The sequence below is a fragment of the Sinohyriopsis cumingii genome, chromosome 12 (assembly GCF_028554795.1).
Source record: "Sinohyriopsis cumingii isolate HCF-2022 chromosome 12, ASM2855479v2, whole genome shotgun sequence".
Lineage (NCBI taxonomy): Eukaryota > Metazoa > Mollusca > Bivalvia > Unionida > Unionidae > Sinohyriopsis > Sinohyriopsis cumingii.
The window spans coordinates 32,899,901-33,020,009 of record NC_142972.1 but is presented as its reverse complement, the minus strand read 5'-3'; the positions used below and the strand labels follow the sequence as shown (position 1 = coordinate 33,020,009).

Sequence of the window (120,109 nt, the reverse complement as noted above, 5' to 3'; positions counted from 1 at the left end):
TGAATACTCAAAAGAATCATAATCCCACTTAGGTCGTAATTGACCACACCTTAAATAAAATTATTCTTCAAGTGTTCCTTTTCTCTGTCCATGCGACAAAGTGCAAGCCTATTTCAAAATGTTAGAGAATATTGTTTCTTTCGCCAGTACCAGATTTTCTATGTATTATTTTATTAAACACACGCAGTTGTAGATTATTCTCAAACTCTTTAAGCATCTTTTATCAGCAAATTATTAAAGGCCAGTTTATTACCTTTCTTTAAATGTGATAAAGGTACTTATTTTTTTTACAAATGTTGTTACAAAGATATAAATATACCAACTTATTATTGCAGTTTTTTAGGACGTGGTTCGTGCAATTGTTAAAATATCAATGCCTTGTTTTTATGGTTCGTGACATTAGATTTTTTGAGGACGTTATTCCTGAACAATTGTAGGGACTGATATTTCATTGTAATCTTCAAAAGAAAGAAGGCAGGTTACCATTGAAAACAGACATTTAAAGCTGGAAGAATTCAGTGTTCACTGATCCTGACAAATTAACAATTACTGAAGTCAGTGATAAATGATCTATCCTTCCGCGTAGTAGTCTGAATTAAGAAGGACAAAACATGTCACCAATAATGGTGTATTTAGGCTTACGCACAGACGTACATCTATAACACAGAAAAATGCATTGCATTAAATGTATTTGATATATCCACCCTCACCCCTTCCCCATAGCAATGCGAACAGCTGTAAATATCCTTGCTTTGCCCTGACAAATGTTGCTGAGACACATCGATATCTTATTGCTATACATTGCCCATCTATTAACGCTCAGTCTCAATTCCTTCAGAAAGTACAAAACGCAAACGGGAGATAAATCTCTTCGTACAGAAGTTTGAGGAGAACCTGTACAACAGCCTTGCATATTAATCATTGACAACATTCAAAGTCGAACTGAATCTTGCTATTTTAATCTGTATTACTTTTTGAAAGTAATATCTATTTATAATATTTTTTCTTAGTGATCACAATCTAAGAACGGAACGTACACATGGACGTATGCAAGGACGCATGCCTGGTGATAACAATACGTACATGTATATGTACACTCAATTTAAATTATGAAGCATGAAAATCCACATTGCTCGAAATAACTGTAATTTTATGCAAGATATATTCCCGACCATGACTCTTCGTCATAAGTTTAGTAGACTAAAGACTATTCTATTTATTCGACTGCACCTTTTGTTTTAGAAATATGTCACTAAAGATACAATCGCTGCTCAATTTTTTGCTCAAGTTTTTTCAAGTGGTAAAACTCGGCTGTGTTAAGAAGGTTTCAGGTTCAAGCCACAGTCTAGCCGCGAACTTTATGCCCTGAAAATTCATAGGATTCCAGGTATATAGTTGCTATCCTGATTGGGTTGGAAACAGGCTTGTTTGATTTTTGTAAAATGACATTATTAGTACATATGATTATTATCATTCTTGATTTTGTTTTTCAACAATCAAACAACAAGGTAGCATACAGGTGGGAGACTTCATGCAGATTAAATGGATACACTGGAATCTGTATCTAGCAATGCAGGAAGTATGAGGCAAGATAGTGGTAGAGCAACAGAATGGCGTTAAGGGGTTTCGTGCTCTGTGATGATGTTACAGCTTTGAAAGTCTTGGACGTTTGACTTTTTATTGCAATGATTGTACCATATTTTCCTTTATCATTTCTCTGTATGTCTTTTATGGGATTCCTAAATTTAATTGGTACTATACAGCCAGGATGTACTTATATGCTTATAAACATCATACATGCATGAATTCCAATATTGAATGTGCTGATGTACAAACAGTCCTGATGTATCACAATGATATAATCTATAATGTCTTTGAACGAATTCACAGTAATCCCAAAAGTGTTTTAGTCCAAACGTCTGTGAGAATCATGCAATTACAATGAATAATTTGAATAATTCCTCTATACTTATATATATAAGCTCAAGATTAGTTAACTCCACAGGCTGATCTTAAGATAGGAATGAATAAAAAAAAAACTTTACCACTACTTTATATAACTACCTAAGACACAGTAAAATGATCAGAAGGTGGGTTATATGTTGCCTTCTATGTTAGAAGGTCATTTCAACATGTTCACAAATTACTGTTATCTCAAAGTATATTCTACAATCATAGACAAAGGTTAGCGCTCTAATCATGTTGTTTACAAATTACACTGGACAACAAATTTTTACAAAAGTCATGTTACTGAAATAAAATTAGTCAATTCTTATCAATTTGTATGTGCTGAACACGAATATGACAGTCAAATTGCAAAATTGGCTCTAGTTTTTTTGTAATCTGCAAGAAATTAATGTTTACATAACGAAATGCATTCCAATAGTAAAAGGTCAACTGTAATAGCCTACCTATAAAAAATCAAGTCATTGACTACATCTTAGATTTCTTCGCCTGTCTCTTGTACAGCTGTTCGGGAGCATCTCTGAGGAGTGTCCAGCAGTAGTCAGCCAGCATTGTAGTGGACCATTTTCCCTGGTATCTTTGTTCCATTGTTGCGATATCTTGATGAAAACGTTCGCCGTGTTCATCACTAACAATACCACAGTTGCTAGGAAAGAAATCCAAATGGGAATGAAGGAAGTGAATCTTTAGAGACATATTGCAGCCAAGTTTCTTATACTTCATCAACATGTCTTCTACTAGTTCCTTATAGTTTTCTGCCCTAACATTTCCGAGGAAGTTTGTAGAAACTAGGCGAAAAGCGTCACCTTCCAGCAAGTTGTTGAACCGGTCATCTTTGGAAAGCTCTCGAATCTGAGGACCCACAAAAACTCCCTCTTTAATCTTTGCTTCGCTGAGTCGAGGGAATTTTTCATGCAGGTATCGGAATGCTGGCAAAGTCCGGTCAATGGCTTTCACGAAGTTCTTCATCAAACCTAGTTTGATGTGAAGGGGTGGTAGCAAGATTTTCTGAGCCTCAACCAGAGCTGGGTGTTGGATATTCTTCTCTCCAACGGCTACATTCTGCCTGTGAGTCCATTCCTTCCTCATGTAGTGCATTTCCCTTGCTCGGCTATCCCACTCGCATAAGAAACACATGTATTTTGTATATCCTTGCTGCAGTCCCATTAAAAGGGCAACTACCTTCAAATCACCACAGAGGTGCCAGCTGTACTTGTTATACTCAATGGAATTCAGTAGCTGCCTTAAGTTATCGTATGTCTCTTTCATGTGGACAGCATACGCTACTGGAATAGATGGAAGAATGTTTCCATTGTGCAAAAGCACAGCCTTGAGACTCAGTTTCGAAGAGTCCACAAATAGTCTCCATTCTTGTGGGTCATGAGTGATTTTTAAAGCATTCATGAGGCCCTCAATATCGGAACAGAATATCAGATTACTTTCCTTTCTGAAGAAAGGCTCCAATTGCTGGTGGCGCTTTCGATATGCAGTAATTGTGACATCTTCTTCTAGAAGATTCCATTGTTGGAGTCTTGATCCTAGCAATTCTGCCTTGTTCTTTGATAAGTCCAAATCACGAATCAGGTCATTTAGTTCTTCCTGTGTTATTCTGTGTGGGGTTGATGATGCACCACAGTGAAAATCTGGATCACTGCATGCTGATGGACCAGGAGAAGAACAGGTCGACTCACCTTTGTCTTCGTCAGATGAATCAAGAGAATATTCTGCTGGAGGTTCTGGAATAGGAAGTCCCTCACCATGTGGAACTGGTCTCAATGCAGACGGAATGTTTGGGTAGACTATTCTCGACTTCTTTCGCTTCGTTATTCCGCCGGAAAGAGGATGAACCAAGCAGAAGTAACAGTCATTTAGGTGGTTGCTTGGCTCTTTCCACACCATTGGGACTGCAAACGGCATTGATGACCTTTTGCAATTCAACCACTGTGAAAGCTGTGTTGTACATGTAGCACAGCATATATGCGGAGCCCAATGCTTGTCTTGGTCACCAACCTTGCATCCGAAGTAAAGATGATATGCCTTCTTCACTTGAGAATTGATACTTTTCTTCTGGTTGGCAAATGTCACTTCCCCACAAATATAGCAAAAATTGTCCGCGGTATTAACACACTTTCGAGGCATTACTGTTCTTTATTGTACGTAAATAGATAAAATAATAAGTTTTATGTAACAGTAGCTTGAACTGTCTCGCACAACGTCTAAAATATTTTAAATGCTGAACCTATCTGATTGGGCTTTATATAGTACACTGCTTACGTCAGCTTCAGCAGCCGCCTGGCATTAGTATAATAGGCCTACACATGTATAGTACACTGTTGATGTCAACTTACTTCAGCAGCCGCATGGCATTAGTATTGCATTGCATCAGAAAATGATGCAATCAACTGTGGATGATGTGAGCATGATGGTATTATGCAATGTTACATCATTATTCCGGATGTTGCTGCAGTCCTACTGGAGAAATTTACACAGTGAAACATAGAAAATGAGGTATATGAATATCTTGAAAACGAGAGCCAATACAAATTTTTCACGGTTATATTCGTGTTCGGCACACCAAAATACTACAGATTAGGGCCTTTTCAAGTCAGTAATGATTTCACTGTTGACCAGTGTTATCGTCAGAGTAAACTACAACAAACAGTCATGGATAAAAGCTAAGTACACAATATACATAACACTAAGCAACAATCTAAAATCTTTCCCATGGCTAAACAGTTTTCAATTCAAGACCATTTACACGATGATTTTTTTCATAATTATGTTAATGTAACAGTAGAATTGCTTAAAGTTGTTAGTATTGCTATTCGTCTTAAACCAAGGTTTATAAATGCTTCTACTATTACTAAAATATGGGTATTCGTGAATATTAATCTCGGATAGTATTACTATAACAAAGCAAATTTTCTTCATTAAGAATCTTCAACCATCAACCGGTTTCAATAGGCGACTTACTAATAGAACTCCAGCTCCAATTTGCTAGCATTCTAAAACTTTTCATCCAAGTGGGATTCAACATTTGTTGCTTATGATACATCTAATAATACTGGAAAATTTCTCAGAAATAGTAAATGTAGAGAGGATGAATATTAAGTATGTAGTTTTATTGCTGTTCATTTGAGAACCTTGATAATCTTGAACAAAAGGCAGAAATATTCATATTTGCGACAATTTGCAATTTTCTTTTTAGAGATACAACAACTATCTTTCCTACTGAATTCAAAATGTTATGATTGCGTTTTAAATACCTGATGCATTTTAAGTGTTTGATGAAAAATTCATTCTTGCAAACCTTGCAATGAGTTAGATATTAAAATCTATTCGTTTCAAGAAATACATTAAGACTATAATAAACAATAGGGCCTGAGTTGAGACATCGTGATATGGTGAATGTGCATTAAATTTGATGTGTTCAAAAGTAACTCAACTTTAGAAGAAGTGAAAATTCCTGGTTTACAATGCAGCAGATCTTGGCATTTAAAACTTTCATATTTTTTTTCTTGTCTAACTAGTGTATGGTTTTGAAACTTTCATACTGCTATCATATAACCCAGTTTAAGGAAAAACACGATTAAATAAAATTAAAGGATTTGTGATTATATCGTCGATTCTGTAAATCATTTGGACGACACTTATACACAGGGCAACAATGTTTTAGTTAAATTGTGTTCTGCGTTTTGCATGTACGTACCGTATACAAATTAAATGACCTTTTTCCAATATTTTGGACATAAATGTGATCAAAAAGTTTAAGTTGTTATTCGGTGGGACTAGCGTGTCGTCTACCCTTCTCTGCCATTAAAGAAACACTTTCCGATATGCTAATTGTTTTCTAGCCTGGTAAATTGTGTTTCAGTTCTTGGATGATGGACAGAGATGGAAGTTTGGAAGTACAGTATGAGATTTTCCCTTTCTTGGTTATTTTATTCAATACATTGGACTGGCCCTTTTCATTTCCTTATCCGTTACGTTCGTTAGTAAGTATTGTGAGACAATTAGTAAGTAATACGTAATAACCATAAGAAATACGAATGAAAAGTAGCGAGAACAAATTGGCTAGCGAAGGTGCACGACCTAGAACACCACTAAAATTTCACCACTAGGAGAGGTGCCAATAAATGTGTCATATTGTTCCTACTTAATACATTTTTATAGCACTAACATTTTATTACAAGCGAACTGTAAAATGTATATTTCTACAATTTATTTTCATTATCAAGTTAACCGTATGATAGTTGCATATATGTACATTAAAGCAACACGTTCGTAAGGACACTAATAAAGTTTAACGTTTGTAATGTTTACAAATCCTCTTTTTTTAATAAAAAAGGCAATTCTATCCTTATCACATAGATGTTTTAACCATTGGACTATCAATGATATATCCAAAAAATGCTGATTAGTTGGGCCAAATATCAATCGCGTAAATGGAAAATTTAGAGAAGCAAATTCATTATCTATCTCATGAGCTGCGAGAATGCATGTACAACTACTTTGTACAGAATCTAGTGAAACGCGAAGAACAAAACAATTTCCATGTGAAATGGCATAAACATTTTAGGCATTGCTATCTGAATGTAATATGGAGATGGATTGCCTTGAAAATGGTCAAATGGTCAGAGATTAATGTAATGTAATAGAAAGTTTGATTGCTTTGAAAATGGTCAGATATTGATGTAATGTAACAGAAAGTGTGATTGCCTTGAAAATGATCAGATATTGATGTAATGTAACAAAAAGTGTGATTGCCTTGAAAATGGCCAGATATTGATGTAATGTAACAGAGTGTGATTGCCTTGAAAATGGTCAGATATTGATGTAATGTAACAAAAAGTGATTGCCTTGAAAAAGATCAGATATTGATATAATGTAACAGAAAGTGTGATTGCCTTGAAAATGGTCAGATATTGATGTAATGTAACAGAAAGTGTGATTGCCTTGAAAATGGTCAGATATTGATGTAATGTAACAGAAAGTGTGATTGCCTTGAAAATGATCAGATATTGATGTAATGTAACAAAAAGTGTGATTGCCTTGAAAATGGTCAGATATTGATGTAATGTAACAGAAAGTTTGATTGCCTTGAAAATGGTCAGATATTGATGTAATGTAACAAAAAGTGTGATTGCCTTGAAAATGGTCAGATATTGATGTAATGTAACAGAAAGTGTGATTGCCTTGAAAATGATCAGATATTGATGTAATGTAACAAAAAGTGTGATTGCCTTGAAAATGATCAGATACTGATGTAATGTAACAGAAAGTGTGATTGCCTTGAAAATGGTCAGATATTGATGTAATGTAACAAAAAGTGTGATTGCCCTGAAAATGATCAGATATTGATGTAATGTAACAAAAAGTGTGATTGCCTTGAAAATGGTCAGATATTGATGTAATGTAACAGAAAGTGTGATTGCCTTGAACATGGTCAGATATTGAAGTTCACATTGGTGAATTTGCGTTACTTTAACATTATATATTGATATGTTAGAGAATAATGGTGGGATATGGTTGTTGCGATTTCACTACAGGTACTTACCAAATGGGTTTTTGCTCAAAAAGTGAAATAAGTACATTTCTAAGATCTTTATTTCAGTGAAATTCTATCATGTTCTCACAAATTAGCACGCTACGGACCCGATGTGTATCAGTATATTTTGGAGCTCATTGACGTTTCTGACCAGAAAAACATTTTGTTGATCAGGATCGGTGACTATTGTTTGCAATTCTTTATTGTCAACGTCTGACCAATGCCGATAGCGATAACCTTGGCAAAGCGCTGCAGAGCGGTAGCCTCAGTTGCGGTTTGTACAGGATTCCTTGAACGCCCGTCCGTCACTACGATAACGATATTTGGAAAACCTTGGCGGTCTCCAGTAAACGAAGTGAAGACGTCAGTACGAGCATATTTCAACGCACCAGACGTATTAGTACCTAGACCTATACAGCGTTGATAAGCGCCTGTTTGTTATCATACGTGTTCAGATTCCAGCTGAACGTCAACACAGCTACTTGGCTTTCCGATACACCGATGTTCAGATCGTTTATCACGCTCGCAACGAATTTCTTTACCAGATCGAAGTTTCCTGAGCCCATACTGTCAGAACTGTCCACGATAAATAGAATATCTCTTGGACAATGTCTGTGTCCCGAGGAAACTGTAAAATACAGGGAATATTTAAGTTTTTTGGGTAGATATAAGGAAATATTTCACTCGTGAAATGAAAACTTGGCTTCGCCATTCTCGACAATACACAATGTATCCGCTTCAAGAGTGAAGTATTTCTTTATCTCTGCCACAAGGTAAAATAAAATTGTTTGTATTATATACGATGTTTAAATCCAAAAACTCTCAACTCTTATGTATATTATGTGCTTAGTGCGATTAACGGGTGTATTTCTCAGTCGATAAAAGCGAGGTAATACAATTTCAACTTTTATTTGTCTAATAAATGAATATTTTCCTTAACACATTTCTTGCGCTGATTGATAAATTTAACATTCTTGGGATGGAGTACTTTGCAAACACCACAGAGAGGCCATACCCGACATACATCAGAGCGTAGCATCTTTGAACAAAAGATTTTAATGATTGTGAATTTACATAACGATTTGGTTCTTTTTTTATTTCAGAATTAAAACGTGCATTTTTGGGAGCTTGCCGTCTAATTTGAAAGGATAATCTGCATCCTAATTTCTTTTGTCACTTAATTTCGGTTCAAAAATAAAATTCATCAATGCCCAATTTCTCCATTGTTTTGAAACATCATTATGACTGGAGAGAGATAACATTGGCTCTTTAAAAAAATATATTGCTGTTTTTATTCAAGAGTATTCTTCCTAACAAATGTGTTCTGTTTGTAGTATAGTGTAACGGGTATAAGATACTGTATGGGTGACAAAGAATATATGGAATAGCAACAGATAGTATATATTCAGTCACTGAAAAGTCGCATGATTCATATGGATCTAATTTTTCAATGTTGATACTTGAAGGCTATATTTCGTTTTTCAAAGTTCGTTATTATGCGTCTCCTGACGGAGCCGTTGCATTGATTAGAAAAATGTATACTAGAGCGTCTACAATCCTGACTCATTTTTAAGATGTGTTCAACCATAATGCAGATAAATAGACTGAGCAAAAAGAAGACTAAGGGAGAAATATGAATTAATATGGAAATATATATGAATTAATATGGAAATATCATACGTAGGGCTGATATATTTCCTACGTGAGAAACGAAAGTAGTTCCAAAAGTGATAACGACTCTGTGGCGATAAAGGTGGTATCGCAACTGAGGTGAAATTTTTTCTCCCTTTGATTTATTGATACTGATATAAAGCCTTCTCACCATATAACATCGGCAGCCATAGTGGTTTGCTACTAAAATAATCGACTATTGTATATGTTTGGTGGTTGAAATAACCTTGTTTATTATAGTTCTGTGTGCTAATAACCCCTCATAATGCCTTCTTGCATGAAGAAAACTTTGCTAGCCTTTTAACAGGATAAACGGACAACATGTCAACGTTCCATGTAAGCTGTACAGAAAATCATCTACTAATGGTGTCATTGAGAAGGGTCAATATTACTCAATTCATGCACGATTTACCATTATAAAAAGGTTAACGTCAGAATAGTAATGATGGGAAGGAGGATGACATGGGGACAAAAATGAGAGAATAGGAACAACATGAATAAACATTATAGACAAAATCTTGAAAATAGATTATGGGGACAACGGGATAATTTAACATTAGCTTATTGGATTTACCATTATGGAATCGTCTGGGATCAAGGTAAAGGGTAATGTTAAATACATGGGTTTCAACTTTCGATGGCATTATGGATATAAGAGAAATCTTACATGATGATGGTTACTATTCAAGACATACCTTCTGAGCAACACACTGTCTTCCTCATCAGTTTCCACACTGACCGACACGGTCTTACAGACCAGCACCCACACGTACGACAAACACAACATTTCACTAACCAATAACGACATCTATGTGAGAAAGCTTGCCAGTAGCTTCTCGTGGGTCGGTGGTTCTTTTCGGAGTTTATTCCGGTTTCTTCCTCCACCATTAATACTGGCCGCCATGTATAGCCTATCGTGTGCTGAAAAATGGCGTTAAACCCCACAACAACAACAACACCAACACCAACAGATAAACACAAAATCTTAATTACCATCACCCACACATAACAGCACATATGTGAGCTGGGCGTTGTAACACAACACCCTCGGGTCGTGGGGTTTATTTATCGTCAACGATACAAGACAAAAGAAAATTAGGAAAAATCCTACAGTGAAACAGAACAAATACTTAATATACGATACTAAAACAGAACATAACAAATACGATACACAACCCGCACGTAGGTATTTCAATATATAGCAACATGAAAATATAAAAACGACAACTTACCAGATACGAAGACCCTAACCATCCAGATACCACAATTCTCGCGAATTGCATTCGTCATAATACGCGTAGACTACTGAAAGGAGTCGTTAGTCCAGAGACTATACGACGAGCACTTAGAGGATTTATTAAGTGCATAGCGCTCGACGGTATCGTCCTTTTCATGCGCCTCGTGCGCTGATCGATCACTCGCTCACTCATGACAAACACACACCTGGGTCACATACTCCTTCCCTAAGTGTAAATGTCTCCTGACATTTAAAAACGTTGTGCTTGCTGCCCAAAAAAAGAAGAAATTTACAGGAACAAATAATCAACCAGTACTATACATCGTGTCTTCAGAAATAAATAAAAACATTAATACATGAGTTATTCACATATATCAAGATTTATAAACAACCATAACAAAATACGAAAGTTCATCCTCTTTAGTTAAAATAAAATGAAAAGCTTACAAGAACGGTTTTCTATTACTACGTATTCCTTTTCTTTTTCTTCCGTAGTGGTACTAGTGTGACTCACCTAGTAGGTCAGCCCCAGTGGGATTCGAACCCACCCGATTCTCCCCGGAAGACCCATTACCCCCACATTTATCATCATTCAGCAGTAATATTAGTTCATAACATGGAGGACAAGTAAAAAATAAACGGAACTACAGAACTTAATAAATTAAATTGCCTGGCAAAAAATTAAATATTTAAAACCACTGAAATTGAAACTACAATTGCTTACATAATTATGTCAAATTGTCTCCATATATTTATATTTTTGTGTTAGATTGACAACAAATGGGATGTTCAGAATCACTCCTACCTACCAAATAAAAACAAAGAACGCCAGAAAGATACGGATAAATCTCATTATCTCATACGTAGTAAATCGCCTTTTAATTCACTCACTGGCCTAGCAGGTCGGGTGGTTTTCGGTCTCTGGTAGAACGCTTTACCAGTTGCTGGCCTGAGTCTTCCCGCGACACCTGTGGTGCTGGTGGGTTCTGGACTAATCTCAAGGACTGATGCTCTGTTTCTCCCCCTAATACGGTCGGGTTTTGAACTGACCTTTCGGTAGACACTTTTGTGTATCCGAACTGAGTGCTCTCATGCGAGGCATGTGAGGGAGTAAGACTGACCTCAACAAGTACAAGATAATGCTCGATGATGATAGGCCTTTCAAACAACCATACAGAAAAATACTCTCGGGGATGTATGAGGAGGTGCGTCAGCATATTAAGGAAATGCCAGATGCTTAAGCAATCAGGGAATCTGATAGTCCTTACTTCTCTAATGTTGTGCTGGTCCGGAAACGAGATAACAGCCTACGTTTCTGCATTGAATACAGGACCCTCACTGCAAAGACCCGGAAGGACGCCTACATGCCTCCGCGGTTTGATGATACCGTCGATATATTGCGAGGAGCCAAGTTCTTCTCCAAGCTGGACCTAATATCAGGATATTGGCGAGTCGAGATGGAGGCAGAACACAAGAATTACACTGCCGTCTCGGTAGTTCCACTCGGCTTTGATGAGGCGAACCGCATGAGTTTTGCTTTGTGTAACGCTGGAGCTACATTTCAACGTCTTATGGAGAAATGCATGGGTGAAATGCACCTCAATGAGTGCCTCATTTTCATAGACGATATCCTCATTTTCTCGAAGACGTTTGATGAGCACATGGACCATTTAGAGGCAACGTTCGCACGCTTACACCACCATGGTCTTAAGCTGAAACCCTCTCATTGTGAGTTACTCATGTCTTCAGGGTCACGTTATATCTGAGAAAGGTATCAAGACTGTCCCAGAGAAAACATCTGCTAGTAAGACTTGGCGAAAGCCTAACAGCATTAATGAGCTGCGTCAGCTTTTGAGGTTTGCGGGTTATTATTTCCGCCTTGTCGAGAACTTTTCGCAGATAACAGAACCGTTAAACGCTCTATTAGAGGGTCATGGAACGACCAAAGCGTCTCGAAAGAATAAGTCCAAAAAGAAACAAGTAGCTCTTTGGACTTGGGGCGCTGCCCAAGAAACCGCCTTCGCGACTCTTATAGACAAGTTGACCTCTAGCCCGATCTTAGCGTTTGCCGACTATGCTCTTAAAATTGCTAGGAAGAGCCAAAACAAGATTGGAAGTGGTACATTGCTCCAATTGTCCATGCATATAATGCTACTAAACATGATTCCACTTTATTCTCACCCCATTTTCTTATGTTTGGGTGGCACCCCCGGCTTTTGATTGACGCTTACCTGGGTACCGCACCAGCTTGTGGCGAGGCTACTGCAGCGCCTCACACGTACGCCGAAAAACTGAAAGACCGCCTCCAGTTCGCTTACACAGCCGAGGCGAGGGAGTCGAGCAATAGTCATGTTAAGAACAAGGTCCAGTACGATAAGAAGGTGTCGATAGTCCAGAGACGATACGACGAGCGCCTAGTTCATATATTAAGTACATGGCGATCGACGTTATCGTCCCCTTCATGCGCTTCGTGCACTGATCGATAACTCGCTCACTCATGACAAACACGCACCTGGGGCACACACATCTATAATAAACAGCACCAATTCATACTATCACACCTTCTTGCTAACAAAAACTCACAACTACTAACAACCTGCATCATAATGACCAGCACCCACACCTATTTATTAAACACATGGTTTTTAGTAATAAGCACCTATGTTTGCTAACCAATATATACTGTCACTGACGAGCGTCAATTCCACTGACCAGGGCAAAAACAACTGGTCATCACTCGCAAGTAATGACCAACACACTATCGTAGAGACCAGTACGTACTCACACTTAGTGAAAATCATGCTCTCATCCTGAATACCTACTGACTAAAACATCGTTTTACTAAACATATTCCTCAGTGTTACAGACCGGTACTCGCATCTACTCACCAGCACATAAACATATTGGCCATAGCCCACACCTTCTAACTAACAAGTGGTCTTACGGGCCTGCACACACACCTGCTAACCGACATGCAATATTATGGAATTTCATTCACACTTACTAATCAATACAGTGTGCAGATCAGCAACCACATGTACAGACCATCGCACACACCTACTGATGAACCCTTTGTCCTATAGACCAGGATTCACACCTTCTGACCGACATAAGGGCTTTCTGAACAGCACCAACTATCATTGACCAACACAAAGTCTTATGATTAGCATCTACATCTAACAACCATCACCACGTTTCCTAATAAGTGTTCTTGACAAGCACCCACATCAACGGACCATCAAATATTCATAATGCAAAGCATATATACTTACTGCCAGTAAATATTGACCAAAACAGTCTCACTAACCACGCCTAATAACCAGTAAACACTATTGCCTACCATCACCCAAACATACTGACCAACACGCAGTCCTTAAACCAAAATGCAATCTTACTAAACAGCATCCACACCGACTGACCAACATCATCTTTTTGACCACCACGCAGACTTTTCAACCATAAACTGTCCATCTACTGTCCATCAAATACAGCCATCACTGGAGGAATATCAACGAAGTATAGATAGAGACTCGTCCTTTTTCAAACAACGGCCTTAATTCAGGATCAAAGATTTTCTAGATACCCAAGTTAATACTAATCAATATTACCTACCCACAAGATACATCTATCCTTTTTCGTTGTTTATTCTGCAAAACGTTTACTTTTTAATTTTTTTATAAATATTTTTAAATTGTTAAATTGTTTATGTATATTTTCCAATTCCAAAGGCTTTTCTTGCCGCTCTAATTTAATGTTCCGATCATATTTCTACTCAGTTTCATGACAGTTTCGTGATTGTATCATTACTTTTCGTGTTGCTTTAAGCTGGTTTCATGATTACAGCTGTTTATAGAATCATTTAAATATATTTAAATTTGCCGGCACCGCTACGTACTCCAAGGTATAGATAATAATTTTGACATAAATCTCAGATATATGCATCCAGGCTCTAAACAGAATTCATTCAAATGGACTGATTTTCCTCTATTTAATTTGTAAAAGAATGACTGTGGTTTGTAAATGGATGAGTATCTGTATAAAATAGTATTAATCCTCATTACTTTATGCCCTAACCTGGCATCATACCTTTACATATCAGTTTATAGGAATTAGTGTTGGTCAGTATGTATGCTGGCTTGTAGAGGTGAGTGCTGATCAGTAACATTGTGTGTTGGTCATCAGATATCGATGCTGGTCATTACGATTGCGTATTAGTCCGCAGATATGGATGATATCCATTACTTCTTACCTTTATATCATATTCTTAAACATCTATTTATAGAAATCAGTGAGTGTTTGTCAGTATGTGTAGGTGTTGGCACGTTTGTGCTAGACAGTAACACTGAGTGTTGGTCAGTAGATGTCGATGCTGGTCATTAAGATTGCGTATTGATCAGTAGTTGTGGGTGATGTCATTAGCACTGTATAGGGGTCAATAAGTGTGGAAACAGCTCATTTATACGGTGTGTTCGTCAAAAGGCGTGTGTTCTGCAAAGTAAGACGGTGAATTGGTTTGCTGGTGTGTGTGGTGATCTGAATGACTATATGCTGTTCAGCACTTGTAAATTATGGTCAGTGAGTGGATGTGCTGGTCAGTAAATATTGTTGCTGGTCAGTGTCACTGTGTTTTGCCTATGTCGATAAATCAGCCCCACACCTATAATAATATTGACTGGTGGTTTAGGGGATGATATCGCCTATGCATTCGAACCTGCCAAACTCTGCTGTTACTTTGTCTGCACGCATCAATGTGCATTGTATTCACTTACCGTTATTGAGCTTCCATTGGCTGAAGGATTTATTGGCGATATATACATACTATTTATGGACTAAATTCTCTGTTTGACGACTTGTTAATCCACATGGAATAATACAGTTCTTTGTCTTGTGGCCATGTTGAATTTCGCGTTAAATATGACTGTCACTAAATACAGCTAAGTGTTTACACTGTAAACAAGTGTGTTCTGGAAAGATCTGCATGCAGCAAAATTGCACAGTTTAATAAACATACGACATTAGACCCACGTCATCCATCAGTACCAATACAGATTGGGCGGGCATGATTTATCTATGTTTTGCCTAGCAAGCATGGGTGCTGTTCAGAAAGATGGTGACTTGGTAATTATATGTGGCTGCTGGATCAACAGGTTTGCCTGTTGATCAGTAGGTGAGTGTGCTGGTGATTAAGACATTGTAATTGTTAGCAAGAGTGGGTGTTGGTCAGTATGTGTGGGTGCTATTTCAGTAATACTGCTGGTTGCTGGTTAGTAAGAGGGTATGTTAATAGGAATGGGTGTTTGCTAGAAGACGTAAGGCATTGACCAGTTCATCAGTAGGCATGAATCATGGTCAACAGCCAACATTGTGTTAAATTCCCCTTCTCACCATAATGCCATCCCATGTTAAGCCAATGTGTATTTTTAACATTTCGCTCGACTGCATACCATCCCATAATAGTAAACCTATGGAATAATATTAAATTATCTTTATCCCTTGACAGTCCCATAGTTTCAGGATGGTTAAAGTAATGGTACTTCCATTATTCCAATAGAACCAATTTTGAATCTATAATTCCGCGCTGATTACTACTCCGGACACGCAAAATGACGTATGTGTTTGAAACCGAATACACAACCTCCGTGTCCAATTTATCGAACGTGATTTACCAAAAGTATCATAAAAATGGTAAACTGTATGTAATGCCCATCTTTCTGTCTTCTGTATGAAGCTTTCGCTTTACATAAGTTCAGTCGAACATAATTCTGACAAGAGGTCGTGTTCAAACCGAACTTGCAAAAACATTCAAACATGAATCATTTTTAAATATTACAGTTCTAATCTTCAGAAAGCCACCTTATTATATACAGTCTAATTAAATTAGCACAGTGGCAGAAAAGGTGCATTTTAGAATAAAATAAGTACGTTTTGTTTAATGCATTGTCTCTAGACCTACATTTTGCAAAGAAGGGCATGGTTTCAAATCAATTTTCACTTCTTGCTATATTCAAAGTCTAGAACGAGGAAATTATAATTAGAATTTGACGATACAATATTATTTGTTGATCGTCATTTTTCTGTCTCGTTTTAACAACTTGCAGCACTATTCATAACGTATCAATTTTAATTTTCACTCGCAAACTGTTCGTTTTGAAATCTAGTGTTTGTGATGTTGCATTACATCCTAATATCATGCTGTTTTACCTAAAACGTACTGAAGTAGGTTTTATTGATAACGTTTTCTGAAGCAGTACCGAGTGCTGAGACAGGTGAGTGACATGTTTGCTTCATTTTTAATATTTGTCATGGCAGTAATAATTAGCTCTTATCATTATTCCTGAGTTGGTGCCAGTCAATAAGAAGCGATCGGCACAACATCCTTTAAACATATATGCCTACTTGGAACATTATACTTGCAATAACACAAATGTATGTATGTATGTATGTATGTATGTATGCATGTATGTATGTATACATTCATACATGCATGCATGCATACATGTATGTATGTATGAACATTTATGTCGATATTCGTTCGTTTATATTCATCCATTCAGCCCCCCCTCCCTATTTCATGTTAACCTGAATAACTAGTCGATATGTTCGTCCGTCTCTGACCATCTGTATCGATTTACACCTTCCTGATGTAAATCTGTCAATACTCGTAACGTTGATTATAACATGGTGATAAGTTGTCACCAAAGTGGCACTCCAGTGGATTTAATTGTGCTTGGAGCAACAGTCGACACGACGGGCATATTACACAGGTCCTTTCTACAGCACGTGATCGAAACATCGCTTGAAGATAGCGAGACCCCAAAATCTCTTTTGCCTATGAGTGAGAACCCAAGCCCAAAAGCCATCGCATACCTTGTGGACATAAATAAATAAATAAATAAATAAATAAATAAATGCCAAAGTAAACTTGTATCTGTGTGTTCTGATACCACTTACAGCTGAATATATTCTAATATAACATAACTCACATGTCAAAATAATCAAAGTGAATAAAGATTTCACATGTACATGCCTGCCAACTATTCTGTCTATCCCATGTTAGAGAGATAATTCAAAGAAATAAACATTATGCGCAAAAGTCAGTTTCTCACTTTCTCACTGGGATCTCAGGGGTTTACACTTTATCAATATTATCGTACTGGTTCCCAGTTTTCAATTTCACACTTATATCTCATTATGTTTCTCATTTAATCACCGACATCTTGTTGGTTCACAGTTTCTCTCTTTTGTACTGGTATCTCATTAGCTCATATTGTTTCACTTTCTCACTGGTATCACACTGGTTCTGAGAGAGCAGCTTTTCGCTTATTCACTTGTTCACGGATTCTAATTTTCTCATTTGTATCACTGGTTCACACTGCAATCTCATCGCATGATAGGCTATGTAAGCTTCTGTTACTTGTTGTTCTTTGTCTTCTTAAAAAGTGGAATCTACAAGTTGCTAATGTCTAGATAATAAAATCTAATTTAAACATATATTCTTTCTGAGGTAAGTAAACAGGTGAAAGCGTTTACCATTTGTAGATAAGATTTTCACTTAGGTACAAAATATTTGAAAACGTATCTTAACATATGCGAATTGTAAGCTTATTTTACATATATAAAATTGTTTTTGACAGATGCAACGTTTTGTGAACAATTTAATATACTGTACATCATTCATCTCACATATACAGAGCAGAATTTCACATATGCGAAACATATATTTTCATTTATATGATACTTTCATACTTGTAATTTGTTCACGCATGTGAAGAGAATATCGTATTTGGGGACAAATTCCAACACGGTGTGCCATACAAAAGAAATTATATTATTGCAGGGCACTCCCTAGGTCCCGTGTACAATTAGTGTTTGTTTTAAAAATCGAATATGATTTATCGCGAAGCTGTTATAATAGTTATTATTGCGGGGGAGTCTGAATCTTTTTCAAATTTTGTCGAAACATAAATTAATACAGACCAATAACGGTATTTAAAAGAAGAAGAAAAAAAATCATCTACCTGCAAGTCTTTCGCTCTCTTAATTTAGTTTGAAGATAAATGGGCAATGCTGGAAGGTTCTTCGAGTTTATGGCTCAAACAGAACCGAAATGAATATTTGAAATGTTATATGAGTTTCTGAACGGTGGGCATATCAAATAGGACCCACCTTAAACGTTTTTATAAAATTTCTGCGCCAACCCAATATAACTCAGGCTAATTACCTACGTTTCAAGAAATATTGCAATTAGGCCACCTGCGTATATGAATTTTGCTTCTTTTTAAATTCTTTCTTTTTAATTTTCTAGAAAAGATACATTAGTCATGCTGCGTGTTTCATCAAAAGTATGGCAGAAACAGGACATACCTAATTACCATAGACAGAAAAATAAGAATAAACTAATAATAATAAACGAACCAAGATTGAACGGTTACAATTGACCACTATATATATATATATATATATATATATATATATATATATATATATATATATATATATATATAGCTTACTTTACATATACATGTATAAAATTGTTTTTGACAGATGCAACGTTTTGTAAACAATTTAATATACATCATTCATCTCACATATGCCGAGCAGAATTTCACATATGCGAAACTTTTTGACAGATGCAACGTTTTGTAAACAATTTAATATACATCATTCATCTCACATATGCCGAGCAGAATTTCACATATGCGAAACTTATTTTTATTTATATGATGATAATGTATGATTCTTTCTCGAGTGAATTAAAGTCAGATGTATATGGGGCCCCGAGTGGCCGAGTGGTCTAAAGCGCTCTCCGTTACGGATCACTGCCATCTCACCTCTGTCTGCGTTGGTTCCAGTCTCAGATTCGGCTAATGTGGGTATGTGAGAAAGCTTGCCAGTAGCTTCTCGTGGGTCGGTGGTTCTTTCTGGGGCTATTCCGGGTGCTTCCTCCACCATTAATACTGGCCGCCATGTATAGCCTATCGTGTGCTGAAAAATGTCATTAAACCCTACAACAACAACAACAACAAATATATATAGTTGTTAGTTGGCATTTGTTAGCCTCGAGAGACGATGAAAGTGCGCCCATAAGAGATGTCTTGGTTGGTAGTTGTGCAGGGTCTGCTGTGGCTATGTAGTGCAACACGGGAGTGGCAGTCCTTGCTGTACTTGACGGTTGTGTCTGGTGTTGGTTGGAGTTGCTTCTTCTTCCTCTGCGAATCGTTTTTCATCAGCTAGCAAGCGTAGCATGTCCTCGCCGGCTTTCAGACCAGTGATCAGAGCATGTCGCCAGCTTGATCTGTCTAGAGCGAGCTCTTCCCAGGTGTTGACATCGATGTCAAGGGCTTTCATGTCACGCTTGCAGACATACTTGAAGCGGAGATGCGGCCGTCCGATTTACCTTTTGCCAGAGGCGAGTTTCGAATAAAGAATGTCTTTGGTGATCCGTCCGTCATCCATCAGACGTAGATGGCCTAGGCATCTGATGCGACGTTGGCGGAGGAGTGTGACCATGCTGGGAATCTTGGCACGTTGAAGCACCTCGTTGTTTGTTACGCGATCGCTCCAGGTGATCCCGAGTATGCGTCGGAGGCAGCGCATGTTAAAGGCGCTTAGTCTTTTCTCTTGTAAGGCGTATAGAGTCCAGGTTACACTGACGTAAAGGAGAGTGCTTAGCACGCAGGCACGGTACACTGTGATCTTGGTGTTCAGGGTCAGCACACTGTTGTTCCACACTCTCTGTGACAACCTGGAGAGTGTTGTTGATGCCTTTCCGATCCGCTTGTTGAGCTTGTTGAGCTCAACATTGAGCGAGAGGTTGTTGGTGATATTAGAGCCGAGGTACATGAACTGACTGATTACCTCAAGTTCGTAGTTGTTGTTGATGATGCTTGGCGAGTCCGCGTTTGTTTTCTTTAGGCTTATGGTCAACCCAAACTCATCGCATGCTTTAGCAAAGCTCAGATTCTGTGTGGGTTGCTAGAGCAGAATCGTCTACGAAGAACATGTCCCTTATGGTGACTTCACGCAATTTGCTCTTTGCCTTCAGTCGTGCCAGGTTGAACAGTCTGTCGTCTGATCGCTTGTGCAGGTAGATACCTTCTGTGTACGTCCTAAAGTCGTGCTTGAGCAGGACTGCGAAGAAGATGCCGAAGAGTGTGGTGGCAAGGACGCAGCCCTGTTTCACTCCACTGCGGATGTCAAAGGGGTCGGATGTTGAGCCTTCGTACTGCATCATCTCATCGTGGAAGGACTGGATCATGCTTAGCAGCTTTACAGGGCATCCAGTTGTCGCCAGGATTGTGAAGAGTCCGTCTCTGCTGACCAGATCGAACGCCTTGTTAAGGTCTATAAAGTCCAGGAAGAGGTGTATGTGTTGTTCTCTGCATTTTTCCTGCAGTTGCCTGACAGAGAGGATCATGTCAATTGTGGACCTCTCTGCGCGGAATCCGCACTGCGACTCTGGATACACTCTGTCAGCAAGCGTCTGCAGTCTGTTCAGGATGACGCGTGCGAAAACTTTACCCACGATACTGAAAAGGGATATGTTGTTGCAGTAGCTTCTGTCGCCCTTGCTCTTGTACAGGATTACGATGTTGTCCTGAGGCACTGAACCCTAATCCTAGGACTGACAGAGGAGGTCGTGCAAGTGTGAGAGCAGCACGCTACAGCCGCACCTGATGACTTCTGCTGGAATGACATCCTTCCCTGGGGCTTTACCTAAGGACAGTTTCTCTAAGGCCTTCTTTAGTTCTGATACAGTAGATTTCTCGCCTAGTTCAGTCATGAGAGGGATGTTTTCAATGGCGTTGAGGGTATCATTGGTTACTTGGTTCTCTCTGGAGTGCAGTTCAGAGTAGTATCCAACCAACGCTCCATCTGCCTGTGGCAGACTTCAGTGGTGCTGTCACTTCATGGGACCCATTGCTTTCTTTATGTCATCGTACATACATCTGATGTTTCCGATGTCTGCTTCTGACTGGATGCTCTGACAGAGCTGAAGCCAGTATTCACTGGCACACTGCCGTGCTAATATATGCACTTTGCTTCTGGTAGACCTGTATGCCTGTAGTGTCTTCTGACAGGGGGATCGCTTGTATTGCAGATGAGCACTGCGACGCTCTTCTATGGCTTGCATGAGTGTGGCGCAGTTAGCCTCAAACCAGTCATTGTTCTTTGATTGCTTCTCACCAAAGATCAGTGTGGCTGTGCTGTACACAGTCGCTCTGATGTGATCCCATCTTTCTTTGGCACTGCCGTTGGGAGGTTCTGAATCAAACTTCTTGGAAAGAACATATGTGAATTCCTCAGCCTTGTCTGGATATGACGTTTTGCTCACATCTATGCGTGGTTTACCCTCTAGCCTATAGCGGTGGATCTTCTTCGGCTGAAGCTTTCTTTTGCAGCACACCAGCGAGTGGTCGGTGTCGCAGTCAGCACTGTGGAAGGTACGGGTAAGAAGCACACCCTTCATGGCTGACCGTCTTGTAATGATCAAGCTGGTGCCAGTGTTTAGACCGGGGATGCCTCCAATACACTTTATGCTGTGGCTTTGTCTGAAAGAATGAATTGGTGATGCTGAGGTCGTGGTACGAGCACATCTCTAGAAGGAGCAGCCCATTCTCATTCATCTTCCCAACGCCAAACTTGCCAAGGCAGGAGGGCCAAGAGTCATGGTCGGCACCCACCCTAGCATTGAAGTCCCCCAGCAAAATCAAATTCTCTTCCTTGGGAATTTTGTCGATGAGCGAGTTTAACTCATCGTAAAACTCATCCTTGGTGTCTGCTCAGGCGTTTAGTGTGGGAGCGTAAACGCTAATCAGGTTGACAGGTCCGTTTGTGTTGTGGAGGCGGACGGATAGCAGTCTTCCATTTCTTTGTTGGCAGGGTTCCATCATCCCTAGCAGAGTGTTCCTGACAGCGAATCTGACACCACGCTCTCCGGCTTCGTCGGCGCTCTTTCCTTGCCAGAAGAATGTGTAGTTCGTTCCTCTGATGGACCCGGAATCTATTAGTGGTGTTTCCTGTAGCGAGGCGATGTCGACCTGGAGTCTTGCACGTTCGTCTTTGATGACTGAAGTCTTTCGAACATCGCTGATTGCCTGGAGATCATCTGAAAGCCCAGTCAGCATGGTACCTAGCTTGAGGATTGCAGGTTTCCTTATTGGTTTTCTTTTGGTTTTGGTCTTGGTATATATATATATATATATATATATATATATATATATATATATATATATATATATATATATATATATATATATATCTGAAGCTAGAGCGGCATTAAGTTATTAGACTGACTACTGAAAACATGAATTCAAAAGTCTAACCTAATATCATTTGGATATTACTTATAGTGCTTTAATGAGACAATAGGACCTACCAAAATCGAATACTCAAGTAAGCTAGCTCAACTGACTGTAAGTTAGGTTCATTACGTAGCAATCCGCTCACTTGTTCGATGGGAGGTGGGAGTGGATGAGCTGCAAATCATTAGGCATTTAATATTTATTCCCGGACGTCTCTAGTCTCTTGGTTGCATGCCACTAAACATCTGAAGAAGGTTCCAGCTTTATAGTACGCTAACCTACGTCGCTGATCAGACAAAAATTGTGCAAAGATGATGATTTATCCACTTGAATATCACGTGCTCTCTTGTGTATGACGATTTGTAATAATTTAAGTCATTTTAGAGGAATATACATATTTTCAGGAAATATTACAAAATCACCAACAACATTTTTTCTTATAGCCATGCTTGTGAATTGTAATTTGTGTACCTGCTTAGTTTTACAAAATAAATTCAGTCCTGTGTCACAGATTACAGAGGGTTACTGTGGTAAAGAAATGATAGTTACAAAGAAATCAGTTCCTAAAATAGCCCGAATTCATAAATAATGTAGGTGTAAAGGCCTAATTATTCATTATTTATATAAATGTATTAAACACTACGTTGATACTGAGCGTGGTTATGACTATATTACTGCTTGCTAAAGACAGGACAGAGGGACTCACTGGAAATATTAAGAAGATTATGGATTGCGTACTAAATCAGTTAATATTTGAAAGCAATTCGTTTTGTACGCTTCATTGAGCCTTTCGGTGATTTTTGGAAAACAGGCCCTGCAATCATGCTGTACCAGTATGATTTGGTTACTTGTTGTCTACGAACCAAAAGACTGAACTTGTGCTTTATTTTACCCGTTGAAATCTAGGGTACGGTCTGGATAATTTAAAAAACAGTTGTTGTATGTATGTATGTATGTATGTGTGTGTGTGTGTGTGTGTGTGTGTGTGTGTGTGTGTGTGTGCACGTCAGTAAATATTTTCATCTGCAGGTGATTTCTACAGTATGTATGCACATATCTTTAAACGTATTTTATACTATGCATGGTACAGTTCGGTCAAAATAACAAATATAGAATGTGCATTGTAGTTTATGTTTCATTTTAGTTGTGAGTTTGTGTACGCAAATTTGAAAGAAGGAGACAGATGGGGCGGGCGATACATTTTAGAATCACCTCGTGTTTATCTTGTCATTCGATATAACCTGAAGATTTTGCAAGTGGCAAAGGTTTGATTTTTCTTAGTTTGAAATGTGTAAAAAATGAATTAGAAATCTTATTTTCTCACTGTACATATGTGTTCACCAGACGGGATTAGGTGAAAAAAGAGATAATGGTACACCACAATTATCACGTGAACGAACGAAAACGTTACAATTAATCAGTACAAATTCATCTGTGATAAATTAAATACTACAACAAAAAATAATACATGATAAATAAATAAGCAGAGAAATCAAATATCGTTCAAACTGGCTACAATCTTTATATCCCAGATGAATACTTTGCACACTTTGATCTGATGTTAGCGATGAGCATCACTCAAAATGTGCAATTGAAAGGCTGAACGTTGACTCTGCCATCGATCTCGTTCATGCTTTATGCAACGCTAGTTTGACATTACCGTGAGACGGGCTTCCCGCTTATGTAGAAGATGGACTGAGGATCTAGAAGAATATAAACGGACATCGTCTTGATAGTATTAAGTTTCATTTCATGTGAGACTTAGGATATGTATGTATGTATGTATGTATATATGTATGTATGTACGTATGTGTGTATGTTCGTACGTACGTGTAGGTGTGTCTGTGCGTGCGTGCGTGCGTATGTATGTATCCATACATATACGTATAAGTGTATCTGTCTTTATGTATGCATGTGTCCGTTAGTCCTGTACGTATATGTGTTCCTCGTTACTACGGCAGAGAACAGTGTCCTTACAGTTTATAGGGTCTTGTGTTGGAGATTGGCAGTTAAAGCACGTCAGAGCCGAAATTACACAATGCCAAAGCAATGTCTTCTTCCTCGACGTTCTCTGTATCACTGCTTTCAAAATTACAATTTAAAGATCCTCATGAGGAAAGGAAGTAAATATTGTTGTGTGTGTTTTGCAGTAGAATATGATACGTACGGCACAGCCTACATAACTCTGGACATATAGACTGGGCGACCGATAGGTCCGAGCACAGATTCGGATTGTATATATGGAGCAGTGAGCATGCAGTGGTGTCAGTTCGTTACATTTCTGGCCAGAAGTTAAATCAGCACAATACAATCCAGTTTTATGAGGAGTAACATATATTTATTTATTAAAGAATACTTAATATACGATACTAAAACAGAACAGAACAAATACTATACACAACCCGCACGTTGGTATTTCAATATATAGCAAAACGAAAATATAAAAACGACAACTTACCAGATACGAAGACCCTAACCATCCAGATACCACAATTCTCACGAATTGCATTCGTCGTAATACGCGTAGACTACTGAAAGGTGTCGTTAGTCCAGAGACTATACGACGAGCACCCTAAGTGTAAATGTCTCCTGACATTTAAAAACTTTGTGCTTGCTGCCCCCAAAAAAAGAAGAAATTTACAGGAACAAATAATCAATCAGTACTATACATCGTGTCTTCAGAAATAAATAAAAACATTAATACATGACAGTTATTCACATATATCAAGATTTATAAACAACCATAACAAAATACGAAAGTTCATCCTCTTTAGTTAAAATAAAATGAAAAGCTTACAAGAACGGTTTTCTATTACTACGTATTCCTTTTCTTTTTCTTCCGTAGTGGTACTAGTGTGACTCACCTAGTAGGTCAGCCCCAGTGGGATTCGAACCCACCCGATTCTCCCCGGAAGACCCATTACCCCCACATTTATCATCATTCAGCAGTAATATTAGTTCATAACATGGAGGACAAGTAAAAAATAAACGGAACTACAGAACTTAATAAATTAAATTGCCTGGCAAAAAATTAAATATTTAAAACCACTGAAATTGAAACTACAATTGCTTACATAATTATGTCAAATTGTCTCCATATATTTATATTTTTGTGTTAGATTGACAACAAATGGGATATTCAGAATCACTCCTACCTACTAAATAAAAACAAAGAACGCCAGAAAGATACGGATAAATCTCATTATCTCACACGTAGTAAATCGCCTTTTAATTCACTCACTGGCCTAGCAGGTCGGGTGGTTTTCGGTCTCTGGTAGAACGCTTTACCAGTTGCTGGCCTGAGTCTTCCCGCGACACCTGTGGTGCTGGTGGGTTCTGGACTAATCTCAAGGACTGATGCTCTGTTTCTCCCCCTAATACGGTCGGGTTTTGAACTGACCTTTCGGTAGACACTTTTGTGTATCCGAACTGAGTGCTCTCATGCGAGGCATGTGAGGGAGTAAGACTGACCTCAACACGTACAAGATAATACTCGATGATGATAGGCCTTTCAAACAACCATACAGAAAAATGCCCTCGGGGATGTATGAGGAGGTGCGTCAGCATATTAAGGAAATGCCAGATGCTTAAGCAATCAGGGAATCTGATAGTCCTTACTCCTCTAATGTTGTGTTGGTCCGGAAACGAGATAACAGCCTACGTTTCTGCATTGAATACAGGACCCTCACTGCAAAGACCCGGAAGGACGCCTACATGCCTCCGCGGTTTGATGATACCGTCGATATATTGCGAGGAGCCAAGTTCTTCTCCAGGCTGGACCTAATATCAGAATATTGGCGAGTCGAGATGGAGGCAGAACACAAGAATTACACTGCCGTCTCGGTAGTTCCACTCGGCTTTGATGAGGCGAACCACATGAGTTTTGCTTTGTGTAACGCTGGAGCTACATTTCAACGTCTTATGGAGAAATGCATGGGTGAAATGCACCTCAATGAGTGCCTCATTTTCATAGACGATATCCTCATTTTCTCGAAGACGTTTGATGAGCACATGGACCATTTAGAGGCAACGTTCGCACGCTTACACCACCATGGTCTTAAGCTGAAACCCTCTAATTGTGAGTTACTCATGTATTCAGGGTCACGTTATATCTGAGAAAGGTATCAAGACTGTCCCAGAGAAAACATCTGCTAGTAAGACTTGGCGAAAGCCTAACAGCATTAAGGAGCTGCGTCAGCTTTTGAGGTTTGCGGGTTATTATTTCCGCCTTGTCGAGAACTTTTCGCAGATAACAGAACCGTTAAACGCTCTATTAGAGGGTCATGGAACCACCAAAGCGTCTCGAAAGAATAAGTCCAAAAAGAAACAAGTAGCTCCTTGGACTTGGGGCGCTGCCCAGAAAACCGCCTTCGCGACTCTTATAGACAAGTTGACCTCTAGCCCGATCTTAGCGTTTGCCGACTATGCTCTTAAAATTGCTAGTGTCACTGGAGGAAGAGCCAAAACAAGATTGGAAGTGGTACATTGCTCCAATTGTCCATGCATATAATGCTACTAAACATGATTCCACTTGATTCTCACCCCATTTTCTTATGTTTGGGTGGCACCCCCGGCTTTTGATTGACGCTTACCTGGGTACCGCACCAGCTTGTGGCGAGGCTACTTCAGCGCCTCACACGTATGCCGAAAAACTGAAAGACCGCCTCCACTTCGCTTGCACAGCCGAGGCGAGGGAGTCGAGCAATAGTCATGTTAAGAACAAGGTCCAGTACGATAAGAAGGTGTCGATAGTCCAGAGACGATACGACGAGCGCCTAGTTCATTTATTAAGTACATGGCGATCGACGTTATCGTCCCCTTCATGCGCTTCGTGCACTGATCGATAACTCGCTCACTCATGACAAACACGCACCTGGGGCACACACATCTATAATAAACAGCACCAATTCATACTATCACACCTTCTTGCTAACAAAAACTCACAACTACTAACAACCTGCATGCATAATGACCAGCACCCACACCTATTTATTAACACATGGTTTTTAGTAATAAGCACCTATGTTTGCTAACCAATATATACTGTCACTGACGAGCGTCAATTCCACTGACCAGGGCAAAAACAACTGGTCATCACTCGCAAGTAATGACCAACACACTATCGTAGAGACCAGTACGTACTCACACTTAGTGAAAATCATGCTCTCATCCTGAATACCTACTGACTAAAACATCGTTTTACTAAACATATTCCTCAGTGTTACAGACCGGTACTCGCATCTACTCACCAGCACATAAACATATTGGCCATAGCCCACACCTTCTAACTAACAAGTGGTCTTACGGGCCTGCACACACACCTGCTAACCGACATGCAATATTATGGAATTTCATTCACACTTACTAATCAATACAGTGTTGCAGATCAGCAACCACATGTACAGACCATCGCACACACCTACTGATGAACCCTTTGTCCTATAGACCAGGATTCACACCTTCTGACCGACATAAGGGCTTTCTGAACAGCACCAACTATCATTGACCAACACAAAGTCTTATGATTAGCATCTACATCTAACAACCATCACCCACGTTTCCTAATATAGTGTTCTTGACAAGCACCCACATCAACGGACCATCAAATATTCATAATGCAAAGCATATATACTTACTGCCAGTAAATATTGACCAAAACAGTCTCACTAACCACGCCTAATAACCAGTAAACACTATTGCCTACCATCACCCAAACATACTGACCAACACGCAGTCCTTAAACCAAAATGCAATCTTACTAAACAGCATCCACACCGACTGACCAACATCATCTTTTTGACCACCACGCAGACTTTTCAACCAATAAACTGTCCATCTACTGTCCATCAAATACAGCCATCACTGGAGGAATATCAACGAGGTATAGATAGAGACTCGTCCTTTTTCAAACAACGGCCCTTAATTCAGGATCAAAGATTTTCTAGATACCCAAGTTAATACTAATCAATATTACCTACCCACAAGATACATCTATCCTTTTCGTTGTTTATTCTGCAAAACGTTTACTTTTTAATTTTTTTATAAATATTTTAAATTGTTAAATTGTTTATGTATATTTTCCAATTCCAAAGGCTTTTCTTGCCGCTCTAATTTAATGTTCCGATCATATTTCTACTCAGTTTCATGACAGTTTCGTGATTGTATCATTACTTTTCGTGTTGCTTTAAGCTGGTTTCATTGATTACAGCTGTTTATAGAATCATTTAAATATATTTAAATTTGCCGGCACCGCTACGTACTCCAAGGTATAGATAATAATTTTGACATAAATCTCAGATATATGCATCCAGGCTCTAAACAGAATTCATTCAAATGGACTGATTTTCCTCTATTTAATTTGTAAAAGAATGACTGTGGTTTGTAAATGGATGAGTATCTGTATAAAATAGTATTAATCCTCATTACTTTATGCCCTAACCTGGCATCATACCTTTACATATCAGTTTATAGGAATTAGTGTTGGTCAGTATGTATGCTGGCTTGTAGAGGTGAGTGCTGATCAGTAACATTGTGTGTTGGTCATCAGATATCGATGCTGGTCATTACGATTGCGTATTAGTCCGCAGATATGGATGATATCCATTACTTCTTACCTTTATATCATATTCTTAAACATCTATTTATAGAAATCAGTGAGTGTTTGTCAGTATGTGTAGGTGTTGGCACGTTTGTGCTAGACGGTAACACTGAGTGTTGGTCAGTAGATGTCGATGCTGGTCATTAAGATTGCGTATTGATCAGTAGTTGTGGGTGATGTCATTAGCACTGTATAGGGGTCAATAAGTGTGGAAACAGCTCATTTATACGGTGTGTTCGTCAAAAGGCGTGTGTTCTGCAAAGTAAGACGGTGAATTGGTCTGCTGGTGTGTGTGGTGATCTGAATGACTATATGCTGTTCAGCACTTGTAAATTATGGTCAGTGAGTGGATGTGCTGGTCAGTAAATATTGTTGCTGGTCAGTGTCACTGTGTTTTGCCTATGTCGATAAATCAGCCCCACACCTATAATAATATTGACTGGTGGTTTAGGGGATGATATCGCCTATGCATTCGAACCTGCCAAACTCTGCTGTTACTTTGTCTGCACGCATCAATGTGCATTGTATTCACTTACCGTTATTGAGCTTCCATTGGCTGAAGGATTTATTGGCGATATATACATACTATTTATGGACTAAATTCTCTGTTTGACGACTTGTTAATCCACATGGAATAATACAGTTCTTTGTCTTGTGGCCATGTTGAATTTCGCGTTAAATATGACTGTCACTAAATACAGCTAAGTGTTTACACTGTAAACAAGTGTGTTCTGGAAAGATCTGCATGCAGCAAAATTGCACAGTTTAATAAACATACGACATTAGACCCACGTCATCCATCAGTACCAATACAGATTGGGCGGGCATGATTTATCTATGTTTTGCCTAGCAAGCATGGGTGCTGTTCAGAAAGATGGTGACTTGGTAAGTATATGTGGCTGCTGGATCAACAGGATTGCCTGTTGATCAGTAGGTGAGTGTGCTGGTGATTAAGACATTGTAATTGTTAGCAAGAGTGGGTGTTGGTCAGTAGGTGTGGGTGCTATTTCAGTAATACTGCTGGTTGCTGGTTAGTAAGAGGGTATGTTAATAGGAATGGGTGTTTGCTAGAAGACGTAAGGCATTGACCAGTTCATCAGTAGGCATGAATCATGGTCAACAGCCAACATTGTGTTAAATTCCCCTTCTCACCATAATGCCATCCCATGTTAAGCCAATGTGTATTTTTAACATTTCGCTCGACTGCATACCATCCCATAATAGTAAACCTATGGAATAATATTAAATTATCTTTATCCCTTGACAGTCCCATAGTTTCAGGATGGTTAAAGTAATGGTACTTCCATTATTCCAATAGAACCAATTTTGAATCTATAATTCCGCGCTGATTACTACTCCGGACACGCAAAATGACGTATGTGTTTGAAACCGAATACACAACCTCCGTGTCCAATTTATCGAACGTGATTTACCAAAAGTATCATAAAAATGGTAAACTGTATGTAATGCCCATCTTTCTGTCTTCTGTATGAAGCTTTCGCTTTACATAAGTTCAGTCGAACATAATTCTGACAAGAGGTCGTGTTCAAACCGAACTTGCAAAAACATTCAAACATGAATCATTTTTAAATATTACAGTTCTAATCTTCAGAAAGCCACCTTATTATATACAGTCTAATTAAATTAGCACAGTGGCAGAAAAGGTGCATTTTAGAATAAAATAAGTACGTTTTGTTTAATGCATTGTCTCTAGACCTACATTTTGCAAAGAAGGGCATGGTTTCAAATCAGTTTTCACTTCTTGCTATATTCAAAGTCTAGAACGAGGAAATTATAATTAGAATTTGACGATACAATATTATTTGTTGATCGTCATTTTTCTGTCTCGTTTTAACAACTTGCAGCACTATTCATAACGTATCAATTTTAATTTTCACTCGCAAACTGTTCGTTTTGAAATCTAGTGTTTGTGATGTTGCATTACATCCTAATATCATGCTGTTTTACCTAAAACGTACTGAAGTAGGTTTTATTGATAACGTTTTCTGAAGCTGTATTTGAGACATGTTAACCCTCAAAGTTTCTCTGCTGGCAAATAACTTTAGGGTTTCTTGTGGAATAGGTACTAACAGTTAAAGTTATAAAATGGTGAGTATCTATTCACTGATTGTGATAAATATATTTATAACATTGAATGTGCATCGGCTGGGAACAAATTCATGACTAGTCCGCTAAAGGTAATGCAGTACCGAGTGCTGAGACAGGTGAGTGACATGTTTGCTTCATTTTTAATATTTGTCATGGCAGTAATAATTAGCTCTTATCATTATTCCTGAGTTGGTGCCAGTCAATAAGAAGCGATCGGCACAACATCCTTTAAACATATATGCCTACTTGGAACATTATACTTGCAATAACACAAATGTATGTATGTATGTATGTATGTATGTATGTATGTATGTATGTATGTATGTATGCATGTATGTATGTATACATTCATACATGCATGCATGCATACATGTATGTATGTATGAACATTTATGTCGATATTCGTTCGTTTATATTCATCCATTCAGCCCCCCCCCTCCCTATTTCATGTTAACCTGAATAACTAGTCGATATGTTCGTCCGTCTCTGACCATCTGTATCGATTTACACCTTCCTGATGTAAATCTGTCAATACTCGTAACGTTGATTATAACATGGTGATAAGTTGTCACCAAAGTGGCACTCCAGTGGATTTAATTGTGCTTGGAGCAACAGTCGACACGACGGGCATATTACACAGGTCCTTTCTACAGCACGTGATCGAAACATCGCTTGAAGATAGCGAGACCCCAAAATCTCTTTTGCCTATGAGTGAGAACCCAAGCCCAAAAGCCATCGCATACCTTGTGGACATAAATAAATAAATAAATAAATAAATAAATGCCAAAGTAAACTTGTATCTGTGTGTTCTGATACCACTTACAGCTGAATATATTCTAATATAACATAACTCACATGTCAAAATAATCAAAGTGAATAAAGATTTCACATGTACATGCCTGCCAACTATTCTGTCTATCCCATGTTAGAGAGATAATTCAAAGAAATAAACATTATGCGCAAAAGTCAGTTTCTCACTTTCTCACTGGGATCTCAGGGGTTTACACTTTATCAATATTATCGTACTGGTTCCCAGTTTTCAATTTCACACTTATATCTCATTATGTTTCTCATTTAATCACCGACATCTTGTTGGTTCACAGTTTCTCTCTTTTGTACTGGTATCTCATTAGCTCATATTGTTTCACTTTCTCACTGGTATCACACTGGTTCTGAGAGAGCAGCTTTTCGCTTATTCACTTGTTCACGGATTCTAATTTTCTCATTTGTATCACTGGTTCACACTGCAATCTCATCGCATGATAGGCTATGTAAGCTTCTGTTACTTGTTGTTCTTTGTCTTCTTAAAAAGTGGAATCTACAAGTTGCTAATGTCTAGATAATAAAATCTAATTTAAACATATATTCTTTCTGAGGTAAGTAAACAGGTGAAAGCGTTTACCATTTGTAGATAATATTTTCACTTAGGTACAAAATATTTGAAAACGTATCTTAACATATGCGAATTGTAAGCTTATTTTACATATATAAAATTGTTTTTGACAGATGCAACGTTTTGTGAACAATTTAATATACTGTACATCATTCATCTCACATATACAGAGCAGAATTTCACATATGCGAAACATATATTTTCATTTATATGATACTTTCATACTTGTAATTTGTTCACGCATGTGAAGAGAATATCGTATTTGGGGACAAATTCCAACACGGTGTGCCATACAAAAAAAATTATATTATTGCAGGGCACTCCCTAGGTCCCGTGTACAATTAGTGTTTGTTTTAAAAATCGAATATGATTTATCGCGAAGCTGTTATAATAGTTATTATTGCGGGGGAGTCTGAATCTTTTTCAAATTTTGTCGAAACATAAATTAATACAGACCAATAACGGTATTTAAAAGAAGAAGAAAAAAAATCATCTACCTGCAAGTCTTTCGCTCTCTTAATTTAGTTTGAAGATAAATGGGCAATGCTGGAAGGTTCTTCGAGTTTATGGCTCAAACAGAACCGAAATGAATATTTGAAATGTTATATGAGTTTCTGAACGGTGGGCATATCAAATAGGACCCACCTTAAACGTTTTTATAAAATTTCTGCGCCAACCCAATATAATTCAGGCTAATTACCTACGTTTCAAGAAATATTGCAATTAGGCCACCTGCGTATATGAATTTTGCTTCTTTTTAAATTCTTTCTTTTTAATTTTCTAGAAAAGATACATTAGTCACGCTGCGTGTTTCATCAAAAGTATGGCAGAAACAGGACATACCTAATTACCATAGACAGAAAAATAAGAATAAACTAATAATAATAAACGAACCAAGATTGAACGGTTACAATTGACCACTATATATATATATATATATATATATATATATATATATATATATATATATATATATATATATATATATATATATATATATATATATATATATATATATATATAGCTTACTTTACATATACATGTATAAAATTGTTTTTGACAGATGCAACGTTTTGTAAACAATTTAATATACATCATTCATCTCACATATGCCGAGCAGAATTTCACATATGCGAAACTTTTTGACAGATGCAACGTTTTGTAAACAATTTAATATACATCATTCATCTCACATATGCCGAGCAGAATTTCACATATGCGAAACTTATTTTTATTTATATGATGATAATGTATGATTCTTTTTCGAGTGAATTAAAGTCAGATGTATATGGGGCCCCGAGTGGCCGAGTGGTCTAAAGCGCTCTCCGTTACGGATCACTGCCATCTCACCTCTGTCTGCGTTGGTTCCAGTCTCAGATTCGGCTAATGTGGGTATGTGAAAAAGCTTGCCAGTAGCTTCTCGTGGGTCGGTGGTTCTTTCTGGGGCTATTCCGGGTGCTTCCTCCACCATTAATACTGGCCGCCATGTATAGCCTATCGTGTGCTGAAAAATGTCATTAAACCCTACAACAACAACAACAACAAATATATATAGTTGTTAGTTGGCATTTGTTAGCCTCGAGAGACGATGAAAGTGCGCCCATAAGAGATGTCTTGGTTGGTAGTTGTGCAGGGTCTGCTGTGGCTATGTAGTGCAACACGGGAGTGGCAGTCCTTGCTGTACTTGACGGTTGTGTCTGGTGTTGGTTGGAGTTGCTTCTTCTTCCTCTGTGAATCGTTTTTCATCAGCTAGCAAGCGTAGCATGTCCTCGCCGGCTTTCAGACCAGTGATCAGAGCATGTCGCCAGCTTGATCTGTCTAGAGCGAGCTCTTCCCAGGTGTTGACATCGATGTCAAGGGCTTTCATGTCACGCTTGCAGACATACTTGAAGCGGAGATGCGGCCGTCCGATTTACCTTTTGCCAGAGGCGAGTTTCGAATAAAGAATGTCTTTGGTGATCCGTCCGTCATCCATCAGACGTAGATGGCCTAGGCATCTGATGCGACGTTGGCGGAGGAGTGTGACCATGCTGGGAATCTTGGCACGTTGAAGCACCTCGTTGTTTGTTACGCGATCGCTCCAGGTGATCCCGAGTATGCGTCGGAGGCAGCGCATGTTAAAGGCGCTTAGTCTTTTCTCTTGTAAGGCGTATAGAGTCCAGGTTACACTGACGTAAAGGAGAGTGCTTAGCACGCAGGCACGGTACACTGTGATCTTGGTGTTCAGGGTCAGCACACTGTTGTTCCACACTCTCTGTGACAACCTGGAGAGTGTTGTTGATGCCTTTCCGATCCGCTTGTTGAGCTTGTTGAGCTCAACATTGAGCGAGAGGTTGTTGGTGATATTAGAGCCGAGGTACATGAACTGACTGATTACCTCAAGTTCGTAGTTGTTGTTGATGATGCTTGGCGAGTCCGCGTTTGTTTTCTTTAGGCTTATGGTCAACCCAAACTCATCGCATGCTTTAGCAAAGCTCAGATTCTGTGTGGGTTGCTAGAGCAGAATCGTCTACGAAGAACATGTCCCTTATGGTGACTTCACGCAATTTGCTCTTTGCCTTCAGTCGTGCCAGGTTGAACAGTCTGTCGTCTGATCGCTTGTGCAGGTAGATACCTTCTGTGTACGTCCTAAAGTCGTGCTTGAGCAGGACTGCGAAGAAGATGCCGAAGAGTGTGGTGGCAAGGACGCAGCCCTGTTTCACTCCACTGCGGATGTCAAAGGGGTCGGATGTTGAGCCTTCGTACTGCATCATCTCATCGTGGAAGGACTGGATCATGCTTAGCAGCTTTACAGGGCATCCAGTTGTCGCCAGGATTGTGAAGAGTCCGTCTCTGCTGACCAGATCGAACGCCTTGTTAAGGTCTATAAAGTCCAGGAAGAGGTGTATGTGTTGTTCTCTGCATTTTTCCTGCAGTTGCCTGACAGAGAGGATCATGTCAATTGTGGACCTCTCTGCGCGGAATCCGCACTGCGACTCTGGATACACTCTGTCAGCAAGCGTCTGCAGTCTGTTCAGGATGACGCGTGCGAAAACTTTACCCACGATACTGAAAAGGGATATGTTGTTGCAGTAGCTTCTGTCGCCCTTGCTCTTGTACAGGATTACGATGTTGTCCTGAGGCACTGAACCCTAATCCTAGGACTGACAGAGGAGGTCGTGCAAGTGTGAGAGCAGCACGCTACAGCCGCACCTGATGACTTCTGCTGGAATGACATCCTTCCCTGGGGCTTTACCTAAGGACAGTTTCTCTAAGGCCTTCTTTAGTTCTGATACAGTAGATTTCTCGCCTAGTTCAGTCATGAGAGGGATGTTTTCAATGGCGTTGAGGGTATCATTGGTTACTTGGTTCTCTCTGGAGTGCAGTTCAGAGTAGTATCCAACCAACGCTCCATCTGCCTGTGGCAGACTTCAGTGGTGCTGTCACTTCATGGGACCCATTGCTTTCTTTATGTCATCGTACATACATCTGATGTTTCCGATGTCTGCTTCTGACTGGATGCTCTGACAGAGCTGAAGCCAGTATTCACTGGCACACTGCCGTGCTAATATATGCACTTTGCTTCTGGTAGACCTGTATGCCTGTAGTGTCTTCTGACAGGGGGATCGCTTGTATTGCAGATGAGCACTGCGACGCTCTTCTATGGCTTGCATGAGTGTGGCGCAGTTAGCCTCAAACCAGTCATTGTTCTTTGATTGCTTCTCACCAAAGATCAGTGTGGCTGTGCTGTACACAGTCGCTCTGATGTGATCCCATCTTTCTTTGGCACTGCCGTTGGGAGGTTCTGAATCAAACGTCTTGGAAAGAACATATGTGAATTCCTCAGCCTTGTCTGGATATGACGTTTTGCTCACATCTATGCGTGGTTTACCCTCTAGCCTATAGCGGTGGATCTTCTTCGGCTGAAGCTTTCTTTTGCAGCACACCAGCGAGTGGTCGGTGTCGCAGTCAGCACTGTGGAAGGTACGGGTAAGAAGCACACCCTTCATGGCTGACCGTCTTGTAATGATCAAGCTGGTGCCAGTGTTTAGACCGGGGATGCCTCCAATACACTTTATGCTGTGGCTTTGTCTGAAAGAATGAATTGGTGATGCTGAGGTCGTGGTACGAGCACATCTCTAGAAGGAGCAGCCCATTCTCATTCATCTTCCCAACGCCAAACTTGCCAAGGCAGGAGGGCCAAGAGTCATGGTCGGCACCCACCCTAGCATTGAAGTCCCCCAGCAAAATCAAATTCTCTTCCTTGGGAATTTTGTCGATGAGCGAGTTTAACTCATCGTAAAACTCATCCTTGGTGTCTGCTCAGGCGTTTAGTGTGGGAGCGTAAACGCTAATCAGGTTGACAGGTCCGTTTGTGTTGTGGAGGCGGACGGATAGCAGTCTTCCATTTCTTTGTTGGCAGGGTTCCATCATCCCTAGCAGAGTGTTCCTGACAGCGAATCTGACACCACGCTCTCCGGCTTCGTCGGCGCTCTTTCCTTGCCAGAAGAATGTGTAGTTCGTTCCTCTGATGGACCCGGAATCTATTAGTGGTGTTTCCTGTAGCGAGGCGATGTCGACCTGGAGTCTTGCACGTTCGTCTTTGATGACTGAAGTCTTTCGAACATCGCTGATTGCCTGGAGATCATCTGAAAGCCCAGTCAGCATGGTACCTAGCTTGAGGATTGCAGGTTTCCTTATTGGTTTTCTTTTGGTTTTGGTCTTGGTATATATATATATATATATATATATATATATATATATATATATATATATATATATATATATATATATATATATATATATATATATATATATCTGAAGCTAGAGCGGCATTAAGTTATTAGACTGACTACTGAAAACATGAATTCAAAAGTCTAACCTAATATCATTTGGATATTACTTATAGTGCTTTAATGAGACAATAGGACCTACCAAAATCGAATACTCAAGTAAGCTAGCTCAGCTGACTGTAAGTTAGGTTCATTACGTAGCAATCCGCTCACTTGTTCGATGGGAGGTGGGAGTGGATGAGCTGCAAATCATTAGGCATTTAATATTTATTCCCGGACGTCTCTAGTCTCTTGGTTGCATGCCACTAAACATCTGAAGAAGGTTCCAGCTTTATAGTACGCTAACTTACGTCGCTGATCAGACAAAAATTGTGCAAAGATGATGATTTATCCACTTGAATATCACGTGCTCTCTTGTGTATGACGATTTGTAATAATTTAAGTCATTTTAGAGGAATATACATATTTTCAGGAAATATTACAAAATCACCAACAACATTTTTTCTTATAGCCATGCTTGTGAATTGTAATTTGTGTACCTGCTTAGTTTTACAAAATAAATTCAGTCCTGTGTCACAGATTACAGAGGGTTACTGTGGTAAAGAAATGATAGTTACAAAGAAATCAGTCCCTAAAATAGCCCGAATTCATAAATAATGTAGGTGTAAAGGCCTAATTATTCATTATTTATATAAATGTATTAAACACTACGTTGATACTGAGCGTGGTTATGACTATATTACTGCTTGCTAAAGACAGGACAGAGGGACTCACTGGAAATATTAAGAAGATTATGGATTGCGTACTAAATCAGTTAATATTTGAAAGCAATTCGTTTTGTACGCTTCATTGAGCCTTTCGGTGATTTTTGGAAAACAGGCCCTGCAATCATGCTGTACCAGTATGATTTGGTTACTTGTTGTCTACGAACCAAAAGACTGAACTTGTGCTTTATTTTACCCGTTGAAATCTAGGGTACGGTCTGGATAATTTAAAAAACAGTTGTTGTATGTATGTATGTATGTATGTGTGTGTGTGTGTGTGTGTGTGTGTGTGTGTGTGTATGCACGTCAGTAAATATTTTCATCTGCAGGTGATTTCTACAGTATGTATGCACATATCTTTAAACGTATTTTATACTATGCATGGTACAGTTCGGTCAAAATAACAAATATAGAATGTGCATTGTAGTTTATGTTTCATTTTAGTTGTGAGTTTGTGTACGCACATTTGAAAGAAGGAGACAGATGGGGCGGGCGATACATTTTAGAATCACCTCGTGTTTATCTTGTCATTCGATATAACCTGAAGATTTTGCAAGTGGCAAAGGTTTGATATTTCTTAGTTTGAAATGTGTAAAAAATGAATTAGAAATCTTATTTTCTCACTGTACATATGTGTTCACCAGACGGGATTAGGTGAAAAAAGAGATAATGATACACCACAATTATCACGTGAACGAACGAAAACGTTACAATTAATCAGTACAAATTCATCTGTGATAAATTAAATACTACAACAAAAAATAATACATCATAAATAAACAAGCAGAAAAATCAAATATCGTTCAAACTGGCTACAATCTTTATATCCCAGATGAATACTTTGCACACTTTGATCTGATGTTAGCGATGAGCATCACTCAAAATGTGCAATTGAAAGTCTGAACGTTGACTCTGCCATCGATCTCGTTCATGCGTTATGCAACGCTAGTTTGACATTACCGTGAGACAGGCTTCCCGCTTATGTAGAAGATGGACTGAGGATCTAGAAGAATATAAACGGACATCGTCTTGATAGTATTAAGTTTCATTTGATGTGAGACTTAGGATGTGTATGTATGTATGTATGTTCGTACGTACGTGTGGGTGTGTCTGTGCGTGCGTGCGTACGTATGTATCCATACATATACGTATAAGTGTATCTGTTTTTATGTATGCATGTGTCCGTTAGTCGTGTACGTATATGTGTTCCTCGTTACAACGGCAGAGAACAGTGTCCTTGCAGTTTATAGGGTCTTGTGTTGGAGATTGGCAGTTAGAGCACGTCAGAGCCGAAATTACACAATGCCAAAGAAATGTCTTCTTCCTCGACGTTCTCTGTATCACTGCTTTCAAAATTACAATTTAAAGATCCTCATGAGGAAAGGAAGTAAATATTGTTGTGTGTGTTTTGCAGTAGAATATGATACGTACGGCACAGCCTACATAACTTTGGACATATAGACTGGGCGACCGATAGGTCCGAGCACATATTCGGATTGTATCTATGGAGCAGTGAGCATGCAGTCGTGTCAGTTCGTTACATTTCTGGCCAGAAGTTAAATCAGCACAATACAATCCAGTTTTATGAGGAGTAACATATATTTATTTATTAAAGAAATACAATTATTTTCCATAACTCATAGAATTGGAGAAGGAGAAGAAATGCGACGCCTAGAATGTACTTCACAATGGACATATTGAAATAATGAAAATCAAGCTCGCATTAGTTATTTTGAAAAACACAAATCGATTTCTCGTCTTCTCGTCAAAAATCAAAATAATTACCATTACATATATACGGTATAATTATGTTGCGAAAATAGATCGAAATAAGCATTTAAAAAGAAGATAAGATTTGCACTGACAAGAGTGATCAAAACAAGCATTTCAAACAAAATAAATGTATTGTTATACAGTTTAAATAAAACGTATCATTTATAGAATCATTGCATAGTAACTCGATTGTCGAATTGTTGAAACAATGTAATGCATATGTTTCCTTGGCAACTAAATATCCACACTCCAAAGAAAGGTTGTTATTATCTCCATTCCAAGACATGACGTTAATTTGCCTTCAAATACGTTTTATTTAATTTTATATTTAATTTTTTTAAGAGCAGTACTAATTTCATCATGACTTAGTAATAAATCTCTGATACGCTAATCACCTGGTATGCAAGAAAATATTCCGATTGGATTTAAAGCAAAAGATAACCGAATCTTGTTTATGATATTATGCAATTTTTCAGGCTTAATTTCAGCTTGATGGGATCCAGAGTTAATCCTGCTCAGAAATTTCGTATAAGTTAGTTCTCCAATTTTAGACTGGAAATCAAAGAACACTTCATTACATCTTTGCAAAAGCTCTAGGAGAGTGTTGTAAACTCACACGTCACGGGAAAGTCTTGCTACCAAAATAAAATAATACAAGATCATTGAAGTACTTAAATTCATCTGTGTAAACATTATTTGCAAATTCCAATAATAAATACGGTACATTGGTTCCTGAAAATCTAAGATGTGACGGAAATGATTTACATGATGTAACACTGTAAATTTTGAGAAGAGAACAACTCACTCAAACTGGTTTGATTTCGTCTGGAACACGTGTAGATTAGTTAATACCGAGGTGGTTAGAACAAAGTGTTTTGCCAAGGGGCACGCCAAGGTGGCCACACCATGATGATCCATTGGGGGGATTTGAACCCACGCCATTTCGGGTCACGAGTCCAGCACTATAACTACTGAGAATTGGTGGACCGTGCCTCCAGACAAACTGGAGGGCATATTAGGTGCATTTGACATTCCCAAAGCCGCTGTGGTATGAGTAAGTTGGTGGTGGTGGTCACACACACACCATAATGGATAGCTTTCCCAAGTATAGGAACATATACATAAGTACTAATGCAGCAAGACTTACCAAACAGGAAGAAAATGAACTGTAAGTTCATGCTTATGGTTGCTTGTGTGTTATAGTGGCAGGGTCCAGTTTCGTAAATTGGACCCTGGCAAATTTGTTAACTTAAGGCTATGGTGTGACTTTTTCAGGTATTATTGTCTACTGTTTAAAGATATGGATATATTTGTAAACTAGGTGTTTCGGGCTTGTGTTGTTCTTGAAACTGATGTCAGGCATTTACATCTTCCATAGTTACTCTGCAGTATGTTGATAGTGAAATACCAATAGTCGGCTAGGAATAAGAGCTAGCCTCCCATAACAGTAAACACATGGGTTTTGGGCAATTAGAATATCTCAAAAACCGCTTGGATGACAACTATTTTCAATTGCATCAGCCTGTTTAGTCCCCACCGTTTTGCAGAATTGTCATCTAGGAAAAGAGCTTGTGTTTACACTGTGAGCATCACATGGTGTCAAAAATTACCTTCGGACATGAAAATAGTGGTATAAATTTGGAGCTGGGGTGCATAAAAGTCTTCTGCTATGAACTGCCATTGGCTTCTCTGGTCAAGTGGATAATATTCTTATGCTTTGTTTTAATACGTATTTAAACTATGGACCTTTTTGAACTCAACTTTTATATTTTCTTTTTTATGATTTATTATACTAGGTCGCTGATTGCCGCATTAAATTTGTCCATAAAATCTGTCCCCTGTCCCCTATATACTAACCTGCTTCGTGGCAATGCGAATCGTTATCTGTGAATCTAGGATTATCGACGTATCAGCGTTTCATGGCGCTCCATTAGACACAGTTACCGATAATGTAGTCGATCTGGTGGAGACTCAGGGAATGTCAGTCTTATATTGGAATAATTTAGTACGTTCAATGTAGATTGCTGGCATAAATTATGTTTTAGAAGAGGTGAACCGTCGAGGTTTTATAAAAGTAATTTTGCTTGGTTATTCGTAATTTAGGTCGTCAGGACCTATAGTGACGCACAATATTTTGAACACTGTGTCGTGGATGTTTTTATGTACACGTTGCTACACAGCCTGTTAGTAAACTTATTAGATTTGTAAGAATTATGGATAGATCTCTTCAGAAAGCTGAATGTAAACGTCTGTGATCCATTATCATAAAAATCAACAATAAGGGAAGAAATCGAGAATAGCAATATTCTAGATTCACGCAATTTATTTGGTAACAAAGTAACGTTTTGAATATTTTAGCGCTTAGTTTTATACAATTTCAAGTATTTTCAAGAATAACGTATTATATTTTTAAATTCGATTCTGTGATCCTGGATTTTATATTCCATCTAACCCAGTCTATCGTGATTCTTAGAAAAAGAGATAGTATGACGGACAGTTTTGAAAAGAAAGTAGGAAGAAAATAAAGAACTAAAGTCGAAGAAAGGATAAATGATTGAAAACACAAATAAAATAATAGTAGAACGAAAGAGTTTTTCTCTAGTATATGTGTCTGTTTGATCATTGCTTCGACACCTCCACCACCACCGCCCATTTTTATCACTTGTGTGTTATATTCTGAAGTGGCTACCTATCACAAATGTGCTAAATACAAGTTTATTCTTGTCTCCTGTAACTTTCTCCTCACATCTTTCTGATCATACGAACACCAAAAGTGTTGGTCAGTGATTGCACAGATTTGCCGTACTATAAATTGTAGGATATCATCACAATATGATGCTATCAGAACCTTCATATTTGAGACATTGTATTTTCTGGGGCTTAGACACAGTTAAAAACTGTACGTATTTGCAACACTGTATATCATAGGACTTCATCATAATAGAATACGAAGTGTGTATAACTTGCTTCAATGTAGACTTACGGACTTGATCACACCAGTAAAGAGTGTGTTTTTTTTTTCTTCTCTCCACACGTTATGTATTAGGACGTAATTTGGGTACTGTAAATGTAATTATGTGCCGCGTTGTAGATTCCTTGACCTAATCATAAAGGAATAATGTGTGTGTGTGTGTGTTGATTTTATTTGGTTACCGCACTGCATATTATAGGATTTCATTGCAATAGGATAATGTGTGTTCAGTTTTGCCACTATGTTAATTCTAGGACTTCATCGCAATAGGATAATGTGTGCTTTGTTTTGCCACACTATAAATTCTAGGACTTCATCACAATAGGGTACAGTACGTATATTTATTGCTACCACACTGCAGAATCTGAGACTTCATCACAATTGGATAATGTATTCAGTTTTTGTCGTACTGTACGTTATAGGATTTCATCAGAACAGGATAATGTTTGTGAATTTATTTTCACGCAATTCTGCCTTTTAAACAACTTATATATACAATGCGTTATATATTAAATGTGTAGTCATCTTTGGCACTGCATATAAGTTTGTGCAGAATAAATTGGCACCAAGAAAGCAAAGCTGCATCTGTCAGTTAGCTAGTACATACGGAAAATCAACTGCTCTAAAAATGATAAGCTTTAATAGGAATAACTCAATTATCGAGTGTTATGTAACTTGCATACCCAACGAAAACTTGAGTCGCTTCGCAAACCATATACTGAAACTTGTACATTCATCTTTCGTGTGTTTCGCGTGTATTCATCTTTATAATTTTGTTATAGTCAAACGTTCAAAAACCGTTTGCTGCACTCGTTCCTTGTTTCTCTGGTCCCCATATTGGAAGCTTTTCTTTGTTTTGATTTGTAATTTTCTCGTGTTCTGTAAGCCGTTTTGTGATTGGCTGATGCAGAAGGTATGTCCATTTTACTGGTCCGGAGGGAAATAAAAGTTGCATCAGCGGTCAGTTTGGAGGAGTGGTTTGAAGCTGGCGAGTATTTCGGACACCTACAACTGAATGGGGCTGGATTTGATTTTCTTCCTAAGGAATTTTAGTTTTAATTTGGTTGTGGTAATTAACATTTCTTTCATATCCTCGTATCAGTATGTATTCAGGACTGATATAATTCACGGGACTTGATTGCCAATATATTTTTCCAGGGAACAAGACATAGAACAGAGTTAGTTTGCAATTATATTGTTACAGTTTGTACTTAAATTAACGTTCATGTGTTTTGTATCTGCTGTTTAACATATTTTCAATAAACAGTGAACTACCCTTCATGGACGTGTGTATTTCACCTCACCATTTGGAGTTGTCCATCTCCATTCAGATCTTTGCATAAAATGTCCATTGTGTCACAACGGGAGTAGAAATAAATCCGTCTTGTTACAAATGGCACAAAGCATTCTTACAAATGCATACCAGGTTTCATGAATGTTTCTCAAACGGTTCGGATAATATTACCTTCCAATAGCTTTACATAGGTATAAGAAAACGTCTTTTTCAATGGAGATGACTGTTAAATTGATGCACACACATAGACGTTTGTTCTACAAGACACAATGCCTATGTCATGATGCATGGGCATACCGTGCTTCATGACGGTACCGCAAACGGTAGATATAAAGAGTAAATGCTATTTTCAAACATGGGCAGATAACTCTCAACGCAATTATCTGACGAAGTTAACGTTATACGACACACAACTATCTCCTAAAAGACAAATGCGTGCCACGTTTCATGAAGATATATCGGATGGTTAAAGAAATATTATTCGTAGCAGATCTTGGCTAACACAGTTTACATTAAAAATTGGTAAACTCATACAGTGGTTACTAAACTGCAGTTACAGTACACACTCTCGGGACATGCTGTAAAAATATACAAAATGTTTTATGAATGTATCTCCACCTAATATACCGACCGCCATATATAGCATATCATGTGCTGAGAAATTCGTTAAAACCCACAAAACAAATAATATTTTGGAATAGTATGCCCTCTGTCATTCCCACTGTCACTAATGAAAAATAATTTCCATTGAAGTTACAATTACACTCTCAGAGGAAATTCTTCGAATCTTATTTAGTTTATCAGAGAGAAAACTTTGATTTTTGAAAGGATTCGGAAATGTTTCTAAATATTAGTGAATACAATATTAGTATATCCGACTATTTTAATGATGTATGTACGTACAGTATAAAAATAATTTGTATGATGTTAGTAACTGAACTCGTTAGTCTAAAGGTTAGGCGATTGAATATTTTCTGTAAATATGATAAAATAAGTGTAATTTTCTTAAGCTAGTAACTGACCACTTTGTCTAGATGCATGGCGCTTAATTAGAGAACGAACCAGTCATTCAGTCAGACAATCATATTTTCAGCGACTAACTCGTTAGCACTAAAGTTCTGGGTTCTGATTAAGTCAATTTGTCCTCTGAATTTTTTAAAATGTTCTTGAAACCATATTCGGCAGAATTAATATTTTAATACCAATAATACTATCAGACTTGTATATATATATATATATATATATATATATATATATATATATATATATATATATATATATATATATATATATATATATATATATATATATGTGTGTGTGTGTGTGTGTGTGTGTGTGTTTAGCTTGCGAAATGCAATCTCAATTAAGAGTAACATAAATGGAAATCTTGGTTATACATACAAATATCTGATAAGAGCGATTTAAAATTTCTGACCCTCTGCCACAATCTTAAATCATTTTAGTCACTATTACTCAATGAACTCCCACTGAGGACTTCTACGAATTGCGGTAACCTTCACACTATTCAAGGTCACTTAAACCAACTTATCGTAGGAATGAACATCACTTACGCAGACACCTATTATAAGATGACATGTTAATATAACCAAACAATTTCAGCTGCACGTGTACTTGTGAATGTAATTTATTTCCAGAAGATATAGAGTGCTTCCAGTTTTCAAAAATACTAATCATTAATCGCCGAATACAACAACAAAATTGGTTCACTTTAATTATTATCAGGTGTGTGGCTAAATAATTAATAAATCGTCATCTCTTTCGCATGAGGAAAAAGGTAAAGCGTAGTAAAGAGTGCAACAAATATCCAACAATGCAATTATCTTTGACGCTCTGGAATGACCTCAAATAACGACGTATTACGAAGTGTCCTAACAAAGCAAAGTGTATTTGAATTTTTACGTATAAATTAGATTTTTACATAGAGTCCATTTGAATGTCAATGTTTTCTTACTGAATACGAAACGGAATTTATTAGCGAAATATCAAATTTTGCAATTTATTAGAGTGAAATATATTTTCTTAGATCAGGTGAAATTAGTAAATAATGTATTTTATCACTTTTTTTGAAACTGGAAAACTTTTCATTGGCACGTTAATGTCCATTAAGGATAGTCCTGGTCATAATGTTATGTCAAGAAGGGCCATGAACACATAAGGCATAAATGACTGCATGCATCAACAAGGCACAAATTAAAATCATCAAAGTTGCATATAAACAAGTCAGTGTAAGACATTCACGACCGATGTGTGTCCAACGAAATCTATTGACATGGTGTGGTGTTCTTGTTACAGTCTCTGCAGACTTCAGTGTCTCTTATTCCTCTGGGAAAAATATCATTTTCCTCATTCTTTTCTATTTGTTCGAAGGTACTCTCGGGGAGTTGTAATATTGCTTCCTCTGCGAAACAATAACGTTTAAAACTCGGGAAATTATTTTGTGTTTGCGTGTCAACTGTATCTTCACAAACCATCTGTAAATGCGTGTTCGCAGCTCCAAAGGCAGATTCGGAATGTTCTCTTCTGAACTAGTCATACACAATAATGTTTTCGTTTTTGAGTAATTAGTCATATTTCTACATAGGGTATACACTAATGCAGTGTGAAACAGAAATGTTCGTCGCTAACTCACAGACCACTGGTCTTGAATAAGACTCGTCGTGAGGTAACCCTTCTTCCACAGGTTTATTTTGTTGTTGTTTTTGTTTAATACTGTAAGCCTTCATCCTATGAAAGAATTCATTTTTGTATTATTCTTTGCCTTTCACTAAAATCCGTACGTAAATTTTGTAAAATGTTCTCGTAGCTCAATAGATAAGCTACGAATGTTCCCTTCTAAAGTATCGGACATGAGGTTCATATTATTTTTAATCGACCAGTGGAAAGTAGTCCATTAAAATATAAATTCAAAATGTACTTCACATTTCCTTTTTTCATAAAATTTTATTTTGTAAAATATATTTACATAATAAAAAGGTGTAAAAGCACCTCAGCGAACACACGTGTCCTAACGGTTTACAAAATGAAAGCTTTGATGAGTTGTGAACAGGTGGATTAAAGGACAAAATATCAGGACTAAGCTGCTCAAAGGTGAGTTGGTGGTTACAAAGATACATCAATTATGTGGTCGAAGCATGTTGACCACAACTGCTCATATTGGCAACATTTATCTATGAAATGGAGCAAGAAAGAAAAACGACACTGTACTACTGGTTACTGCCTTTTTATGGTAGTATGTATGAATACGTTTAATCTATATGGCATATTTATATTCAGGGTTTAATAAGAAACTTAGGTCCTCGAATTCTGGTTCCGGAAACAAAACCTCCTTCGGCAAGAGTCCGAATTTAAGGAAAGTGTAGTAGGTATTGAACGAGTTTCCCAACAGTTTCTTCAAACCTTTAATTATTAAAAGTTGTAGTGGAGGGACTAATTTACACTCGATGCATAGATGGTCAACAGTTTCTGTGCCGCTGCAAAAATTGAATAATTTTGATTTGGAAATCTTCTTCAAAAGTATATTGATTATTACATGTAAGGTATTATGGATGGATTTAAAACATACATCTCTGGTCATGGGATATATTAATTTATTCCGATATTTTAATTATTCTCCGTTGATAAGATCTGTATTTAGAATTTTTAAATGACGTGGTTTAAATGTGAGCTGTTACATTTATAATAACCTTTGCTGTATGATAGTGAAGAGTTACCTATTATCGATAAAATGGCTACATCATGCTCTGATTGGGTAAAATGAACAAGTCCGGTATTAGTTAGGAAATCAGCTACGTTCTTAAAGATATAACATTTATGTATTCTGCTGGCTTGCGTATTCCTATACCAAGTATTTATTTTAAATATAGGGTTTAACTGACGAAATGAGTCAATTAAGAGCTTAAAATTTGAATACAATCTTCGTTATAATTATTTAAAGCACCTATTCTGTCTAGTTTGTACCTTAAAACGCAGTTAAAATCAACTGGTAAAATAATATTATGTTCTCCGGTTAAGTAAGAGTACAAAGAGGTGAAAAGTTTACTTTTTTCCGAATCAAGGTTGAGGGGTCATAGATGTTAATTCCATGGTTTGGTATATTATGAGAAGGGAAGCTGACACAACTAACCTGTCGTCGAAATCATTATCAAATTAGGAAAAGATTATATTGTTGTTAAAATTAAGGATCTCAACGCAGCAAGAACGAATTGAGCCAAAACTCTATGCTCCCTTAAAACATTTCAGATTTTTTGAAGCAACGGTTCTATTTTATCCATAGATTCTTGTAGAAATAAAAGATCGATGTGACGAAAAGATACCAAGCTTTGATCTCATAAAGATTTAGATTTTTTGTGGCTCGAAGGCCATTGCTATTTCAATTATGTTAATTTTACTCAAGTATTGTTTAGTACAGTTATGATATATACAAAGTGATTAAGAAGTCGTTCACTCGCATTTAAAGTAACATGACACGACCACTCTGTGCAGCCTAGTTGCACAAAGTGAGCCAAATTGAGCTGGAGATGAGTGAAAATCAGAACTGACTTATATTGGAGTGAAAGGAAAGGGCAGGGGGTGTCCGCAAAAGGATAATGTTTATGACTGAGATAAAAAATTTAATAATGATATGATTATAGCAGCTAAGAAAACAACATAGACAATTTTATGAAATATATGAATTATTACAAAAAGTTCATACTTAGGATTTATATTATGTGATGTAAAAGGAAGACAAAGCAAATAGGAAAAAGAAATAAAGGAGAAAAATAAGAGATGAATAGAAAGAGGGGGGAACGATTTAGATAGGCTGAGAGATAAATGAATTAGAATAGTTGGAGAATACCATGTGTGGCACGGAGAAGGAAGGGATATAAATTCCGTACACAGCTTTTGAGTACGTGACATAACAGGTATCAACCTGAACTTGTGAGTCTGAGATCTTTATGGATTGTTCATGTGCTTGTCCGTATCATGATCAAGTCCATTTGACTCCTCCAGTTCTGTACTCGTTCACTTATCTTTCATTGAAAGACAATGATTACGAATTGTTTAGGTATCCCATGTCCGAACTTTCGCTGTTGTTTTGACACTGCATCTTTCTTGTGCTGAGGATGCTTGTTCAGTGGGTTCAGGAGTTTCACCGGCAGGGGTGTCATTCGTTGATCTAGAATTTGCACCTACTGAATTTATTGCTGTGACTACTGAAGGATACGACTGGGTTTTGTGAGGGCAGTTCTTGCATAAGTGGACTGTTTGTCTACAGCCAAGACGGGGAGTGGGGAGCCGGGCGCAGGGCGGCTTTTGATCATAATTAGTACATCGATGGTTTCGAGTGAAACGATGTGTGGGATTTGGCCCTGACTAAAACATCGTAGTCTGCAACTTGATTAGCCTTGCACCGTTGAGGGTTATGTTACCTTTAGAAATGAAGGTTTTGTTTTGGGAAATATCCAAAATTTGGCAGTATGAAGCCAAACATTCTGCAACAATATTGTATATGATATAAAGTGGTAGCCAGTGCACTCGTAAATCGATTATCGTTTTTTCTAAATACTGGATCCCCTCACCATTCACACTTCCAGCTTATCACGTCATCTTGTTTATGTTATGTTGTTTATAGCATTGATCGCATAGAAACAGAATGTATTTAATGACATAAACAATATTATTATATACTCATTTATTTTCTCCGTTAGCTTTACATTGTCGAAATTGTTCAGTACTTGCGATACTGAACACCTTAAAACTGCACGACACGTGCGTCTAAATTAGTATAATGTATTAGCAACTAGTTTGTAAACAAACGATGTACATTCATGTAGTAGACGCTTTGTTTTAGTTTATTAGATTTGTTTATGGATGAACTAAACAAGCTGTTTCGTTTATTTGAAAGTAAAGATGATAAAAGGAACGATGTGGACTAGTTTACTGAGTCACAAATAAAACTTTCAAGCAAGCAAACGAAATTAAATTCCCCAAAAATATGCAACTGTTTTGATAAGCTTCGTATCATAACCTTCTTCTCATCTCTTGCCATGGGAAGACGGGATAACTCATAAGTTAATAAATGTCTTTACCCATGGTTAGAGAGAGAGAGAGAGAGAGAAGAAGGAGTTCAGGCTCTCTAACAAGGGTGTCACCAATAACCGTGTAGATACGGCTACATCTGTTGGAATGAGGTGCGGAATCGCTGTAAGGAAAAGACAGAGATGATCTGATTCGAGGAACGAACTTTTTATTGATAATATATATATATATATATATATATATATATATATATATATATATATATATATATATATATATATATATATATATATATATATATATATATATATATAATACTACATTCTAATGATACATCATTCTAATGATACATCTATAAAGCCTTTATATTTAAAATACACGAAATACATATAATATTACACTTTTTCTTCGACCTTACCAACTTCATACAGTTGTATAATTTCTGCCTGTTAGAATGTAATACAGATAGCTAAATCTCGACTAACTTCATGATAGCCAATGAGTATAAAATTCAATAGTTGCGATTAATGCAACAATCATTTTGAAGAAATGTATTTTGCTAAATTTAAAATAAAATACTAATTTGGAATTGGTTACTAAACATTACTCACTATTACTTAAAGAATCTTTTATTTCCAAAATAAATCAAGACATGAAGTTGGTAGCGAATTAATCTTTTACAATAATACATATCATAAATACAATTAAACCTTCCATTATATTGTAATATAAAATATAAAGAACTCACAAAAATGTTGGAAAAATATGAACTTTACCGTTAAAGTCTCAAATATTAAAAAGTGCCTTTCTAAAGAAGTTTGCGAACACAGTCGATTCTTACCTGTAAGGAAAAGACAGAGCTTTTCTGACTCGAGGAACGAACTAATTCTACGTAAGTCTGGTTCTCTATTTATACAGTTTTTGCTTTCGCTCAGTCCAGTCAGAACAAGACTCTTGACCTTTCCCAGGGAAATCCTGTGAATCACCTGCGTAACTCATCCATTATTGATTTAATAATTTGCCTGTTCAGCAGCTTCCCACAAAAACTAAATTGCTGACATTTAGATACAAGCGAAATGTATTTTATGGATTTCTGCACCTGCTCGTAAACGCGATCTTTATAAAATAGCATAAAGTTGTATTACACAAATATATAAAATTAATCTCAATATATTTTAGTCGAAAATTACTTTCAATATAATTTAATGAAAAATTACTTTAATACACTTTAGAGAAAATTTCAATCTTAATACTTTTACTTAAAAGTTCTGTCCTAATACAACTGTAGAGCTTGGTAAAAAAAAAAGGTAAGGGCGAAGAATTCTTATTTTCTTTGGCTGAATGGGCTGTCACACGCCAACTGCATTGAAAGCTTCCACGTTAACTTTTTCTATACAATGTTTCGGATTTAGGCTATCGACAGTCGCCGTACAGATCATAATGTAGCTGGGGTTCCTACAAAAAGCATGAAAGTGACAAGGCATATACATGTCTTCTTTACCTGGTAAAAAGAATGGCAAAATATGCTTACATTTTTGCATCTTGAATTTCCTGAAAATGACTTTCTTAGTTAGTTCGGAAAAATCGAATTACATGAGCTGTCATGGATTCTAAGACTTATCCAGATGCCGCGAAATTGCACCGTAATTTCGACTTCATATCCAGCTGCAGTTATATTCTTCTTACGTCACTAAAAATGAAAAGAACGTAATATTCCGTAGTGTCTTTTTGTAAATTTCATTTGAAAGAGTTCAATATTTTACCATCTTATGATCGCAAACATTCAATGACAGAACTGAAACACATATGCAACAAAGTCAAGACGTATATCTCCCTGCTCAGATCACATGTACCTCGCCTGTAATCACCGCAAATAAAATATCCAGCCAGTAACCAGCAGAATTGAATAGAATCGACAACAACAAAAATCCATCCATTCCACACTAACTGGAAAAGTAGTCACAATGCGCATTCATTCATAATATGACTCTAAATATCAGTCTACGTAGACCAAACAGAGAATTCTTTTTTGAAACTAATGTTGAGAGCGCGAAGAAGTTCAAAGTCGCTGGGTGCTGTTATGCGTGCATTAATACTGTTACTGTGAATTAATGAATATACGGTTGTATGTTTATTTTGGAATACATTATAAATTCACTTACTTTATTTCTTATCGTGTATTTTTAATAATTAAGTTTTAGGTAGGATAAGAAATTGGGTATATAATAAAAAGGTTACCGTATGTTTATGGGAAAATTTGAACTCGTTTTCTCGGATTAATACTTCGCTCCGAAAGATCATGAACTATTATTCCGATAAAAGATCATTTATGTTTACTCTTAGAAATGAAGTATCCTATAAATGTTGAATTCACTTTGAATTCAGTCTGAAGAAGCAGTAAATTAATCCGGTCACACATGTTACGTGATGGTGTTGTTTACTTTGTAACTTATTTAATTTTGAAGGTACCTTACACAATATGATCTGAATCTGTCATCTCTTGTACTTCATGTATCTGGTTTAGTTTATTCAAAACCATTTAAGATATATATATATATATATATATATATATATATATATATATATATATATATATATATATATATATATATATATATATATATATATATATATATATATAATATATTAATAACAATGAAGACTTAGTACAGCTCTTAATCTTTAGAAGCTCTAAGCAATTTACAGTATTAAGTAACATTTATGGACATATATAGACAAGAATCAAACACAGTGACATTAAAAACAAAACATGCTGAAAATAATTAAGGTTAGGAAACATTGTGAAGTTGTCACTCTGTTCGTGCAATCGAAATAGGTTAGTTTTAAGAGTATTCTTGAATGAGGACATAGTGTCATTTTGTTTAAGTTCAACAGGCAATTCGTTCGACTAACCTGGGCCCTGGTACGCAAAAGAACGTTGTCCGTCTGACTTCGCTTTGAAAGTAGGAATAAGGAGTATACGTATGTCGGTAGAAGAGAGAAAGTGTTTAGAAAGAGTGTAGATGTGAGTGAGGTCAGATAGGTATTTTGGACAGTAGGCAGTCAACGAAATGTAGTATAGAGAACAGATCTTGTGTTTTATTCTGGTGCTAAGAAATAGCCAGCTAAAGGTACAGAGCAGGGCCAGGGGTGTTTGGTTCTTGGTACTCTAAGGATGATCAGGGCAGCTGTGTTTTGACCTTTTTGAAGTTTCTGCAGTAGATACTGAGACACAACTAAGAAGCATATCAGTGCTTTAGTGGCATCAAGAGTAAGAAAACGGCGGGTGGTGCTGATGTGTCTAAGCTACAGATATTCAACTTTTTCATAAGTTATTGACATGGTGTAATGAGGGAGCAATATCGAAAGTGACACCGTGGTTTCGTACTGATTATTGTTTATTTAATGTTTGTGTTGGTGATAAAGGGTGGTTTGAAGTGAAAGATATGAAGGAGAACGCCTTTGTTTGGTGATCAGAAAGGCTCCGGATTCATTATAATTCATCTGCAGCTTTTTACTCGTCAATCATGAATTCACATCAGAAATTCACCTCCCTAAGCCTTGAATCGTAGGATCAATTTCAGTTGGCTTGCTGGATTTGTATAGTTGGCTGACATCAGCGTGCAATTAATAAGACACCTGACGACTATCGTAGGCCCTTGAGAGGGAATTATTGCATAGAATGAAGAGTACGAGTCCAATAACAGAACCATGTTTAACAGGAAAACACAGATCAACTGAGATGAAATGTTTTCCATTTATGCACACCATTTGCGTCCTGTTGATTAAGTATGACTTGAACCACAGTAAGGCTGTATAGAAACTGATAAATGGGTGCAGATGAAGTTGTAAATCATGGTCTATTGTTTCAAATGATGCAGATTAGTCAAGAAGCGTGAGGACTGCAATCTTTCCACTATCCAAACCAGAAGTAAAGTCCTTATCTACTTTGAGAAGGGCAGTTTTGGAGTGGACGATATGCAGACTGTAGATTGCCAAAATTAATATTTAAATTCGGATGAGATACAAGGTCGGAAAGAAAACATTCATCGAAGATTTTTTACATGAATGAAAGGTTAGAAACAGGGCTATAGGTTTTTCTTGTAAATCGTTACGGTATTGCGTTGGTTTCTTCAACAGAGGCTGTACAATGGCAGTTTTGTCAAATGATCGGATTTGCCTAGAAGAGAATGAAGTATAAACAACGTTGATTAGTGCAGGCAATATTGAATCAAATCACTCAAGCAGCACCGATGTCGGAATCGGATCGACTTCACATGACCTTGGGATACTCATCATCAGTATTTTAAGTAAAAATCCGTAGTAAGGCTCCAATCCTGTGAATATTAATATTGCTCGTATTACATTGTTACCGAAACCCAATTATCGTCTCTAGCTTTGTCTGTAACTTATTTACATGTTTTGTGCATGACGCAGGTGGTCTGAAAAAAAGTAAAAGGTGTATAGTTATACGGAGAAGAAACAAATTGCATGGGATTACCGCTAAGGTCTATGAAACAATACGTTTGGTCCAATATGTCTTCCTGATGTTTTCATCTTTTGCCATACAAACTGTCTTCCAAATTAATTTTGCAATTCACTATAATTTGTAAAACAGGCCAGATTTGGGCTGTTTCTAAAGCATTTACTGATCGGACGCAGTTATGTTTCATACATATCGTCAAAGCAAAAGGTAATATCTTGAAACAAAGTTGAAACTAGGTTAATCTTCTGCTACTTTAAAAGGTACGTTTAATGTAACTTGTCCCCATAACCCCATAATTGCAGCAAGAGTGTATATATATATATATATATATATATATATATATATATATATATATATATATATATATATATATATATATATATATATATATAAAATCACAAAATACTGAAAAGGTGTCAATGATGCGGACAACTGAATTATGCTGGAACTGGTAAAACTCAAAACGTTATTAAATATTAACAAAATTAATCCACTTATGCAAGTGAGGCTTCTAAAGTATTAATATCATAAAAGCCATATAAAAACAAAGATTTCGCCTTATGACGGTGAAGTTGCAAAATATGTTGTATGTGCAATTGCACGTGATATAGCAAGATTGTGGAAACGAAAGAAAAAAAATCGATGAATGTATGCTACATATACAGCCCTCTCCTCTCCTTCCGGCTAAATCCAAAGAAATACGATGAACAGAAACTTACAATGTTAGAGTCTGGGTACTGCTGAAGAATATATCCATTGTTATGTTTAGATTAAGAGGCCGCTCATGTGAATTATTCGTGAATTCGAATGGAAATACGTGCTGGACAAAACTGCTCACGTATTCCTCTATTTTTCTCCTGCGCTGCAGAAAGATAGACTCCGCCATTACTGCTGGGCGGTCCATCGACATAGTGAATATTATGCTTCCATTTCGGAATTCCATGCTTTCTAACTCGGCATCGAATATTTCACTGACGTTGGCATTAATCTCGTCTTGTTTTTGTTCAGTAGTATTGGTGAATCTCAATTCTAGCTCTGTTCTTGTTCCTTCATCAAGGTCCCCAGATGCATACTGTAGGTCAATTTTTAACTTGTAGTTATGTTTAGCCTCCATGGTCATTTTTTCTGGTAATCATAAAAATATACAATATATTAATGTATGATGCTTTTGCAAAAAATGTTATCTTGATAATTCTATATATTATGTGAAATATATTAATGAACCCTGAGTCTTTAAACTTTATGTAAATAAATCAAAATAAATGATCGTCAGTTCTTATCGTGGCAATAGTACCATAAAGGAAAAATTAAGTCTCGGTCGGTTATGTGACTTTTTGCAAAGTTACACGGCATCAATAATAATAATATTAATAACAATAACCACATCAAAGGTACAGTGATGGAACATCAATAAGGAGGAGACAAGAAAAAACAGTAACTACACTAAGAGCTAATGACAGGTAAGCATGTTTAAAACACATGAATAGTTGCTTTTTATGACAATAGCCTGACGTAATAAGGGTTTAGAACTTAAATTTACAATTCCATTACAATCTGCATTCTGTATATACTTTAACTGATGAACACATACAGACTACGACAAAGCATTGCACAAAACTGAGAAAATACTTGTTTATTACAAATGAATATAGTCCCCGTATTATTTTAGAAATAATAAATTTTAATATCATATACAATGCAGTACATTCGTTTGTCACTGTTTTATCTTGGTATATTTTATCGAGTTAGTTATCAAGGAAGATAGTCATTGTTCAACAGTTTACTTTCCTGTTCATGGCAAAACCTATTTTCAGAAGAAAATGTGTCGCGAAATCAATACTTGTATATCTTGAAGTATGGGTGAATGGAATTAATGTAGAAAATTAAGTTTGTATATTTTCTCTGTTGTTTTTGTTTTCTAGTTCGTTAAGAAACGAATTTTATTTAAAAACATAAATGACACACTGATTCTTTTACGTGAAACCGAGATCATACATATACATAAATTACACTGAGAGGGTGATGTAATGTAATATTTTCTGGTACAATATAACCGCTATATTTCATTCGCTGCTATTGTCGCAATAGAACGATACATATGGTTTATTAATCACAAATTCGTTCACACAAAAGTTACTAATAAGAACTATTTGAAAAAAGATAGTTAATTAGGAAGTTGGAGTGAAGAGCAAGACTAATCACTGAATTAGCGTCCTTGTAATAATTATATCTCTTCGGGAAATAATTTACTTCAACAATCTTTCAAGTGACGTGAAAAGCTATAGCATCAAACAATATCGAAACGTCCGTTTCCATATCAATGAGGTGCGATCACTTATTTTCAGCAGACATAATTAATATAGTGAACTTCACAACGTCCACAGCCCTTTGCCTAGTATTTTGCACTTATTGTGCTTTAAAGCATCTATCAACACCGAAATGAACATCTGTACAACTAGCTGAACTCTAAAAGTATAGATAGGGCATTCCAAATAAACAGAAAAATGACAGGGAATATATTTGCTTTTTATTGATAGGTAATGTAGATATAAGCTACCTCAAAGCGAGAATGTTAAATATCAAGAGATTCAACGTATCTCTATCCACTCTAATGACTTATGCCCATTTTCATTCGACAGTCTATGTTTTTAATACAAGTAATCTCAAATATAATGTATTGACCACTTCGTATAGTTCATTTGATAATAACCTGTCTGCATTGTTCACATGGGCAAAATGAGCACGTGAATTTTCTGAATAGTCTGACAACAAGCACCAGGACAATTATCTATTTATTTTAGAAACACAAAACTGAAGGTATACTGAGATGTATTCTCGTAAATGTGATATGGCCGATTAATCCTGAAAAAGGAACCTTAGATGTATTTGTTTACTGCGTCGATGATACCTTCTGGGTTAAAACTTATAACGGAAAATTTCATGTCAACACTTAGGTTAGAGCTAATAGGGGACAATTTCGTAAGTCTTACATAAAGCTATCCTCACCTACATTGTAGAACGTGTGTAGAGATGCTGCAGATTCAGTTCTGTCTTTTCTAATCAATGCTCATACACTAACAAACATTTACCCTTTTATGTCAACCTAAATTTCATTTGTATTCTTCCTACTGAAAGTAATTTCAAACGCCAGTGCTTTCTATACGCATCCCAGATTAAAACATTTGGTGAGAGTCATTTGGTACCCCTTTAAGCAACAAAAGCCAAGCATGTAATTATTGCTTCGAATTCTATGTACATTTGGCACGTATTGCTATTTTGTGTTTTTGACACGCTTGCATAGTTTTTCTCTGGCTGAGAAATTGCCACTTTAGTATTAAACTATGGCATAACGGGTGAAATAGAAGCATGAAAAAAAAGATAAATACTTGTACAAGGACGTTTCAACTAGTAACACTACCCAAATAGTTGGGATGATATGATGGGTAATTCAGTCCCATCTCGAAATAGATAGATGATAGTGAATCTTTCCCATTTTTAATAGCATAATAAAGTAGATCAAAGTTACCAAACAACCAAGACAATAAACTGTTGCAAAGTTGAACATACCTGATGACACATCTTTCGATAGCTGTTTGTCAATTAGTCCATCCAGAAAACCTGGAAATTATATGCAGCATTATGATTACATGGATCCGTAATTTCCTTCGTCTCTCTTCCTCCCCATGCACAGACACAGAGAAACAGACATCTATCAAAACTAGAGGAAGGAGTTTATCCATAAATTACAAATGCCATGTTTCCATGCATGACGATACAAAATACATTTATATGAACTGATTAAAATATATCCCAACAGCTTCGAGTGTTCCAACTGCTGTCGCTTGTAAAGTTTGCAATGTATGTAGAGATGTTGCTAACATAGTTCTATCTTTTTCAATCAACAAGTATTCTTATCTATACAATAGACAGACTCTTATTGAAAGCAATATTAAAATCTCGTGCTTTCTAAACGCATCCCAGATTTCAAATTGGATTAGAGATATTAGGAACGCCCTTGAAAAACGTATGCCAAAAATGTAAATAATGATTAGAACTATATGTAAATTGGGCCCTGTTACCTTTTGTGTTCTTAACATTCATCGATAGCTTTATCTGGCAGGTAAAGTGTCTCTTTTAATATGAAATTATGCCATGGCAGGTGAAATAAAGATATCCAAAATGAAAGTAGGCCAGTGCATCCACAATGAATTATAGACCAGTAATACAGCGCGAATAGTAGGGATAACATTTTACATAATATATGTCCCAACACAAAATTAATGGACGGCAGTGAATTTATTTTAATTTGTAATAACAAAAATGTAGATAAAGGTTATCACAAATCAAGACAATAAACAGTACCCAAAAAGCATACCTTGATTACAAGATATCTTTGCGGACTGTTCATAATGCAGCATATCCACGAGTGATACAAAAACATATATTCACCAGAAAGAGATAAAAGAATTTACAAATAAAACCTAAATTGTATGTTTAAATATATAACGATGTAAAAAACATTTTTTCGGTTGATTCAAGTAGGAATTAAGCTCGCACCGCTAGGAACGGCACAGAACCCTTAGCCCATTCCCAAAAAGGTCTAATCAAACTCCATATCCGTCTAATTTGTATAATTTCTTAATAGTTGCTTACACACACACACACACACACACACACACATATATATATATATATATATATATATATATATATATATATATATATATATATATATATATATATATATATATATATATATATATATAAAAGTTGTAACATCCTCAAACCTCTAGGAAGAAAATATTAGAGGAATATTGAATTTAAAAAAATATTTAGCTGAAACTTGCTACGTATATAGCTTCCCAGTGAGATCTGCCAAAGAGTTTTAACAATGAATTTTCAATGCCAGGAGAATATACTTCCTCCCGTCATATCTGATTAACTATATATATAAGCGATATTATCCACAGTAGGAATATACATCTTAAAACCGATCTGAAGATCAATGTCAGTTGAATGTTGAACTGAAAATAATTTCTTCTAACAAAAAATGCTACGTTTATAGTTTTTCAGTAAGATTTGCCGGTGTCTTTTAACAACAAATTTTCACTGCCAGAAAAATACAATTCTCTTCACATAACCCGATATTTTCTGCCATTTATGTGCTAAATTATCAGAAAAAAGTATCAATTTGGAAAGTTAGCAAAGAGAATAACTATTCGTCTCTACAGGCATATTATTATTTTCATATTCAGTTTATGTTTATGCAAAAGAAAGTTAGCTTATAGAAAATGGATTGACCACTTCGTATTGTCATTTTTCTCTTAACCTCCATGCATTATTCTGTCGGGCAGAAGGAGATAGCGAATTTTCTGAATGGTCTTAAAACAAGCAGCAGGACAACGTGCCATGTTATCTATTACTTTCCGAAAACAAAACATCAAGTACAACGATATCATAAATGTGAATGATAGGTACTTCAGTCCAATCCCAAAATGAATGGACGACAGAGAATATTTAACTTTTTTAACAACATAATTAAAATAATTCAAAGTTACCACAAATCAAAACAATAAACTGTTGCAACCATTAACGTACCCGACGACAAATCTGCAGAGTGTTTTTTATCCAGTAGCCCATCCAAGGAACCTGGATATTACATAGAATATTATCATTTCATGGATCCGACTATCTATCGTCTTTCGTCCACACACACACACGCACCGATATTTACCAGAAACAGAGCAATATGTTTCTCATAAACCCCAAATGAAATGTTTCCTTTCATGACGATAAAAATATATTTATTTTGGATAATTCAAATATAGCCAATTGCAACATATTTCAATTGCTTGTGTATATATATATATATATATATATATAACCAGCGATAACATCCTCAGTAGGAACAAACATCTTAAAACCTATCTAAAGATCAATATGAGTTGAATGTTGAACTGAAAAGTATTTATTTAAAAGGAAAACTACAACGTATATAGTAGTTCAGTAAGATTTGCCGGTGTTTTTTAACAACAAATTTTCAATGCAAAAACATACATTTCTCAGCAAATAACCCGTTAATTTCTACCACTTATTTGCTAAATTATCAGTCAAAAATTATCAGCTGGGAAAGTTAGTCAAGAGAATAGCTGTTCCTCTCTACAGGCACATTATTTCATTTTCATCTTCAATTTATGTTTATACAAAAGAAAGTCAACTCAAAGAAAATGGATTGACCACTTCGTATTGTCATTTTTCTCATAATCTCCATGCATTGTTCTCTCGGGAAGAATGAGGTAGCGAATTTTCTGAATTGCCTTAGAACAAGCACCAGGACAACGTGCCATAATCTCTATTACTTTCAGAAAACAAAACTTCAAGTACAACGATATGTAATTCCTATCATAAATGTGAATGATAGGTACTTCAGTCCAATCCCGAAATGAATGGACGACAGAGAATATTTAACTTTTTTAACAACATAATTAAAATAACTCAAAGTTACCACAAATCAAAACAATAAACTGTTGCAACCATTAACGTACCTGACGACAAATCTGCAGAGTGCTTTTTATCCAGTAGCCCGTCCAAGGAACCTGGATATTACATAGAATATTATCATTTCATGGATCCGACTATCTATCGTCTTTCGTCCACCACACACACACACACACACACACACACACACACACCGATATTTACCAGAAACAGAGCAATACGTTTCTCATAAACCCCAAATGGCATGTTTCCTTTCATGACGATAAAAATATATTTATTTTGGATAATTCAAATATAGCCAATTGCAACATATTTCAATTGCTTATATATATATATATATATATATATATATATATATATATATATATATATATATATATATATATATATATATATATATATATATAACCAGCGATAACATCCTCAGTAGGAACAAACATCTTAAAACCTATCTAAAGATCAATATGAGTTGAATGTTGAACTGAAAAGTATTTATTTAAAAAGAAAAATACAACGTATATAGTAGTTCAGTAAGATTTGCCGGTGTTTTTTAACAACAAATTTTCAATGCAAAAACATACATTTCTCAGCAAATAACCCGTTAATTTCTACCACTTATTTGCTAAATTATCAGTCAAAAATTATCAGCTGGGAAAGTTAGTCAAGAGAATAGCTGTTCCTCTCTACAGGCACATTATTTCATTTTCATCTTCAATTTATGTTTATACAAAAGAAAGTCAACTCAAAGAAAATGGATTGACCACTTCGTATTGTCATTTTTCTCTTAACCTCCATGCATTATTCTGTCGGGCAGAAGGAGATAGCGAATTTTCTGAATGGTCTTAAAACAAGCAGCAGGACAACGTGCCATGTTATCTATTACTTTCCGAAAACAAAACATCAAGTACAACGATATCATAAATGTGAATGATAGGTACTTCAGTCCAATCCCAAAATGAATGGACGACAGAGAATATTTAACTTTTTTAACAACATAATTAAAATAATTCAAAGTTACCACAAATCAAAACAATAAACTGTTGCAACCATTAACGTACCCGACGACAAATCTGCAGAGTGTTTTTTATCCAGTAGTCCATCCAAGGAACCTGGATATTACATAGAATATTATCATTTCATGGATCCGACTATCTATCGTCTTTCGTCCACACACACACACGCACCGATATTTACCAGAAACAGAGCAATATGTTTCTCATAAACCCCAAATGAAATGTTTCCTTTCATGACGATAAAAATATATTTATTTTGGATAATTCAAATATAGCCAATTGCAACATATTTCAATTGCTTGTGTATATATATATATAACCAGCGATAACATCCTCAGTAGGAACAAACATCTTAAAACCTATCTAAAGATCAATTTGAGTTGAATGTTGAACTGAAAAGTATTTATTTAAAAGGAAAAATACAACGTATATAGTAGTTCAGTAAGATTTGCCGGTGTTTTTTAACAACAAATTTTCAATGCAAAAACATACATTTCTCAGCAAATAACCCGTTAATTTCTACCACTTATTTGCTAAATTATCAGTCAAAAATTATCAGCTGGGAAAGTTAGTCAAGAGAATAGCTGTTCCTCTCTACAGGCACATTATTTCATTTTCATCTTCAATTTATGTTTATACAAAAGAAAGTCAACTCAAAGAAAATGGATTGACCACTTCGTATTGTCATTTTTCTCATAATCTCCATGCATTGTTCTCTCGGGAAGAATGAGGTAGCGAATTTTCTGAATTGCCTTAGAACAAGCACCAGGACAACGTGCCATAATCTCTATTACTTTCAGAAAACAAAACTTCAAGTACAACGATATGTAATTCCTATCATAAATGTGAATGATAGGTACTTCAGTCCAATCCCGAAATGAATGGACGACAGAGAATATTTAACTTTTTTAACAACATAATTAAAATAACTCAAAGTTACCACAAATCAAAACAATAAACTGTTGCAACCATTAACGTACCTGACGACAAATCTGCAGAGTGCTTTTTATCCAGTAGCCCGTCCAAGGAACCTGGATATTACATAGAATATTATCATTTCATGGATCCGACTATCTATCGTCTTTCGTCCACCACACACACACACACACACACACCGATATTTACCAGAAACATAGCAATACGTTTCTCATAAACCCCAAATGGCATGTTTCCTTTCATGACGATAAAAATATATTTATTTTGGATAATTCAAATATAGCCAATTGCAACATATTTCAATTGCTTATATATAAATATATATATATATATATATATATATATATATATATATATATATATATATATATATATATATATATATATATATATATATATATATAACCAGCGATAACATCCTCAGTAGGAACAAACATCTTAAAACCTATCTAAAGATCAATATGAGTTGAATGTTGAACTGAAAAGTATTTATTTAAAAAGAAAAATACAACGTATATAGTAGTTCAGTAAGATTTGCCGGTGTTTTTTAACAACAAATTTTCAATGCAAAAACATACATTTCTCAGCAAATAACACTGGACAACAAATTTTTACAAAAGTCATGTTACTGAAATAAAATTAGTCAATTCTTATCAATTTTTATGTGCTGAACACGAATATGACAGTCAAATTGCAAAATTGGCTCTAGTTTTTTTGTAATCTGCAAGAAATTAATGTTTACATAACGAAATGCATTCCAATAGTAAAAGGTCAACTGTAATAGCCTACCTATAAAAAATCAAGTCATTGACTACATCTTAGATTTCTTCGCCTGTCTCTTGTACAGCTGTTCGGGAGCATCTCTGAGGAGTGTCCAGCAGTAGTCAGCCAGCATTGTAGTGGACCATTTTCCCTGGTATCTTTGTTCCATTGTTGCGATATCTTGATGAAAACGTTCGCCGTGTTCATCACTAACAATCCCACAGTTGCTAGGAAAGAAATCCAAATGGGAATGAAGGAAGTGAATCTTTAGAGACATATTGCAGCCAAGTTTCTTATACTTCATCAACATGTCTTCTACTAGTTCCTTATAGTTTTCTGCCCTAACATTTCCGAGGAAGTTTGTAGAAACTAGGCGAAAAGCATTCCATGCTTGTTTCGCGTCACCTTCCAGCAAGTTGTTGAACCGGTCATCTTTGAAAAGCTCTCGAATCTGAGGACCCACAAAAACTCCCTCTTTAATCTTTGCTTCGCTGAGTTGAGGGAATTTTTCATGCAGGTATCGGAATGCTGGCAAAGTCCGGTCAATGGCTTTCACGAAGTTCTTCATCAAACCTAGTTTGATGTGAAGGGGTGGTAGCAAGATTTTCTGAGCCTCAACCAGAGCTGGGTGTTGGATATTCTTCTCTCCAATGGCTACATTCTGCCTGTGAGTCCATTCCTTCCTCATGTAGTGCATTTCCCTTGCTCGGCTATCCCACTCGCATAAGAAACACATGTATTTTGTATATCCTTGCTGCAGTCCCATTAAAAGGGCAACTACCTTCAAATCACCACAGAGGTGCCAGCTGTACTTGTTATACTCAATGGAATTCAGTAGCTGCCTTAAGTTATCGTATGTCTCTTTCATGTGGACAGCATACGCTACTGGAATAGATGGAAGAATGTTTCCATTGTGCAAAAGCACAGCCTTGAGACTCAGTTTCGAAGAGTCCACAAATAGTCTCCATTCTTGTGGGTCATGAGTGATTTTTAAAGCATTCATGAGGCCCTCAATATCGAAACAGAATATCAGATTACTTTCCTTTCTGAAGAAAGGCTCCAATTGCTGGTGGCGCTTTCGATATGCAGTAATTGTGACATCTTCTTCTAGAAGATTCCATTGTTGGAGTCTTGATCCTAGCAATTCTGCCTTGTTCTTTGATAAGTCCAAATCACGAATCAGGTCATTTAGTTCTTCCTGTGTTATTCTGTGTGGGGTTGATGATGCACCACAGTGAAAATCTGGATCACTGCATGCTGATGGACCAGGAGAAGAACAGGTCGACTCACCTTTGTCTTCGTCAGATGAATCAAGAGAATATTCTGCTGGAGGTTCTGGAATAGGAAGTCCCTCACCATGTGGAACTGGTCTCAATGCAGACGGAATGTTTGGGTAGACTATTCTCGACTTCTTTCGCTTCGTTATTCCGCCGGAAAGAGGAGGAACCAAGCAGAAGTAACAGTCATTTAGGTGGTTGCTTGGCTCTCTCCACACCATTGGGACTGCAAACGGCATTGATGACCTTTTGCAATTCAACCACTGTGAAAGCTGTGTTGTACATGTAGCACAGCATATATGCGGAGCCCAAGGCTTGTCTTGGTCACCAACCTTGCATCCGAAGTAAAGATGATATGCCTTCTTCACTTGAGAATTGATACTTTTCTTCTGGTTGGCAAATGTCACTTCCCCACAAATATAGCAAAAATTGTCCGCGGTATTAACACACTTTCGAGGCATTACTGTTCTTTATTGTACGTAAATGGATAAAATAATAAGTTTTATGTAACAGTAGCTTGAACTGTCTCGCACAACGTCTAAAATATTTTAAATGCTGAACCTATCTGATTGGGCTTTATATAGTACACTGCTTACGTCAGCTTCAACAGCTGCCTGGCATTAGTATAATAGGCCTACACATGTATAGTACACTGCTGACGTCAACTTACTTCAGCAGCCGCATGGCATTAGTATTGCATTGCATCAGAAAATGATGCAATCAACTGTGGATGATGTGAGCATGATGGTATTATGCAATGTTACATCATTATTCCGGATGTTGCTGCAGTCCTACTGGAGAAATTTACACAGTGAAACATAGAAAATGAGGTATATGAATATCTTCAAAACGAGAGCCAATACAAATTTTTCACGGTTATATTCGTGTTCGGCACACCAAAATACTACAGATTAGGGCCTTTTCAAGTCAGTAATGATTTCACTGTTGACCAGTGTAACCCGTTAATTTCTACCACTTATTTGCTAAATTATCAGTCAAAAATTATCAGCTGGGAAAGTTAGTCAAGAGAATAGCTGTTCCTCTCTACAGGCACATTATTTCATTTTCATCTTCAATTTATGTTTATACAAAAGAAAGTCAACTCAAAGAAAATGGATTGACCACTTCGTATTGTCATTTTTCTCATAATCTCCATGCATTGTTCTCTCGGGAAGAATGAGGTAGCGAATTTTCTGAATTGCCTTAGAACAAGCACCAGGACAACGTGCCATAATCTCTATTACTTTCAGAAAACAAAACTTCAAGTACAACGATATGTAATTCCTATCATAAATGTGAATGATAGGTACTTCAGTCCAATCCCGAAATGAATGGACGACAGAGAATATTTAACTTTTTTAACAACATAATTAAAATAACTCAAAGTTACCACAAATCAAAACAATAAACTGTTGCAACCATTAACGTACCTGACGACAAATCTGCAGAGTGCTTTTTATCCAGTAGCCCATCCAAGGAACCTGGATATTACATAGAATATTATCATTTCATGGATCCGACTATCTATCGTATTTCGTCCACCACACACACACACACACACACACACATATTTACCAGAAACAGAGCAATACGTTTCTCATAAACCCCAAATGGCATGTTTCCTTTCATGACGATAAAAATATATTTATTTTGGATAATTCAAATATAGCCAATTGCAACATATTTCAATTGCTTATATATATATATATATATATATATATATATATATATATATATATATATATATATATATATATATATATATATATACCAGCGATAACATCCTCACTAGGAACAAACATCTTAAAACCTATCTAAAGATCAATATAAGTTAAATGTTGAACTGAAAAGTATTTATTTAAAAGGAAAAATACAACGTATATAGTAGTTCAGTAAGATTTGCCGGTGTTTTTTAACAACAAATTTTCAATGCAAAAGCATACATTTCTCAGCACATAACCCGTTAATTTCTACCATATTTGCTAAATTATCAGTCAAAATTTATCAGCTGGGAAAGTTAGTCAAGAGAATAGCTATTCCTCTCTACAGGCACATTGTTTTATTTTCATCTTCAATTTATGTTTATACAAAAAAAGTCATGTCGAAGAAAATGGATTGACCACTTCGTATTGTCATTTTCTCATAACCTCCATGCATTGTTCTCTGGGGAAGAATAAGGGAGCGAATTTTCTGAATTGCCTTACAACAAGCACCAGGACAACGTGCCATAATCTCTATTACTTTTAGAAAACAAAAGATCAAGTACAACGATATGTACTCCTTATCATAAATGTGAAGTAGGCGATCAATCCTGAAAAGGAATTTAACTGTAATTGTTAATTGCATCTTTGATACCTTATGAGTGATAGATTAGATCAGATATTTTCATGACAATATTTAGGTTAGAGCCTAAAAGGGACAAGTTCATATGTTATATAGAAGGCTATATTCAAATACAGTGTAAACAAATATAGCGACGAAGCATATTTAGTTGATTAATCTTAGATATGATATCTGGAAATATTATCTCCAATGTATGTTGAGATGCTGGACATTTACTTCTGTCTTTTCCAAGCAAGAACCATCTACTAATAATCTTTTACATTTTAGATCAAATTAATTCGTTATTTGTATTTTTTATGAAAAGGACTTATCCTATTAAAAGCAGCTGTAAATTCGTGTGCTTTGTAAATGTATTCCAAATTAAAAATTTGGGAAAGAGTTATTTAGAGTGTTATTATAAACCACAAACCAAACATGCAAATAGTGATTTGAACAATATGTAAACTGGGCGAATTTCCTTGATGTGTTCATAACATGAAACATAGTTTTCATACGGCAGATAAAGTGTCTCTTTTAATGTTAAACTATGCCATGGCAGGTGAGAAAAAGATATCAAAATTGTAAATAGAAAATTAGTTTAACAAGGACTTTTCAACAAGTAAGACTACATTAATAGTAACAATGATATGATAGGTACTTCAGTCCAATCCCAAAATGAATGGACGAAAGAGAATATTTTCCTTTTTTAACAACGTATTAAAGTAATTCAAAATAACCACAAATCAAAATAATAAACTGATGCAACCATTAACGTACCCGACGACAAATCTGCAGAGTGCTTTAAATTCAGTAGCCCATCCAAGGAACCTGGATATTACATAAAACATTATCATTTAATGGATCTGACTATCTATCGTCTTTCGTCCACCACACACACACACACACACACACACACACACACACACCGATATTTACCAGAAACAGAGCAATAAGTTTATCATAAATACCAAATGGCATGTTTCCGTTCATGAAAATAAAAATATATTTCTTTTGGATAATTCAGATATAGCCAATTGTAACATGATTTAATCGCTTTGATATATATATATATATATATATATATATATATATATATATATATATATATATATATATATATATATATATATATATATATATATATATATATATATACACCAGCGATTACATCCTCACTAGGAACATACATCTTAATATCTTTCTAAAGATCAATATAAGTTGAATGTTGAACTGAACATTATTTATTTAAAAGGAAAAATGCTACGTTTATAGTAGTTCAATAAGATTTGCCGATGTTTTTTAACAACAAATTTTCATTGCAAAAACATGCATTTCCCAGCACATATAATAAAATAATAAACTGATGCAACCATTAACGTACCCGACGACAAATCTGCAGAGTGCATTTTATCCAGTAGCCCATCCAAGGAACCTGGATATTACATAGAATATTATCATTTCATGGATCAGACTTTCAATCGTCTTTCGTCTACACACACACACACACACACCGATATTTACCAGAAACAGAGCAATAAGTTTATCATAAATACCAAATGGCATGTTTCCGTTCATGACGATAAAAATATATTTCTTTTGGATAATTCAAATATAGCCAAACAGCTTCTAGTATGCCAAGTGGTAGAAGCCGGCATCTAATACGCGTTGCTATTAACGGCGCCCAAAGAATAGTTCATCCTCAACTGGGCCAAGGTAAACTCCATATTGTTGGAGTTCATTTGTGACATATTTCAATTGTATATATATATATATATATATATATATATATATATATATATATATATATATATATATATATATATATATATATATACCAGCGATGATATCCTCAGTATGAGCATCTAAAACCTATCCAAAGATCAATATAAGTTGAATATTGAACTGAAAATTATTTTTTAAAGAAAAATGCTACGTATATTGTTTTTCAGTAAGATCTGCCGGTGTGTTTTAACAACAAATTTTCACTGCCAAAAACATACACTTCTCAGCACATAACCCGTTAATTTCTGCCGTTTATTTGCTAAATTATCAGTCAAAAAATATCAGTTGGGAAAGTTAGTAAAAAGAATAGCTATTCCTAACTACTGGCACATTATTATTTTCATCTTCATTTTATGTTTATACAAAAGAAAGTCAACACAAAGAAAATGAGATGACCACTTCGTATTGTCATTTATCTCATAACCTCCATGCATTGTTCTCTTGGGAAGAATGAGGTAGCGAATTTTCTGAATTTCCTTACAACAAGCAACAGGACAACATGCCTGATCAGAAAATTTCATGACAATCTTTAGGTTAGAGCCTATAACGGACAATTTCATTTGTGTTATATAGAAGGCAATATTCAAATACAGTGTAAACAAGTGTAGCGACGCAGCACATTTCGTTGATATATCTTAGATAGGATATCTCAAAATAATGTCCACAATGTATGTCGAGATGCTGGAAATGTATTTCTGTCTTTTCCAAGCAAGAACCATCTACTAATAAACTTTTACCTTTACGGTCAAATTAATTCGTTATTTGTATTTTTTTAAAATACCTTATCCTATTAAAAGCAGCTGTAAATTCATGGGCTTTGTAAATGTATCCCAAATTTAAAATGTGGGGCAGAGCTATTTAGAACGTTATTATAAACCACAAATCAAACAAGCAAATAGTGATTTGAACAATATGTAAACTCGGCGAATTTCCTTTATGAGTTCATAACTTGAAACATAGTTTTCATGCGGCAGATAAAGTGTCTCTTTCAATATTAATCTATGTCATGGCAGGTGAGAAAAAGAAATCAAAAATATAAATAGACACATAGTTTAACAAGGACTTTTCAACAAGTAAGACTACACAAATAGTAACGATGATATAATAGGTACTTCAGTCCAATCCCGAAATGAATGGAAGACATAAAATATTTTCATTTTTTAACAACATATTAAAGTAATTCAAAGTTACCACAAACCAGAACAATAAATTGATGGAACCATTACCGTACCGAACGACAAATCTGCAGATAGCTTTTTATCCAGTAGCCCATCCAAGGAACCTGGAAATTACATACAACATTATCATTTCATGGATCCGTACTTTTTTTGTCTTTCGTCCTACACACACACACACACACACACACACACAAACACACCTATATTTACCAGAAACGGTGCAATGAGTTTATCATAAATCCCTAATCGCGTGCTTCCATTCATTACGATAAAAATATATTTTTTTGGATAATTCTAATATAGCCAAACAGCTTCGAGTGTCCCAAGTGGTTGAAGCCGTATCTAACACGCATTGCTAGTAACGTCGCCCATTGAATAGTTCATCCTCAACTGGGCCAAGGTACACTCCTTATTGTTGGAGAAAATTTGTAATATAATCAATTTGCTTATATATATATATATATATATATATATATATATATATATATATATATATATATATATATATATACCATAGAAAATATCCTCAGTAGGAACATACATATCTAAACATATCTAAAGATCAATATAAGTTGAATGTTGAACTGAAAATAATTTCATTTAACGAACAAAGCTACGTATATTGTTTTTCAGTAAGATCTGCCGGTGTGTTTTAACAACAAATTTTCACTGCCAAAATCATATACTTCTCATCACATAACCGTCAGTTTTTGCTAAATTATCAGACACAAATTATCAATTGGAAATGTTAGTAAAGAGAATAACTATTTCTCTCAAAATGCACATTATTATTTTCATCTTCAGTTTATGATTATTGAAAAAAAAAGTTAACTCAAAGAAAATGGGATGACCACTTCGTATTGTCATTTTTCTCCTAACCTCCATGTGTTGTTCTCTCGGGAAGAATAAGCTAGCGAATTTTCTGAATTGCATTGCAACAAGGAACAGGACAACATGCCATGTTATCTATTACTTTCAGAAAACAAAACATCAAGTACAACGATATATACTTCTTATCATAAATGTGAAGTAGGCGATCAATCCTGAAAAGGAATCTTAACTGTAATTGCTAACTGCATCTTTGATACCTTCTGAGTGATAGATTAGATCAGATAATTTCATGACAATCTTTAGGTTAGAGCCTATAAGGGACAATTTCATATGTTATATAGAAGGCAATATTCAAATACAGTGTAAACAAATGTAGCGACCAGCACATTTTGTTGATAAATCTTAGATAGGATATCTGGAAATAATGTCTACAATATATGTCGAGATGCTGGAAATTTATTTCTGTCTTTTCCAAGCAGGAACCATCCACTAAAAATGTTTCACATTTTAGGTCAACTTAATTCGCTATTTTTGTATTTACAACAGAAAAAGACCTTATTAAAAGCAGCTGTAAATTCATGTGCTTTGTAAATGTATCCCAAATTAAAATTTGAGTTATAGTTATTTAGGACGGTCTTGTACACCACAAACCAAACATGCAAATAGTGATTTGAACAATAAATAAAATGGGCCCAGTTTCGTTTATGTGTTCATAACATGAAACAAAGTTTTCAAACGGCGGATAAAGTGTGTCTTTTAATGATAACATATGCTATGGCAGGTGAGAAAACGATTGAAAAATATAATTTGACACATAGATTAATAAGGACTTTTCAACAAGTAAGACTACACAAATGGTAACGATGATATGATCGGTAATTCAGTCCAATACCGAAATGAATGGACGACAGAGAATATTTTCCTTTTTTAACAAGATAATAAAGTAATTCAATGTTACCACATACAAAAACAATGAACTGTTGCAACCATTAATTTACCCGACGACAACTCTGCAGAGTGCTTTTTATCCAGTAACCCATCCAAGGAGCCAGGAAATTGCATAGAACATTATCATTTCATGGATCCGACTTTCTATCGTCTTTCGTCCTCCGCACACACACACACACACACACACACACAGATATATATATATATATATATATATATATATATATATATATATATATATATATATATATATATATATATATATATATATATATATATATATATATATATATATATATACATTACTTCTTCTCCAGAAACAGAGCAATGAGATTATAATAAAGCCCAACTGGCATGTATACGTTCATGACGTTAAAAATATATTTCTTTTGGATAATTCAAATATAGCCAAAGAGCTTGGAGTGTTCCAACTGGTTGAAGCAGGTTTCTAATATGCGTGGCTAGTAACGGTGCCCAAAGAATAGTTTATCGTCAACCCGGCCAAAGTAAACTCCTTATTGTTGGAGTATATTTATTGTATATTTTAATATAAGTTGAATGTTGAACTAAAGATAATTTCTTTTACCCAAAACTGCTACGTATATAGTTTTTCATTTAGATTTTCAGGTGTATTTTAACAACAAATTTTCACTGTCAAAAACATAGACTTCTAATCATATAACCCGTTATTTGCTGCCATTTATGTGCTAAATTATCAGACAAAAATTATCAATTGGGAAAGGTAGTAAAAAGAATAACTATTGTTCTTTACATGCACATTATATTTTTCATCTTCAGTTTATGATTATAAAAAAGAAAGTTAACTCAAAGAAAATGGGATAACCACTGCGAATTGTCATTTTTCTCCTAACCTCCATGCATTGTTATTAGGCAGAATAAAACAGGAAGTTAAGGAAATTACATTCCATTCGTTTTACAGTCAATTTTTATTTTTTTATGCCTTAAAATCATATGCCCATAATTAAAGCTATCGAAAAGTGTAAGCAAATAATAAATGAAGATAAATATGTGCGCGAGAAGGAAAGGAGGGTTAGAATGCACATATATATATATTATTAAATTCAGTTTATTACGCATAGATATGCTAGCAGATCAACATGTACAGTAATGAGAGCTAGACTTTATGGAATAATATTTTGTTCTTAAAACTATATGATTTGAGAACACTGACTTATCCATTTGGTTAACAATAATCATCTAGTCACCATGAAGTCGGCGACATGCATTTAAACTCTCTCTGACGAGCTGACGTTTGAGAAGGAATTACGTACACTTATTTAAATTCGTTTACTTCTTTTTCAAACAATAAAGAGTTATCAGCCTTCTGTAATTTTCACGTAATCAGTCATACAATAGATGATAAATACCGACTGGGTTGCTAGTTTTTAGGTTGATTGTTAGGCATTTAAAGAGACAGAAATGGCTATAATAATTATGGATACGTGCTTAATTAAGCATGCCTGTAAAATAAGTCTCATACGAGTTACATTTTTAACATGTACAAGCATTACCTAATTACTATAAAATAGGCGACATGCATCAAAATAATCTTTGAGAAGAAGATTGTTTGGGTCGGGAATCTCGGTATACAATGCAGCCCGCAATCTTTCCATGGTTGTGTTAGGGCACGAAATCCGCGTACCGCGAGATGTACACATTTTTCATTAAAAGAAAAAGAGGCCTGTCGAACATCCTTTTAATGCAAAATGTATACGAGTGGTTTATAATTGATACAGCGTACATACTGTACATATATTATATTAATATCGCATGCAAATCCATGTGTTTGCTCTTTGAATGGAGTTTAAGATTGACTACAGGCAACTGTGTATTGACCGGGTGAATGAACTACTCGCATCCCTATCAAGTGTGTCCACATCAAAATGCAGTATGTACCTTTTGTTGCTATTTAAAATCACCTTCGCAATTTTATAAGCTGATTATTTTATTTTTGAATTTCTACTTTTTACATTCATAAAATCAATATAAGACACATGTATGATTTTAAATTGAAAGATGGTATTAACGAAGAAAGTAGAGCACTACAAAAACATGATTAGCTCAATCATTGACATGAACGATCACCCCTTCACGGACCAGTTATGTAAATTAGTGTGGAATAGAAGCCAAGCGAAATGATGAGAAAACAGGAGGTAATTAAAATATTTTAATATATTTACAGTTGATCTAAATCATTATTCTACTTTAATAACAGTACTAACGACCATTAACTCTCTCTCTCTCTCTCTCTCTCTCTCTCTCTCTCTCTCTCTCTCTCTCTCTCTCCCATTGGTCGGCTTGAATTAACTTTTACCATCATTCATAAGTCCAGAGGCATCTTGGGATGATGCAAACGAAAATCCTCCTGTTAGCTCGTCTTTTCATAGATTTTTGCAAATATCTTGCTAATATGGTCCAGAGAGAGAGAGAGAGAGAGAGAGAGAGAGAGAGAGAGAGAGAGAGAGAGAGGGTGGGGGTGGGTGGGCATTTTCATATTTAATTTATAATAATCAATTTTAGAACATTATGAAAGGTTTAAGAAACAACAACTAAACATTAGATAAACAACAGTATGGACCGCTCCGGTCGACTAGTGGGAGGTCGCAGGTTCGATCCCCAGCTGAATGATACCAAAGACTTATAAAAATGGTACTGCTGCCTCGCTAGGCGCTCATCATTCAGAGGTTAGTGTTAGGACCGGTCGGCCTGGTGTCAGGATAATATGACTGGCGGGGAACATCGTGCTACCTGTTTGCGGCATGGTTCCGCAGTGCAAGACATCACTATAAACTGCCACGCTGCAGATATCGTAGGAATATGACTGAAAACTTGCTAAGGCTACGTTGAAACTTCAGATCACAAACACACATCATAGTACATATATGAGTACCACGTAATCAAGAAATTTACCGTATAATTTCGACAGGGTTTGTAACTTTCTATCTTTGATTCTATAAATCCCAAGGCAAATGCACACATACCGTTACAACGAACTATATATGTTACTTGGTTTAAGTTCAATTTCAAGGTTTTCATGCATCCCAAATTCTTTACCTCCCTCACTCCAGGTTCCTGAGTACGGAAAGCAGAAAGGATTGTAATGAAATTGGTTACTTATTTAAAAAACGGGGATTATTAATATTTTTATCGTTATTTTCATACGTCACTAGTGATTAAGAAGTGGATAGAGGCAAAGGCGCCGTTGCAAGAATGTTTATATATGCTTATTATTGCTTCATGGGCGGATCACAAATTGATATACCAACAGTATTAGTATATCAAATTGCTTTCTAACAACACTATAAAAGCCATGTTGTTTTTAATATATATATATATATATATAGTAATTGATAAAATAAAAAATAAATATATAGTACCAGTTGTCAAAACTAGCTTCAAATATTCATGTTATATCACTGATTGCAAAATGGAAATTATACACTTAGCAGGGATAGACTGATTATAGAAGCTATGGACCATTATGTGAAAGAAGATTGCGATATATGTAATCATACACAAAGGTGATGATATATGTACTTTGGGGAGATCACAAACTATGAAAATTGCCAATCATAAAGAATTACTAACTGTATACGACCTCTCTTAATATTTTTGCCTTCCTCACGGGATAATGCCCGAGACTAATATGAACTTCTTCCTGGCATCAGGCAAGTATATTCTGAAAGTCCTAATAACAATAATACGAGTGTTTATTATATTCTGTATCAAACTGATAACTTGTGCTAGTAACTAATGACGAGATTTACAACTATAACAATTGTATGAGATAGGTGAGGGGGAGAGCATAAAATAAAATTCAGTTATTTTGTATTCCTACTTTTTGAACATCTGACATTATCAATATTTGATTGTTTACATGTAATATATTGCATTGAAGCAATTTCAGATCACATATCGTAACAAGTTCATGATCTCTCCTCCAAGAAGATCAAACTAATAGAACCAAAGCAAAACTGCTGTGTCCATATTAGACATCAGATCAGCACCATTTGTGTTTAGAACAGACTAGACATCATACTATTTTTTTCCGTGAAGACCCGATGGCTATATAACTTTCTATTATGGGGTAGAAAACGATTTTCAAGATGCCTACCATGATGGCCATTCTTAACATCAGATCGGCACCACTTTAATTTAGGACCAAGACATTGCAAGAAGTCTGTTGGTGAGAACCTCATATTGGTGCGACTATTGACTCAGAAATAGCGACAACAATATTGTCAAGATGGATGCTGTGTTGGCCATGTTGAATGTTTAAGTGGCGTCATTTTCATTTAGAACCATTTAGACTGCGTGTGGTAAACTATCATGGCAATCCTCAAGGTCGAGTCATACCAGTAGACAATGCTTCTTTACAATGTGTTATCTTCACATTTTTGTATGATACATCCAATGAGCATAGATCACTTAAAATACCTGTGAATATCTGAACAATTTCATTGAATTTTATTGTAAAATACCACCGCGGAAAGAGGGCATTACGTGAGAAGAATATGACAAAAGCTAGGGATTCCAGTCCTAATTGTTCTAAATTATGCACCAATCATTTTTGGACTACGGATGGGAGCGGAGTTCTGTACAGTTGTAAATTTCCATTCACTCTCAGCTCTCCTTGATTAAAGACATACTTTATTTCAGTTTGAAATACAGTTTTAGACCAATGGTACCAGGGGAATTCCATAATGCTGTAAACTTCAGGTTCCTTTTCACTGTTCTCAAAAGATCCATTGTTACAGCGGTATTTTGCAATAAAAGCAAAATTGGTGATGGTTTGTCCTTGTACGTATTATACAGGTGGTACAATGCAAAGATGTTTTCTCTCAATACAAATGTGGGTAGTAGCCAAGACTCTAGATACCGCTGACATATAAAAAAGCAACTTTAAAAACATGTAACAACGCTTGTGATGTATATTTAGTTTGTGTTTGTTGGCCTTTATGACTATTTGTTACGTATCTCTCAATTGTGATATTGACCTTGGTCAGTAATTGAGTTTAATACCTACCGGACAAAACTCTTATTTTTGTGTAAGCAATATAATACATAACTAACATTTATATATGATTTTAGATTATATATTAAGATCAATATTACTTGAGATAAACCTTTACTTGAGTTTGAATTTAGGACACTGGTGTTCCTCTTGTGAATTCCAAGTGTACTTGCTGTATTACATGTTCTTAACTGAAGTTTTAGTAAGAGACCTGACCTTGCTTAAAACTTAAAACATTCTCAAAAAAAAGCATCCTGGTTCTGTTATCAATTTTTTTTTTTTGGGGGGGGGGTTACAATGGGAGAAGGAATAGAAATTCTGAATTGCATGTCTTAACATCAGTTTATGTGGGTTCAATTTAGGTTGCATTTCAGTTATTATTTCAGAGGATTAATTTTTTAAATTATTCACTGGAATTTCAAGGTAGCCATTCTTACTTCTTAGACTAAATCACTATTTTAGAAATGTACTGAATAGATTTAAGACGTTTTGGATTATATCACCCCGATACATGTAGACTGTTGGCACATTAGCACATTCGAGGCTATTGATATATCAAATCCAATCTTAGAAATTGTTGGCATCACTACTGGAATTCACTTGAAAAAGAGAAAGACAACCGCAATTTCAGCTAGAGGAAACAGAGAGATAGATAGAAAAAATATGCAAATGGAGTGTGTGTGTGCGATTTGGATATTTATCATAGCTTTAACAACTTTTCAGTCATATCACTACAATGTCTGCAGCGTGGCATTATATAGTGATGTCTAGCACTGGGGTATCACTCTGCTGTCCTACCAAGACACATTATCTTAACACCAGGATAACAAGTGCCAACATTAAACTCTTAATGCTGAACACATGGCGTGGAACCTGTACCATTTGTATGTCTTTGGTATGATTCGGCCAGGGTTCGAACCAGCAACCTCCACCATCCAGGACTGATGCTCTAACCACTAGGCCAACGGAGTGGTCTATAGGCAAATGGAAATAAAAAAGAAGAGACGAAAATGCAGAGAGAAAAGGAAAAAGGGAAATGCAATTTAGATTAAAAAATCAGCACTGAAAAGTGAAAAGCAACCCACCCTTTACATGCACGTTTGTGTTTTGATGCTATCATAAATAAAAGGTTAGTATCAATTGTTAGAGAAGAGGAAGTATATCAATATGGCCAAGAGAGCATTGAAATATATTTGTACAAAGCGTACTTACTGGCAAAACTGATAAAATCTACACTTCATTGTCATTGCAAGAAAGTATTAATTATGAGGTCGTTAAGATGTATTTCTTGAGTTTTGATGAGTTGCTACCTGACATATATCAACACAGGTTAGGAATTTAAAAATGGAAACTGGATAGACCTATATTGTAACAAGAAAATGCATGCTATTTATGATTATTAAAGATTGAAATATAAGCAACATAATAAAGACAGACTTTCCTATTGTAAGATTCCATGGTCACAGTCCTGTACTGAAAGCAATAAATTTGATGGATCAAACAAATCAGTCTGATTTTATTATTGAGAATTATAAGCCATTTATGTTGAAAGGTTCTCTATCACATGTGGGCAATTCTTCCAAACTTATCCCGATTAAAATATTAAGGAACACAGGAGCTTCTCAGAGTCTATTATTATCAGGTACATTGCCTGTATCTGAGAAACAGTCTGGACAGTGTTCTTATTCAGGATGTAAAATCAGGCTTTGTTTTCCTCTCCAGTGTATGGAACTCATGACCATTGGATTACGAAACTCAGTCATCCGCCTACTGAGCTGCTATGGCCACCTACCCAATACTGTTTGAAACCAAAGGATTAACAATAAATAACAGTAGGAAGCTGAGAAGAAAAAGAAAAACAATAAATGGTTAAATTGCATTATAATTTAATCGAGCCAGATAAGCATATAAATATGACACATATTTCACTGCATTAAGTAAATGTTCATCTCCATAAAAATGTTTAACATAAAAGATGTAACCCCAAAAATGTCATCTCAGTCAATATTTTTGTCATTATTGAATAAATACAAGAAGCTGGCCACAACCTGCATATTAAGCCCACCCATGAACAACATTCAAAATTTTGGTTAAAATGGATCTAAACTGGAAGAAAGTAAAAAACTGTACCATTGAGAGTAATCAAAGGGTGTTGACAGATGAACGAAAGGACATCAAATTCCATCTAAAAATGACATCACAGAAAGGCATATGCAATACTGCTGCATTGTTACATGACAACATATTATTCATCATTACTGTCTGCATGGACAAACTATATTATAATCAGATAAGGTAGTTCCTTCCAAACTTGATGAAACGCCACACTGTCAATTTGTTTTTGGAAGAAACATCAAGAAGCAAGACAATTTCCTTTCTAAAGTGTAAATGTATTTGAGTAATTCAAATAATTTCATCTTTACATATTCAGAGAAAGAAGCAAACAAAGTTTAAGCTATCTGTGCTATAATTCCGATTAGATTCTTTTCCTTAAGTCAAAAAGAATGATAAAAATGAGAAGTGGGCAGCAGACCTTTGAACACACTTAAAGCAGGTACATAATACAAGTCAAGAACACGGAAGTGACATAATATCATCGATTAACATTTTAAATATATGACAAACAGAACAGATGCATAAATAGATTCATCTGAAAGATGCTTAATAAGTTTTGCCTTCAGAATATTCACACAAACTTAGGTTGGAGCAATAAAATCGTATTACACTTGCATTTAAGGTATCCAATGTCCCATTAATTTGGCTCCATGGACACCTTGCTGTAATAGGCTCCTTCTTCTTTGCCTCTTCACATGTTGCTTTTCCTGGTAGTGCATCAGTTCTTATAAATTGTACCAGTTGTCTTTCTACAGCTGCCTTCTCCTCCATAGTCCATGGTATTCTAGTCATTTTCTTCATTTTTGCTTTCACACTTGACTTGCAGTTTTTACCTAAAACAAAATATTCCCTTTTACTTTCAGATTTAACATTCCCCAAACATTGATACCATTTGAAATAGGAATTGTTCAACTGTTTACCATGTAAGAGCTGTTCCATTGAAACATACATGCAACCCAGGGAAGGATCTTTTAAAGTGATTACCCACCCAAAGATATAATTTAGAATTTACTTATCATTTTAAAATGAACTCTGTGAAATCAAGTACCATGGCATATAGTTTTATAACACTGCCTTCTCTGGGTACCAGGTATATTTAAATGGAACAACTCTAAGTAATGTAAAGAACCCAATACTGACAATATTAAACATTAACATTAGGGTCTTGAGTGCACACTGACAAATATATTATTGTAACATACTATTAATTTGTTTTAAAGGCAACAGCTACCAGTGAATATCATCTACAAGCATAGTGAATGTAAAAGTTTTAACCTCGGTATCACAGCCATAAAGTTTATGAGTTGTAGCTAGTGAAAAAAAAAGTAAACAAGTTTATTTGTTAGCATCTCTAGCAACATATCACATCAAAAATGGAATAATGCACCATTAACTAAATATGATTTACATGTACTGGAACAATTAGTTTTGACATAAGACGAACTCAGTTTAATGTTGTGTGATATAGTTGTCACCAATATTTGTTAAGCATTCTTGAAAGTACAGATGTTAGCATTAACAATGATTTCTTTATTTTCATGTGAAAGCTTGTAGTATGTAATAAATATATTTCGGATGGTGCTATAATGTTCTGAAATATAATTATATTGATACAGCAAAAGGTCTAATCAATCTAGTAATGATACATTTAAATAACATGTTATAATCATGTAATTTCAACTTATAGATGTTACTAAGTGGACATCCTTAATACATGAGCTCGTCTACCAATACAGATTATCACGGGTTGCTGCAATTAGTTGTTTGTGGTAGCCATCAAAAAAGGAATTCACAACCTTAGTGGCTTTTCTTATCACATCTGGGTTTTTTTTAAAAAAGCATTGCACATTAATTTATTTCAAGTGCTAAACTCCAGGGGCAAGAAGTTTAATATATTATCTTCACAAAACTCTGCTGTTATGTAAATTTAATTTGCAATGCTTGTTAGTTTTTTATATTTTGTATTTCATTACATGCTATTGTAATGTAACCTTGTTTATTGAATTTTACAAAGCTTATTACTTTTCACTCTTTTCTGTTCCCTATTTCAAGAGAACATATCTTATATCTTGCTATGATCTGACCTTTAAAATTGGGACCTATCAAATATGTGAAAATGGTGAGCTATAATGTATATTTGCATGTAGTTTCATCATCATATTTCAAGAAGCTGAAACAAACTACATATCGGATACGCAAAACACATCAGACAGAAAATGTTTCGCTGTGCATGACACTCTGTCTACTTATGATACATATCTGGGTTAAATGTCCGCAAAAGGACATATGAATGAATAAAACAAAACTGCAGAATAATCAGACAGACTTTGGATAGCACAATGAAAACATTATCCTTCCAGCTATTTTTAACAATAATGAGACATACTGGATTGCAATGGGAAGAAAAAATTATGAATATGTAAAATGAGGTCATTAAAATCAAAGTGATTATATTTAAACCAATTAACTGGAATGCCATTTATTCAAGTTGATTGTCATTTATACCTAAACTTTGCGCTTTACAACATTTCATTATTTATAGGACCATTTATCAAGCCCAATGTGGATATCTTCCAAGGAGTCAGGATAATCAGTATTTGGTTGCATCAACAACCCATTCACGTTTTTACTATGCAACAGACATTAGAAGCATTATAAGAAGCTGCTACTAGGGTACCAGTCAGTCATACCATGTAGGGCATCACCCTGATACATACTGGTGGAGGGTCCATGTACTGCCTGAACAATCACTGATCTAAAGCATTACCTATCAGCAGTTAACAACAAGGACAAGTTTTCAAGAATCTCTCACATACAGTCCATTTGATAAAAGTGCTCAGATTTGCTTCTAACTGAGTTAATCATACAAAATTTACTCTGATGCCTTTCTCCTTACAGAAGTATATACCTATAAAATCAGGTATTTTTTTTTCAAAATGTGTTGACCATCATTTCAGTAGATTGAAGAGTTATGGAAGCAGAGATATGCCTAATATGTGTGAACTAAGTGTAAATTTTCTCTTAACAAAGTGGTTAATAACGCTTGGTGGTCAAACAATTTTTAAAAAAATAAACTACTTGGTCGTCCAAAAATTTTAAAAAATCTAAACTACTTGATTCTATCTGGATATACTTCCAGAAGTAAAAAGGCGTAATGGTAATTTCAGTATGACCAAGCAATTATACAACGGAACATGTATGCATCAGATATTATTTAGGAAACGTGTGTGTGATATGAATTTTTAATGTAGCTTTAAAATATTTTCCATATCGCAATGATGTCTGCAGTGAGAAAGTTTATAGTGATGTCTAGCAATAATCATTATGCTACATACATGTAGCATCTTGTCCAACTCAGTTACACAGCACTGGCCTTAGCAAATGATGGGCTCGATTTGGATCATTTTGGTGGGGCCCTGCTGGATTTATGCACGTGACCCCTTGTGAACAAGGTATTTAAAATAATCTTTAAAACAAGTTTTACATGATGTCGAACTTAAATTTCTTTATGATATTGAACTTAAAATCGGTCCCATCAGACTAAGACCGACACTGCAGTCACATTATCCTGACACCTGGCCAACCAGTTCTAGCACTAACCTCTTAATGCTGAGTGCTAAGCGAGGCAGCTGCTAGTACCATTTTTATAAGTCTTTCTTATGACCCGAACCGACAATCTCCCTCATCCGAGGCAGACAGTCTAAGTACTAGGCCACCGGCACGGTTTGTTCAGCAAGTAAGACAATTACCAGCCCTAAACCCACTATACTTATCAGGGGCGAAAGCTTACACAGTAAGACTAGAGTATGACATGGAAATATAATAATCAAGACCTTAGTTATTATAAAGTACATATATTATATAGTACATGTATATAATACATGTATGACAGGTCAATTTTAAGCAACGATACGAGCCCCTGTGGGTGGAACCGGATACAAGCAAGTTGTCACAGATGATAACTAATGAAAGAACAAACAGCTCCTTTGGGCGAATATAATAAATAATTTTATAAAGAATCTATTTATTTCTTACCAGTTAGATCCAGTACGTCTTGTCATCTTCCAAAAGTTAAGTGCATTAAGTCTCGAAGCAGTAAAATCCATATACACACCAAATCACGCGCCACAAATACCGCACTGTATCAGCACCGGGCTTAAAATAACGCACTTCTGCTGGCATCACCAATTTACCATTTTTCAAATTTATATCTTTATAAAAATTGCTAATAATACTAGTAATTATTTTATGAGTCGTATTTATAGGTATACGAAATTTACAGTGACACTGCACAGTAGCGATGTTCTCATTGGATGGCAAACAATCAGAAGTCACGATCCTTCTGATTGGCTAAGTGTTTGCACACCAGCCTACAGCCCAAGGAGAGTCGCAAATTGTGTGAACAATAAACAGTGAGTGTAAGTGTCTAGCAGATATTACCTACTTTGTGAGGACTTTCACAATAACGCGTACTTCATCTCTTATGATCATTCTCAACCGTTTGTCGACGAAACATTTCGAGGACTTGTGTGTAAGTCCTCACAATATAGTCCAGTCCTCAAGATGTTGGTGTGCATTCAAACTCAGGTCCTCGCAAGGATACCAAACCACACACACACACACACACACACACACACCGATATTTACCAGAAACAGAGAAATGAGTTTATCATAAATCCCAAATGGCATGTTTCCATTCATGACGATAAAAATATATTTCTTTTGGATAATTCGAATATAGCCAAACATCTTCGAGTGTTCCAAGTGGTAGAAGCCGGCGTCTAACACTCGTTGCGTAACGTCGCCCAAAGAATAGTTCATCTTCAACTGGGCCAAGGTACACTCCCTATTGTCGGAGTTCATTGGAAACATATTTTAACTGCATATATATATATATATATATATATATATATATATATATATATATATATATATATATATATATATATATATATACCAGCGATGACATCCTCAGTAGGAACATACATCTTAAAACCTATCTAAAGATCAATATAACTTGCATGTTGAACTGAAAATAATTTCCTTTAACGAAAAATGCTACGTATATAGTTTTTCAGTAAGATTTGCCGGTGTTTTTTAACAACAACCTTTCACTGCAAAAACATACATTTCTCAGCACATAACCCGATAATTTCAGCCATTTATTTGCTAAATTATCAGACAAAAAATAATCAGTTGGGAAAATTAGTAAAGAGGATAGCTATCCCTAACTACTGGCACATTATTGTTTTCATCTTCAGTTTATGTTATACAAAAGAAAGTTAACTCAAAGAAAATAGACTGACCACTTCGTATTGTCATTTTTCTCCTAACCTCATTGCATTGTTCTCTCGGGAATAATGAGCTAGCGAATTTTCTGTATTGCCTTACAATAAGCAACATGAGAACATGCCATGTTATCTTTTACTTTCAGAAAACAAAACATCAAGTACAACGATATGTACTCCTTATCATAATTGTGAAGTAGGCGATCAGTCCTGAAAAGGAATCTTAACTGTAATTGTTAACTGCATTTTTGATACCTTCTGAGTGATAGATTAGATCAGATAATTTCATGACAATCTTTAGGTTAGAGCCTAAAAGGGACAATTTCATTTGTTATATAGAAGGCCATATTCAAATACAGTGTAAACAAATGTAGCGACGCAGCACATTTAGTTGATAAATGGTAGATGGGATATCTGGAAATAATTTCTACAATATATGTCGAGATGCTGGACATTTATTCTGTCTTTTCCAAGCAAGACCCATCCGTTAATAATGTTTCACCTTTTAGGTCAACTTAGTTCGTTATTCGTATCTACAAAAAGACCAGATCCTATTAAAAGCAGCCGCAAACTCCTGTGCTTTGTAAATTAATCTCAAATTTAAAACTTGGGTCAGAGTTATTTATCACGGTTTTATAAACCACAAACCAAAAATTCAAATAGTAATTTGAACTATATGTAAATTGTGCCCGGTTTCCTTTATGTGTTCATAACATGAGGCATAGTGTTCATAGGGCAGATGAAGTGTCTCTTCAAATGTTAAACTATGCCATGGCAGGTGAGAAAAAGATATCAAAAATATAAATAAAAACATAAATAGATAAAGGAACCTGGAAATTACATAGAACATTATGATTTCATGGATGCATGCTCTCTATCGTATTTCGTCCTACACACACACGCACAGATATTTACCAGAAACAGAGCAATGAGTTTATCATAAATCCCAAATTTCATGTTTCCGTGCATGACGATAAAAAATATATTTCGTTTGGATAATTCAAGTATAGCCAAATGCTTCGAGTGTCCCAAGTGGTTGAAGCCGTATCTAACACGCATTGCTAGTAACGGCGCCCACAGAATAGTTCATCCTCAACTGGGCCGAGGTAAACTCCTTATTGTTGGAGTATATGTCACATATTGTAATTATATATATATATATATATATATATATATATATATATATATATATATATATATATATATATATATATATATATATATATATAAACCGGTTACATACTTCAACAGTTCATGAACCTTAAAAGATCTAAAAATATCAATATTAGAGCAATGTTGAATTGTCAATCATTAATTTCGACTACTGCAGCTAAGTATGTAATTTTCCTTTGATATGTGGCAAAGAGTTATAGCTATGAATTTTCAATGCCAGGAAAATATATCTTTCCCAAAATTTCTGATTAACAGCTGCCATTTAAATGCTAAATTGTCAATTTAAAATTATTGATTCGAAAAATGAGCAACGACGATAATTTTTCCTATCTACTGGCATGACTACCTTCCATTCTGATTCTATGTTTATACATAAAAGTAAACCTAAACGTAATTTATTGACTACTTTGCATTGTCCTTATGATCATGACTTACATGTATTTTTCCCATAGTGAATATTCTGAATGGCCTTAGAACAAGCAACTGGACGACGTGTCCTATAATCTATTACGTTCAAAAAACAAATATCTACGTACTACGGTACCTATTTTGTTCTCATCAATGTAAAGTGGGAGATCAATCCTGAAAACATGAACTTTAGCTGTATTTGTTAACTGCATAGTTGATACCTTTTGATTTAAAATTTATAGCTGAAAATGTCATGACAACCTTTAGGTTAGAAATACAGCCCACATTATCTGTTTCAATACACGACGGTGTAAAATACATCTTTCCTGGATAATTCAAATATAACCAACTGGTCTGGAAAGTTCCAATTAGGTTAGAGCCTATAGACGGCAACTTCATAAATATAGAGAGAAGGCTATCCCCAAATACAGTATACATTATATGTACAGATGCTACACATTTAGTTCTATCGCTCCCAATCAAGACGCATCCACAAGTCAACTTTCGCAATTTACGTCAACCAAATTTCGTTCGTTTATACATGAAAGGACGAAATACAACTGAAAGCAATTGGAAACTCTAGTGCGTTCTAAACGCATCCCAGATTTCAAATTTGTGTCATACTTTTGGTCACGCCTTTAAACATCACAAGCCAAGAATGTAATTATTGTTTAGAACTATATATAAATTTTGCCTATTTTGGCTATTTTGTCTGCTTAACATGCGTCCATAGATTTTATCCGGCAGAAATGTGTCTCTTTGAATATTTAACTATGTCATGGCAGGCGAAAAAAAAATATCCAAACTATAAAAAGGCCAATAATTTCACAATTACTTTGCAACCAGTAACACTACACAAATAGTAGGGATGAAATATTATGCAATATTGCCACAACACAAATCAATGGTGACGGTGACGTATATTGCTAACAACAAATATGGTAGATAAAAGTCACCATAAACTGAAAAAGCAAACAGCAGCAAAGATAATGTACATGATTTGAAAGTTTCCTTGGGGCTTTAATTGACGCAACGTAATCACGATAAGAAAATTGGGGCATTTTCATTGCATGGATTGATCCGTACGTTCTCTCGTCTCTCTTCTTCTACGTGCACACATACACACGGACACACAAACAGATATTCACCAGAAAGAGCGAAAGAGTTTACAAATAAACACACACCCCGTTAGTGCGCAAGTATGTACCTTTTTACTTCCTCAGTAGTGGATATATCCAAAAATCTCTGAAAATATTAGTTTTAGAGGAATGTTCAATTCAAAGGCCGTTATTCACACGGCATTTGCACTAATATATGTTTCCAGTGAGAATTGCCAAAGGATTTTAACCTTCAGTTTTTATTCCCAGGAAGAAAGAAAAACCTTCCCGCACATCACGCATTCATTACTGTCATTTAAATGCTAAATTATCAATTTAAAATTATCAATTCGGAAAGTGAGTAAAGAGTTAGTTTAGACGTTTAGAGCTGAAAATTTCATGACTACCTTAAGGTTAGAGTCTATAGGGAACAACTTCATAAATCATAGAGAAGGTTATCCTCAACTAGTGTACAATGTATGTAAATATGCTGCTAATTTAGTGCTATCTTTTCTAATCACGACCCATTAACAAATAAACTATTACCTTTTAGGTCAACCTAATCGTTATTCGTATTTACAAAAAAAGACCAAATCCTACAAACTCTTGTGCTTTCTAAACGAATCCCAGATCAAATTGTAAAACTCAGAGTTATTTAGAACGCCTTTACAAAACAAAAGCCAAGAATGTAATTATTGCTTAGAACTATATGTCAGTTTTGTCCTTCTTTGTGATCTTAACATGCATGCATATGTTTTATCTGGCAGAGAAAGTGTCTCTTTTAATATTAAACTATGGCATGACAGGTGAAATAAAAATATCAAAAATCTAAATAGAATATACTTGGACTTTTCAACCAATTGCACTACACAGAATTTATACATAATTCCGTCCCATCCAGAAATGAAAGCACGACATAGAATATTTCCCTTTTCTAATAGCATAACAAAGTGATTCAAAGTTAACAAACATCAAAATAATAAACTGTTGCATGCATTAACGTACCTGACGACAAATATACAAAGAGCTCTTTATCCAGTAACACAGCCAAGGAACCTGGAAATTACATAGAACATTATAATTTCATAGATCCGTACTTTCTATCGTATCTTGTCCTCCGCAAGCATACACACACACACAAACACACACACACACACACATACACACCGATATTTACCAGAAACAGTGGAAGGAGCTTGTCATAAATCCCAAATGGCATGTTTCCGGTCATGACGATAAAAAATATATTTCATTTGGATAATTCAAATATAGTCAAACAGCGTCGAGTGCCCAAATATTAGTTCATCCTGGACTGAGTCGTGGTAAACTCCTTATTGTAGGAGTATATTTCCTTAATTGATTATTATTATATATATATATATATATATATATATATATATATATATATATATATATATATATATATATATATATATATATATATATATATATATATATATATATATATGTATGTGTGTGTGTGTGTGTGTGTGTGTGTGTGTGTGTGTGTGTGTTACATGATTGAAAAGTTCAAGAATCTTAAATGATCTAAAATGTATCAATAATAGAACAATGTTGGATTGAAAATCATTCGTTTCGACCATAGTGGCAAAGTATATAGTTTTTCAGTGAGATGTGGCAAACAGTTTTAACTGTGAATTTTCAATGCCATTAAAATATATCTCTCCCCTCATCACACATTACTTACTGCCATTTAAATGCTAAATTATCAATTTAAAATTATCAATTCGGAAAGTGAAAAAGACCATAACCATTCCTTTTTAACAACACATGTATATTTTCCATCCTCAGTCCACGTATATAATAAACATAAGATCATATAAAATGTTTTGTTCACTTCGTATAGTCTTTATGTCATAACCTCCGTGTGATGTTCACAGGGACAGACTGAGTTAGTGAATTGTATGAACCGTCTGAGATCAAGCACTAGGACAAGTTTTAGAAAACAAAACTCCATGTATAATGAGATGTGTTATTTGCTCATCAATGGGAAGTAGACGATCTATTGTGAAAAAGGAACATTAACTGTACTTATTTACTGCATAGTTGATACCTTCTGGGTTAAAGTTTAGAGCTGAAAATTTCATGACTACCTTAAGGTTTATCCTATAGGGGACAACTTCATAAATCATAGAGAAGGTTATCCTCAACTAGTGTACAGTGTATGTAGATATGCTGCTAATTTAGTGCTATCTTTTCTAATCACGACCAATTAACTAATAAACTATTCAAAGTTACCACAAATCAAAACAAAAAACTGTTGCAAGCATGAACGTACCTGACGACAAATCTACGGAGAGTTCTTTATCCGGTAGAATATATAAGGAACCTGGAAATTACATAGAACATTATCATTTCATGGATCTAAACTTTATCTCGTCTCTCTTCCTCCACACACACACACACACAGAGAGAGAGAGAGAGAGAGAGAGAGAGAGAGAGATTTACTAAAACTAATGTAAGGAATTTATCCAATAATCCAAAATGGCATGTTTTCATGTATGGCGATACAAAATATATTTCTTCTAAGCGGTAACATATGCTCATGTACCTTATAAAATCTTAATACATCAATGTTGGGGAATGTTCAATTGAAAATTATTTATTTCGACTAAAATGACTTGGTAAGTTGTTTCCCAATGAGATTTCCCAACGAGTTTTAATAACGAATTTTCAATGCCAGGAAAAACACCTTTTCCACAAGTATTGGATTAACAACTACGATTTAAATGGTAAATTGTCAATACAAAATTATTTCTTTGGGAGGTGAGTAGTGACCAAAAGCATTCCTCTCTATTGCTACATGCCTATTTTGCTACCTCAGTATAAGTTGATACAAAAGTAAGATCAAGGATAATGTATAGATCATTTGGTATAATCTTTTCGATCGTAACCAAATAGCTTCGATCATAACCAAATAGCTTCGAGAGTGTAGTAACACTACACAAACAGTAGGGATGACATATTACGCAATACGCAACGGACCAAGGTGATTTTATTCTCATAACAAGAAAAGTATATAAAAGTTACTACAAATCGAGGAAAACAAACAGTCTAACAAATAATATAGCTATTTTCAAAAGATCCGTTGAGGTCTGTATGTAACATCAGCGTATAAATATTAATTTACTATTGCTTCATTTAAGAACTACATATTGAATTCTTTGTTTTCTCCGGTTTTATATATTTTTGTCAGTGCTCATTGTAAGGGTTCATGTGCATGCATTTTATTAATGTGTGTGTTTGTATGTGTGTCAGACTGTTGCTATGTGTGCTCCATTAAAATGGGGAAAAAAAACGATTATATTTATCATTTTACACGAATGGGGAATTCTCGTACAGGCCAGAAACAGACCAATTTCTAGATGGAATAAGAAAGTCATAACCCTGTTGGATCGAAACGATAAGGTCACAGCGTGATAGCAGTCGGATGCAAAATACATGTTGATGAATTATGCATTTCGGATTCCCGACCAATAGCTTCATAACAACAATGGATATATCTATTATTAAATGGTTCACTAGAAGTTGGACATAACCACAAAGACATATTGTAGTATATTACAATCGAAAATAACTATTGGGCCACATTATAAACCTATATTGCATCCCTCCAGCTCTATTAACATAAACTGTAACACTACATTGGCGGAATGTAGGCTCTCGCATGTGAACAAATAGAAATGCAATTCAAGAACATCATATTCGATTAGTAAAATCAAAGATTAGGTGGTGTCTTTAATACTTGGGGAAGCCATCCATTCTGTCAATAGCATCGGAAAGGATGATAGTATGAGAACTATTTCTATGTTAACTATTCTTATTGGGTGCAGGTTATTTAAAGGCACACACACACACACAAATAAGTATATACTTTGTGATGCTCTGCGTATGAGTTTGTGTGTGATTGTGGGTGTGAATGTTGGTACCTGTTGTATCAGAAAATTCAAAATTATTCCGATTTTTTAATCCTTTTATAGGTAATGAGAAATCTCACACTAGTCAGCAACATACCTTTGTCAAGATCTACTATGAGGGTTGAATATCCTGTAGGGAGCGTATGGAGAATGAGGCCAAATATGTAATGCCACAACTTGAGAGCAAGTTGATGCAAATTACACTTTGGTGAATCACACATATCACACGCATATTTGAGTGCACTAATATGAACTCGTTATGCATGTTGTTCAACTGGTGATCTTGATCTATATCATTTTCCATACATGTGTATTTTCTCCTATATAATAAGGTTGTAAATGGAAAAGAACAATATTCAAAATGTCCAACAAAACATGATTATGTTTCTTTCTTTTAAGCATTCTGCTATACAGTTATGAGAGGTTTCACGATTGTTACAAGGTAGTATGCACATGTTAGAAAGAAGGCGTTTCCTTGCAGTAATATAAGTCTTAATCTACTTCGATCTAGGAAAGGGAGAACAGTTCTTCATCTACCGTTACCCACTTTTCAGTATAGTTCAAGATGCAAAGATACAATCACCAGTGTATGCCCGTCCGAGTGCGATGTTGGCGTGTTGTGTTGCTGCGCTATTGCAGCACGCGCATTTAGTATTCCCTTTAAGCTCATTACACTCGTTACAACCGTGGCACTTTCCTCTTTGTACTTCTCGACCATCCTTCCCCGGAGCTTCAAAAACATTTGGGATATATTATTATGAAACACCTTGTTGTCAATGCACATAACGAGAAGAGAAAGGCATTGGTGAGTATATTACAAAAAGCAAAACAATAATTGGACCACTATGGGGGTTGAATGTCCTCTTGGAAGCGTATGGAGAATGAGGCCGATTATGTAATGTCAAAACCTGAGTGCAATTTGATGCAAAACACATTTTGATATTATACTTATCTCAAGTATACTTACGTGCACTAACTTGAACTGATGATTCATTGTGTACACCCGATGAATGTGATATTTATTTTTTTCCATAAATGCGCATTTCACATTATTATTCTATATAATAACTTTGCAAGTGGAATGAAAAAAATATTCAAACGCATAGCAAAACATAATTCTTTATTTTAGAATTTTTCTATAAAATAATGACAGGTTTCATAGCTGTTACAATATAGAGGGCATAAATTTCAAAGAAAGTGATTCCATAAGGTAATATAGGTCTTAATCTACAATTGGAGAAAAGATGATAATATAGGATTACATACTTTTTGGAATAGTTCCATTTGCAGATATATAAGCACCAGTATCTCTCCGTCGGAGCGATACGTTGACGTGTTGTGTAGCTGCGCAATTGCAGTACTCGCATTTCATATCCCCTTTAAACTGATTACACTCGTTACAACCGTGGCACTTTCCTCTTTGAACTCCTCGACCGTCCAGACCTGAAATTTCAAGAAAATGTGAAATATGTTTTTATTATGAAACGGTTCGTTGTCAATGGACACAACAAGAAATGCATTAGTCAGCATATTACAAAAACCAAAGAAAAATGTGAACCACTTTAGAGTCCTCTATTCGATTTCACTTTTATATTTAGGATCGATTGGTGCAAATACAGCAGAACGCAGATCTTTTCATGTGAAGAAATACAAATCTGATTGTTGTGCTTATGATGTGTATCAAGTAATAACCTTCTTTACAATCATGAATTCGTAAAAAAAAAACATGATGTCGTACACACTTGATAAGGATTTCTTTTTAAACTATATTGTGCATAATTTGTTTCGTTCTTTTTCTCCAGCTTGCCATTATTTATTTTGTGTTCAATTTCATTGTCAACGGGTGACAATATCACCAACATTACATGACAAACAAAGATTGTAAGAATATCTTAAAACTCAACAAACATTCCCATACATTATATTTGAAATTTAAAAAAAAGACATTCAGTCTGATCCATCACACTTTGGGTGTCTTCACTTCCGACCATCTCTTCAAGACAGGTTACAACATGATAAATATTTTCACTTAGGGCAAGTTATTAAAATCGCATATGTGACCACGAATATGTATATGCGTACGTCTGTGTGACTGTTGGAAAGTATTTAAAGCAAAATTAGAAGAATTCCGATTGATGAATCGTTTTACACGAAATAGAAGTCGCATGCTGGCCAAAAAGAAACAATTTTCAGACGTTAGATGAGGGTTGCATATCCACTGAGTGCGTTGTGACAACGGGGAAGCTGTTGTAATGCCACAACGTAATAACAGTGTAATACTAAAACATTTTCATGCATTATATCATTCCTAAATACAATTTTAGCATGCACGAACGTGAAATGTCAATCCACTTAATTCACCTGGCTAACTTGTCAAAGAAAAAACAAATAGTTTATATGCATCATAAAATATATGCAAGTGGCATGAACATAATATTCAAACGCTCAACAAAACATGATTCTCTCTTTCTACTATGAATGTCCTGTTGGGAGCGCATAGATAATGAGGCCAAATATGTGATGTCACAAGCTAGGTGCAGTTTCACGCAAAATACATATTGATGTTGCACTATACCTATCGCAAGTATATTTGAGTGCTCTAACCTGAACTGATGATCCATTTTGCTGACCCAATGAATTGGATGTTTATCATTTCCATAAATGTGCATTATAACATTATTATTCTGTAAAACAACGTTGCAACGAAAATACTATTCAAACACTCAGAAAAACGTATTTCTTTCCATTAGCATTCTTCTATAACATTTTGAATGATTTCATGGTTGTTAAAATGTAGAGGAAATATGATAGAAGCAACGAGTTTCCAAAAATGTAACATAGGTCTAAATCTTAAAAAGGGGAAAAGGAGAAAAGAACTTAATCGACGGCTACTTACTTTTTGGAGTAGCTCCAGATGCAAATATACCAACACACGTGTCTGCCCGTCCGAGTGCGACGTTCATGTGTTGTGTTGCTGCACAATTGCAGTACTCGCATTTCGTATCCCCTTTAAACTGACAACACTCGTTACAACCGTGGCACTTTCCTCTTTGAACTCCTCGACCGTCCCTACCCAAGGCTTCATGAAAATATAAAATATATTATTTTATGAAACGGTTCATTCTCAATTCAGATAGTGAAAAGGGCACTGGGGAATATTTTGCAAAACAAGAAATAAGTGGACAACAATATAGTCCTCTATTTGGTCTCTCTATTTCATTTACAGTGTTGTTACAAGATAGTGAGCATATGCTATAAAGATGTGCGTGTGTGTGTGTGTGATTTGGATTGTTAACGTATCTTTAACAATTTTGCAGTCACATCGTTATGATGTCTGCAGTGTGGCAGTTTATAGTGATGTCTGGCACTGGGGCATCATGCCGCAGACATATAGCATGATGTCCTACCCAGTCACATTATCCTGATAATAGGCCGATCAGCCCAAACACTAACCTCTTAACGCCGAGCGCCTAGCGAAGTAGCTGTTAGTATCATTTTAAAAGCCTTTGCAATAACTCGGCAGTGGTTCGAAAACACGACCTCCGCCATCTGAGGCGCACACACTAACTACCAAGCCATCTGAGCTGTCACATGTAAGAAAGATCGTGATTCCATAACGTAATATAGGGCTTAATCTGCAATTGGAGTAAAGATCTTAATCTAGGATAACATACCTTTTGGAGTAGTTCCAGATGCAGGTATACCAAGACCATTGTGTGCTCGTCCGAGTGCGAGGTTGACGTGTTGTGTAGCTGCACAATTGCAATACTCGCATTTCATATCCCCTTTGAACTGAGAGCACTCGTTACAACCGTGGCACTTTCCTCTTTTAACTCCTCGACCATCCCTACCCAAAGCTTCTTGAAAATGTGAAACGGTTCATTGTTAATTGATATGATGAAAAGGAATTGGTGAATATGTTACAAAACAAGAAATAAATGCGCCACATTATAATCTTCCATTCGATATCTATATTTCATTTACAATCCATTGTAATCCAGATTATGCAGAACGCAAATATTTTCACGTGAAGAAAAATGAATCTGATTGCAGCGCTGATAATGTGTATCTCGTTTTAACCTAATATAAGTAACAACCGTGTTTAAATACAATGGATTAAAGATATTTGTCATACCAATTTGGTAAGGACTTCAGGCTGAGGATATATATTGGATGATCACTTTTCTTCTTTTTCTAGAGTCTCCGATTATTTATTTTGTATTTCAGTTTCGCTGGTGATGGGTGACAATTTCACCTACATTTCATGGTAAATAAAGGTTGTAAGATTTTAACATTTATGTAACTTTTCAAAGCATTATATAGAATCGGTTAAATATAACATTCAATCTGTTCTTACACACTTTCAGTGAATGTCATGTTTTCCATAAATCCGCACTTCGACATCAATATTCTATATAATAACCTTGCAAGTGGAATGAAAACAATATTTACACGCTCAACAAAACCTAATTCCTTAGAAGTCCTCTATAAAATATTGAGAAGATTCATATTTGTTACAAGATAGTGGGCATATGTTAAAAAGATTTGTATACGTGCGATTAGGATTTATAACTTAGCTTTGACAATTTTGCAGTCACATCTCTACGATGTCTGCAGTATAGCAGTTTATAGCGATGTCTAGCACTATGGCATCATGCCGCAGACATGTAGCATGATGTCATACCCAGTCACATTGTCCTGACACCCGGCCGACCAGTCCTAACATTAAGCTCTTAATGCCGAGCCCCTAGCGAGGCAGCTGTTAGTACCATTTTCATAAGAGATTGGTATGACTCGGCTGGGGTTCGAACCCACGACCTCCCGCATTCCGAGGCGAACACTCTAACCACTAGGACATATAAACGGTTAGACGTTAGATACAATGTGATTCCATAAATTAATATAGGTCTTAATTCACTATTGGAGAAAATATCTTAATGTTGGATAACACAATATTTGGAGTAGTCCAGATGCAGATATACCAACACCATTGTAACTCCGTCCGAGTGATACGTTGACGTGTTGTGTGGCTGCGCAATGCTGCACTCGCATTTCATATCCCGTTTAAACTGACAACACTCGTTACAACCGTGGCACATTCCGTCCTAGACTATCCCAACCCAAAGCTCCACGACAATGTGAGATATATTATTTTATGAAACGGTTCATTGTCAATTGATATAGTGAAAAAGGAATTGGTGAATCTATTACAAAAAACAAGAAACAAGTGGACCACATTAGAATCGTCTTTTCGATCACACTATTTACGGATTTTGCAGAATGGAGAGCTTTCATGGTAAAAATATGAATTTGATTACTACATTGATGATGTGCATCTAATTTTAATGAAATAAATTAATCAAATACAAGATTCAGTCTGATCTATCACACGTTTCGGGAACGTCATGTTTATTATGTTCCATAAATACGCATTTCAACATCATTATTCAATATAATAATGTTGCAAGTCGAATGAAAACAATGTTCACACGCTTGCAAAACATATTTCTTTCTTTTAGAATTTTTCTATAAAATAATTATAAGTTTCATAGTTGTTACAAGATAGAGGGCATATATTAGAAAGATGTGTGTGTGTGATTTGCATTTTTAACGTAGCTTTAACAATTGTGTAGTCACATCGCTACGATGACTGCAGTGTGGCAGTTTATAGTGATGTCTAGCACTGTTGCATCATGCCGCAGACAAGCAGCATGATGTCCCACCCGGTCACATTATCCTGACACCAGGCCGACCAATCCTAACACTAACCTCTTAATACCAGGCGCCTAGCGAGGCAGCTGTTAGTACAATTTTAATAAGCCATTGGTATGGCTCGGACGGGGTTCGAACCCTCGACCTCCCGCATTCCGAGGTGGACACTCTAACCTTTAGGACAACAGAGCTGTCAGATGTTAGATAGAATGTGATTCCATAAAGTAATTTAGGTCGTAATCTACAACTGGATAAACGATCTTAATCTAGGATAACATACTTTTTGGAGCCATTCCAGATGCACCAGCGTTTGCCTGTCCGTGTGATCCTTTGACGTGCTGTGTAGCTGCGCAATTGCAGTACTCGCATTTCATATCCCCTTTAAACTGACAACACTCGTTACAACCATGGCACATTCCTCTTTGAAATCCTCGACCATCCCTACCAGGGGCTTCACGAAAAGGTGAGATATATTATTTCATATTATTTCAGTGTCAATTGACATTGTGAAAAAGGCATTGTTGAATATATTACACAAACAAGTCACGAAATAAGTGGACCACTTTACAATCCTCTATTTGATCATTATTTGATCTCTAAATTTCATTTACGATCGATTGTAACAAGGATTCTGATGAAAGGAGAGCTTGCGTGGAAATAAATATGAATCTGATTGCTACGCTGATGATGTGTATATAATTTTAATGCAATATAAGTAACAACCGTCTGTAAATCCTGTATTGGTTAAAAATATTTGTCATAGGAATTCGATAAGGACTTCATATTGAGGCTATATATTGCTTTATATGTTTCTTTTCTTTCTCGAGGTTTCAATTATTTATTTTTTGTTCAGTTACACTGGTAATGTTTGACAAGTTCATTTACATTTCATGGCAAGTAAAGATTGTAAGAATATCTTAAAATTTATGTAACATTCCCAGACATTATATACGATCAATCAAATACAACATTAAATCGGATCTATCACACGTCCAGTGAATATAATGTTTATCATTTTACATACATTCGCACTTCGACATCATTATTTAATATGCAAACATATAAACGTTGCAAGTATAATTAAAACAATATTCCAACGCTCAGCAAAATAGAATAATTTTTTTTTATAATCATTCTATAAAATATTGAGAAGTTTCATATTGAGAAGTTTCATATTTGTTACAGTATAGAGGGCATATGCTAGAAAGATTTGTGTCTGTGTGATTTGCATTTTTAACGTAGCTTTAACAGCATTGCAGTCACATCAATACGATGTCTGCAGCGTGGAAGTTCATAGTGATGTCTAGCACTGAGGCATCATGCCGCAGACATGTAGCATGATGTCCAACCTAGTCACATTATCCTCATACCAGTGCAACCATTCCGAACACCAACCTCTCAATGCCGAGTGCCTAGCAAGGCAGCTGCTAGTACTATTTTTATGCGCCATTGGTATGACTCGAACGAGGTTCGAACCCACGACCTCCCGCATTCCGAGGTGGACACTCTAACCTCTAGGAGATCAGAACGGTCAGATATTATATAGAATGTGATTCTGTAAATTAATATAGGTCTTAATATACAATTGGAGAAAAGATCTTAATCTAGGATAACATACTTTTTGGAGCAGTTCCGGATGCAGATATACCAACAGCAGTGTCTGCCAGTCGTAGTGCGATGCTGACGTGTAGTGTAGCTGCGCAATTGGAGTACTTGCATTTCATATTCCCTTTAAACTGACAACACTCGTTGCAACCGTGGCACTTTCCTCTTTGAACTCCTCGACCATCCCTACCAGGGGCTTCACGAAAAGTGAGATATATTATTTTATGAAAGTGTTCATAATGAATTGACATAGTGAATAAGACATTGGTGAATATATTACAAAAAAGCAAGAAATAAGTGGACCACATTAGAATCCTCTATTCGATCTCTATATTTCATTTGCGATCGATTGCAACAAGGATTCTGCAGATAGGAGAGCTTTCATGGGAATAAATATGAATCTGATTGCTGCGCTGATGATGTGTATCTATTTTTAAAGCAATATATGTAATAACCGTCTGTAAATACTGTATTGGTTAAAAAAATTGTCATGCTAATTTGATAAGAACTTCATATTGATGCTTTATATTGCATGATATTTTCTTCTTTTTCTAAAGTTTACGATTATTTATTTTCTATTCAGTTTCAGTGGTAATAGGTGACAATTTCTCTTACATTTCATGGCAAATAAAGATTGTTAGATTATCTTAAAACGTATGGAACATTGCCATCCATTATACACGATCAGCCAAATAAAACATTCAGTCTTAACACTAGTCTCTTAATGCCGGGCGCCTGGCGATACAGCTCTTAGTACCATTATTTAAGCCATTAGTATGACTCGGCCTGGGTTCAAACCCACAACCTCCCGCATTACGAGGCGGACACTCTAACCACTGGGACATCGAAGCGGATCTATGTTAGAAAGAACTTGATTCCATAACGTAATATAGGTCTTAATCTGCAATTTGAGAAAAGAACTTAATCTAGGATAACATACCTTTTGGAGTAGTTCCGGATGCGGATACACCAAAACCAGCGTCTGCCTGTCTTAGTGCGATGTTCACGTGTTGTGTTGCTGCGCAATTGCAGTACTCGCATTTCATATCCCCTTTAAACTGACAACACTCGTTACAACCGTGGCACTTTCCTCTTTGAACTCCTCGACCATCCCTACCTGGTGCTTCACGAAAATATGCGATATATATCACTTTATGAAACGGTTCATTGTCAATTGACATAGTGAAAAAGGCATTGGGATATATTGTTGTTCTTGTTGTTGTATGTTTTAACGCCATTTTTCAGCACAAGATAGGCTATACATGGCGGCCAGTATTAATGGTGGAGGAAGAACCCAGGAAATCCCCGGAAAGAACCACCGACCCTCGAGAAGCTACTGGCAAGCTTTCTCACATACCCACATTGGCCGAATCCGAGACTCGAACCTACGCAGATAGACGTGAGATGGCAGTGATCCGTAACGGAGAGCGCTTTAGACCACTCGGCCACTCGGGGCCCCGCATTGGGATATATAACGAAAAAAATAAGAAATAAGTGGACCATACTAGAATCCTCTATTCGATCTCTATATTTCATTTACAGTCGATTGTAACAAAGATTCTGCAGAAAGGAGAGCTTTCAAGGGAAGAAATATGAATCTGATTGCTGTGCTCATATTGGTTATCTACTTTTAATGCAATTTTGATGCTTTATATTGCATGATATTTTCTTCTTTTTCTAAAGTTTACGATTATTTATTTTCTATTCAGTTTCAGTGGTAATGGGTGACAATTTCACTTACATTTCATGGCAAAGAAAGATTGTAAGAATATCTTAAAATTTGTGTAACATTACCAGACATTACACACGATCGGTCAAATAAAACATTCAGTCTTAACACTAGTCTCTTAATGCCGAGCGCCTAGCGATACAGCTCTTAGTACCATTTTTTAAGCCATTAGAATGACTCGGCCTGGGTTTGAACCCACGACCTCCCGCATTCCGAGGCAGACACTCTAACCACTGGGACATCGAAGCGGTTAGATGTTAAAAAGAACGTGATTCCATTAAGTAACATAGGTCTTAATCTACAACTGGAGACATGATCTTAATCTATGATAACATACTTTTTGGAGTAATTCCAGCTGCAGATATACCAACACCAGTGTCTGTCTTTCCGAGTGATACGTTAACGTGTTGTGTAGCCGCGCAATTGCAGTACTCGCATTTCATATCCCCTTTAAACTGACAACACTCGTTACAACCGTGGCACTTTCCTCTTTGAACTCCTCGACCATCCCTACCCAAAGCTTCTTGAAAATGTGAGATATATTATTTTATGAAACGGATCATTGTCAACTGACATAGTGAAAAAGGCATTGGTAAATATTTTACAAAGAAAGAAAGAAATAAGTGGACCATATTAGAATCCTCTATTTCGATCTCTATTATTCATTTACGATCGATTGTAACAAGGATTTATGCAGAAAGGAGAGCTTTCATGAGAAGAAACATGAATCTGATTGCTGCACTGATGATGTGTATCTACTTTTAATGCAATATAAGTACTAACCGTCTATAAATAATGTATTGGTTAAAAATAGTTGTCATGCAATTTTGATAAGAACTTCATATTGATGCTATATATTGCATGATATTTTCTTCTTTTTCTAAAGTTTACGATTATTTATTTTGTATTCAGTTTCAATGGAATGGGTGACAATTTCACTTACATTTCATGGCAAAAAAATTTTTAAGAATATCTTAAAATTTATGTAACATTACCAGACATTACACACGATCGGTCAAATGAAACATTGTCTTAACACTAGTCTCTTAATGCCGAGCGCCTAGCGAGACAGCTCTTAGTACCATTTTTAAGCCATTAGTATGACTCGGCCTGGGTTCAAACCCACAACCTCCCGCATTCTGAGGCGGATATTCGAACCACTGGGACATTGAAGCGGTTAGATGTTAGAAAGAACGTGATTCCATAAGTAATATAGGTCTAAATCTACAATTGGAGAAAACATCTTAACCTAGGATAACATACCTTTTGGAGTAGTTCCAGATGCAGATATACCAACTACAGTGTCTGCCTGTCCTAGTGCGACGTTCACGTGTTGTGTTGCTGCACAATTGCAATACTCGCATTTCATATCCCCTTTAAACTGAGAGCACTCGTTACAACCATGGCACTTTCCTCTTTGAACTCCTCGACCATCCCTACCTGGTGCTTCACGAAAATGTGAGATACATTATTTTATGAAACGCTTCATTGTCAATTGACATTGTGTAAAAGGCATTGGTGAATATATAACGAAAAAGATAAGACAAACGTAGACCACACTAGAATCCTTTTTTCGAAATATATATTTCATTTACGATCGATTGTAACAAGGATTCTGTAGAAAGGAGAGCTTTCATGGAAAGAAATATGATGATGTGTATCTAGTTTTAATACAATATAATTAACAACCGACTTGAAATACTGAATTGGTTAAAAATATTTGTGATACAAATTTGAAAAGGACTTCATATCGAAGCTATTTATTGCGTTATTGTTTATTTATTTTTCTCGAGAGTTCGTTTATTCATTTTGTGTTCATTTTCACTGATAATGGATGCCAGTTTTACCAACATTTTATGGCAAATTAATTGTAATAATATCATACAATGTATGTAACATTCCCAAGCATTATATACAGTCAATCAAATACAACATTCAGTCTGATATATCACACGTTCAGTGAAGGTCATGTTTATCATTTTCCATAAATCCGCACTTCGACATCATCATTCTATATAATAACGTTGCAAGTGAAATGAAAACGATATTCACACGCTTGCAAAACATAATTCTTTCGTTTAGAATTCTTCCATAAAATATTCAGAAGTTTCATAGTTATTACAAGACAGGGGGCAAATGTTAGAAAGATTTGTGTGTGTTTGTGATTAAGATTTTTAACGTAGTTTTGACAATTTTGCAGTCACATCGCTACATTGTCTGCAGTGTGGCAGTTTATAGTGATGTATATTACTGTGGCATAATGCCACAGACATGTAGCATGATGTTCCACCCAGTCACATTAACCTGACTCCAGGCCGGCCAGTCCTAACACTAATTTCTTAATGCCCGTGCCTAGTGTGGCAGCTGTTAGCACCATTTTATAGGCCATTGTATGACTCGGCCTTGGCTCGAACCCGCAATCTCCGGCATTCCAAAGCAGATGCTCTAACAACTAGATCATTAGAAAGGTTTTATGTTAGAAAGAAGGTGATTTCATAAAGTAATATAGGTCTTAATCTACAATTGGAGGTGAGCTGTTAATCTAGGATGACATACTTTTTGGAGTAGTTCCGGATGCAGATACACCAAAACCAGCGTCTGCCTGTCTATGTTCGATGTTGACGTGTTGTGTAGCTGCACAATTGCAGTACTCGCATTTCATATCCCCTTTAAACTGACAACACTCGTTACAACCGTGGCACTTTCCTCTTTGAACTCCTCGACCATCCCTACCAGAGGCTTCACGAAAATGTAAGATATATTATTTTATGAAACGGTTCATTCTCAATTTACATATTGAAAAAGGCACTTCGGAATAGTATGCAAAACAAGAAATAAGTGGACAACAATATAATCTTTTATTCGGTCTCTCCATTTCATTTGCAATGTTGTTACAAGATAGTGAGCATATGCTAGACAGATTTGTGTGTGTGTGTGTGTGTGTGTGTGTGTGTGCGTATGTGTGTGTGTGATTTGGATTTTTAACGTATCTTTAACAATTTTGCAGTCACATCGTTACGATGTCTGCAGTGTGGCAGTATATAGTGATGTCTGGCACTGGGGCATCATGCCGCAGACAAGTAGCATGAAGTCCTACCCGGTCACATTTTCCTGACACTAGGCCGATTAGCACAACACTAACATCTTAATGCCGAGCGCCTAGCGAAGTAGCTGTTAGTATCATTTTTATAAGCCTTTGCAATAACTCGGCAGTGGATCGAAAACACGACCTCCGCCATCTGAGGAGGACGCTCTAACTATCAGGCCATCTGAGCTGTCACATGTAAGAAAGATCGTGATTCTATAACGTAATATACGGCTTAATCTGCAATAGGAGTAAAGATCTTAATTAAGGATAACATACCTTTAGGATTCGTTCCAGATGCAGGTATACCAAGACCAGTGTGTGCTCGTCCGAGTGCGAGTGATACGTTGACGTGTTGTGTAGCTGCACAATTGCAATACTCGCATTTCATATCCCCTTTAAACTGAGAGCACTCGTTACAACCGTGGCACTTTCCTCTTTTAACTCCTTTACCATCCCTACCCAAAGCTTCTTGAAAATGTGAGATATATTATTTTATGAAACGGTTCATTGTTAATTTACATAGAAAAAGGCATTAGAGAATATGTTACAAAACAAGAAATAAATGCGCCTCATTATAATCATCCATTCGATCTCTATATTTCATTTCCGATCCACTGTAATACGGATTCTGTAGAAAGCAAGTCTGTTCATGTGAAGAAATCTGAATCTGATTGCCGCGTTGATAATGTGTATCTAGTTTTAACGTAATATAACCGTGTTTAAATACAATGGATTAAAGATATTTGTCATACAAATTTGGTAAGGACTTTTTATTGAGGAAATTTCAATCTGTTCTATCCCACGTTCAGTGAATGTCATGTTTTCCATAAATCGGCACTTCTGCATCATTATTCTATATAATAACGTTGCAAGTGGAATGAAAAAAAATATTCACACGCTCAACAAAAACTAATTCCTTAGAATTCCTCTATAAAATATTGAGAAGATTCATAGTTGTAACAAGATAGTGTGCATATGCTAAAAAGATTTGTATGTATGTGATTAGGATTCATAACTTAGCTTTAACAATTTTTAAGTCAAATGTCTACGATGTATGCAATATGGCAGTTTATGGCAATGTCTAGCACTATGGCATCATGCCGCAGACATGTAGCATGATGTCCCACCCAGTCACATTATCCTGACTCCAGGCCGACCAGTCCAAACATTAACCTCTTAATGTCGAGCGCCTAGCGAGGCAGCTGTTAGTACCATTTTTATAAGCCTTTGCCTTGATTTGAGCGGGGTTCAAACCCACGAACTCCCGCATCTGAAGCGAACGCTCTAACCATTAGGCCACTGGAGCTGTCATGTTATAAGGAACGTGTGTTCATAAAGTAATATGTGTCTTAATCTACAATTTAAGAACATATCATAATGTAGGAGAACATAATTTTGGAGTAGTTCCAGATGTAGATATACCAACACCACAGTGTGCCCGTCCGAGAGCGACGTTGACGTGTTGTGTTGCTGCGCAATTGCAGTTCTCTCATTTCATATCTCCTTTAAACTAACAACACTCGTTAAAACTGTGGCACTTTCTTATTTGTGCTCCACGAGCGTCCAGACTCAAGGCTTAAAAAATTGTGGGATGTATTTTAATGAAAATGTTAGTGTCAATTGCACATAAGAAAAAAGGCCTAAGAAATAAATCGAACCAATTTAGAATCCATTATTTGATCTCTCTATTTCATTTGCGATCGATTGTAAGAAGGATTCTGCAAATGCTGAGTTTTTCATATGAAGAAATAAGAATTTGTTTTACTGTGCTGATGATGTGTATCTAGTTTTAATGCAAGTAAATTTACAACCTTCCGATACTACTGAATTTGATTATAATATTGTCATATACACTTGATATGGACTTTATACTGAGGCAATATTTGGATATTATCTTTTTCTTTTTTCTAGGTTGCGATTATTTATTTTGTGCTCAACTTTCACTGTTCACGAGTCGCATTTTCACCAACATTTCATGGCAAATAAAGTTTGTAAGAATATCCTATAATTTATGCAGCACTCCCGTATATTATATAATATCAGCCAAATAGAACATTAAATCTGTTCAATTGCACTTTTGGGCGTTATCACTTTCGACCATAGTTTCAAGACGGATAATAGCGTGATAAATATTTTCACTTAGCGCAAGATATTTAACGATCACGCTTGACCAATGCATATGTCTCAGAGTACAAATGTGTGTGTTCGCTTGTGTGTTACCAGCAAAATGAGAATAATTCTGATGGACGAATCCACACGAAGCACACATCTTTTTCTGGCCAGCACGAGACAATTTTTCAGACGTAAGAGGACGGATATCCTGTTTGTATCGGATCGTGAACATGAATGTAATTATGAGGCTTTAAACTAATAGCAGCGTAATGCCAAACACATTTCATTCAATATGCGTTCCCAGGTACATATTCATGCACGAACTTGAGCTGTCAGTCCAATTAATTCACTTGGTTAACTTGTGAATAAGTAAATGAAGACGTTATTAGCGTTTTCAAATGTATTCTTCAGGAAAAGAATCGTATCTGAGTAGAATAATCGAAGATTAACTGGGATCTATAACACGTTGGGCAGCCATCACGGGTAAAACCAAACCGAAATGAGAGCATTATAAATAATCTTCTCTTTGCGCATTGTTAAAATGCATACACACATTATTGTATTTCTGTATGTATGTGTGCGTTTATGTGTATGTTACATTTGATTTGTGCGATTTCAGTGAAATAAATAGTATCCCCATATTTTGCACTAAGTATGGCTGTTCATGCTGGCCAACAGGAGTCATTCTCTTGGACGTAATATGAGGATTGTATCTCTTATTTGAGAGCGTATGGAGAACGATGATCAAGTTAAAAGGCTATAACCTGGAAGCAGTTTGTTGCTTATTGCAAGTTCTTGTGGTGAATGTTTCGCAAGTACTTTGCATGCACAGACGTGAAGTGATTCTTGTACTCCTAAGAAATGTGGGAGATATACTTTGTGAAACGGTTCCATATCAATTGCACAGAGCGAGAAAGACATTGTTTGACATATTAAGAAAAGATAAAAGAAATAATTGAACTACTTCAGAAACCTATATTGGATATTTCCGTTTCATGTACAATAAAATGAAACAAGGGTTATGCGGAACAAAATGCACGGCATGTTAACAGGTAGGAGTGTGATTGTTGAGTTGATATATATGGTCTCAATGCAATTTTGCGTTACATTGCTTTTTAAATATTTGTTTCATTCACCAAATTGGACACAACGTTTGCAACGTCTTCGGTTTAACATTTTAAACTTGATTTCTTGTTTTCTTTGGAATTTAGTCTTTCATTCAGTTATATTTTGAATGTGGACACAGGTGACGATTTCACTAACGTTTCGCAGCAAAACAAACTCTTTACGAATATTTCAAAAGTGTGATGCTAATCTGGCAAATACATCAAATCCAATTAGTAGAATGAAACATTAAGTGGAATCTATAACACCTTGGGAAGTCATCACTTCTGAAAATCACTTCTAAAAAGGTGGTAGCCAAATAAATACTGCTCTCTTAGTGTACTTTCGTAAACCGTACACGGGCATATATGAGTCTATATGTGCTTTTTACGTTTTCTGTGTGTGTTTCCTGCACAATGTAATTAGGCACGATCTCTGTGTTGTTTTACATATAATGGAAATTCTCATCCTAACCATCAACATTATTTTGTGTCCATGTGATAGATGGTTTGTATCTCTTTTTAAGATTGTAACGTGAACAAGGCTAAGGTAATAAGGCCACGACTTGAATGCAATTTGACGCAAAAGACGTCATGTACCATACGTTTCATAAGTACCTTTGCATGCACCAACGTTAACTGATTATCCATTTTGTTCTATGGGTGCTCTTGGGAATGACGGTTTATCATCAGTGGATACTTCGACAAAATTGTTATATGCACCATAGCATTACAAGCGAACAGAAATCAATATTCAAACGTTGAAAAAATCGTAGGTATATCTAATTCTGATATATATATATATATATATATATATATATATATCATAAACTTCACAATTTTAAAATGATAGAGATAACACGTTAAAAGAAAGTGTTTGTTTAAATTAATATAGCTAGGCAAAATGAGGTATAGCACGATTTTATGAATCGTTTTGCACCAAGCGGAAATTCTCATACTGACCGGTATCATACTCAACTCTCTTATTCCCAGATGTGTATGATCGTAATTTGCAGTGTTGGATACCTGTACATAATTGCTCTATCTTGCTTGACATTTTCACATTCGTCCAATATTGGCTGTAATATATTTATGTACCGAACATGAACAGTGGTTTAAGTAAATTGTTCCACAAAGAGATTGTTTTGTATTGATCAAATTAGCTACATGTATATCTTCTTTAGTCCATTTGCGATCGAAAAATCCTTCATTGTAAATGCTATTGTTTGAAAAATGCATCTGCAATGTGGGTATAACCTGGTGTTAAAACTCACCTTACGACATGTCATAGCATGTTGAAAAGCATATTGTTGGGGTAAATAAATGTATCTTGATATGAGCTTCGATTTACTTGTAGGCTCAGATGAATGATATTTCTATCTGATTTGCTATAGTTAATCAAACACATGGAAGTCATGAGCATCACTGGTTTAAATGATTTTTTAAAATAATGTTTTATATTGGAAAGTTGTTGTAGCATCAAATCAATGCAAACAAACTATGCATATTACGTTTAAGACCAACAGTTAGTTTTGTGTTCTAACAATATTCCTTATATGTTATTATTTTGTTTGCTTTTTAAGAAAATTTGACTTTTATACCAAATTCTGATCATATGTATTAAGGATTTTAAATGATTCGCCTTTATCTTTTATTTCATATACCTTTACTGCATTTTAACTTCTTTACCTTTAAACTATATCAATAAATAATTTATGTATATGTTTTTTGAAGCTTTATCTTCAAATCATTTTAGCCATTCTTCATATTTACGGCGTTTGCTTTTTACTTTTAACTGGCACAAATATAGACAGTATTGTGCTAACGTGTTTATAATCCCTACAACTACTACAAAGTGCCACTTCTCTAAACTGGTGTAACGTATGCATGAGAAAGATAGATATACATACAGGTACAAGTGTTTTACGTGAGTTATGCCATACCGATTACTTGAAGACTATTACCTTTGGTATGACTACCAGTTCTTAAATCGCCGAGGTTATGATCCTCATCACATTCGTCGTCGCTATCAACGTGCGAATCCTCGTCGTCTTTGTTATCCTTTGGATGATTGACTTGAAGCAATGAGTCCATGACAGCGGTCAGTCTATTATTTCAAGATAGAACAATTAAAATTAAATAATTACTTTTGTACCCATTAAAATGATTATTTCATAAATATAAGTAAACCTTATTTGGAGCACTTTCGGTATTATCAGTCAAGCCAGAAAGAAAAAGTAAAATAGTAAACTGCCTGTTATTTTGTTCCAAGATGTATACGGAATAAGTAAGAAATGAATCAAACGTGTTCAAGCAACAAAATGTATTCTTATCAGACGGGGTCTGAATTAAAAAAAGGCGTTAATACTTGAGTTTCCATATACCAATTGGCGTAGTATTTCGTCACGTGATTTCGTCACGTAATGCCCAGAGATAAATGAATGATATTCGTGTTAATAACGCAAAACCAGTAACTAATTCGTGTCATTAATGTCATTTTTGTTGTTGCAATTTGATAACTATAAACTCACCAAGCAATGTAACAAGATTATTTGTGGTTTACACTCTGTGTTTTTATTAAGTTGAGGACTATTTTGTTAAGTATCAGATGCATAAAAGAAAAATAGATTTTAAAAAAATAAGAAATAGAGAGGGTTTACTTTGTTTTGTTTTCACGAGGTTCCTCTTCCGAATCTTTTAACTTCAAGTCAATATTAAAATCATCATAGTCCATAGTTCAAGTAAACACTGCTTAATATCTTCTATAATTGTTTCACTATTTGCATGGTACAGTACTGTACAATGCCTCTTATCTGTGGTTACAATTACGAGAGCGATACATCCCGATTCGATTTTAATGAGCTGAGATTGCAGTCTTTCCTGCACTATGTCACTAAATCTTTTAAATACACGTCTGCCGTCTGGGCTGTCTTTTTCAGAGATGACTTCTAATACTTTCTCTTCTGTTGCGCATAATTTTTCCTTCGTCAAATGTTCGAGTTTCAGCTCGACTTTTAGAATGAGTTCATACTTTCCTTCTGTAAACAAAGGTAATAACGTCACTACATGCAATTGTAGAAAGTTAAAATTGAGTGTATATTCTTCTGCAAAAAATCTACATGTAATTCTAGAACAAATATTGTTACCTGCTAGAGCCATTTGCAGTTCATAAGACTAAACATAGATACCTTTATGTAGCCAAACAACTGTTTGACTCCTGAGCTTTCAACCTTTAACAAGTTCTTCATTAGAGGAATGAAGTCTGGACTGGAGTCACATGATCAACTAAATTATGATAACGTAGGAAAATCCTTTTGTACATATATGAAAGTTCCAGTTAGGAATCATTTCAGTTTAGTGACTTTAATTTACTTATTTCAATGTTCCAGTGGAATTGCAAAGTATCCATACATTATAATCAAGTAGCTATTTTCGAATTAGTATGGACCCATTTAAAGACATTTTGAATATATCATTGTGATACATCAAGACTATTAGCACATCAGCACAATGTATTTTATTTCATTCGAACAAGCAGTGGATCTCATTTGGAATTTCGATGATTTTGGATATATGATAGAACTTTTAAGACTATATTGGATTTCATTCACATACTGTAAGTTTAAATTCTTCACTTTCTATATCAGGGAAATAAATTATATATACAAATTTTGTTGGTTTGCACACTTTTCTTTTACTTAGTTTCAAACCATACAAAAGTATATATATATATATATATATATATATATATATATATATATATATATATATATATATATATATATATATATATATATATATATTGCCTACCCTGAAGTACTTGATAGTTTTTAGACAATCCTTAAGGAACCATCTTACTAAAGACATGGAAGCAAACATTGGAACTGATTCAGAACTGGATTTGTGAAACATTTGTCAACTTTGCAAACACACCTGAATCGGATTCCTGATATATGTAATATTAGCTAAAAACAAGGTTATCGAATTTCTGAAAAGTCTATAACTTAACTAAAAGCCCACATGATAATATTAAAATAATTCACTTTTTATCAGAATAAGTAAAGACATAAAACTATTAAAGAGTTTATAGAAATATTTTTTGAGTTGAACGTCAAAGTATCCTTCTCAGCACCAAGATATCGAATGTATTTGTTTGCAACGCTCGATCGAATAAAAGCGTGGTCAAGGCCATTTGTGTTGAAAGGCATCATACAAGAGAAAGAATATGTCGATTTGTCTATTTAAATGTTTTAGACAAGATTATGACTTACAGACCACATGTAATGATGATAACAAACATAACCTATTACTATAAGAAGATTGTTAAGGAACTATAGTATGCTGAAGAAGTACATTTCGTATTTGTTGTAAATTAGTATACAGATTTGCATAAAAATAAATTGACCATATGCTTCTAATACCGTTTACATTTTGCACTATCTGAGCTAAAACACTACTTTGTATTGAGGACTCTCTAAGGGATATTTTGATTATATTGTTGTGATACTCCCAGAATACTGGAACATCAGCACATTCAAGATTTTTGTAATTCACTTGAAACATTCTACACGTTTTGACTTTTGATAGGACATTTAGGATTCTGGGGAATTCAGTTCACAACATAGTAAGTTCATCTTAAATTTTCATTTTATATTTCAGGGAAATAAATTGTTTGTTGAATATTTTACTAAATTTCGTTTCAATTCTTTCTGTTACATAATTTAAGACCATAGAGTCCCAACAGTGCATTCATGTTAGAATTTCTCCACACCCTAACTGAAGCAAAGAAAAAAAAAGCAGTATTTGGAAGATAAAGAACCGGAAGAACATCACATAGAACACGATGACTTTGGAGAGTCCACATATGATATTCTCTTAGCGGTTTACAGTCGTCAGTTAAACAAATGATTATGTACAATATAGTCTTGCATAACTTTGTCATCTGAAGAAATGATTATACGATACACAGATAAAAACCTTCGTGATGGACGTACTTCTTTTAGCAAGATAATAATGACCTGACAAATAAAATATATTTCAAATCATTAGATCATATGTTATTTGTTTAATGTACATATGTTCTAATTATAACATCCACTTTACAGACTGCTGCAAAAGATATCAGCCACTGTTAAAAAAGCGATGAAGTTATTAATTCTAGCAGGTAATATTATGAACAGATAAACCAAAATGGTAAAATTCCAAAGGCACATTTTGGTAGTGACATATTTTTGTTACAGAGTAGAAGGATGATGAAAATGAATAGGATCATTGGATCCAACAGTTTATACGAACCGAGTAACTCGTTTAAACTAGGGTTACTTAATAGCAGTGCCTTGGTAATAAGGAATGTATAATAAATGATAATGCAGAATCTGTGACAGTACGACAAAAATTGTAAAGTAATAAAAAGAAGACAAAAGTTTGTCAGTCGTATATTGAGAAGAAGTAGTATGCTAACTATAGCCATAATGTCAGTTCTAACAAAAACAGACGATACTTCTCGAATCAAGAAGGATAAAAATAATGTTTAAAAAGACAAAAACAAGCGAACAAACATATTGCACAATAAGTACGGACATAAAAACTGCAAGAAAATAAAATTTTAAAAGTACAGGTGGAAATAAGGCATTGAAAACTAAAAGAACAAGTTTTTTAGAAGAAGCAAAGACTTTGAAAAATAAACAGATGCTTGAGAAACATACGGGAAACTTTACACGGATAGGATAGTTAGGTTTTCCCTATCCACGTGTTTTTCCTAAATAATTCATGAAACAAAAAAAGAGGACATGATTGCAATGGTGATAATGAATACAGTATTGATACTTAATTTCCTTTACCAATAGTTCAGTATTTATTTTTAAGAGCCTTTATTCATTGAATAACATGTTTTCTATGTGGAAAGATATAACACACTGTCAAAAAATAGCAGTGACACTAAAACCTCAGATAGAATGGCATAACAACGTGATGTATCCCATTCAATATAATTGATGCCTCTATTAGACGCTCTGTCCAAACACGTGCTGAGACTCAGATACGTAAGACTTTGGAGACCAATAATTGGAAAGATCATTAGATGTGGAGGGACAAAACTGACAATACATTATGAGTTTTGAAAACGACGGTACTGAAAGAGGAAACAAATCTATGAACTACAGACTTTTATAGATGATAACATGCAAATAATTTTGGATTTTAGATCCACAACCTCTGTAAGTACAGAAAGAAAATTATATATATATATATATATATATATATATATATATATATATATATATATATATATATATATATATATATATATATATATATATATATATATATATATATATATATATATATATATATATATATATATATATATCTCATTATGTGTGTGTGCGTGCGTGCGTGCGTGTGCGTGTGCGTGTGCGTTCGGCACTATACATAGCTATTCGAACAGAGGTTAAAGAATAAGTAGACCATTTCTAACACCACATTCAGAGTTGGAGAAAAATAATGAGTCAACAGAGATATCTAAAACAATGCAGCACAACAGTAAAGATATAAATATGTAGGCGCCCAATGATAAACTCTATGAAGAAAGCATAAGATGTATATGCTGTAGAGATAAGAATACAATGATCGCTGAATTTTGCAGTAAGTTTTATGTTGAGCTTAAAATATTTAAAAAGATGCAAACGAATATGCTGTTTAAAATTAACCAATATTTTTGGTATTGTATAAGGTAGCATTACAGAATTAGAAAGATGCTTAAACTCGTGAAGGGATATTTAAATGATGTTGAAGACAAGTTTAAAACAGCGATGCCGTTGAGAATGCAATAAATAACAGGAATGTTGAACTAAGTGGTTGCACTAATATAATTAACACCGAAATAGACGAAACCATAGAAATATTAACACTTTGATTAAACATGGAAGTGGATATAAAGAGTATTTTATTATGTTTTATAAAGTATTAATTGTAATGGACATTGATCATAAGAAATGGGGTTTCAGGAGAAATCTAAACGAATATCATCATGTATAATGTTTATGATTTTCGCATTATATCAAAATGAAATCAACGTGTTATTTACACAGCTTTAGGAAGTAAACAAATATCTACAGCCTAAAGGAATCACTTACACTTTATCCAGAAGAGAAAAATGTTTGTGTCTTTAAGTCAACGGACCTGAATTACATTGATCAGATGCGGTTGCACCTAACAGCAGTCTTAAAATTTTTTGATAAAAATACAATAATGGCTGAGGCAGTAGCACGTTTTTGGAGGACCAATTGTATATTTACAGGGACTAGTTGTCAATTTGCATTATGTGGTCTTAACGGCACTCATCACGGATCGAGTTAAACAACAAAATGCACTGGAATACCTGAATTAAAAGTTTCGAGAACAGGCTTTGTTGACCCAAACTTTAAATAATCGTACTGATGCTCTTAATCAATATACTTCTACTCACCTATATGTATCTTAGCATCAGCATAAAATCAAGCTTTGACCATCATGCCAACCTAACGATGTATGCAAACATTTTAATTTTGATGCTAAATATTAGAAAATATTAATGTCTTCATTGTTTCTATGTTTTTTATGAAATAAAGCTCGACATGGCAAGTTGTATTCAATAAATCCTCCCTAGCAACACAAGGTCGGCAAGGAGTTAAGTACCTCAGTGCAACACATCAATTTATCAACTACACACCGAAAAACAGCAAGTCTGAATAAACTTTACCGATCGCAACTGCAAGTCAAAGCTCACATGTATAGATTGTACAAAGAATTACGGTAAACGCAAATGCTAACGATGCATTTAATGAGTAATTTAAATAGAATGTTTCAGAAGGTCATTGCCATATCATATGGAAGCAATATTCATTACAAGGTAAATGATTGCAAAAAATTCATGACATCGCAATATTTGAGGTCATCTATTTTGGCTACTTCAAAGAGGATTAAATATGACATTACGAATGATACATTTTAAAAGGTTACAAGGTTACACTCAGGGTAAGTAATGCATAAAATACTGGTACATAAAGTTCATTGGCGTATGGAAGGAAGACTAGAATATCACTTGATTTTCATAATTTAACCACCATTAGTTTTGTGCTCTTCGCCTGGATTTCAAACTTGAACAGATCAGAATTCACAAAGCTAACAACGAAGACAACGGACAATTGTTTTTAAGTACGACAAGATGTGCTTCGTAATAATTGTGCAATCGGGTAATGCCGGCTATAGAAATTGCATTGCTTTCTTTTAGGACTACATTCACTAGTAGTCAGTACAACAATTTTGCTAATATAGGTGTCATGATTCTAAGGCACAAGTACATTAATTTCTTTGTTATTAAGAAAGAAATATTCGTACATCTCGGTTATTAAATTCCCTTTGATCAGGTTGTATACCTTTACATACTTTCTTATACAGGGGGTGGAATATTTATTTTTATTTACAAAGGTAACTTTAGTTTACTACAGCTAGTTTAACCCCTAGAGATCGTTCATCAATTTTGTTTCCAAATAAATGGAAATCAGCAATAGTCTTTCAAATATTCAGACAATTCAAACAGGACCTCTGCCTTCCCGTTTAATATGTAACCACATTCAGCGTCAAGTCTGCTGGTATTCCAGTTTAATTTTCTCCTACTTATCTATACTGTTTATCAAATAATAGTATATTTATTTCTGACACGTATTCGCTCATGAGCCGTGCTTAGAGGTAGTTAGTGTTAGTTACATAATGCAAGACTTTTATGTTTTCGTGATGACCATTGCATTTATCTGAATATGTCTGTCCAGTAATTATTTATGTATTGCTTCAGTTATTATTGTGATATTATACTAATTACGCCCAGTATTCCACACGCATTCATCCAGAACAGGTCTTTATTCACTATAAGTTCTTGTTCAATACTTGAGATCTTCAATGAGACAACATGAACCTTTCCAGCTGCAGTAAGAGTGTAAGTACGGTCTAGTTTGTAAGTTTTCAGTCTTTCATAAACCCTTTAAAAACATCGATGCACTGGTCCTTACAAAATAGTTTTGCTTAACTCCAAGTGTTTTCAAGTTGAAATATTCCGTGACATCATTAGCCTATTGGTAATCGACATTTTCTACCTTTAAAGCGATCGCTATTGTTATGGGATATCTGTTTCGTTAAACCTTGAAATCCATCCATGTATTCGCAAGAACAAATATATTTTCTTGGATATTTAGATCCATGAGTGAAACACTTATTTACTTTCGTCATCATTTTCATTTTAGATGCTTTATCTGAATCATATTTGATCTATATCTTCTTTAACAGACGACTGTCATTATCGTACAAATTATCAATAAACAGTGGTGTGCATTTTTGATATGTTTGATATAACCTACATTTGTTGGGTGATGTATCACTACATTTGAGTGCGGACATGATAAGCACGTACTATTTTTTCAACTTTTTTTTCGAAGCTGTAATATATATGTGTTGAATTAAATAGTATATAACTGCCTCTTTGACATGTATTTTTGCTTTTTCAGGCTTTGTTCTTAGTACACTAGTCGGGCAATTTTACCCAAAGTATGGAAAATACTTTAATACAGTCGATTACTCTGTATAGAATCGGTTTATATGAATTGTGGGTTGATTTCCCATACAAGCAGAACCCTGATGAAATGTCATTGGCTGTTTGTATTGTTTAGGAATATTATTTGTAAACACTGCTTTAAAAAGGGTGTTGTTATCAAATGTAAAAGCTATCAACAGAAATTAAAAGCTGGAAGATTGTTAGCTTGAAGGTATTATCGAGGCAACATACAAAATTAATATAATACACAAAACAGTATCTTAGCCGACAGTAGATGAAACATTGTGTCACGGACAATGCGCACCTTTTGGTCCAATGTTTATGCTGTATCTAACCAAAGGCGACTCAGAGCAATGCCTTTGTTTACCAGACCACATAATACTATTATTTTATATGTATTTGGTAGGCACAATCATGCACAAATAATGATGTATTTTGTTCTTGCTGTTCTTTTCTGGTGATATAAATTTTGATAAATCTTTTATTATAACGTTGTGATTAGTTTTTTATTTGTAACTATTCAGTTCAACATATTAAACTATTATTAAAATCTCACTATGTAAATCCTTCCGTAGTTAAGTAAATCTGACGGACTGCTGTATATATACATTTAAATCAGCCTGATTTTTATTTATGGTTTCTAAATATCTGTTATTCTTACAGGAAACATTAATATCTTTGAATAAACGTGAACATCATTTTGTCACAACCTTCAAATACATATTAATTGTTGTGTTGCATGCATTTCTGTATGATGTATTAATTCAGTTGATATATGGTTTAAAATCTCAGTATACTGCACTGAGATATACAGAAATGTAATCTGGACCGCCTTCTGATGCAAATTCAAAACATTTCACCATTACTCCGCTTTATGTATTGTTTCCATGGCTTTTAAATCAAGCCATTTTTGTATCATATTGAAGGTATAAAAATATATCCAGACTGCAAAGTACCTGCGAAAGGTTATATTAACGTTTAGGGCAGTAACTAGTATCTAACCATAAGCAAAATATGCGATCTTTAAAAAACTTGAAGTGCTTTGCTGTCGCAAATGTCAACAAACATAAAATTTGGCTCGGTTATGGTCTGGTTATATTATGTAACGTCATATTTCATGTCATATAAAAATCAAATTCTTATATATAGACTGCACAACAAATGCAAATTCTTATTTCAAATTTACATGGCGCCGTATAGGATCTGAATATTATCATAACTGTTATAGCTGAAGTATCATTCATCTCTTTTCTGTAACGACTCTACATATATGAATTTCTCTTTTATGGACTCAACCAACATTGTAGCATTGTATCATCTGCATGTATCTTATAGGTCTATTTTCAAATCTGCTCGTGTCGTCATTTGGAACTGGTGCAAAGACGACCATCCTCTTCAAGTATAGTTAAACGTACAAAAGTTACGAACAGTGTAGCACTTTTTCAACTTTGAGTTTGATTGTTTATGTATCATATAACCTATTTTTAAATGTAAAGCAATTATTGTTCAGGTTTGTTAGATTTACACAACTAAATTAGTCATCCCATTGTAATTCCTATTGTATTTCATTGAACAAGAATTAAACAATGGGGGATACCTGTAGATCATGAAAGTTAATTCTCGTTTATCAAAACCAATCTATTCTTTCCCATTGGGACTGGGATTAATGCCTATCCATATAAAAATAAAATATTACAATCAGACCTGTCATTTTGTATTTGTTTACACCATCCAAATGTACCTGAAGTAATATCTTCATGCTGCGAACGTGCAGGTCCTGATCTGTTACGAAGCAAAAATAAATATTAGATAATAAATATACTGATATGATCGAGAAAAGGAACTTACACTACACTTCTGAATATTTCTTACCTTTGAAACGTCATCCATATCACTACAGATAGGTCCAGATGTAAGTAAAATAGGACAGCAATGATATTTTAATATATTTTCCTAACACATTTAATCAAACTTTACAATATACAATCTTAAATATCAGGATCCGTTATTTCAATTATGATCAAAGTGTATGCATTTGAATGTACACAATGTTAGAATTAGAATATACAAATTGTGTATTTTTTCCAACACTTAATCATCAACTGTGCCGATAATTACATCACTTCCTTTAATTATTTCAAATAAGTGTACTTGTATATGTGTAGATGTAATGTTTGTCACCGAATTGTGTATATGTATTGTTTATGCATTTTATTTGGAATAAAATGTACTCGGGTTTCGTTCTGCGTACAGCGTTACCTGAGGGAGGTTTATTTATAGCGTAAATTATTTCAATCTAGTGAGGTCGGTTCACTCCAATCTGCCGTGCAAAGTGTTTACGATTGGAAACCGATATACCTTGAGCTCACAGGTCGTGCATTGCAACACAGCCAGTGTACTTGTAGGCTCATGGTAGAATCTAACTTCACATTGTGCAATGTCTTGTCAGTGAGCGGTCCACTTTGCGGCGCAATATCTCCACCTGTAGAGCTGAAAGGGGTGAAGGGCTGAAAGTGGTGAAGGGCTGAAAATGGGTGAAAGCTTTAAAAAGAGTTAAGGAGTGATAGAGCGATAGTGACAGAGCTATGCTGTATATGTGTTGTGTTTGCAATGTGTTGAAGGTGCTCTTTAAGCTGTTATGTTAATTTGGGTTGGTATATACCCCGTGTGCTGCTGTCGGAGGTGACGTTGGACAACATGAAGATAGTGTTTATTTTGTGGTCAGAGACCAAACCTTCGAGACCAATGGGTCTGCAGGAAACAAAAGGGTTTATATGGATCGTTAGGCAGACCGGGAGGGGCTGAACATTCGTGGTGGCTCGTTGACCATCCGGAAAAGGGGTGGGGCTGTGAACTTGTGGTTGTGAATTGTAATATATGTGTTATTGTTCATATAAAATCATTTATCACTTAAAATGGCTTGTTTGAAATCATTTATCACTATTTCAGTGAAAGCTTACCATTAGTTTGTGGCATCTATCGCTTATACAGAATCGCCTCATCTCTAGCTTATTGAAAACGTAATTATATTTCATTGTTGAGTGTCTCATCATTGCTGTTTGTGCTTAATTTTTTGGTTGATTTTAATTCATTCGTTATTGTTGACGATTTGATTTAAATTAGATATTAAAATTCATTCCAGTTAGGAACCGTATCGTTTTCTTCTTATATCCGTTACTTAACTCAGTGGGCATCATTGTGTTAATGACCGCTCCGATGGCCTAGTGGTTAGAACGTTCGCCACGGAAGAGGAAGATCCCCGGCAGAGTCATACCAAAGACTTGAACAAATTGTACTAACAGCTGCCTCGCTTGGCACTCAGCACTGAGGTTAGTGTCAGGACTGGTTGGCCTGGTGTCAGGATAATGTGACTGGGTGGGACATCATGCTATATGTCTGCGGCATCATGCCCCATTGCTAGACATCATTATAAACTGTCACACTGCAGACAGCGTAGCAATATGACCGAAAAATTGTGAAACCTAGGTTAAAAATCCAAATCATACACACACACATCATTGTGTTAATAACCCAAATGTTGAAATTTATGCGCGCAAGTTTGGTGTAGGATTTTCTATCTTAATCATATATCAATAAACAACCTATTTTCGTTGACATTCTTAGTGTCTTCATTGTCATAATCTGACC

At 35.6% G+C, this 120,109-nt stretch overlaps 2 protein-coding genes across 2 annotated transcripts; one reads left to right on the top strand and one right to left on the bottom strand.

The window, feature by feature from the left end:
- Positions 1-11,785: 11,785 nt before the first annotated feature.
- Positions 11,786-38,933, top strand: LOC149786216 (uncharacterized). The gene is made up of 5 exons (XM_089975905.1): positions 11,786-11,914; positions 12,171-12,277; positions 23,871-23,991; positions 26,826-26,932; positions 38,807-38,933. Exons 1-5 carry the CDS (start codon positions 11,786-11,788, stop codon positions 38,931-38,933), a joined length of 591 nt encoding a protein of 196 aa, XP_089832031.1.
- A 14,255-nt stretch (positions 38,934-53,188) lies between these two features.
- Positions 53,189-109,608, bottom strand: LOC149786215 (uncharacterized). Its single transcript, XM_089976593.1, has 26 exons — positions 109,539-109,608; positions 108,843-108,985; positions 103,940-104,131; positions 103,132-103,314; positions 101,839-102,021; positions 100,913-101,098; positions 99,787-99,969; positions 98,860-99,042; positions 97,522-97,692; positions 95,204-95,389; positions 94,426-94,608; positions 92,796-92,972; positions 92,113-92,259; positions 89,891-89,941; positions 88,597-88,647; positions 70,750-70,800; positions 69,118-69,168; positions 68,514-68,564; positions 66,845-66,895; positions 63,420-63,470; positions 62,485-62,535; positions 61,474-61,524; positions 60,527-60,577; positions 58,496-58,546; positions 55,648-56,053; positions 53,189-54,884 (listed from the first exon to the last, which is right to left on the bottom strand). The coding sequence occupies exons 2-26, from the start codon at positions 108,970-108,972 to the stop codon at positions 54,812-54,814; spliced, it is 3,144 nt and encodes a 1,047-aa protein (XP_089832719.1). The 5' UTR covers positions 108,973-108,985; positions 109,539-109,608; the 3' UTR covers positions 53,189-54,811.
- Positions 109,609-120,109: the final 10,501 nt, after the last annotated feature.

Excerpts from the sequence above, each read along its gene's own strand:
- LOC149786216 (XM_089975905.1), top strand. The coding sequence starts at position 11,786 with ATGCCTCCGCGGTTTGATGATACCGTCGATATATTGCGAGGAGCCAAG. Across the intron at positions 11,915-12,170 it reads AGAATTACACTGCCGTCTCG|GGTCACGTTATATCTGAGAA; the intron begins GTAGTTCCACTC and ends TCATGTCTTCAG. Across the intron at positions 26,933-38,806 it reads GAGCTGCGTCAGCTTTTGAG|TTGTGAGTTTGTGTACGCAC; the intron begins GTTTGCGGGTTA and ends GTTTCATTTTAG.
- LOC149786215 (XM_089976593.1), bottom strand. The coding sequence starts at position 108,972 with ATGGACTCATTGCTTCAAGTCAATCATCCAAAGGATAACAAAGACGAC. Across the intron at positions 104,132-108,842 it reads AACTGGTAGTCATACCAAAG|AAGCTTTGGGTAGGGATGGT; the intron begins GTAATAGTCTTC and ends CACATTTTCAAG. Across the intron at positions 95,390-97,521 it reads ATCTGGAATGGCTCCAAAAA|AAGCTTTGGGTAGGGATGGT; the intron begins GTATGTTATCCT and ends CACATTTTCAAG.